The following is a 120655-nucleotide window of genomic DNA, read 5'->3' as shown; positions in this document are numbered from 1 at the left end:
ATGTATGTGTAAATGTATTTTTGCCTTGGTGTCACCCCCCTTAATAGTGTCACCCGGTGAGGTCCGCACCACCCGCCCCGCCCTCGCTACGCATCTGATCTTGAAATACCTTAAACCCCTGAGACAGACTCACTAAACCCCTGGGGTTCGATCGAATCCAGGTTAAGAACCACTGATCTAGGGTAATCTACAGGAATGATAAGTATAATATAATTACATATAACATGCGGGCATGTGGCTTTAGTGTTTGTTGCATTCGGACAAACGTGTGGCTCCTTACACAAACAAGCTCAGGTCCGGCTCATTAGACACGAACAAGCTCAGGTCCGGCTCATTAGACACGAACAAGCTCAGGTCCGGCCCTTTAGACACGAACAAGCTCAGGTCCGGCCCTTTAGACACAAACAAGCTCAGGTCCGGCTCCTTACACGAACAAGCTCAGGTCCGGCTCATTAGACACGAACAAGCTCAGGTCCGGCTCATTAGACACGAACAAGCTCAGGTCCGGCTCATTAGACACGAACAAGCTCAGGTCCGGCTCATTAGACACGAACAAGCTCAGGTCCGGCACATTAGACACGAACAAGCTCAGGTCCGGCTCCTTACACGAACAAGCACAGGTCCGGCTCATTACACAAACAAGCTCAGGTCCGGCTCATTAGACACGAACAAGCTCAGGTCCGGCCCTTTAGACACAAACAAGCTCAGGTCCGGCTCCTTACACGAACAAGCTCAGGTCCGGCTCATTAGACACAAACAAGCTCAGGTCCGGCTCATTAGACACAAACAAGCTCAGGTCCGGCTCATTAGACACGAACAAGCTCAGGTCCGGCTCCTTACGCGAACAAGCTCAGGTCCGGCTCATTAGACACGAACAAGCTCAGGTCCGGCCCTTTAGACACGAACAAGCTCAGCTCCGGCCCTTTAGACACAAACAAGCTCAGGACCGGCTCATTAGACACGAACAAGCTCAGGTCCGGCTCCTTACACGAACAAGCTCAGGTCCGGCTCATTAGACACGAACAAGCTCAGGTCCGGCCCTTTAGACACGAACAAGCTCAGGTCCGGCCCTTTAGACACAAACAAGCTCAGGTCCGGCTCCTTACACGAACAAGCTCAGGTCCGGCTCATTAGACACAAACAAGCTCAGGTCCGGCTCATTAGACACAAACAAGCTCAGGTCCGGCTCATTAGACACGAACAAGCTCAGGTCCGGCTCATTAGACACGAACAAGCTCAGGTCCGGCTCCTTACACAAACAAGCTCAGGTCCGGCTCATTAGACACAAACAAGCTCAGGTCCGGCTCATTAGACACGAACAAGCTCAGGTCCGGCTCATTAGACACGAACAAGCTCAGGTCCGGCTCCTTACACAAACAAGCTCAGGTCCGGCTCATTAGACACAAACAAGCTCAGGTCCGGCTCATTAGACACGAACAAGCTCAGGTCCGGCTCATTAGACACGAACAAGCTCAGGTCCGGCTCCTTACACGAACAAGCTCAGGTCGGGCTCATTAGACACGAACAAGCTCAGGTCCGGCTCCTTACACGAACAAGCTCAGGTCCGGCTCATTAGACACAAACAAGCTCAGGTCCGGCTCATTAGACACAAACAAGCTCAGGTCCGGCTCATTAGACACGAACAAGCTCAGGTCCGGCTCATTAGACACAAACAAGCTCAGGTCCGGCTCATTAGACACAAACAAGCTCAGGTCCGGCTCATTAGACACGAACAAGCTCAGGTCCGGCTCCTTACACGAACAAGCTCAGGTCCGGCTCATTAGACACGAACAAGCTCAGGTCCGGCCCTTTAGACACAAACAAGCTCAGGTCCGGCTCCTTACACGAACAAGCTCAGGTCCGGCTCATTAGACACAAACAAGCTCAGGTCCGGCTCATTAGACACAAACAAGCTCAGGTCCGGCTCATTAGACACGAACAAGCTCAGGTCCGGCTCCTTACACGAACAAGCTCAGGTCCGGCTCCTTACACGAACAAGCTCAGGTCCGGCTCATTAGACACAAACAAGCTCAGGTCCGGCTCCTTACACAAACAAGCTCAGGTCCGGCTCATTAGACACAAACAAGCTCAGGTCCGGCTCATTAGACACGAACAAGCTCAGGTCCGGCTCATTAGACACGAACAAGCTCAGGTCCGGCTCCTTACACGAACAAGCTCAGGTCCGGCTCATTAGACACGAACAAGCTCAGGTCCGGCTCCTTACACGAACAAGCTCAGGTCCGGCTCATTAGACACAAACAAGCTCAGGTCCGGCTCCTTACACAAACAAGCTCAGGTCCGGCCCTTTAGACACGAACAAGCTCAGGTCCGGATCATTAGACACGAACAAGCTCAGGTCCGGCTCATTAGACACGAACAAGCTCATTTATTTAAATTTTATAATGAAGTTTTATTTTTTTAAAGTGTCGGATCTGCTTGAACTCTAGAAAAAAAGGTCCAGTTCTCTAGCTCAACAAGCGCTAATCTAAACAATGCTGTTGTCCATAAGTAATGTCATTTGCTTAAGTGTGAAAGTTTTAACATGTGTGATACTCAGCTTTGTTGGTTGGGGTGGGGGTTGGGTATTAAGTGTGACGAAGATTATATTGACTATAACTTAAAAACAAATATAATATAATATGTAGATTCAGGCGAATCAGTTAAAACAGTTTTATACTTATTTCGTTCATCGAAGATTTATTAATGATTTTTAAAGGCCCATAACTCATAATATACAAGTCCGTAAAAATGCGCTTTTTGTGCCCCTAAAGTAGACTTTAGTAGAGATGTGTACGATGACCCAGTAGCTACTACCCTATAGTCAGAGGCGTATCTAGGTTTTCGTTGTAGGGGGAGCGAAAAGAGCAAAAAAAGGCGCCAAATTTTTAACACGTTCTCTATAAGTGTAGTTTATATATATATATATATATATATATATATATATATATATATATAATTACTAGCTGTATGTCATTACTTCGCTATGATGTAAAATAAAGTGAAAGTAGCACTCTGAAGAAATAAGAAAAAACACACAATGTAGGCCGACAAAACAAAAATTGTATCAATCTAAACAAAAAAACAACCAAAATATACACACACTACAACCAAAGACAATGAACGTAACACAATCTGTTTTGTAATTCTTGTAAAAAAACTTTTCTTACATTATAATTCCTGGGAAATTATTTAAGACAAGTGAAACAGGGGAGATAATCACTCTCTTAATATAAATATGTAGGGTAAAGGAGGGCGTTGGAGCCACACTTTTTAGCACCTGTACATTTTTAAAGATTTCTACTAATCTAAGAATTTTTTAGTATTTAAAATATGGCAAAATTATTCTAACATATCTTACACAATATAAAAATAATAACAAAGTCTATTAAATATACTTTAAATGGGTTTAATTGAACATTTATTGTCATACCCCAAAATCAGCATTTGGGGTATAAGGAGAGGGGCAATGGGGCAATAAGTATTTTCTCCTAGTTTAGACTAACTCCGCAATAAAAATAATTAATTTCTATCCCAAATTAGTTAATGCTGTGTACACACACTTTAACTGATACTAGCTATTACTAGGCCCCAATGGGCCCAGTCTACAATTGATACAATTGCAGGTGTACATAGGGCCTAAAGTCTAGTAGTTTACAGTAGGCACATTAGTATGCCTAGTAGCTAGTATACTAGTGTGTAGCTGTCCAGAGTTAACATTCTTGTATGTAAAAAGGGGTGGTACTAACTAATCTGCCTTAATGCTTTCCCCTGATAAGCCATGTGTGCTATACATTACATAACATGACATGGGGGTGAAAAATGTTGAGGGGAGAGCAGTGGTACTGGTTTCCCCTTTGTTCTCCTTGCTGGACCATAAATTAATTAAAGGGCCATAAATTACATAAGGAGATGCTATCTCTGGTTGGCTGAGATCTAAGAACTAAGTCCATGCCTCATCTGCCCGAGGGTTCGAACTCGAGATTTTTTCGGTTTAGCAACCATTCGACCACGCCGACCCCACACGTCTGTAAATTTGTATTGCTGTAAATACGGTTAATCGGGTGGTAGAGCGAACTAATGCTAACCCGAAAAGTCTCGAGTTCAAAACACGGGGTTGAGTTTGACGTCGCTGTGCCCATCCGACTACCACGGGTAGCTGACTGACGTTAGGGAAAGTGTGAGGGTACGAGTGAATGGTTAGAAGTTCTTCTTGTCAAACCAGTTGTGAGGGGGATATAAACGTCAACCACCCCAGATGTGTGAGTGGGGGGGTGATGAAGATAGTACCAGCCTGGTTATAGTTTGGAATTAACACACCCAAGTCCGATCCAAAAGATAAATGTCCTTTATTAAACAATCAAATTAATTCCCTACCTTACTAGCCTATTCTATACTCTCTCTACTACTGTCTGCCGATTCCTAGATCTACCTATCTGACCGTTTCTACCTCACGATCTACCTCTAATTCTCTACCTAACTCTGACCGCTCTCTTGGCTAATTATCAACTGTTGCCTAGCCCTACACATCCAGAGTTTCTTCCAGGCATCTCTTCAGGGGGGCTAAGCCCCCCCCCCCCCCCGAACGGAATGAAATTTATATAATTTATATAGAAAATATATACTTTTAACAGTGTCCGCCCCCCCCCCCCCGAAGAAAGTTTACCGCCCCCCCCCCCCTCGAAAATTTCAAGTCCCCCCCCCCCCCCCCCCAGGAGAAAAAAGTCTGGAAGAAACACTGTACACATCTCGACCGTCTCTGACCGATTCCTAACACCTTCTGCCGGCCTAACTTGCCGACCCCCGCTGCCGTGGTCAGCTGCCCGTCCCACGTGACCGGTCAGCGCCTTTACTTTTATTGGTCTCTCTCCAACTATCTATAGCCTGTTTCTGCTATCTACCTGACTTCTCCGACGCAATCTTACGTCATCACAGAAAGTATAGGCTGCTGGGCATAGTGGCGACCACGCCATTTCTTCATATGCTAAGGAACATGTAAACTCTTCTTCATCTGCCCTGTTGATCGTTATAGGTGATGACTTTAATTCAATTTTTGAAATTACTCACCTCGACAATATCAATGATACAAAAAAATTGAAAACAAAAAGTTTTATAAGATTAATATAACGATAACTGATGGTTTAACATCTTTTAGAGAAAGTGTTATAATTTATAAACATTAAACTAGACTTAGATTCAAATAAATAGTTGTGTTGATAGTGGTTGCTTTTGATTTTAAAAAAAGGTATGTTGATGATGGGATGCCTTTGATTGAATAAAAAGTTATGTTGGTAGTAGTTGCTTTTGATGAAATAAAACTTTATGTTGATAGTGGGTGCCTTTGATTAAATAAAAAGTTATGTTGAAAGTGGATGCCTTTGATTAAATAAAAAGTTATGTTGAAAGTGGGCGCCTTTGATTAAATAAAAGGCAAACATTTTCTTCAGTTCATCTCAAGTTTATTTAGATTTTTCTAACCGGAAAATTTCCCTTGGAACAAAATTTGTCCGGACTGTTTATCCCTGAGGAAATACAGAAACGGGTGGTCTGCTATAAAGTCAACATTTGTAAGCACATCTGAATCATCGTACGTGTTAACAACAGTAGCTGCAGCCGCAGTTGTTCCGATCTCTGTGACGTCAATTTTGGCTTTGTGAATCACTTGACTGATGTAAATGTTACCTGTGTCGGGAAATTATTTCAAGAGTGAAAGATTTATATATATATATATATATATATATATATATATATATATATATATATATATATATATATATATATATATATATATATATATATATATACATATACATATATATATATATATATAAATATATATATATATATATATATATATATATATATATATATATATATATATATATATATATGAATCTCTAAAAGATTCTCTGTCTCAGTATGTATGTAAAATGTATGTGGAATTCACTATGCAACTTATCCTTTTAATTGACGTTTATAAGGAAAGAACAAAATCAAATTCTAATTTTGTTTTGAAAAAGCAAACAAATTACTTCCCTTTGTTTTGTACTAATTACTTCACAGAAGCCGTTGTTCTTAAATGTTCTCTATTTTTACTTTCTAGTATACAGAGTATAGAGGAAGAATTGTAATCGTGCACAAAAATCAGATGAAATTTTGAGTTTTCACCGGTTTACACCTCAGTACTTCATCGAGTACGGAGTATAGGGGACTTATTTTAATCGGGCAAAAATTAGAAATCCTGATATAACAAAATGTAGACGTTTTATGCGTATTCGAGTCGGAAAAACTGGGTTTTGCAATTTTGTTCGTGTGTGTATGTGTGTCTGTAAATACGATAACTTGAGTACCGTTACAGTTAGGTAGATGAAATTTCATATATAAGTGTTATATCAAATTTGTAATTCTGTATCAACTTTTCAGCGATTTCCGATAAACGGAAGTTGGACTTATTTTACTTTTAGTTTAACAAAAAGCTTATAACTTGAGTACTATTTCAGATAGATCAACGAAATTTGACATATAAGTTAAAAATCTAATTTTCCGTTTTCTGTCAAATTTTGACCGGAAGTATTAATTTACTCTACACACACAGACATGCGGACAAGATTGCAAAATTATGTTTCTCCGAATCAGGGAGGTGTAAAACGTTGAGATCTGTTAAAATCTAGCTTTTTTTTTTGCCCAATTACAATACTTTCTCTATACTTCGTATACGAAAAAGTAAAAATGGATGAAAAATCATGTCTATATCCCGAGTTGCCATCCCCCGTAGTGTTATATAAGAATATTCGAGAAAGTTTGGGGGAGATCACTCCCGGTTTATTAAGTTTATGTTTGCTTTATTGTTTGCGTTTATGTTTCCTTTTGTGTTTGCGTTTGTGTTGTCGAACACTTGTTTTAATTGGTTTGGTTTCTTTTTATGTTTCAGTTAGTAGCATTAAATAGATGGATGTAAATTACATTTTATTTTTCAAAATTAAAACTATTAGTACCTTTTTATGTTGCATTTGGTAACTTTGTATTAAAAGTACATTTTTTTTTCAAAATTAAAACTATTTATATCCTTTTATTTTGCATTTGGTAACATTAAATAGATGGATGTAAATTACATTTTTTTTTCAAAATTAAAACTATTAATACTTTTTTATGTTGCGATTGATAACATTAAATAGACGGATGTATTCATGTAATTTACATTTTTTTTTTAAAAATTAAAACTATTATTACCTTATGAGCCTGCAACTTGTTTTATACCCAAGTGTAAAATTGTATCAATCAAATGCAAAAACGTCAATTTGAAAATAAAAGCTATCTGAAACACAGTTCCTTGCCTAAGTCTAAAGTTGTTATAGAAATTAGTTACCTGAAGAGGTGATGCCAGTAAAGTCAGCTCCAGGACCAAACGCCTCGACCATCCCCAGATCTATTAGAGGTTGTTTCAAGTCAAGCGTCGTCTCCGTCTGAAACTTTGGAATCCTGACCGAGACTGAGTTGGTTCGGAGGTTTTTGAACAGCTCCTCCATGTGTTGTGGATTTGAAAGCCATGTTTCTTTAAAGAAAATCATTAAAAAGTATTTTAATATTAATTTTTGTTGTGTTGTGTTGTGTGTTGTGGTGTGTGGTGTGGTGTGTTGTGTTGTGTGATGTTGTGTTAACATACCAAGATTTGCGAGACCGTCTATTTTCTTTGGCAGGGCGATGTAGAAAGCAAACCTTCCCCCTTTAAAGGGCAGCTCTGCCACATCAACTTGATTTGGTTTATCCTTCTTGTGTTTTATGTTCCTGTCTACTTGCATCATATTAATCTTAAACGGCAATAAAAGACAAAAGTCTAATATGAAGACATTGCATTGTTTTACTTATCGTATACGGAGTAGAGAAGAAGTATTGTAATCGTCAGAAAAAAACTAGAAATCCAGATTTCTTAAATCGAGCATTTATATACTTTAGCAAACTTAGAATACATCTTGCAATCTGTGTGTGTGCTTTAGTTTTCTGCAATGAATAGTAATTAATAATAATTGTATTATGATGTGTATGTTTTATTGATTATTCAAGTGTCTTTCAAGTGGCGTGTGTCAACATTAAACATGATTTTTTTACAACACTTTTCAATGATGTTACCTGCGTTTCTTCCTTGCCATGTCTAAAGAACGTTTTTTTGCTCGCTGGTTCGAATTTCGTCTCCCATGTCCCGTTGAAGAAAATTGTGTTGACTAAGGCCATAGCCGTGTCCTCAGTGATAAACCCTAGAACATTGTAAACACAGTTATATCAGTACCTACTGACTAATAGCACTGTTTGCTATGAAAACTTGTTGGTATGTAAACTATTTGGACCTAAAGAAGCAAATCAGGTTTAATGTAGTTCTTCTTCTTCGTTCTCAATTTAATGTACACTGGATTTCCTTTAACACGATTTAAAAATTGCGTGTTAACATGGTATACGCTATAAGAACCATTGATTTTGTTCATTGTCTGCTTTTTAAGGACTTGTTTTTATATTCCATCCAAGAAAAAATCAACGATGCAGCAGTTGTTTGAATTTGGAGTTTTCTGTCCTAAATAGATTGCTGTCTCTAGGTATCGAGACTCATCTGCCACGGGGTTCGAGCTTTGAACATATCGGTTCAACAACTATGGGCCTTACCGGCTCGACCACGCCGATCCACATTTAGTTAGGTATATTGCTATAAGTTTTCCTAAATTTTCTAAAATAAAGTCATTCAAGTTTAACCTCTAAACAGTCTTACACTTTATAACGAAAGTTTTGTGTATACAGTTTTCTTAGTTTCAGTTTTAAAAACATTATATCTACACGCAACAGTTTATTTATTTGTAGAGAATACAGACATTTTACAACAACCTTCTGGCAAAACTTTTTCAATAACATTTTTTGTGGCTCCAGCAATGTAGTCGTTGATTGCCTTCTCTGGCCCTTCAGGGGCGGAAAAGTCAATGTTCTCCACTAGGGCACTAAATTTGGTCTCAACATCTTTAGTGAATCCAGGTTTTATTTTTATTCTTGGATTGACAAAAATGGCGTTTGCTGTGCTAATGACGACTTCTCGGATTGAAGTAATCTGTAACAGAAAAAAATACGATTCACTCTAATTTAGCCTAGCATGACAGTAGCATAATGGTTAACGATGTATTTATTTAGATGGATATGAACATTTTTACAATTTGCTTTTGTATTTTGTTTAGTTGATTCTTTTATTTTAAAAACATAACCTCAGGAAACCAAAGAATATTTTTTAATTAAGAAAATCTTTACAGTTTTTAAAACTTCTATACGAAAATCAGCAACTTTAATATTTTATTTTACCTAATATGGTAATTATTAAGATGTCTTTTTAATTAAACTGCAGCTAAATTAAATCAAACCTCGTGGATGAAATTTTTGTACTCTGTAGAAACCTGAGAAGCAGACTCGACCCCTAGCGTGTTCAACATTTCTTTCGCAGTTTTCCCTTTTGCGCCAAGCGAAGTCATAGTTAGAATTGAGTGGATGCTATAAATATTAATATGATTAAAACAAGCAACAACTGTCAGTGTTGAATAGGTCAGAAATTGTATATAAAATGGATGCCCCTATTATGTGTCTTCGATTGAAATATGTGATATGAGTCTGCACTTCACTGTTGGTACAGGACGAGCCGAAATACGCAATGGCTGACACAGTTAACCATATTTTCGTTGGATATATATATATATATATATATATATATATATATATATATGGCAGTATGTCTCTGTGTTTGTGTGCATGTTTGCCGGTTTGGCGTTTATGCCTTATTGTACTATTCCGATCGCAATGGAACTGGAATGTTGATAAGTATACTTCACACATGGTTTGTGTCATAAATCGTTCTAAATGTTTGAGGTTCGGGCGAGGATGTTTGAGGTTCGGGCGAGGATGTTTGACGCCCTTAAATGCCCAGCGGCTGTCTTGGCACATGGGGTCCAGTATAAGTATGACCTACTTAGGTCTTGTATTTTTTAGTTTGACTTTTATTACTCAACCATCAGTGACCTGTGGTGCAATCGCCGGTATTTTTCCATAGTTTCAAGAAAGACTTTTCCATCACGAGAGGTGGTGCAATACTTTTATAATTTCGATTGGTTGATTCGGACATCGAAGATGTCCCAACCAATATTCTCATGTTTTGAAGGTGACCTCCCATGTTGCCTCAGGTGTCAAATAGTCTGCGCACACGTTTCTGCAGGCAGCCGACCGCAGCAGTCCATAGTAGCAGTCAGACCAGACATCTTTGAGAGAGAAAGCCTTGAGTGTGGCCATTTTGTAGTATATAGTTTTTAAGCAGCTTGTTCCCTTATTACTTGTGGTTTTAAGTAATATTTTGTGCTTTAAGTAGTGTCGTATAAGCTGTGGTGATTTTCCTGAGTGCCATATCCTGTGATAGTGTAACATAGTGTTTTTTCTTCAACTTGTAAGTTGGGTTTTTGTTATTTTACTCATTCGTTTTATTCTGTATAAAGCTAGAGTCTTATCTTGAATTAGTACACATATTAAAGGTTATATATGGATTAAATGTGTTGTTGGTATCAGGAATTCCTCGAGTGTATCCTCTAGACGTTATGTACGAGTCCTCGTGAACTGTTGAGCCAGCTACCTTTTATAGGGCTTTAAGCCATCTGTGTATAACCATCTAAACGAACCCGGGTACGTTCGCCAGCTCTGTGGCTGATAGAGTGGTGTTTCGTAACATAAGGATCAGTAGTACTACTCGGATCAACCATCAAAACGCACTAAATGCGTCATGCGGCGTTCATTTGTCCCAGAACACAACATGCTCCAACATGTAATTTATAATGACTACATTCGCTTTAAAGAGCGTCCTACACTAGAAATACGGTGAACTACTGCAGTCGATCAGTAACTTGTTTACGCAATAGTTCAAGATTTTAAGAAACTTAAATGTGTACCTGTATGGAGAGAAGACAAAGTTGTCTTTGTCCAGCGCCACCTTCGGGTAGAGCCTTTGGGAGAATCCTGAAGTTGCAGCTGAGAGAGTTTGTTGCTGGTTCTGTTCTCCATGGACCAGCTGACCAGACACGGCCAGAATAGTTAATAGGAGTCGCAACATGTTTTTCTAGACACTGCGGAATGTATAGGGATAGATTATATATATATATATATATATATATATATATATATATATATATATATATATATATATATATATATATATGGTCGGTAAAACATAGTTGCTTGACTGAAAAGTCCAGAGTTTGAACCTCCGGTCAGATGAGGTTCGATAGCTGTTGACAGCTACCATCCTAGTAGAGATAACTCCTAGATCAGAGTGGAGCCCCCTTATGCTATAGAATTACCAACTCAGTTTACTTCTGACAGCTCCTGCTACAGGTGCGACAGGTAACGCCTCTGCCTTGGGTCTATCGGCAGGTTGAGAGAGGATGTCTGATACATGGGCAACACCAGGCTCAACATGCTGCTTAGACTTTGCTCCTTGATTTCCAAAGCGCGATTATCCAGGGGTCCTTTTTTTAGTTTCATACTTAGAAGAAAGTGCACGTATTAATAGCACAGCTGGACTTCTAACCGGTAAGTCTCGAGTTCGAATCCGGGTTCAAGTCAGTCGACAGTCCCTGAGTCCACCCAACTCTGATGGGTACCTAACTCAAGTTAGGGAAAGTAAAGGCTGCTGGGCATAGTGCTGACCACACTATCTCTTCATATGCCGTAACAAGTGAACTCTACTTCACTTGCCCTATAGACCGTCAGGTTTGAAAAGGGAACTTTACTTTTTTTTTAACAAACAGCACAAATGAATAGTATGTTTTAACTTAACACCAGCGAAACTTTTACCTAAATGTTATAAAAGAAATTCGAATAAATAACAAAAACTGAAGATTACAAGTTTACAAATGATCTTATTTGGGCTATGGGGAAAAAATTAAATTATGTTTATTTATAGAAAAAGTATAAATAAGATTAAATGCGCTTTGCGATTTTATTTTGAAATACATTTTAATTATGATTTCTAATTTTAATATCTTGATAGGCCGAAATATTATGATTAATTTGAATTTTCTTATTTTCACCATGAAAAAAGACACGGTTTTAACATTTTTTGTTTAAAATCAAAACTTTGTTCACGACTTACCTGTAGAATCTAGATCTAGATATGAACTGAGAAACTAGAAATCTAAAATGTCAGTTCTGTCCACGTATGATTGGTGTGAATCTAATTATAGAAACGTAAAGCTTTGTTTTCATCTGATCTCAAGTTAAGCTTATATTGATTGGAACAGGGGCGTAGCGAGGGGCGGGGGTGCGAACCGCACCGGGTGACACCATTTAAGGGTGACACCAATGCATAAAATAGCAAAATATATACAGAAAATGATAATTCCACTTAAATAAGTGGTTATTTAGAGTGTTAAATAGTCTTTTAAGCGCCAATTTGACAAATCTCTACAAGGGTGGAAGGGGGTGGGGGGTGACACCCTGACGTAAACGTAATGATAGAGAAAACATGTTACATATGTATAATAATCGACTATAGATAAAAATCGTTAGTTTTATATCTGAGCACAGTTTAAAGCAATCGCCTTGGGGGGGGGGGGGGGGAGGGGGGGAGTGGGGGAAAGTTACATTACTTCAAAGTTGCAAAATATGCCTGAGGTAAACGGTTTGGTTGAGTATCGTAATAACATATGTTAATCCACGGATGTGGGGGATGTAAAAAAAAAAATATGTGAATACATACACATACGTATATACATACTTATATAAATTCAAATTTGGCAGGAAATAAAACACGGGGGCCAGTACACATTGGCCGCAAACTTTTGCCGAACGACCCCCCTTGGTATTTTGTGAGGTCGTAGACCGACCCTGGAGGGTAAGAAAAAAACACATTATTCCCGTCGGATAAACCCATTAGGGTCGTTAGATTTGTCCAGATAACGTATTTTCTTATATAAACAATTGTTTGTGAAAAAGTAAATAGACTACGTAATTTAGTATGTGTACAGGGGAAAAAAACTTTTTTTAAGTAATAATTTTTAAATCATGTTTATAATATTTTAAAGAAAAAACAAAACATCACAAAGTATAGCATTCGATTAAATAAAAATTTTGTTATAAATTAAATTATGTAATGTATTGAAATTATACAAGTTAATTCCAAAAGTAAATTTAATATAATATTTGATGTATACTTTTAAGGATACAAGATACCCATGTTTTCGATAAAAAAATAATTTTGCTCCCCAAAATTTTTATTTCTTCATTCGGTACTAATACCTTTTGTCTATCTAACCCGAACATTTCGGACTTCTACGCCGTACGGTTAACCGTTTATTGCCATGTGAAACATGGTACCCCCCGGCAAGTCTTCACTCTACTACGTGGACAGCGGCTATCTTCGAGCGAGTATTACATCATTTATTGCCCGCGAGGCACCATAAACTTTACAGCAATCTAAGGGCCAAGCACTCGTGTACCCGCTGGTGTAGTGACTTTTTCTTTTGTTCTACAAATAAGTGGGATAAACGTTGTTTTCTACCAAGTAAAATTTGATGTCAAACTCCATATAAGGGCATGCGCGTAAAAATTATGAATGGGAAGAGATTCATTGATACGTTTGACCAATCATACAATAGTACAGTAAATCAAAATAATCTGCGATAGGTTGCAACTAACCACGTGTGCTAGGCAGCCATCTTGTTTCTACATAAACAAAACAATCGCCTGTCTTAGTTTGTTTACTTTATTTGCATATACTCTTTTATTTGTTGTTTTAAAGTTATAGAACAACATTAAGTTTAATAATTGAAACTTTGCCTAGAAATGTACTGTTGATTGTCACTGGAACACTATTAAACACTGTTTCGTACGCTTTATTATACTAAGCTGAAACAATGCGTCATGGACATGTCTATCAGTTTGAAGAATGTACTGTCCATCCCCTTTACCCCCTTCATTCCCTTCTCGCCATTCAACCAACGGCCGGTTTATAATCTTGTTACGGCATGCTGTGATAGGCTTGAACGCGTTCATCAGGCTTTACACCGGACTGTATACGACACATGTGTTAATGTGTATGCCCGCCCATCTCTCCTTACAGGGTTTGCTAGCATCGAATGTAAATACTAGATGGGATAGCTGATAAGCATTCACTTAGGCCCTGTACTTGACCCTATCTACACAGACGTATTATTCACGGTTGAATGAACATTGGTAATCTATGGCTCATCGGTTCTTCACGCACTATCCAGGGGTGGGGTGGGGTGAAGGGGCGTGTTTAACCTCAAGCGTTGTACCCAGCGTTGTGTAGTAGGCTATTATCATAAGGCAATAAACTTGTGTAAGCTACAATAGACATTCTATTGACGTGAGAAGACCGACTAACAAACAAAACTTAATCTGGTTTGATGATAGCTGTTCTGAGAATAACAATCGAATGATAGGATGTTTAAGACTTAACAGTCATTAAGTTATTACCTGTTGTATGCATATTTTCTGCTTACGCAGACAAATCTATCTTAAACTTACAACATGAATCAACGCGTATTTTATTAGCCAAATGGTTCTTCCACACATAACAAGAAGTCATTTTCTGTTTGCTATAAGAGGAAACGCACAGTGCCTTTTTCTGCCTTTCTTTTCACGTTTTCTCAACTTTGCATTTTTACTCAAAGTTCAACATTCAAATCGCTAAGGCTTTGGAACCCTTAGTGTAACAGCACTGAAACATTCCACATGCATTTAGCATTATACCATCTACAAAACTACGTTTGTACATTAAGTTTACTACAATACTTTAGAAAATATCAATACTTATGTGACACCACCCCCTAATTTCTGTACATAAATTTACGTAAAAATTTGTAATAAAAATTGAGTACAAACTATCGCAATGAACAAACGTAGAAATGTATAGTTTGGTTTCGTAAATCTAAATCTTTCATCCGCTTTTTAAAATCTCTTATGGGAACAAAGCCTTAGCGATTTGAAAAGGTGTTAGTTTTCACACCTTTTCGCGGTTCCCATGGCAACCAGTACTGCTATTGACGGCCATATATTATTTTTGTCTATAGCCTAACAACTACTAACATATGTACTTATTAAATACCCAGAAATGCGTTAAATTATAAAAAAAAATTCTATCCGTGGTGTCTACCCTTAAGGAAGCCTTTTCAGTTCTAATAACCTAGCGAGTAATAAGTTTGCGAATACTTCGCCAATGGCTGCCTGCATGACTGATGATTACTCAGACTGTTTAAGGCCCTATGCACCACACATAACAGACAATCACCAATTTATATATATATATATATATATATATATATATATATATATATATATATATATATATATATATATATATATATATATACATTTTACGGAGTTTGGGGGGGGGGGGGGGGGGTGACACCATTAAGTGCCGCACCGGGTGACATCCGACCTCGCTGCGCCACTAGATAGGAATATTGAAATTTTGCAAACTAATAATTTGTTTTCAACTAATCCTACTTTATTCCTCTTCTGATATAGATATTAAAATATTAACGACACACGATCTAATTAACAAGCAGCGGCGTTGTGGGCAGCATCAAGGGATATCCAATTTGTAAGGACTCACATGTGATGTACTTTAGATTGGTTAAAACTCTTTTCAAATCTAAATATAGATTAATAGAAAGAAGATAAAGAAAAATTGAAATGTGTCATAATACTCCCGAGCATTGGTTCAATAATTTTAATGTGAAATTAGAACTAAAAGACAACTGCCGAAAATATGTAGTTCATGGTTACATCATCTGTTAGTTCTGGTTTTTTTTAACAATATGTAAATGTTACTGTTTCACCGTCTCTGATATAATGACGAAATATAACAAGTAAAAATTTGGCTACACTACTGTATCGTCTGTACAGAGGCGTAGCGAGGGTGGCGGGGGGTGCGGACCGTACCGGGTGACACCATTTAGGGGGGTGACACCAAGGCAAAAAATAGCAAAATATATTGAGAAAAACTTGAGGGGCGGTGCAAATCGAAAGTTTGAAAGTTTGTCCCCGGGAAGGGTCGCTATGCCTCTGGGGGTGACACCATTAAGTGCCGCACCGGGTGACACCCGACCTCGCTACGCCACTGCGTCTGTATGGCCGAGCTACATCTTGGTAGAATGATCAATATAGAGCAGCGGTTCTTAAACTGTTTGGGTGTACCCAACCCCGCGAGGTTCATTTGCTCATTTACTGAACCCTTCTTAATAATTCTATCGTCCGCACTGACTCAATCTGATCGTGAATTAAAGAGTCCGGGGTGTGTTTTGACCTCAGCTGAACCCCTGAGACAGACTCACCGAACCCCTGGGGTTCCATCGAATCCAGGTTAAGAACCACTGATGTAGGGTAATCTACAGGAATGATGAGTACAATATAATTACATATAACATGCGGGCATGTAGCTTTAGGTTTTGTCGGGCAAGCTCAGTTAATTACATTGTATAATGAAGTTTTATTTTTAAAGGTGACGGATCTGCTTGAACGCTAGAAGAAATGGTCCAGTCCTCTAGCTCAACAAACGCTTAACCAAACACTGATGTTGTCCGTAAGTAAAGTTAAACGCCATTGTGTACAACGTGTGTGATACTCTTTGTTGGTTGTGTACGCGTGTTTTGTGAAGGTTGGGGTGAGAGGCGGGGGGGGGGGGGGGGGATTAAGTGTGACAGATTATATTGACTATAACTTAAAAAGAAACATAAGTATGTAGATTTTCGCTAGGCGAATCAGTCAAAACCCGTCCAAACTTATTTATGTCTTAGAAGGCAGAACAGTGATTTTGAAAGGCCCATAACTCACAATATACAAGTCCTTTAAAAATGTCTGTTTCGTGCCCCTAAACCAAGCTGAAGTAGACTTTAGTAGAGACGTGTACAATGAGCCAATGAGTAGCGGCTGCCATAAGTAGACAAAATTGTGTTCCCACCGCGGAGAGTTAAAAGTTAAATTGAGTGACGTACGGTGTAGGCTAGTCACTAGGCTAAAATTTTCTTTGAAAAAATAAAAAGTTTGAAATAATAATCTTATTCATTTCTAAAATACTATTAAAATATCTTCGTCAATAATAATGATACCTAAGTTCGAGAGACTTAATGTAAATGTAATATGATTTAACACAATAGTGATATACGTGTTAGTAAAAATATTGTTTCTAAAAATTGAAAGTTAACAAATTAGGCATACTCCTGCAACTTATTTTAACGAACGCATTGTAAGTTATTTTTATCAGTTCTTGAAGTACAATTCATACATCGTGAAATGCTAGGCTAAATATTTATTTGTTAACAAACTTATCCGAATTTATGCTGAACCTAAAAAAAATAACTGAGTCTTTTGGTTGAAATAGCGACCATCGTTACAATTAGATTTTTTAAAATATTTGATGACTTCGTTTCTCCCAAAATCGAACGCAACAGAGAAGACTAGTTGTAAAATTATAATTTAAAAAATAACGACCTCCCTAAAATAAATGGCCCAAATATTAGTCAAAATGACGCACTTAATGCAGTATTGAAATGTCATAATGACCTACTTGACCATTGATTGCGTCATTCAAATACCCCTAACCCGAGTGTGTCCTAAATCCAATCATTCCTGGCCGAGCTAAATTTTCTGAACTAATTGAAAAGCCTCATCAACCAGTGACCCAAGTTCGCTAATTACCCATCTCTCCCCACAGATTAGCATGAAGCTAATTAGTTTTTTTTCCAAATTTAGTAAAATAATTATAAAATTAAATTTTCTAATTTATTTGCTAAAACTTGCATTCCTATTTTAAGCTTGACATTAATCAGCTACAACCGTCAAAAGCCTAAACGGAGTCGGCTAAATATCTTAATGAAGGTTTTTATTTTTATTCTTAATTTTAATCATTTTAATGCAACCCAGGGCGGATGAACTAATTAAGGTCGAGTACCTAATAGGCAGGTTTATTTTCTCTACGTTTGCTTTTCATGTAGATCGATATCTTTATATGTAAAAATTTTATTTTAATTTTAAAATTTAAAACTAAAATAGTAATTAAAAAATTCGGGTATAAATGAAACTTGCCCCGTACCTGATAATATCCAGATCATTTTTCTTACCATAAGGTTTGGCGTGGTCGAGTCGGTAAAGTTCATAGACGACCCGACGATAAGTTTCGAGTTCGAACCCTCGGGCAGATGAGGCTCGTTAGCTGGGGACAGCCACTCTTCTAGGAGAGACAACACCAAAATTAAACAACTGCTCCCTTGTAGTTTGTTCTTGTTTGGACAAAGGCTATGGAAGCAAATCCAAAAAGAAAAGCAGGCTGAAATTGGAGTCAACGGCCTATATGGCGCATAACAAGTTGATACGTATATTTAATTGTTTTGGAGGGAATCCCAACACTAAATTTCAGAAAACAAAACCATTAGCAAAAATCGTGTTTATGACCAAGTGTGAGGGTGGGGATTTTTACGAGAGGCCGGACGAATGAGTGCAATAACACACAGTTCAAGTTCAACTATAATTGTTCTTTATTAAAATGATATATATGTTCAAGTTTCTACCTAACTGATCTACACTGTACTATTTACTTCTACTACTGACTGTTCACTATACTACTAACTCCCATGACCAATCCTAACACTAACTGTTCTCTACATTCTACAATCTCACACCTTCTACCTCGCTAGCTAATCATGAACTCCTAACTGTCTACATTCCTCGGCCGTCTCTGACCGCTACCTAATAACTCCTGGCCTATCGCTCTACTGACCCACGCCTCAGTGGTCAGCTGACCGTCCCACGTGACCGGTCAGTCTCTGAATTTTCATTGGTCTACCTCTGACTAACACGCTAAAGCCTATTTCTGCTATCTACCTGGCTTCGACGCAACATTGCGTCATCACATATCTCCCTCCCTTTCTGTAGCTGACAAATTATATTTTTCAGCGTCTGCTACTAATCTAATACATCAACAACTATCTACCTTACTACTGTATTCTATCCCTAACATCAATCATATCAATCAAATACAAAATGGGACAGCACAGTTTACAAAAACATAAAATCTTCTGTCTGTGTTCCTGAAAAAAAAATGTCATTGTTCTAGTTCTTGTGTAAGTATCCTGACGTCTGTGGTGTCTCTGCTTGCTAATGTATGTCTATGTTTCATGGTATGTGTGAATCCAATCATGTGTAACTCAGTTCTGGCTAGGTTGTCGTGTACTGGCCTTGAGCTAATCTTAGTAGAATGTGTAACTGGTTGAACGGGCTCTGAGAGCAGTGTAAGTGTATGTGTTATGTAATTGCTGGCGAGTTTTGATGTAAATTCCCGTGAGGCGGGTGTAGGCGTAACTTTCGTTGGTCAATGTGATGACGCAACAAACTCAACGCTGGTTGAGACGTCCACGTAGAGTGGTTATACGATGAACTGGAGCTGTCTGATGCGGTGGCGAACAATGACGTAACGTTCCGACGCTGGGAACTTGGACGATGGGTCTTCTACCCTTTGTATGTGCCGACGTAGGTGTACGTAGCTGGCGGTCTGTTATTCAACTCCAGTGCGGGGGGCGAAGCGGTGGCGATGCGTCCGCTGTCTTGACCAGGGCAATTCTCTGTTCAGCAGGGCTGTTCGCTGTCCAGGTAATTCAACGTAATCAGGGCTTCAGGTGGCGGCACTCTTTGAAGTGTCTGCTTCATCTCGTCTCATTCTGTGTAGCGCTGGTGGGTCTGAAATTGTATTACGAGACCATGAGCAATGGTTTTACGTGACTATCTTAGTGCCCGCGCAGACAAGTATTCAGACAGAGGTACCTTCCATTAAATAAAAACCTCAATCCCAAATTTATACGTGCTGAACACTTGTCTGGCGGCATAACAACATTGAGAAAATAACATTACAAATATAACATTACAAAAAATGACCAAATACAAAAAAATCAGTACACTCTAATCTAACAACAATCTGTAAAGCCTAATAAACTCAATAGACGTAAACACTACTAGAGCTTAGAAATAGCTTCACAAAAAGAATAGACATGTGAGTGTATATAATAATCGTGCCGTTTCAAATAACATTTGAACACGTAATCATATAGTGGAGCAGCTCTCACTATCTGACTTCTGACAAAAACTGGCTGGCTTGACTTAATGACTGACTTCACTTTTGACTTCAGTAACTTGACTTATTTCACTTTAACTGACTTCAGTAACTTCACTGACTTCAATTTACGACTTATTTCCCATTCACGATTAACTTTACTTCGACGATTTCAACTACTTCCATTTGCCGACTAACTTGACCTAGACGACAGATTTCACTGACTGACTCAAAAGACTTCACTGACTGACTTAAACTTCGACGACTTAAACGTCTTCACTTTGACTTCAAAGACTTTTCCTTGACTTCAACAACTTCAATATGACTTCAAAGACTTCAATATGACTTCAAAGATTCACTTTGACTTCACTATAACTTCGACGATTTCACTTCTTCACTATGACCTCAACGACTTTAATCTAACTTCAAATACTTTTCTTTGACTGCAACATGACTTCAACTACGTCACTATGACCTCAACTATGACTTCAACAACATTGACTGACTTGACTGACTTCGAATAACTTCTTTGACTTCACGCCAATTTCTCGGCGACTTAGATTCACACAACAAAAAACCTCGACTTGACTTCACTATTATGTTCATTATTCAAATCATTCGTGGGGGCGGTCCGGGTCAAATTCTATCCAGGCATTAATATACCACACTAGGACCGATAGGGCGGGGCTCGGTGTGGACAATTGTGTTGCGAACTTTCACATGGTCTATGATTACCATGCTTGTGTTTGTTTAGGTGTGTTGATGGGGTCATCTGGTTTAAGGCTGACCAGGAGTAACCGTACTGTTTGTCTGCTATCAAATTCCTTGTTACATATTCCTTTGATTCATTGTTTACTGATTTCTCTAATCTCAGCAATCTATTACTGACTGTTTCGTTCTGCAGCCCTAAGTTAAGAACATCTGCACCAATCTCGGTAGTCTTTCTAGAATGATCATCAATAACCTCGTTAACTTTTTCTATCAACTTGTCCGTTTTGAAATGCAATTCGTCTACTTTCGTGTCTACTTGTTCTTTGTCCCGAATACTGGGCTGCTTGTTTATTTGTTGCTTGTGGCTCATAAATTCTACATTAAATTGCTTCACTCCTGTAATGTTGCCTAATATCATATCGTATGGTCCGTTTTTGAAAACAACTGCTTCAACTGTTTTACACGCTGAGGGTGTGGCTATGGTGACTATAGCTGTTGGCCAATCATATGTGCTGCCTCTTGAACTGTGAACACGTTGTGTTCTGCCTGTGTATTGATGGTGTTGTACGAATGTGTTACGTACTGCCACTGTGGAGCATAGTGTATCCCTAATAGATGTGGCGTATCTGTTATTGACGTTTGATGTAAATATGTCTGTTCTTCTACTGGCTTCTGTAAACGATGACATGAATGCTATTCTATTAATCTGTCTATATTTTGGTCTGTTGCGTTGTGCATCTTGTTGGCGTCTATCATAATATCGTATTCTGCAATTTATTTGTTTGTGGCCTGTTCTATTACAATAGTAGCATCTGACACTGTAATTGTGTTTTTGTTGACTGTAGTTAATCTGAATGTTGTGATTTGCGCTATTATGTTTTTGGAGTGTATGTGGTGTTTCACTTTTTGAAGTAGGTATTTCGCTTGCTTCACTGAACGTGTCATCTGAATCTGAGTCGTAGGAATAGTAAAATGTTGTTTGGGCTATCTGGTTGTTATTATTAGTATCTAAACTTTGCACCGTTTCTTGTTTGGCTTGGCAAAGTTCTCTCAATTTTTCTCTTTCTTTACGAATTCTTTCTGTTTCTTCTTTAATTCCGGCAATATATGTTTCTGCTTCTCTTTGTTTCTCTGCTAACTCGGCATCTATCTTTGCATCATATTCTTCTTCAGTCAACAAGGAATCTGGATCTCCGGTTACCTTATAATCTACAATTCTATTGATCAAATCTTCCATAGCATCTGGATCATCTAGAGTTTTTGCGTCAAATTCTTTAACAGTTAATAACCAGTCTCGATTTTCTGTTGTCGTGTATTGTCCAAGCCTAATAATCAATTCATCCAGAATATCTGGATCCTCAATAGTTCTTGAATTGCTTTTCACTTTGACTGTATTCTGAACATTTATATCTAGTAACGAGTTATCAATTCTACCTGACTCTTCTAGGCCTGACTTAAGCTCAGTTTTAGTGCCCACTTCGTACAATGGAGGCATTTTTAAGGGTAGTGTGGTTGAAGAAATAGATAAGAAGGAGGCAGAAAAACCGCTGGCACCAAATATCCAGCACAAGTCTAAACCCAAACGTTTAAAAAATTTTTGGAAGGTACTTATCTTTTTGGACATGTTGACTGTTTCCTTGTGTTGTTAATCCAAACTCGCTCCGGTTGAAGAAACCCGCTGTTGTGTTGAGTTGAAGAAAGCTGTACACCAGATGTACTCCGTCATGAGTAGCTGATATACTTTCTTTCCTGTCCTCGACCCGCGCTCCACCAGTTGTGAGGGTGGGGGTTTTTAAGATGCGTAACGAATGAATCCAATAACACACAGTTCAAGTTCAACTATAATTGTTCTTTATTAAAATGATATATATGTTCAAGTTTCTACCTAACTGATCTACACTGTACTATTTACTTCTACTACTGACTGTTCACTATACTACTAACTCCCATGACCAATCCTAACACTAACTGTTCTCTACATTCTACAATCTCACACCTTCTACCTCGCTAGCTAATCATGAACTCCTAACTGTCTACATTCCTCGGCCGTCTCTGACCGCTACCTAATAACTCCTGGCCTATCGCTCTACTGACCCACGCCTCAGTGGTCAGCTGACCGTCCCACGTGACCGGTCAGTCTCTGAATTTTCATTGGTCTACCTCTGACTAACACGCTAAAGCCTATTTCTGCTATCTACCTGGCTTCGACGCAACATTGCGTCATCACACCAAGCCAGGCCAAGTTATCTTCTAAGTATCTTAACATTTTGGAGAACAAAAAAAAAACTATTGAAACCGTAGCACATTAATAATTTTAAAACTTTTTATAAATTTTATAAATAATGACGCATTATTAAATGCAAAGAAAAATACAATATTTTATATGGCGCTTATAAACATTTTTAAAGCACACCCCTCTTTTAAAACATCAAAACCAGGCTTGCATGAGTATTGTTTTGTCTTTTTATTACATTTTGATTAGGACAAATTTTTACTAGTTTTTGTAAATTTTGATGAATTTTTCAGTGTCACTAAGTTCACCGATGTAAATTTTGATGAAATTTTCTCTGTGACTAGTTTTACGGATGTAAATTTCGGTGCAAGCTAGCGACCAATGTGGTGTGAGGTTGTGACCTTTAGTGCACGCGCGAGATTTTTGTCGTGAGTACATGTTAAACTAACCGGAAGAGGTGGATATATCTCAAGCAGGTTTCTGCATGTTCGCATATGGTCAATGGTGCGTGGGTCATTTAAGGACTTCATTAAATGTGTGGATGAGTAGTGTGAGGGAGTGGGGGAGTAGTGTAGGGGTGGGGGAGTAGTGTGGTGGTGGGGGAATAGTGTGAGGGAGTAGTGGGGGTGCGTATTGTGTGGGGGGGGGGAGTAGTAAGGGAGTAGTGGGGATGAGTACTGTGGGGGTATGGGAGAGTAATGGGGGGAGTGGGGAATAGTGGGGGGTGGGGGAGTAGTGTGGAGATGGGAAAGTAGTGTTGGGGCGTGGAAGTAGTTTGGGGGTGGGGGAGTATAGTGGGGGTGGGGGAATAGTGTTATGGAGTAGTGTTAGGGAGTAGTTGGGATGAGTAGTGTCGGGGAGTGAGGGAGTGGGGGAGTAGGGGGGAGTAGTATGGGGGAGTGGGGATGAGTAGTGTGGGGGAGTGTGAGGAGTAGTATGTGTGAGTAGTGTGCGTGAGTGAAGTTGGTCAGTTAACGTGGGTGAGTACGAGATGTCTTTCACTCCGCGGTGAGTGCGAGATTCAGGGATTAAAGTTAATCTCTAGGTCAGCTCGAATGTCACGTACATGTCAGTCACCCACGATGACTTAAGTCAGGTACTTGTCAGTCACACACGATGACCTTAGGTTTAATAGATTGCATAAGCAGATTAAATAGGTCAGACAAGGACAGACGATAGTTTTTAAATGCTTGAGTGCAAACGAACCGGAAACAGATTTTTGACAAACTTTATCTGTGACTGTGAAATTAAGGCCAAGTCTGGAAGGATAAAAATTGTTTGGTTTTCAAATAGTTGATACCTGAGTACAGATATGGTCGATGTAACATTGTGTATAGTGGTGTTGCTGGTGTTGGTGGTGTCGGGCGTTGTTAGTGGTGGTGGTGGAGGTGGTGGTGGAGTTGTTGATGGTTGTGTCAAGTATCTAGTTGTGTTGTTGGAGTGATATGGTGTAGGTGTTGTTGTTGGTGGTGGTGGTTTCATTAGTTGCTGTTGGTGGAGTCAGGTTGTGTTGGTGTTGGTAAAGTGGTAGAGTCATTTGATGTTGTTGACGTCGGATGGTGTTGCGGAGTCAGATAGTTTCGGAAGAGTAAGATTTTGGCGTCAGGTAATGATAGCGGAGTCAGATTATAAAGGAGATAATGAGTCATGTAGCGGAGTCAGGTAATTTCACTGGCGTCAGATAGTGTTACTGGTGATAGATAATGTGTCCGTCTGACCGTAAGATAAATAGGGAAACAAATACAACATGGAGTCAGCGTCATAAGCGAGACGCCACTTCTGTGCTCGACGCTCCCACACTGGGCAGCCCATCTAATTTCGTCGTCAAGGATCCATCCTATAATTGATTGCTACTTAATTACTAATTAACTGATCTCCGGTAATGTCCGATCGATTAGGTACAAGTTTGAGATGTGACGTCACGCTATATACCCAGCGTTTTCACGGGCAGGCTGTTATGGTAGCACTGCTACATGTATGCTACATGTGTGCTACATGTGTGCTACGTGTGCTACCACGGTGTAGGTAGCACTGCTACATGTATGCTACATGTGTGCTACATGTGTGCTACATGTGCTACCGTTGTGTTGGCAGCATTGTTACATGCGAGTTGCTATTTTGTACGTAGCACTGTTACATGTTTGCTACAATTGTGTAGGTACTACTGTATGTATGCTATTATTTTGCAGGTAGCTTTACTACACATGAGTTGCTACTTTGTACGTAGCACTGTTACATATTTGCTACCATATTGATCGTGTAGCCAAGAAAATGTGCTCATGTGTAAAAAAAAAAACATGACGTGACGATGATTGTGTCGGTTTTAAACATAGACAGGAAAAGATCATCTTATCGCGTTATGCAGTGTACACCTTGTATCTGTGGTGTTCTCTATGTCTACCAGACTCACTGCATTCTCTGTGTATATTTCTTTTCGCATAAAGATTGAGTGTTGCAGATTTAAATGCTTAAGTTAACAAATTGTGTTTTTTAGAACGTGGTCTTGGTAGGAGGGAGGTGGGGGGGGGGGGGGGGGGGGGGTCTGAGCTTATATGGTGAGGGAAGTGTGGTGTATACATCGGTTTGATATTCGAGATGTCTTTCACAAATCACCACATAGATCACCACATAGATCACCACATAGATTAGCGCACTGGAGTTAATCTGGTCACCACACAGATCAGTCTATGGTAGGTAAGCTGGCGTACCCATACAATTGTCTACCGTAGATTTAATCTGATCATCTGCTCCGTACGTCTATAAATAGATTTCCGATACCGCAGTATCTGGTTACCGTAAAAAAAAATCAGATTGTTCAATGAAGCGGAACGGGTGTATTGTTGTGGTCCAGATCTCCGACCCCCGGGGCACACTGGCCCACATTGTTCACGTGGTGATTACAGATACGGCGTGCTAGACACGGGGACAGGCGGGGGTCCCAAACACGGGGACAGGCGGGGGTCCCAAACACGGGGACAGGCGGGGGTCCCAAACACGGGGACAGGCGGGGGTCCCAAACACGGGGACAGGCGGGGGTCCCAGACACGGGGACAGGCGGGGGTCCCAAACACGGGGTACTAGACACAGGGACAGGCGGGGGTCCCAAACACGGGGACAGGCGGGGGTCCCAAACACGGGGTGCTAGACACGGGGACAGGCGGGGGTCCCAAACACGGGGACAGGCGGGGGTCCCAAACACGGGGACAGGCGGGGGTCCCAAACACGGGGTGCTAGACACGGGGACAGGCGGGGGTCCCAAACACGGGGACAGGCGGGGGTCCCAAACACGGGGACAGGCGGGGGTCCCAAACACGGGGTGCTAGACACGGGAACAGGCGGGGGTCCCAAACACGGGGACAAGCGGGGCTCCCAAACACGGGGTGCTAGACACGGGGACAGGCGGGGGTCCCAAACACGGGGACAGGCGGGGGTCCCAAACACGGGGTGCTAGACACGGGGACAGGCGGGGGTCCCAAACACGGGGACAGGCGGGGGTCCTAGACACGGAAACAGGCGGGGGTCTCAGGCACGGGCTGCTAGACACGGGGACAGGCGGGGGTCCCAGGTACATGGTCCTAGACACATGGACAGGCGGGGCCCAGACCCCTCTTTACCCCGTGTTCTTTAATTACGGCGCTGATTGCCAATCAATAACCTTTGATTGTAGCGCCGTGCCGTTGTAGCCTTGTTGTTGTACTTGGTGGCACTACAGGCCACGCCAGGGAGATATGTCAATTGTTATCCTTCTTTTTTCGGATAGTAAAAACACTAATTGGATATTTTCAAAGCTGTGTCTATTTCCTTAATAAGCATAATATTATAACGTTGTCTTACTGATACTTTAAACAGAATGTTAATTTGGCTTCAATATCCAATCTAAATATCAATGTTATTTGGAGGTAAGTTGATTTTATTTATACACAACTTTATAGTTCACGCATTAGGTAATATTATTTAATACATTTTGACTACATTTTTACAACAGAGGAAACTAAAGTAACATTTACAGATACGACTGACATTCGACCAGGTGAAGTAGATTTTACCTGTTTATAAGGTCAGTTTTATACCCAGACACTGTTACACGCCAGGTACTCATTAGTGCTGGGTGAACTCAGGGAACCAAACTATAGACTATAGGCTAACAATGTGTGCACTCTACCAGCTGGACCTCACCATGCCGTTTAATTTTACAAGTAACATCATAATAAACACGACAATAGTTTACATGAACGTGAAAATTTACTTCAATGAAGTTACGAGATACATATAGACTTCGAATTAATCGGCAAGCAATAAAAAAAAACTAGTCATTATAATCGATTAAATATCTACGCATGATTCGCTCCAATCAATACCGAAACGATTGATTAAAGCATGAACGCTTGTACACTTGACAAGAGCCGATCAGTAATGTCTGATTTTTTTAATTGAGCTTCTACGACTTAATGGTGTTGTACATCGCTGGTTTGATAGACTGGTGTTCTAGGTGGTCTAGGGGTCCGTGCTATTGTAACGTCAACATAGCACGAACCACAAGCACACATTGTGTTGTGCTGATGACTCGTTGTGTTATCGGTCTTGTTGTGGTAGCGGTGGTGAGGTGAGTGAATTTATCTTACGAAAATTAATATGTTAATTTTCGTAATTAGAATTAAAATATTCTTTAAGTAAATAGGATATAAGTATGTTTATATAAAAGATATATAATCGTTTTCTTTGTATTTCAATGAGCGTCTTGGTTTAATGTTTGAATGCGATAGAACTTAATACAAAATGTTTGATTTATTTAAATTCGCATTCAGAATAGACAGGATTATGTCAGATGTTTACGAGTAAAACACACGGAACAGATTATAGACATTGCGTTGATCGTTACAGGATTATGTCAAGTTATTACAAGTAAAACACGCAGAACAAAATATAGATATTTAAGTTGAGAATTTTAGTTGGTTGTTAATCAAGAGATAACTTGATGATTGCATTAGACGTTTTTTTTACTCTAATCGTTTCAAGTAACCTTAATGCTAATTAAAATAGTGGAACTTTAAATTTTCCCGGGGTTGGGGAAATTAGTAAAAATATATATTTTTTATTTAAATTATTTTTTTTGGGGGGGGGGGGGGGGGTAGGCGTGTTTCTGGTAGGGGTAAATACAGTCCTCCCCCCCCCCCCAAGAGATGCATTAAAGAAACTATGAGCAGTTCTAAAATTCTAGCTAGTTTGGTGTCGCCCCCCCCCCCCTTCAATCTTGGACTGTGTCATTGTGTGCTTACAAAATTGTATAGCTTTAAAGGGATCTTGAATTAACTTGATAGTTTCTCACATACGTTGCCAATTTTTTATTTTGGTGTCACCCCCCCCCCCATACAATCTATGACGGTGTTATTGTGTGCTTACAAAGTTGGATTGCTTTAAGGGGATCTTGAATTAACTTGATAGAGTTTCTCACATACGTTGCCAATTTTTTTATTTTGGTGTCATCTCCTCCCACCCCCCACCCCCCGACTCCTGGGTGTGTCCACACCATCGACTTGTTACACCACTGCCACACCATCTGTTGCCTCTGTTGAGTACAGTATTGCTTCTATGTTAATAAATATTAAACTGCCACACTGGACGAACCTCTCAACCCCTCCACCCCCCCCCCCCCCACCCACACACACCCCATCCCATTATTCAGAGCTATGGTGAATACCTCCCCTTCAGTGATCCTACAATAAACAGGACATCGAAAAACACTCGGCAATCAGACGGCTCTCATCCATAAACACGGCTGATAAATAATTTAAAGTGGTTCTCTCTCAACAATGTCGCTGGGATTCTCAGTGGAACTGTTGGCGAGATTAGCGTCGCATCGCCTAATCCAATAACTTGGTCTAATCCAGTTGTGTACATGACTGGGTCTAATCCAGATGTGTACATGACTGGGTCTAATCCAGTTGTGTACATGACTGGGTCTAATCCAGTTGTGTACATGACTTGGTCTAATCCAGTTGTGTACATGACTTGATCTAATCCAGTTATGTACATGACTCGGTCTAATCTAGTTGTGTACATGACTCGGTCTAATCTAGTTGTGTACATGACTCGGTCTAATCCACTTGTGTACATGAATCGGTCTAATCCAGTTGTGTACATGACTTGATCTAATCCAGTTGTGTACATGACTCGGTCTAATCCAGTTGTGTACATGACTGGGTCTAATCCAGGTGTGTACATGACTGGGGCTAATCCAGATGTGTACATGACTGGGGCTAATCCAGTTGTGTATATGACTGGGGCTAATCCAGTTGTGTACAAGACTGGGTCTAATCTAGTTGTGTACATGACTTGATCTAATCCAGTTGTGTACATGACTCGGTCTAATCTAGTTGTGTACATGACTCGGTCTAATCTAGTTGTGTACATGACTCGGTCTAATCCACTTGTGTACATGAATCGGTCTAATCCAGTTGTGTACATGACTTGATCTAATCCAGTTGTGTACATGACTCGGTCTAATCCAGTTGTGTACATGACTGGGTCTAATCCAGGTGTGTACATGACTGGGGCTAATCCAGATGTGTACATGACTGGGGCTAATCCAGTTGTGTATATGACTGGGGCTAATCCAGTTGTGTACAAGACTGGGTCTAATCTAGTTGTGTACATGACTGGGTCTAATCAAGTTGTGTACATGACTGTGTCTAATCCAGTTGTGTACATGACTGGGTCTAATCCAGTTGTGTACATGACTGGGTCTAATCCAGTTGTGTACATGACTGGGTCTAATCCAGTTGTGTACATGACTTTGTCTAATCTATTTGTGTACATGACTGAGTCTAATCCAATTGTGTACATGACTGTGTCTAATCCAGTTGTGTTTGCATGAAGACCATAAAGCGGAAAAAAGTAAGAGCATGGAGAAGAGACAGAGGCGGGTCTTTACAAACTGAAACCTTGAAAATGTGGAGTTCCATCACAGACTGTAATATTATTAAATTAGTATACTCTACTTCTAGAGTTACATGTATATATATATATATATATATATATATATATATATATATATATATATATATATATATATATATATATATATATATATATGCGTGTGTGTTGTGTGTATGTGAGTGTGTGTGTGTGTGTTTCTGGCAATGTATAAGACATTCTATAGAACACCTTAGCAATCTATACGATCCTTGAAATGTCTACATTATCCTATATTTTTCCTAGGGATGACATAAAATGACTTGTCATTATAGAGTGGCAAGAACTGCTCAGGTTAAGTGTGAAATGCGCATTATGGAAAAGTATTACTCTATCCCTAACTCTAACCCTAATTCTACACTCTTCTCTATGCCTATTAGTGATTTAGGTCTTCTATAGAATGACGAGAAAATGTTTGTAATTGGAAGTATTTCGTACTCTGGTGACCCTTTTCGGCAATGTATACATTGCCTAGGTATTCTATAGAATGCCGATTTTTATATATTGCCGGTGACGTATAAACTTTTAACAATTTTAGTTATTTTATAAGTTTAGGCACATTGCAATTTTGAAAAAAAGTTAGAGCTGTTTAACGTTGAATATTAATTTGTTTTTTGTTTTTTTTTAAGAAAATTATTTTTTAAAAAAATCCTTAACCCAGTGGAGGCAACTTATAACTATTATTAAAAAACAGATACCAATAGATAAAATCAACCACAATAAAAAAATGTAAAAATAAAAATAGTAATAATTAATACATCGGTATTATAATTTAATTTGATTATTTTTTATTCAGTAGTTTTTAGAATTAAATTTTATAATTTGAGTATAGTTTAAATCTAAAACCGGTAGCTTTATCAAATACCTAATTTTAATAAATTGTGAAGGTACTTCATTTAGATTTAATTAATGTAACTGACTGATGTAAAAACAGTTGATTAAAAATCTAGTGAAATCTACCCCTTCCTCTCTCCCCCTCTATCCACTTTACCCCCAGACATGATAACCCCACAATCCCTTAAACCAGGGGTCGGCAACCTGCGGCTCGCGAGCCGCAAGCGGCTCTTTTGGTGTCCAGTTGCGGCTCTTCAGCTCCATGCACAAATATTAATAATTATTTTATTTTCAAAACTCATAAAAATATTAGTCTGCAACATTCGGTAATAAACGATATAACATAAGATATAAACAATAAACATTTACTATTATATTCGAATATTTAGTTACTCCCTATCTCAATGTACTTCCTATTACATTGGTCATTCCGAATTTAAACATTCAACTTCATAGTGAATATCACAAAGAAACTAAACCAGCTAAGTGTAAAACTGAAAGGAAAATCCAGCCTATAAATTGCTTGAAGAAGTGGTTTGTTTCGAAAATACTTCTTTGTTGAATACATGGTGAGCGGTAAATTACTTAATTACGAAAAAATCTGTAAAAATATCGTTATAAAACCAATGCTACTACTCAATCACTTCTGCATTAGTATAAACAAAATGACGTATGTTTTCACTGAGAGATTTGAGCTATTCAAAACAAATGCAAGTACTCTGACGTTCATAGTAGATCCTTTCAACACAAATCAACACAAATCCAAATGAGATTATTTCATATAATCAAAGCCATTTATTCTAAATTATATATATATATATATAGTATGATATATGTTTAGGATTATATATATAGTATGATATATGTTTAGGATTATATATATATATATATATATATATATATATATATATATATATATATATATATATATATATATATATATATATATAAAATCCTAAACAAATATACTATTGACATAAAAATGTTAGTGGCTCTTTAAAAACCGGGTGATGTTGTAAATTGTAACTTTTGGCTCTTTCGGCTCAAAAGGTTGCCGACCCCTGCCTTAAACTGTTCCAACGACCCCACCACCCACCGCAACATCAATATCCTGAACTTATTTAAAGTTCTAAATCTTGTCTCTTTCCCCTTATCTTTCACACTGCAACCTTTTGAAAACTCAATGCGACCACTACAACACCCTTTCAACTAGTCAACTTAAGTTGTTTCCCTACATAGAAAATGCTTCACTGTCCCATTGACCCTCTGAAAAATTTCCTTTCCTCTCCCCACCCAGACTTCTGACACTTTCATTTGACCTTCACCCCTTTTACTGTCATCCTTTGCAATTTTTTTTATAATCAAATACATGACATGTAAATATTCATTATGTACATTTGCAAAACCTTTCGTTTTCATTTGGTGTTCAAAATTATGTTAAAAAATTTGATGTTGATGTACTTGTTTTAATTGCAAATAAAAGTATTTAAAAAAAAAAAAAAAAAAAAAAAAAAAAAATTAAATTAAAAATCTAGTGACAATTTAAGCGCAATTTCCTTATTTTTGTACCCTATTAATTTATTTATAATTTATATGAGAGTGATAGGGAGTTTCAACTACAAGGTTTTGTTTCGCTAGGCCTAATCATTTTTTCACATTTTTTAAAAACATTAGTTATATGACTAAAAACCATTGCGCGCCTACTGAACGTGATGGCGCAGCCATTGAACGTGATGGCGCAGCTATTGAACGTGATGACGCGTGTGGTGTGGTTGGATAAACATGCCTACTAATTCGGTCCAAATTGCTATATACTACTGTAGTGTATTATGTATAATGTAACTTTAAAAAATTGTTTGTGACCGAACGAAAGAATATTTTTGAAAACTTTCTTCTGCAATATTGTTCTAAATTATTGCAGGAATCGATTGGTAAATGTTTCAAGTCGCTACGTGGTCTGGTTGCCGAGATATAGCCAAAAACTGCATTTTTTCGAGGTTTTTTGGCTTTTCCGTGAAATCCAGGAAGGAATTCCGGAATTTTTTTGGCCCACTATCATCCTCGTAAATTTGCTTTTGGAACTAGTCCTCGATATTGCTTCGTTGAGGAGGAGATACGACTTAAAGCTGCGAACACACATCCATTCATACATCCAGAAATGACGAGTTAATAAACGCAATTCTCCAGAATGGAAATTGCGCTAAAAATTGTTTTATTATCCCTCACCTTATCAATTGTATGTAAATTTTGTTGCTGTAAATCCTTGATTGTTTCTACAGGCTAATGCAGGGGTTGGCAACGTGCGGCTCTTTTGATGTCGAGATGTGGCTCTTCAGCTCCATACACAAATATTAATAATTGTTTTATTTTATTTTCAAAACTCATAAAAATATTGTTCTGCAACATTCGGTAATGAACGATAAAATAAAAAACATAAACAATAAGCAATCGCTATTCTATTAGAATATTTAGTTACACCATATTTCAATGTACTTCCTATTAACTTGTCTATCCCAAATTGCAACATTCAACTTCATGGTGGAGATTACAAAGAAAATAACGAGCTAAATGTAAAACTGCAAGGAAAGGAAAACCCAGCCTATACCTTGCTTGAAGAAGAGGATTGTTTCGAAAAAAAAATTACTTCATTTTGTTGAAGACCCGGAGAGCGGTAAATTACTTTATTTCGAAAAATTTGAAAAAAATATCACGATAAACCAAAGCTACTATTAACATGAATCACTTCAGCATTGCTATAAACAAAATGAAGGATGAGTTCACTGAGAGATTTGAGCAATTCAAAAGAAATGCAAACACTCTGACGTTCATAGCCATAGTACATTCTCTCAACACAAAAACAAATGAGATTAACTTTGAGCTATTTGGAATTGATGCTGGTTCGCTTGAAATTAAACTGCTAGATTTGAAAACCAAACATTTGTGGAGCGGTAAGTTCACAAATCTCAAGAGCAAGTTAGATGATTTGGAGGTCCAGTAAAACATGCACGTTTCACTGTACAACTGGACATTTCAACAAAAAGTTGAGGCCATACTATGTGACGCATGGAATAGTCTTGCAGGATGCTATAGTAAGGTGAAGAATTTGGCATTTGGAGTGCTGACGATCTTCGGTTCAACATATTCATGCGAGCAAGCGTTTTCTTGCATGAATTTATATAATACAAAGTATATAAGCCATCTAACAAATAAAAATCTAGAGGCATTTTTGAAACTGAAAACAAGTTATTAGCCAGATTTAAACAAACTTTCAAAAGGCATGCAAGGCGAAACTGTTGTAGATATTTTTCAATAATTAGAGTCATATAGGGGCCTACTTCGATTACTGATTTTATTATTCAAGCAGAGCTAGACGAAACACTTTAATACTTCTTTTCTGCGGAACATGTGTGCATGTATTTGAATAAATATTATTTCAAATTTAAAGATATATATATATATATATATATATATATATATATATATATATATATATATATATATATATATATAATCCTAATCAAATATCGTAGAATTGAAAGAAAAATGTTAGTGGCTCTTTAAAAACTGGGATATTTGGTAAATTGTAACTTTTGGCTGTTCCTTCCCAAAAGGTCGCCGACCCCTGGGCTAATGCATACACACATATATTTATTGTATTTTTTAAAATTGTAAATAAAAGTTTTTTTTTAAATTAGAAAAACAAACAAATGTTTTAATACAAACCTGTTGGGGGAGTGCTGTTTGAAGTGAATAATGTTTGATTGGATGTGTCTCATTGTACTCTACATAGCATTCAGGCTGATTATAATATTCTTTTCTTAAATCCCAACTTTATTTCAGTCCATCCTACCCCCTAAACCCACCCAACAAAAAAAATACTCATAATTTTTTTTCTTCACATTGCATTTTCGGGTTTATAAATAAAATTGTAATTAGAAGTTTTTGTATTATGTATACGCAAACAACCTTAAATGAATAAAAGTACATATCAGAAAGAAATATTACTATTGTAAATATGTATCAGTCCTCACAAGCCGATGAAAACTGTATTGCAGTTTTCATCATCGACTTATGTCTTATGAGAACTGATAAATATTTACAATAGCACAACCTAACTAATAAATAATTTGAAATCTTTTGTTTTTTCAGTTGACCCCGTCCAGTTGACAAGAAAGTGAAGTTGAGAATGTTCAAGTTTCAATGTTTCAAAATGTGTAGTTTTAAATATATAAATTTTCCGCCATCTTGAAAAAAAAACCGGAAAATTTAAATTGTTGATTGTGATAAATTAAAGCCTCCGACATTTTTTTCAAATACAAATATACAAACATACAAACAACTGTCCAAAATGGCACAAGCTCAGGATTTGAGAAAATCTGGCACAGTGTCGGTTCCAGAGGCATGGGACGATGAGGTGGACACGTCCACCACACGGAACATCGACATGAAGCAACACCTGAGCGTCAAACACGCCCTCCCCAAGACCAGACTGACCAACACCATCTTGTACGAGAACTCCAGCCACGACAGGCACCTGGCTTTACAGGTAAGTAACACCTGGACGTGACGGTAAATCAGACCTGGACATGACAGTAAGTCACACCTGGTCGGCACCTGGACATGACAGTAAGTCACACCTGGTCGGCACCTGGACATGACAGTAAGTCACACCTGGTCGTCACCTGGACATGACAGTAAGTCACACCTGGACATGACAGTAAGTCACACCTGGTCAGCACCTGGACATGACAGTAAGTCACACCTGGTCAGCACCTGGACATGACAGTGTCACACCTGGTCGGCATCTGGACCTGACAGTAAGTCACACCTGGTCGCCACCTGGACATGACAGTGTCACACCTGGTCGCCACCTGAACATGACAGTAAGTCGCACCTAGTCAGCACCTTGACATGACAGTGTCACACCTGGTCGCCACCTGGACATGACAGTACGTCACACCTAGTCACACCTAGACGTGACAGTAAATCACATAGCTTATCCTGACTCATACACCAAACAATTGTTTTAATGTTTTAACCACCTCCCCCCCCCCCCCACCTCCCCCCCCCCCCCCCCAGCTGGCGTCCATTGAGCGGCGCAAGGAAAGGACCATGTTCTCCCTGGACATGAGCCGGCGGACGTTCGTCAAGGAGCAGGAGAAAAAACGCCGGCAGTGGATGCGTGAGGACGAGATGAGGCTGTCCGGCCTGAACCTGCCGGTCCTGCCGCCGGCCGTCGTCGAGAGATGTCCCAGTGTCCAGATTTTGTGTCACTGCCGGTTTAACAATGTTAGTTTTGTGATTTTTCTTTGTTATCTCCCTTGGTCTCACATATTCACTCCCCTTGTACGATGAATTTATTTTTTTTTACTTTAAATCTTGTTTTAGATCTGGTATAATTAATCTTAATTATTTATCTAAATATATTATCCCTAGATTTAACATCATGGTTGAGTGTTAGAGCATACGCCTGCTGACCCGAAAGTCTATAGTTTTGTTTCCAAATAAAGTGTACCGAAAGAAAATTAAAGTTGGTCATCCTATAATATAAGTCATCTGCCTGAACTTTCGAAAGCGGGACTTTCGGGTTAGCAAGGTGCCAACTACCTAGGTCAGAGGCGTAGCGAGGGAGGGGGGGGGGCACATGTCCCCGGGCGCCGACCTTAGGGGCGCCAAAATAGGTTAGAAAAACGAATTGAAAGTTTGAGGGGGGGGGGGTGCAAATCGAAAGTTTGAGGGGGGTGCACATCGAAAGTTTGAGGGGGGTGGGGTGCAAATCGAAAGTTTGTCTCCGGGAAGGGTCGCTACGCCTCTGACCTAGGTCATATCTGAGAAGTACATATACCCACCCACACACTCCCCCCACCCACACGAGGATGTTCCGCTACAGATAAAAAGCCCTGTCCCAATAACGTAGCCCTAATATGAGCAAGTGTTTTCATTTTTCCCCCAGGCCAAGTCCGGCAACAGCCCACGAAGGCAACCCATTCTCCCGATGCTGAAGATCAGAAAAGAGCGGACCGATATCGTCCTACACCGGAACAAGACGTTCATCACGCACCTGCCGACCTTCGTGACCGTGGACCGCCAGATCGAGGCTGTGTTTGACCTGTATCGAGGCAAGACCTACCTGGACCGGGACTTCCCCAGCCATGACGTCAGGTTTAGACGTCTGCTAGAGGGGCAGGAGAAGCGGAAACAGCAGAAAGAAAATTTGTGGCGCAGTTTGTTGTGATGTTCTGTGGAGTGGCGCGTCTTGATTTATATAAAAAACAACTGGTACAAAAAAAGTTTGTCCAAAGACCAACAAAATATAGTGTGAATAAATGTACAAATTGTAAAGTACATTTCAAAATAAATTGTTTTTCTTCGTCTCAAAATGTTTTACTTTAAATTTTGTAAACTTCCATACATAGATCTCAGATTTCTGTGCTATTGTTTATATCTGAGAGGTTGTCCACGTATTGTATAGCAAGAAGGTCCTAGGTTGGTTGTTTATAATTGTTATATGCTGTGGTTGTAGGCTATAGATCATTGTTGTGTAACACAGCCTTTGCTTTTCACTTTCCTGTTTTGTTCAAACATTAAACATAACTTTAAACCTGCTTAAAAAAACAGACATCTCATTCATGAACATAAGAAGAAATAAAAACACAACAAAGATAGTTCGGAATGTATTTGTCTCCTTACATTGATCAATACAGTTACAAGCTCGCCAGAACAATCTTTGAAATTCTTGCAACACTTTTAAAAAGTAAATATAAGCTGATGCTACATGACTGAATCTATATTACATGAAGCTTTTCATTACGATATAGGACTAGAAAATAACAAGTAGAAAATGAACCTTCAACAGATGAAAAATATTTCAGACCAGACTAGAAACAATCAACAAGATTGACTGGATTATAAGGAAAAATAAAAATCTCATGGGATTCTTGAAGGCAATAAAACAACATCTGAACAAGCAGATAAACAAAATGTACATCCTTACCAGCATTTATACATGCACTGGAAGATCATTATATTCCAACAAATGCAATACAAGTTTTAAAATACATTCTATATCTAATAATATGATAGTTTTTTTAGAAAATCATATTAATAGTTGATCTCTCTAAAAAATATAAGATTTTTCTAAAGGCAATAAAAGAATAATTTTTTAAAAAAGTATAAATAACTTTTCATTGAGTAGTTTCCCCTTAACTTCAATCCAAGTCTCTCAACAAGTTTAGGATGAGAAAATATTAAACAAATTTCAAATGCCTTTAAAAAAGATGCAAATAGATTTTACACTGATTTTTTACTAAGAAAAACCCCATTTTAAATTTGATTTTGCCAAAAATCTGTTTGAAAAATAATTCTTCAATAATAATAATTCACAACAAAAATAAATTATAATTATATAAAAATATTTTGACTAAAATACACTGCTGAATGTATAGCAGAGGTTATCTTACATGTCAGTTGTTCAAAGGTACAAGTTCAGCAATGTCAGGCTGTTGTACAAACAAGTTCAGCAATGTCAGGCTGTTGTACAAACAAGTTCAGCAATGTCAGGCTGTTGTACAAACAAGTTCAGCAATGTCAGGCTGTTGTACAAACAAGTTCAACAATGTCAGGCTGTTGTACAAACAAGTTCAGCAATGTCAGGCTGTTGTACAAACAAGTTCAGCAATGTCAGGCTGTTGTACAAGTTCAGCAATGTCAGGCTGTTGTGCAAACAAGTTCAGCAATGTCAGGCTGTTGTACAAGTTCAGCAATGTCAGGCTGTTGTACAAACAAGTTCAGCAATGTCAGGCTGTTGTACAAACAAGTTCAGCAATGTCAGGTTGTTGTACAAACAAGTTCAACAATGTCAGGCTGTTGTACAAACAAGTTCAGCAATGTCAGGCTGTTGTACAAGTTCAGCAATGTCAGGCTGTTGTACAAACAAGTTCAGCAATGTCAGGCTGTTGTACAAGTTCAGCAATGTCAGGCTGTTGTACAAACAAGTTCAGCAATGTCAGGCTGTTGTACTAGTTCAACAATGTCAGGCTGTTGTACAAGTTCAGCAATGTCAGGTTGTTGTACAAACAAGTTCAGCAATGTCAGGCTGTTGTACAAACAAGTTCAGCAATGTCAGGCTGTTGTACAAACAAGTTCAACAATGTCAGGCTGTTGTACAAACAAGTTCAGCAATGTCAGGCTGTTGTACAAACAAGTTCAACAATGTTAGGCTGTTGTACAAACAAGTTCAGCAATGTCAGGCTGTTGTACAAACAAGTTCAGCAATGTCAGGCTGTTGTACAAACAAGTTCAACAATGTCAGGCTGTTGTACAAACAAGTTCAGCAATGTCAGGCTGTTGTACAAACAAGTTCAACAATGTTAGGCTGTTGTACAAACAAGTTCAGCAATGTCAGGCTGTTGTACAAACAAGTTCAACAATGTTAGGCTGTTGTACAAACAAGTTCAGCAATGTCAGGCTGTTGTACAAACAAGTTCAGCAATGTCAGGCTGTTGTACAAACAAGTTCAGCAATGTCAGGCTGTTGTACAAACAAGTTCAACAATGTCAGGCTGTTGTACAAACAAGTTCAGCAATGTCAGGCTGTTGTACAAACAAGTTCAGCAATGTCAGGCTGTTGTACAAACAAGTTCAGCAATGTCAGGCTGTTGTACAAACAAGTTCAGCAATGTCAGGCTGTTGTACAAACAAGTTCAGCAATGTCAGGCTGTTGTACAAACAAGTTCAGCAATGTCAGGTTGTTGTACAAACAAGTATGTCAGGATAGTATGTAAACAAACATGTGATAACTTAAACAAAATCAACAGTTACATCACGGATTTTTAAAATATTTTCTCAAAACATTTTTGACAAGAAAAACCAGTGATAATTTGGAAGACAACATTTTCAACATTTGAAAACACAAAATAAATATTTTAAATTCAATAATAATTTTCTAATCCATATTTATAATTAAATAGTATCTAAAAATAGTAGTAATATATATCAGAGAAAGGAATGCACACAACTTAGCTAAACAAAAAACCTCATGCTAATAATAAAAACGCACTCTAACACAAAAGTTAAAATCTTTGTATTAAAATAAAAGCTTCCATTGTACAATCTTACTAGCACTGATTTCATTAAGTCAAAATTGGGAAATTAACAAAGTAAGCAAGGGACACAGACTAGGAAGAATAAAGGGATATAATCACCGCAATGTAATATATGTCAAAAATCATTAAAATCAAGGGATATAATAAGTAGAATCAAGGGATATAATTAGTCATATCAGGATATATAATCATTAATATCAAGCCATATAATCTGTAGGATAAAAAAATATAATCTGTACAATCAGGGTAAATAATCAGAAGAATTAAGGACAATAACTATTCAGTACAATCAAAGGATACAGTGGATACAACAACACATATCAAAGGATATAGTGGATACAACACATATCAAAGGATACAGTGGATACAACAACACATATCAAAGGATACAGTGGATACAACAACACATATCAAACGATACAGTGGATACAACAACACATATCAAACGATACAGTGGATACAACATCACATATCAAAGGATACAGTGGATACAACAACACATATCAAACGATACAGTGGATACAACATCACATATCAAAGGATACAGTGGATACAACAACACATATCAAACGATACAGTGGATACAACAACACATATCAAAGGATACAGTGGATACAACAACACATATCAAAGGATACAGTGGATACAACAACACATATCAAAGGATACAGTGGATACAACAACACATATCAAAGGATACAGTGGATACAACAACACATATCAAACGATACAGTGGATACAACAACACATATCAAAGGATACAGTGGATACAACAACAAATATCAAAGGATACAGTGGATACAACAACACATACCAAACAAGCACTACAAAATCTTTCTTATGTACCAGTTATTTAAGTCTATGTGTGCCACAGGGGTAGAGGACCATAACACTATAAAATGTATAGATATATGTATGATACATCACAGGGTTCATAACAGAGCTGAACAGAAACTTTGTAAATGCAGAACAAATGAAACAATAGTCAACAACAACAACATGTTTCCAAGGCAACAGTGTGGCTGGTACCATGTTAACCAAATAGTGGACCAGCCTTATATAAAGTGCTGGATGTTAAGAGTCATTAGAAATCCACTTTGTTTTTAAAATCCTCATGTTCATCAGAAGTCTTGTGGTATGTTTAAATCTGAAAAGTTAATTTATCGTTTACCATTCCCTGTAACTCTTCTTGGCTTGTTCTGTTTTTTTTATATTTCCTTGGTTATTCCCCTTAGAATTCCACACCGCATGCCTTCTACAAGTCTGTGGACTCAGTGTCAGACTTGAAGGAAGGGTTATCAGAAACAAAGAAATTCTTGTGCCACCTAGTGGCCAGTCGGAGAGGGATGCGGGGAGACTCGTTTCTTTGAGGGACGTGGGCGGTTTCATTTCTAGGGTGGATGTGGGGTGACTCCGTTCTAATCACATCAGTCCTGGCAGGGTAGGAGTCATAGGCCTGGTTAGTGAAGGCTGCCAGTTCAGTCTCCTCTCTGTAGATTCTTATCCGTTTTCTGATTTTTAATTGTTTTGTTTTCCTGCAAACAATGCAAGATTCTATGACTTTTTCTTTATTACTGGTGTCGTTAAAATTGTATATTACTAATAAATGTACTAAAAATTGTTTTAAATTATTACAATAACATGGTTATTCCAAAGACAATGATAATAATGCTTTGAACTTTTTATAAAACCTTTGATAACTAAAATTTTTCAATACGAATGTGTCTGAATTTCAGCTATAACATAGTAAACAATATGGATTTGAAAATATTAAAGGTTAAAGGGAATTAACTCTGATCCAAAAAGATTTTGTCAAAAAACAAATAGTTACCTGAGAATGTAAACAGCAACAATAACAAATAGCAACACAGTAGCAACCCCAGCCAAGGTCATGCTGCCTATGACAATGGATTCAGTCTTAATTCCACTTTGTGCTGCATAGGCATAAAGATATTCCAAAAGTTATTAATTATTTTACTTCTAAATAATCATTTAGTTAATGATTATACAGTAGTTTGGTTCTGTTTTACATTTTTTTTTAAAAACAAACGTCACTACTACTAGTAGTACTATGAAATAGAATTTTTAAAAACAATGTCAAAACCATCAACTAGAATTAAAAAAAACAAATGTCAAGAACATCAAATAGAATTTAAAAAACCTAGCACCTTTTAAGCAGACCTCAACACCACAGTTACAGTTGATGCCCTGACTGACACCACTGCAGTCCTTGGTTGAGTTACAGAAGTACTCACACACATCTGGGGTAACAAGAGAAAATCTTTAGTTACAAGATGATGGTCAATATATAAAGTACCTGTTTATGTGATTATGTTATGTGAGGATGTTATGTGGTAAATGTAAAGCCCAGCAACCTGTTAGTTATGTCAGGTACCCTGTAGAGCTGGGTGAACTCAAGGATAACTACATGCTCTAGCAAAAGACCTAACTTGAGTCTTTTTGTGCTGGCAGTCATGCCATACATTTAGTGAACATAAGTGTGTACCACATGTTGACAACAACTATTTTTAACCATTATTTTTTAACTATTTTTAATCTTTGTCTAATATACAAGTCTACTTAATCTTCTAAAGTCCAAAACATCATAAACCTGGATTAGTTGTTTACTTTTCTCAAAAATAGTATTTTTTTAAAAATGTTTTTTGAATGTAAGCTAATTATTTCCCACATATTTAGAATGAATCCAAATCTTAGCAAAATGTTACAATGACTCACCAATACATTGACCGCTGTCTGTTTTCTAAAATCTTATCAAACTGTTACAATGACTCACCAATACATTGACCGCTGTCTGTTTTCTAAAATCTTATCAAAATGTTACAATAACTCACCAATACATTGACCGCTGTCTGTTTTCTAAAATCTTATCAAACTGTTACAATGACTCACCAATACATTGACCGCTGTCTGTTTTCTAAAATCTTATCAAAATGTTACAATGACTCACCAATACATTGACCGCTGTCTGTTTTCTAAAATCTTAGCAAAATGTTACAATGACTCACCAATACATTGACCACTGTCTGTTTTCTAAAATCTAAGCAAAATGTTACAATGACTCACCAATACATTGACCGCTGTCTGTTTTCTAAAATCTAAGCAAAATGTTACAATGACTCACCAATACATTGACCACTGTCTGTTTTCCCCAGCTTGCACTCACACAAGTAGCCATTGTCCAGATCTTGACACACCTTGTTCTGATCACACGTGTCAATTTTCAGCTCGCACTCGTTAACCTTGCCTTGGACACACTGGGTCTTGCTGTCTGCTCCCTCCTGCTCTGTTGTTAGGTTGATACCGCAGGGCTCACAGGAAGATGCGCCCGCTTGTGTTTGGTATGTGCCCAGTGGGCATGGGTGGCAGGTCACATCGTTCAAGCTTTTGTAGTGGCCTTTCAGACATTTCACTAAAAAAAACATGAATGTATTTAATTTAATGGAAAAATTTTAAATACATTTGATTTTAGATATCAGGGTCCTCATTGATAAGACAAAGCACACAGATACGGCATTACAATCACTGCAAGAGCAATTCTCATTTACTTGCCCTCTCCCTCAAAATTATGCCAGGTACTCATTACGGCTGAGCTGATTTACAGATCCCTCAAGCACATATTGAGCTAATGAAATATATGATCTGACAATATACAACTAGCCCTTAGTGACAAGTTATACAATAAATAGTTTCTTAGCCAAAACCTTACCAAGACAGACACCTCTATCAACCCTAACTTTATCAACAGTCACCAAGATAGACAACTCTCACTAAGACAAACAACTTTGTCAACACTCACCAAGACAGAACTTTGTCAACACTTACCAAGACAGAGAACTTTGTCAAGACTCACCAAGACAGAGAACTTTGTCAAGACTCACCAACACAGAACTTTGTCAAGACTCACCAAGACAGAGAACTTTGTCAAGACTCACCAAGACAGAGAACTTTGTCAAGACTCACCAAGACAGAGAACTTTGTCAAGACTCACCAAGACAGAGAACTTTGTCAAGACTCACCAAGACAGAGAACTTTGTCAAGACTCACCAAGACAGAGCTTTGTCAAGACTCACCAAGACAGAGAACTTTGTCAAGACTCACCAACACAGAGAACTTTGTCAAGACTCACCAAGACAGACAACTCTGTCAACACTCACCTATATTACACTGGCTCTCACTGACTGCCCCCTCAAGTTCTGTAGTAAAGCCAGGTTTACAAGGTGTGCAGTAGCTACCAGCAGTAAGCTTGGCGTTGTATGTGCCAGCAGTGCAGGAGGTGCATGTTCCATCTGTACCTAGCTGTTGCCCTGCTCCACAAATATCTGGCAACAGAACAACTAGTTTAAGAGGCTACACATTCCATGTCTCACAGTTCAGACAACAATGTCTATAACTTAATTTTTATAATAAACTTACTTTGTAAAAAAAAAGTACTAGAACTGTAGCTTAATTTTATATTAACTAAACTAAACCAAAAATTTCTTCAATGACTATTAATAATATATTTTTTTAAAACGTTTTATAATTGAGACTGGCTGTCATGACAATTAACTTAAATTATAACTTCTTTATAAATAATAAATAAAATAATAAATAATAATAAATAATAGTAATAATAATAAAAAATGATATTTTTTTAAAATTCTAATCTTTCTAAAATAGCAAACAGCATCATAGCCTCTTTGAATGATACACTTGTTTAAATAGAAACTTTAATGATGTAAGGTTGAATTTATATTTTTTTTAAATGTGCACTGACCTTGACATTCAGCCTCAGACTTGGCGCCTGGGACTTTGGTGGTGAATCCTGATGGACACAGTTTACATGACCACTGTCCTGCCACATCTTGATACTGACCCACAGGGCAGGAGTCACACTGAGATTTACCTGTGTTGAAGCTACCTGCCATACAAATACCTGAGGATTGAAGGGAAAGGACATTTTTGTGTGCTAAAGGTACAAATTGTTTTAAGATTTCAAATGTATCCATTACTGATACAACTGTCAATAATCAAAGGATCCTGGGGAATGTTTCAGAACATGTTTCTATCAACTCTTCTATAAACTATCAGCTTTTAAAAATTTCTGTGACAAAATTTTATTCAGTTAATCTGTTTCTATCAACAAACTTATATCAAGTATTCAAAAGTTCTCTGACAAAAACATGTATTGTAGTTAGTACTTACTCTCACACTGGGATATACTAGTGGCGCCCTCTACTCTGGTTATCTGACCATCTGGACATGGTGTGCAGGCTGTCTGAAGGGGCTTGTCATTGTACTGTCCTTTAGGACAACGGCTGCAGGTCACTGGGTCCTGAACATAGTAGCCAGCAGGACAATCAACTGTAAGGACAAAGTTTGACCATAGTGTGTTAGACAGTCATGGTGCTTGAGCATACTGTATAACCCGAACAGGGTAGTAAAGTACCCTTTCGAACCTGATGGTCCATGGAGCTAATAAAGTAGAGTTCACCTAATTCTGTGACATCAGCATATGAAGGAATAGTGTGAGAACAGAGTAGTGGTGGTTTATTCTTTCTTTATATTGTGTTAAACTGTGTAGTGGCTGGTGTAGAGCAATGTTGTACAACAAAGACTTGTATTTTCATTATTTGGATCTTCAATTTATATTATTTGAAACGGTTGGATGAAGAAGTCAAAAAAATCTAATGCATGGATTATTTAATTAATATAAGTGTTTATAATTCCTTCAAATGGAGATGTAAGAAGTGATTTTCTCTACAATGATGTAATTTCCATAATATACTTTTTAAATCCCAATATTGTTGTGTCAAACTTTAGGGAAGGGCGGGGGGAATGGTAAGTGGAACAATTATATAATATGCATGGTGGTGGTCTGTGCAAATTTTATATAAGGTGATCTGTGATGAGGTGTTAAAATGTATCTATTCTTTAATTATTTAGTTTATCAACATAAGTTTAACAAACTGAAAGTACATTTTTCTAACAGGGTCTAAGTTAAAAGAAAATCTTACCACAAACTGGCGTGTCAGTGTTCAATAAAACCTGGCCACTATTACAGTCAGGTGATAAGACAAGACTATCTGAAGTCATTGTAAAATTGTTCATTGGGTAACTCTTGATATTTTGGATTATCTCTCCTGGCATACTGTTTAGGTTAGTCAAATTTCCTTCACTGTTTCAAATTAAAAACAAACATGAAATTAATAATAATATTTTTTGTACTATTTAAATTACAATATAATGATTGTATGCATGAATGTTTGAATGGGAATCATATAGTCCACAAAATGAAGCAATTTTTTATTTGATCCTCAAGAAAACAGATTTTTTTATTTTTTTTATTTCTATGTTTTTGTCTACTCACAATGTCACTATTCAATTTTGTACTGTAAATTTTTGGGTTTGGAGCCATTAAAAAATGTAAGTAAAACATTTAGCCATTACTGCACACTTACATCAAACTGACTGCAATGGAGACATTATGTTGACTTACATTAAACTGACAGCAATAGTGACATTATACACAGCACCGAGACCCTGAGCCTCCCTTCTGATCCTGTTCTCACTGACGCAGCTGATATTGAGGGTCTTGACACTGCTGCAGGACTGGCCACACTGATACATTTTTTGGTCCATGCTGGCCAAAATATTTTCCAGAGAGGTTTTTAGTTTGGCTTTCTGTTCCTCTGAACAATCTGGCCCCTCAAATTTAACAGAGCCTTTGATCACCAGAGCAGGTGGATGTGCACCTAGGTAATACACACACAAAATTAGGTAAAACTTTACTAGAACTTAAACAATAATCATTAATAAAATAGGTGTTGACATTGCTGATTCAACATTTACTAACTGTTAAAAGGCTGATAGGACAGCACATTAGTTTTTCAATGTGTTTTTAATCTGCCAATATTACTATTATGGTTTCAGATGGGGTCATGGTTAGGATAAAACAAATAATAATAACCTAGCTTTCAGTCGACCTGCTAACCTTTTCCTATGTAAGTGATATTCTCATATTTTAGTAAAGTAGTAAAGTTCCCTTTTCAAACCTGACGGTCTATAGGGCAAGTGAAGTAGAGTTCACTTGTTTCTGTGACCTCAGCATATGAAGGGATAGTGTAGTCTACTGGCTTGATCTTGGATTTGAACTCAAGACCTACGGGTTAGCAGTCCAGCTCTCTACTGCTAGACCACTCCATCCCCATTCTCATAGTTTATTGCTACAAAATTAAGTGATTAAAAAATGTCCACAGCAAAATATACCTGGTTTAAAAATATCCTAAAGTAAAACTTACTAGCACAAGCTGGGAAAGAAAATGGCTCCCCACTAGATGGATCCCAAAGGCCCTCTTGTCCACAGCGATAGAAGGCTGGTATAGGAGCAACAAAGTGATACTTGGGCAGGCATGACGGGACACAGTACCTGCCGTGTTTCCAGGTGTAACATGCCCTAATGCCACTGAGGGGAGGGGGAGGATCTATACACTCTTGCTCTAAAACAACATGATCAGGTTTTTGTTAAATAAAGAGAATAAAAGGGAGAAACGTAAAGTGAAATAATTGAGTGAAGGTGTTTAAAGGCTCTATAGTTATAGCATGTTAAACCTTTATGACCCATACTGTGCACAGCATGTGACTATCAAAGAAGACATTGACCCAAGACTTGTCAAAAAAACTCAAATAAACTACAAGAATCTATACTTTTACTTTTAAAGGTTATAAAATATTTCTTAGTTTTTGCAACTTTTAATTTTTTTTAAAATAAAGAATAATAAACATCTGATGTTGAACTAAGAGTAAATAAAAGTTGAAATAATTCAATTATAAAAACACTGTAAATAAATGTTTTAAATGTTTAACTCACTTCTAACAAATATTTCAAAGCTGCATTCTGCTGAGTTGTTGTTACCATCAAAGGCAATGTAAGTAACCAAGTTATGTCCATATGCAAGGCATTGGCCTAAATAAAGATAATTACCACAATTTAATTAACAACTGTCAACTGTAAATGATGGGTATAAGGGAAAAATTTGTAAACAATATACACAATACTACCAAGCTTGTTTCCTAACTTGCTGCAAACATAGATGCTAGAAATTATCTAAAGCCTGCGTCCCTCTGTTTTATTTTTTTTAAATACTTTTTTTTGTCATCTGACATAAATTTTAATAATTTCCTTGCTGTAGGCTATAGGTCTATACCTATTTAAGTATTCTCCATATCACATAATCTAAAAAAATTTTTTAAGATAAATTATTGACTGTAAACTAAAATAATTTCATGTAGTTTTTAAAAATACTTAGCTGATAATGAGGATTTAAATATAAAATAAAAATAAATTAATCAACAACTATTAATAATTTGTTCCTATAAATATTAAACAGCCTAATGTTACCAACCTGATCGCAAGTTTTGAAGAACTGAGACAACACCCACATTGTCAGAAAATGTTGGTTCCTCCCATGTAACTGACACTGGACTTTTTGTGTTGGTAGCTACAATTGTACCTGGACACCATGTGACCTGAGGGGGCGTTTTGTCTGCTTCTGAAATAGTCACAGGTCTAACTACAATCATAGTGCTGATATTTAAATAAAACAAAAATTAAACTTAGGGGGCGTTTTGTCTGCTTCTGAAATAGTCACAGGTCTAACTACAATCATAGTGCTGATATTTAAATAAAAGAAAAACCCATTAAACATTAAGTGTGGGATGTGGATGTCAAAATAACAACCTTTTACCTAGATCTAACATTGTTTACAAAAAAATGGGTGAGGGAGTGGAATGTAGTGGAGGAAATCCTATAACCCAAAACAACCTTTTACCTAGATTCAACAAAGTTTACAGAAAAATGGGTGAGGGAGTGGGAATTTAGTGGAGGAATTCCTATAAACCAAAACATTTTACTTTGATTCAACAATAATTACAAAAAAAAAAGAAAATTCTGGCATTCATTGTAAAAAAATTTAATTTTTAAACAATTACTAAATAGTTTGTTTGTAATGAATGTATAAATTTTATTAGCACGTAATATTGATACATCTTACTCAGGAGCTAACTGGTTTTATTTCTATATAACACAGACACCACTTACTGTGAAACTAACCGGTTTTATTTTTATATAACAAAGGCACCACTTACTGTGAAACTAACCGGTTTTATTTTTATATAACAAAGACACCACTTACTGTGAAACTAACTGGTTTTATTTTTATATAACACAGACCACTTACGGTGGCTGGTGATAAGACAGTCCTCTGTATCACATATATTTCTGTTACACACTGAAGGCATCACAACATCAATAGCACCAGATAAATAAGAGTCTGCTGTCACCCAGTTGAAAAGGTCACTGTTTATCTGATCATGTGATATGTAAAATAAAATATTTAATTTTTTTTTTTTTACATTATATACAAATAATTATATTAACAATAATTAATTACTAAAGTGTTCAATAAAATGTAGTTTAATATTTTTAAATATCAAAGTAAATAAAATATTTGAAGTTCGTAATTTAGCAGTTTCCAAACATTTTTCATTATTGCCCTTTGCTTTTTTTTAAAGCTAACCATGGCTTTTGGTAATAAAAAACCCCAACTAATAGACAATTTAGGGCAAAATAATTTCAGTAAAACTTCCTGCTTCTCCCAGTTTGGAAAGTCTTGCCCCACACCATTAAAAACAACTGAATCAATCATATGATTTTAAGTTTTGTGAAAGGAACGCCTACATAATCCACAGTGCAGTCCTTAGCCATGTGTAGAATGGTATCAGGATTTAACACAGTGCTGTATATGTTGACACCATGGAGATGACCTTTGAACCACTCCTCATCACTTCCTGCCTCTTGCTGACCCAGTGTCAGATTTAGCCTGTTGGGAAGAACAATGGCATCATCAGGATCTTCATTATCAGCTCTTACATTTTTCATTTAATTTTCTTTTTAAAAAACGACTAAAAAGTAATTAAAGACAAACAGAGAAACAAGTTATTTTGTTTACCTGTTGTAGGTCCCCCATCTCTTGACCTCTCCCACTAAAAATATTTTCCCATCACTGAAGAGTGTCCAGATGGATGAGTTGAATGTCCAGCACATATGGTGCCACAGCCTATCATTGCTGACTGTTTTGGTCCAGCCACTCACAAAGAGAGAAGACAGAGCTTCAGAGCTTCTCAGTGTTAGGATTGAGCTGAAAGGTTTAGGAGAAGTCAACTAATGTCTTGATGATGTTCATAAGTTTGTAGTTGCAGACAGAAAGTTTAATGAGTGCAGCCTCTTGCCACAGGATCATACAAACAAAACAGACAAAGCCATACAGACACACCAAAACAGAGACTAAACAGAGACACCATAATGGATGCAACAGACAAACCAATAGAGATACTAAAACAACAGACCAAAGCAGACACACCCATAGAAAAACTACAAAATACAAAAACACCAATATAGACACAAATAAAGTCAGACACCCCAATATGTAGACACACCATTATAGACACTTATACACACACAAACATGAATACAAACACACAGTACACAATACAGCTACACCAACTGCTGACATTAATATTGACACACCCTAAAACACTAACTACAGACACAAATACAGACATGACTATAGACACAAATACAGACATGACTACAGAAACAAATACAGACATGACTACAGACACAAGTACAGACATGACAACAGAAACAAATACAGACACGACTACAGACACAAATACAGACATGACTACAGACACAAATACAGACATTGCTACATACATGCATGACTACAGACACAAAAACAGATATGACACAAATACAGACATGACTATAAACACAAATACAGACAGACATGACTACAGACAGACCCAAACTTACATATTGCCAGAAACAAGCTGTAAGAAGGTTCCAGAAGACAAGACTTTACTCCACAGACAGACTGTAAACTCTGTAAGATTTTCTGCAATGATTGTTGGTGCTAAAACTGCAGACATTTTTTCTCCTTTAAAGTGTAGATCAAAGGCTGAAGACTTTTCTGGAAAGAAAAAAAAGTCAAAAAATATTTTATTACATTATGTAAAAATAAATCAACAGGTGTGTTGCAGGCTAAAGTTGAAGGTCAGTATAATTTATAAATAACATGAGGCTCCCTCCTCCGCTCAGCACACACATTTGTTCTGACATAGACCCCCTCACTCCTAAAAAAAAAATCTACTTTTAGTTTTGTTACAACTTATACCATCTATAAAAATCATACATTCAATTAAAAAAAAAATTTAAACAATGCAAATGTGTGCCATCAGTTTTTAAGTCCTATATGAACACTGATCCACCCACCTTTCCCGCAGGAGTCTGTGTTTTAAAAACATCCTTACTGATTAAATTATAAATCTAACCTTTCCCACAATCTGGCCCTGTAAAGTAGGGTGTGCAGCTGCATACATCCCTGAAAGATACTCTCCGACACGTCCCTCCATTCAGGCAGAAGGATCTATTGGAGCAGGTGTAATAGTTCTCACAGAGATCTCCAAAGAATCCCTCAGCACACTCGCAGTGGAAGGTGTTGTCACCAGCTATACACTTGCCCTTGTTCAAGCATGGACTACTTAGGCAATCAAATGTCTGCTTTTCACAACTTTTACCTGTATACCCTGAGTAAGCAAAAACAATTATTTTTAAAAAGTGGTTACTTAAAACAAAGTTTAAATTATTAGTCATAAGGGGGTTATAAGATTTGTTCTTTTTTACAAAGATCTAATAAATTATTTCAAACATCATAATAGCCATTCATTTTCATTACATTGATAATTGGGTTACTTATAATAATGTACTTATAATAATAAGTATATTGGATAATAAAATTAAAACTGAAAAGCTTATAACAAAAAAAAAAAGATTACAATTATTAATCATCATCATAGGGAGCTCATATCTTTTTTAACAAGGATCTAATAAATTAATTCAAATAACTTTTAAGGCCAGGCATCTTTATTACATTTATAATTGGGTGCTTATTAGCTTACTAATGTGTAAATAAAATACTTAAAACAAAACTTTTTAAAAAACCACGTTTTTCTTGTGGACTAAAAAGTAGAAAATAAATTTTCATACATTTGATGACAAAATCGTGGGTACGTTCACCATCAAATTTCCCGACCCATCTGCCCGACCCACGTTTTTTGTCATTAAATGTATGAAAATTTATTTTCTACTTTTTAGTCCACAAGAAAAACGTGGTTTTTTAAAAAGTTTTGTTTTAAGTATTTTATTTTCTCCTTTTTAGTCCGTTGCTACACATGAAAAACGTGGTTTTTAAAAAAGTTTTTTATATAGCTTATTTGCTACTATATCTAATGACTTGATTAAGTATGACTTGGCTAAGTGTTTATAAATACACGGACTAAAAATCTTGAGCGACCAGGATTCGAACCTGGGTTGTCGCGGCCACAACGCGAAGTACTAACCACTATACGATCACGGCCAGCGCGCTCACATCGATTGGGGCCGAAGTAACTGTGCCAATAGGCCTCCAGTCTTGTCGGTATCTTTAGAAATCATGTCCTAAATTTTATGGTCCTTGGGGCGTAATTAAATTAAGCTAATTACGGTCTCTAATTGCTAGTTTTTATGATTGCATCTGAAATTGTTAGGCGAAAGTAGCCTACATGCCAAATTTCAGATCTATTGAGCAATCAGAAGTGGGCTAATTTTCGATGTCAATTTTAACAACAAACAAACAAATCCACAAACGCGAAGCTGAGTTAAGAAAAACGTGTTAATAAAATAGGGATTTATTTTAAACGAATTAATAACATGTTTCCACTCTTTCATTTTAGTTACCAGGGGATAGCGCGAACGCAGTCCCCTCTACGAAAAAATTACGCACCCGAGTCACCCACATTTAGGGTGATCGCAGGGGTCAACCCACACGAAGTGCAATGTGCAGGCCTCGCCCTGGGAGGACCTCCTTGCTGATCAAGGTGCCTCCTGTGCCAGGTAAGTATGATTAGTCTCAGGCCTGATTCAGGCCTTTTAATCAAGCTAGTATGAAATCTAAAGTGTGTCGCATTTTGCATATTATATAAATAAAAAGCATATTAAGGATACTACACAAAATATTTATAGTTGTTTTATCCTATATAATTGCATATCTATTGATATTACAACAATAATAAAGGGTTAGCTGAAATAATTAAATTTTGCTTTATTATTCTGTGCATTTTATTTTTCAAATCTTTGACTGGAGTAGTTTCCCTTTATACAAACATCGATAACAAGATTACTTCCCTTTCAATTCGAAACCTATTTAATTGTGCAGCATTTCAATTTCATTGCAATATTCTATAAAAATTAAGTTTTGTAGTTTAAAGAGATTAGATAAATGTAAATTTAATTTTTAATTAATATAACAAAAACGCATTAGAATTTTTTTTTCTTTAGGTTCATTAATTAAATGAATTTTTATTTTTTAGCCCTCAAGTATTTTCATTCATCTGCAAAAGGTTTTTTTACAAACTTACACTTAAATTATCAAGCTTGATTTGAAATGCCCTGAAAATGTGTCACAACAAAATGCAAATTTACCTGGTGGACAATGACAATAAAATTGAGAAATTCCCTGTGCACAGATACCGTTGTTTAAGCAAGGAAAACTGAGACACTCATCAATGTCTACCTGACAGCTTTTGCCAGCAAATCCCAAGGGACAACTGAAAAGTAAATAGATGTCAAAGAAATTTAACATAATTATCTGTTTTGATGATAATCATATACCAACTGCTAGTCAATAACTGTTGCTCTGATTAAAATCATAACCTTAAACTGCCCAGCATTTCAGTTTTTTTTTCAATAAAATTATTTTTTATATAACATGTTTTAAATTTAAATGAGGTTGGGGGGAGGAGAAATGTGAGTAGCTTATACTTTGTAATTTTTATACTGAGTTATTATGAAATATATTTTAATTCATGCAAGAATTATAAACATATGAATAACAGGTAATAACATTATAATTGACAAGCTTGAATTTGAGACAATAATTAACTAATTAATAATGCCAATGATTAAATAAAGAAATAGTATAAAGTAGCCTTAGGTAAATATCTATTGCTTAATTAGAAAAACTAACCGACAATAAAAGTCATCAACCATATCTACACATCTCCCATTGTTCTGGCAAGGCTGACTCAAGCAGTTGTCAGTGTTGTTTTCACAGTACAACCCACTGTACCCTGGCTGACATGTACAGTTGAAGCCACTCTCTGATTGCCTGCAGATCCCATCATTCCTACAGGGATTTACGCTGCACCAGTCGTAGATTTGCTGAAAATAATGGAACACTAATAATTAAGTGACAAAAATAAAAGTGTAACTGTTATAAAGTCAGAGAGTTCTAATGTGCAACTACAATCTCATTTGAATTTCTACTAGATTACCCTATTTTCTTTTACGAATTTGTGTTTAAAGGAAACTACTCCAAAAAACGCAACAAAAAATTAATAATCAAATCTGAGTAAGTTTTAGTAGTAGATAGTCCATAATTTTTTAAAAACAAAATCTTAATTTTCTCAAAATAGTATAACACATAATGACAATCTCATACAAGAAAATGGAATATTTAAAGTATTGAGCCTTAGACAAAATATAAATAATCAAATCTGAGTAAGTTTTAATAATAAACAGATGGTCAATACTTTAAAAAAATTTTTTTAATTTTCTCAAAATAGTATAACACATAATGACAATCTCATACAAGAAAATGGAATATTTAAAGTATTGAGCCTTGGTCAAAAGATGTAGCCTATGCAGTGTTACTTACATTCAATGAATGATCATTTAGTTGACAAGAGTCTGTGAGAGTCTCACATTTAGGACCTGTAGATAATTAAAGTTTTATAATATTGTAATAAAACACATCCACATTCCTAGAAGCTGTCACTAGTAGCCTGGACAAGAAAAATTTGATGATCAATTGAAATCTGGATATTTTGCTTGTTTAGATGAATGTAAAATTAAGTTTCTCTTAAAATTTAAAGTTTAACCAATTTTGCAAATCTTTATTATAAAGTTTCACTAGTACAAAAATTATTATTTTATAATTTTTTTATTTTTGTTATTACATGAAATATACTTAACATAATCAGAACCATCTGTCATTATTTTAAAAAACCAAAAAAAAAACCCAAAGAAAAAGCCCAACTAACCTATCCAGCCTGGCAAACAATTGCACTTGAAGGAATCTGTGTAGCTGAGGCAACTTTCTGTTCCATTTACACTGCAGGGCATGGGGTTACATTTGTCTATGTTCTGTTCACATCTCTCTCCAGTGTAGCCTGTTTGATAGGTTTTTCATTCAAAGTTCACATTTTTTGTTAGAAAATATAATTCATGTCAACTTAAATTTTATCCAATAAATTGTAATTTAGCATAGTAATGCATTGCATATATAATAAAAATATAATAAAAATTAATAAACCTTGTAGAAAGAAACTAAATAATTGTAGTTATTTTTATGTATCAAAATTTTATTTTTATTACTACTTGACATCAAAAACATATTTTATAACCTAGATTTAACAAGTTAAGAATACATGAGATACAAAAAAAAAATTAAAAAAAAAAATTTTCTAAATATTTTCAAACTATGACAATGAGCATGACACGGGAAAATGTGGCTATGACTACCTGGCTTGCATTGACAAATAAACGCGCTCTGACCACCAGTTCTACATGACCCTTGATTCTGACACGGACTTGATTGACATGGGTCAAGATGCTGGTCACAGGTATAACCGGTGTAGCCAGTCTGTAACCATAGACAACAAACCATTCGCAAATGACTAATGAGTGTAACATTAACAGTGTATTTTATTCAGAGATTATTAAATAATTCATTGTTTTAAAATACAGTATTTAATGGAATTTTCATTTATATATAATGGAATTTAAATTTTAAAACCCATTACAAAATTACACAAACTGCACTGCACTTTAAGTCCCTTGTTAATCGAAGAATATCAGCTCAACTTTCAGGAACAATTATTTAATATTAGGACGAATTATTTCATTTAAGGAGCAATTATTTAATATAAAGGGAATTATTTAACATAAGAAGAAATATTTAATACAAGTGTGGAATTATTTAATATTATAGAAATCATTTAATATTATAGGAATTATTTAATACAATGAGCAATTATTTAATATATAGACCCCTATACCAGCAGTAAAAAAAACAACTAGATGTTTTAATTCTCAAAGAACTTACTGCACACAAGCAGCTGAAGGTCCCTACGACATCTAAACAAGTTCCTCCATTGTGACAAGATGAGTTTGTGCACTCATCTATGTTTATGTGGCAAAGTTTACCAGTAAAGCCTGAATGTTGAGAGCCAGAAACAAATACAGAAAACATGAGCATGACATATGGTATAAAGCTACATAGCATGAACTTTTTTTTTTCAACAGGGGCAACAAAACTTAAAGTAAAAAAAGAAATGACCATTACTTTTAACTACTAAGTATCAGTTCTCTAGAATGAATATTTGACTTAATAAATCACAGATTATTTCATGGAATATTTTTTAAACTCAAAGACAGGAGAAGTAAACAAGAAAGATTATAGTTTATTAAAACTGTAACAATATTTAGTGATCCCACCTGGCAAACATGAGCAACTGAAGTCGCCAGGACCATCTACACAAGTGCCACCATTCAGGCATTGATTAACTCCACAAAAAGATAATTCGTCCTCACAATAAGGGCCAGTGAAATAAGCATTCTAAAACATTATAAGTGACATACAGAGATACATACAATAACTATAGCTTTTAAAAGCAAATCATTTATAAAATCCTGAACATTTTAGAAGTATTAATAGTAGGCTTACTATTTATTGTTTATAGCAAGAGACCAGATAAATAACTAAGATTTTGGCCTTTGAGTCTTCTAATGGAGCAAGTTTTGTTTAACTTGGCTTAACCAAATGTAAACTGTAAACTAATGTGTTGAGAAAATTTTTACATGTAAATGGTAAACTAAAGTATTCAGAAAATTTCTACATTAAATGTTAACTAAAGTATTCTGAAAATGACTACATTAAATGGTAAACTAAAGTGTTCTGAAAATGACTAGATTAAACTGTAAACTAAAGTGTTCTGAAAATGACTAGATTAAACTGTAAACTAAAGTGTTCTGAAAATTTCTACATGTAAACGGTAAAGTGTTCAGAAAAATATCTACATGTAAATGGTAAACTTAAGTGTTCTGAAAATCACTACATGTAAACTGTAAACTAAAGTGTTCAGATAATGTCTACATTAAATGGTAAACTAAAGTGTTCAGAAAATTTCTACATTTAAATGGTAAACTAAAGTGTTCAGAAAATTTCTACATTAAATGGTAAACTAAAGTATTCTGAAAATGACTACATTAAATGGTAAACTAAAGTGTTCAGAAAATTTCTACATGTAAATGGTAAACTAAAGTGTTCAGAAAATTTCTACATGTAAATGGTAAACTAAATTATTCTGAAAATGTCTACATTAAACTGTAAACTAAATTGTTCAGAAAATTTCTACATGTAAATGGTAAACTAAATTATTCTGAAAATGTCTACATGTAAATGGTAAACTAAATTATTCTGAAAATGTCTACATTAAACTGTAAACTAAATTGTCCGGAAAATTCTACATGTAAATGGTAAACTAAATTATTCTGAAAATGTCTACATTAAACTGTAAACTAAATTGTTCAGAAAATTTGTACATGTAAATGGTAAACTAAAGTGTTCAGAAGATGTCTACATGTAAACTAAAGTGTTCAGAAACCCAAACTCACACATTGACATGTAACATCGTCCCCAGACCTGACACAAGTTCCACCATTATGGCATGTCAGTGATGTGCTGGAACATGCATCCACACGTTGTTCACATCTAACAGAATACACCAATGTTTTTTTTCATTACATATTAAAAGTATAAACAGTCAGCAAAAACAATATTTATACCACACTGCACATCACATCACTATCTTAAGTACACCATAAGTAAAGCAGAATATAAATCCCATGTACAATAGAGTATCCAATGTAAAACACATATGCTATCCCATGTAAAGTGTCAAACATCCTTCAATGGTTAGAGAAACTGACCTCTCAGGAGCATATCCAGCAGAACATATACATTTAAAACTGTTATTCACATTTAAACACACACCGTGGATGCAGGGATTACTTTGACAGTGGTCCACCACAAATGAACAGGTTGGTCCCGTATAACCTGGGAATAAAATAAATTTATACAGATATACATAAGATAGCAAACTTTAAGTTAAATAAATTTATACAGATATACGTAAGATAGAAAACTTTAAGTTACAAGGCACACATAACATTTTTAAGCTTTTAAAGTGATAAATTGTTATAGAATCTAAAACTTTGTACTCATAAACCATGGTACAAAATTAAAACTGTGTACACATAAAGAAGGATATAAAAGGGAGAATTAATGAACAAGAGTACAAATTCCTTTGGAGGTCAATAAACCACTTTACAGACACGTTTTAAAGAATGAATGAGCATAATATGTACTATCTCTTCTCAAATATTATTTGCACAGCTACAGGTAAAAGACTGACCAGCTAAAGTCTCACCTTCTGCACAGCTACAGGTAAATGATTGACCAGCTAAAGTCTCACCTGACAACTACAGGTAAAAGACTGACCAGCTAAAGTCTCACCTGACAGCTACAGGTAAAAGACTGACCAGCTAAAGTCTCACCTGACAGCTACAGGTAAAAGATGGACCAGCTAAAGTCTCACTTTGTGCACAGCTACAGGTAAAAGATGGACCAGCTAAAGTCTCACCTTGTTACCAGCTACAGGTAAAAGATTGACCAACCAAAGTCTCACCTTCTTTACAGATACAGGTAAAAGACTGACCAGCTTAAGTCTCACCTTGCGACCAGCTACAGGTAAAAGACCGACCAACTAAAGTCTCACCTTCTGCACAGCTACAGGTAAAAGATGGACCAGCTAAAGTCTCACCTGACAGCTACAGGTAAAAGATGGACCAGCTAAAGTCTCACCTTGCGACCAGCTACAGGTAAAAGACCGACCAACTAAAGTCTCACCTTCTGCACAGCTACAGGTAAAAGATGGACCAGCTAAAGTCTCACCTGACAGCTACAGGTAAAAGACCGACCAGCTAAAGTCTCACCTTGTGCACAGCTACAGGTAAATGATGGACCAGTTAAAGTCTCACCTGACAGCTACAGGTAAAAGATGGACCAGCTAAAGTCTCACCTGACAGCTACAGGTAAAAGATGGACCAGCTTAAGTCTCACCTGACAGCTACAGGTAAAAGATGGACCAGCTAAAGTCTCACCTGACAGCTACAGGTAAAAGATTGACCAGCTAAAGTCTCACCTTGTTACCAGCTACAGGTAAAAGATTGACCAACCAAAGTCTCACCTTCTTTACAGATACAGGTAAAAGACTGACCAGCTCAAGTCTCACCTTGCGACCAGCTACAGGTAAAAGACCGACCAACTAAAGTCTCACCTTCTGCACAGCTACAGGTAAAAGATAGACCAGCTAAAGTCTCACCTTCTGCACAGCTACAGGTAAAAGATGGACCAGCTAAAGTCTCACCTGACAGATGCAGGTAAAAGATGGACCAGCTAAAGTCTCACCTGACAGCTACAGGTAAGAGATTGACCAACTAAAGTCTCACCTGACAGCTACAGGTAAAAGATTGACCAGCTAATGTCTCACCTGACAGCTACAGGTAAAAGACTGACCAGCTAAAGTCTCACCTTGCGACCAGCTACAGGTAAAAGATTGACCAGCTAATGTCTCACCTGACAGCTACAGGTAAAAGACCGACCAGCTAAAGTCTCACCTTACAGCTACAGGTAAAAGACGGACCAGCTAAAGTCTCACCTTCTGCACAGCTACAGGTAGAAGATGGACCAGCTAAAGTCTCACCTGACAGCTACAGGTAAAAGATGGACCAGCTAAAGTCTCACCTGACAGCTACAGGTAAAAGATGGACCAGCTAAAGTCTCACCTGACAGATACAGGTAAAAAATGGACCAGCTAAAGTCTCACCTTCTGCACAGCTACAGGTAGAAGATGGACCAGCTAAAGTCTCACCTGACAGCTACAGGTAAAAGATGGACCAGCTAAAGTCTCACCTGACAGCTACAGGTAAAAGATGGACCAGCTAAAGTCTCACCTGACAGATACAGGTAAAAAATGGACCAGCTAAAGTCTCACCTGACAGGTACAGGTAAATGATGGACCAGTTAAAGTCTCACCTGACAGCTACAGGTAAAAGATGGACCAGCTAAAGTCTCACCTGACAGCTACAGGTAAAAGATGGACCAGCTTAAGTCTCACCTGACAGCTACAGGTAAAAGATGGACCAGCTAAAGTCTCACCTGACAGCTACAGGTAAAAGATTGACCAGCTAAAGTCTCACCTTGTTACCAGCTACAGGTAAAAGATTGACCAACCAAAGTCTCACCTTCTTTACAGATACAGGTAAAAGACTGACCAGCTCAAGTCTCACCTTGCGACCAGCTACAGGTAAAAGACCAACCAGCTAAAGTCTCACCTTCTGCACAGCTACAGGTAAAAGATGGACCAGCTAAAGTCTCACCTGACAGCTACAGGTAAAAGACTGACCAGCTAAAGTCTCACCTTCTGCACAGCTACAGGTAAAAGATTGACCAGCTAATGTCTCACCTGACAGCTACAGGTAAAAGACTGACCAGCTAAAGTCTCACCTTCTGCACAGCTACAGGTAAAAGACTGACCAGCTTAAGTCTCACCTTGCGACCAGCTACAGGTAAAAGACCAACCAGCTAAAGTCTCACCTTCTGCACAGCTACAGGTAAAAGATGGACCAGCTTAAGTCTCACCTGACAGCTACAGGTAAAAGATTGACCAGCTAAAGTCTCACCTTGTTACCAGCTACAGGTAAAAGATTGACCAACCAAAGTCTCACCTTCTTTACAGATACAGGTAAAAGACTGACCAGCTCAAGTCTCACCTTGCGACCAGCTACAGGTAAAAGATCGACCAGCTAAAGTCTCACCTGACAGCTACAGGTAAAAGACCGACCAGCTAAAGTCTCACCTTCTGCACAGCTACAGGTAAAAGATGGACCAGCTAAAGTCTCACCTGACAGCTACAGGTAAAAGATTGACCAGCTAAAGTCTCACCTTGCGACCAGCTACAGGTAAAAGACCGACCAGCTAAAGTCTCACCTTCTGCACAGCTACAGGTAAAAGATTGACCAGCTAATGTCTCACCTGACAGCTACAGGTAAAAGACTGACCAGCTAATGTCTCACCTGACAGCTACAGGTAAAAGATTGACCATTTAAAGTCTTACCTTCTGCACAGCTACAGGTAAAAGATTGACCAGCTAAAGTCTCACCTGACAGCTACAGGTAAAAGATTGACCAGCTAAAGTCTCACCTTGTTACCAGCTACAGGTAAAGATGGACCAGCTAAAGTCTCACCTGACAGCTACAGGTAAAAGATTGACCAGCTAAAGTCTCACCTGACAGCTACAGGTAAATGATTGACCAGCTAAAGTCTCACCTTCTTTACAGATACAGGTAAATGATTGACCAACTACAATACAGGTCCCAGAATTTTGACAAGGCAGGCTAGAACAGGCATCCTGAGGTGCTTCACAATTTGTGCCTGAAATTTTTATGTAAGGTTTATCTCGCATTGTGTTGTTTATAGTTTAACTAATTATCACAAATAATTAACATGATGCTTTTTAATTATTAGATTCGTTATGAAACTGACCACTGTATCCTTCTAAACAATTGCATGTGTAGCTTTTTCCTCTTGTTTGACAGGTGCCAGCTTTGCAAGGACTTTGATCACACGGTTTTTTTACTGTGCATAGAAGACATAGAAAGTTGTCTCATTAATAAAATCGAGGACTACATTATGTTAATTATTTTGCATTGGGGTTGCTTTGTTTTAATGTTGTGTTAAGGCCTTCTACTTTGTTGTATCTTCATTTTAAACCCAGCCATTTTATTGGATTGATCAGGAAATAGCACAAATCCCCCCCCCCCCCCCAAAAAATAATTAACATAATGTGTCAAACCGTCAAAATTATACACCTCGCCGGTAAGAGCCAGCTAATGATCACTGCTTAAATTTATTATAATTTATATATATAATTCTCTTCTGGGAGACGCTAGAAAACAAGCTGTAAACGCGCTCCCTACCATCCCAACCCCTACATGGTCTTAGTGAGCTGTGGTTCACGCTATGTTTACCTTCGTGGAGTCGGGTTTAGTGACGGCTATTAGGGGCAGATAATTTAGTTTGAAACGATTTTAAACGTTTGGGGGGGGGGGGGGGGGGGGGGTTAAGGTCCTTAACGAGCTACTTATAGTGTTTTAAAGAAATATTTTCAGTGTCAGCGTTGGTACTGTCGAATTCACAAATTATGAATTACTGAAAAATAGAAAAAACAACAACTAAATAGCAGCGTATGTTATGCCGCGGGCCGGCTCGTAATTTATATTCTCTTAATAAATTATGAGTAACGAATTTAAGGAAACAAAAGTAAGGAAAAAAAATGTATTATACAATCAATAGGATCAACTCTGTTATGCTGAAAAGATACATATATTGTTTTGTCATCTAATAACAGAATTTCTCCCTATTTTAGTAACTTATCATTTTTTTTTTTAAATAATTTTATCAAACATACACAAAAATATATAAATTTCTTACTTTTACTAGTCTTTAATTAAGTGACATTTCTAACCATTACAAACATTGAAACAAAACTAAAATACTTACCTTTACATTCACTCTCTTTACTAGCACCTTTATCTGCTGTCACTTTATCTTCAGGGCACTCAGTGCAGGTTCTGCTGCCATAAGTACTTGTGTAGTAGTTTACTGGGCAGAATGTGCAAGGTTTTCTGCCACTCAGGCTGTAAGTTCCAGGGACACACAACTCTTCTTTAAAGAAACAAAACATAGAAAAAATTCATAAAAAACGTTTTAATAACAAGCTTTTATGTAATGATGCACTAAAAAGTAGAAAATAAATTATAGACTACTATTTAAATAACTATAAAGAAAAGCGTGGGTCACTTTAGTATCTATTGGATACCTTTACTAATGTTAAGGAAGACACCCACGCTTTTCTTTATAGTTATTTAAATAGTAGTCTATAATTTATTTTCTACTTTTTAGTGCATCATTACATAAAAGCTTGTTATTAAAACGTTTTTTATGAATTTTTTTTTCAGTACTTTACATGTTTTATTTACAATAGAGTTACATGACTAAAAACCATTGCGCGCCTACTGAACATCACGTTCAGTAGGCGCGCAATGGTTTTTGAACGCAGCCATTACGAGATGGCGCAGCTATTGAAGGTGATGACGCGTGTGGTGTGGTTGGCTAGACATGCCTACTAATTCTGTCCAAATTTTTATTAATTAATAAAAAATTAATTAGGCATCCAATTAAGTCAAATTTAGTTTCAGATTGCATTGTCTTCATGTCTTGACCCACGTGCCAACTGTGAATCGTATCGGTCAAGTAGAACTGTCCGAATTTTCACTCCTGCGTTTCCGTCTAGACAGACAGACAGAGGAAGTGAGTTAAATAAAAGCTTGTAAAAAAAATTCATAAAAAACGTTTTAATAACAAGCTTTTTATGTAATGATGCACTAAAAAGTAGAAAATAAATTATAGACTGCTATTTAAATAACTATAAAGAAAAGCGTGGGTCACTTTAGTACTTTAGTACCTTTTGGATACCTTTACTAATATTTGAGAAGAGACCCACGCTTTTCTTTATAGTTATTTAAATAGCAGTCTATAATTTATTTTCTACTTTTTAGTGCATCATTACATAAAAAGCTTGTTATTAAAACGTTTTTTATGAATTTTTTTTCAGTACTTTACATGTTTTATTTAGTTACATGACTAAAAACCATTGCGCGCCTAATGAACATCACGTTCAGTAGGCGCGCAATGGTTTTTGAACGCAGCCATTACGTGATGGCGCAGCTAGTGAAGGTGATGACACGTGTGGTGTGGTTGGCTAGACATGCCTACTAATTCGGTCCAAATTTTTATTAATACATAAAAAATTAATTAGGCATCCAATTAAGTCAAATTTAGTTTCAGATTGCATTGTCTTCATGTCTTGACCCACGTGCCAACTGTGAATCGTATCGGTCAAGTAGAACTGTCCGAATTTTTACTCCTGCGTTTCCGTCTAGACAGACAGAGGAAGTGAGTTAAATAAAAGCTTGTAAAAATTGTGAACCTTGTAAAAGAAAGGAAATGTTTCAGCAATATAGGCAACTTATTCACAAGAAAAATCATTTCAATGAACTGCCAGTATAATATTCTCATGTTTCTGTGGCTTCAATGTTCAATGTGATTGTGTAATCAAAATATTGAATAGATTCAATGGATGGCATTCAAAGGAATAGTCTGACAAGATTGGGCACAAGCAGTGTCAAAGGGATTGTGCTGCCTATGTACCAGGGGATTTTGTAACCAGCACAATGACAGGATTGGGCATGGAAAAAATGACAAGGACATTGTGGTGCCTATGTACCAGGGCATTCTGTGGCCAGTACAAGGTCAGGATTGGGCATAGGCAGTGTCAAGGACATTGTGGTGCCTAGCTACCAGGGGATTTTGTGGCCAGTACAATGACAGGATTGGGTAAGGAAAAATGACAAGAACATTGTGGTGCCCATGTACCAGGGGATTTTGTGGCCAGTACAAGGTCAGATTTGGCATAAAGGGAGACTACCATAGTAGAATGTATTCATAACTAATCCATTTAAAAAATTCTGCTAATATTAGTAATCTTGATCTCCTAGTTATCAATAACACATTGATAAAATTATATGATTCTCCGCACCTAAATAAATAAAGATTTTAAAAAAGATAAAATACTAACCAGCACATTTATCAGATTGTTTACATTCCTCACATGAATTGGAGTGATTGTTTGGCTGATAAAAATTGACAGGACAAGGTAAACATGGCTTCAAACCAGTTGGTGAGTATTCATTTGGACCACAGGGTTCTGTAACAGGAAGTTTAAGTTATTTCAATTAAATATTTTATGAGAATTTCAATGCTGTCATATAATACAGTGGAGAAATATAACTGTAGCAGTTTTTTGTCAGTGTCAGCTTTCTGTCAGTCAGGTAGTCATGTCAGTCTTTTCTTTATGTTGACATTTTCTTCTTGTCACTTTCTTTATACGTATTGGGCTTTTATTTGTGTTGGCCATCTGTCCATTTAAGTCATTTATCTATTTTAGTTATTAGTTTGAGTTGGCCATAATAGTCATTTATCTATTTTAGTTATTAGTTTGAGTTGGACATAATAGTCATTTATCTATATTGGCCATAAGTTTGGGTTGGCCATCTGTCGAAGTCTATGTTGGCCAATCGTCCCTAATGACCTCATCCATGTAAAATGCCCACTAAATAATCACCTCTAAGCTATGAGGGAAAAAATAAGCTGGCAAGCCCTTGGTACATCTCAATCATAGATCTAAAACTTTCGACATTTTAAAAACTAACAGCAAAAAAATGTATTCTTTGAACTATACTCAATCATAGCTCTAAAAGTTTCAACATTTTAAAAACTAACGCCAAAAAATACATTCTTTGAACTATACTCAGTCATGGTAATGGGATGGCATGGCCTAAGTGGTAGAGCACTGGGCTACTAACCCGAATGTCTCAAGTTCAAATCCAGGTCCAAGTCTTTAGACTGTCTTGAGCCTAACCAGCTCTGATGGGTGTCTAACTAATGTTAGGGAAAGTAAAGACGGCTGGGCAAAGTGCTGACCAATCATATGCCAAGGTCAAGAAACATGAACTCTACTTCATTTGCCCAATGGATCGCTAGGTCTAAAGCGGAATCTTTACTTTACTACCAATCATAGCTCTAAAGCTTACACCATTTTAAAAACAAACATTGTAAAACATGTATTATTTGAAATCTACTAGACATACCAAAGCAGTCATATATATAGATAGTCCCTTGAATTGCTGTGGTAAGGCCTTTACCACAAGCTGAGCATTGTGTAGCATATGGCTGGCTCTGGTAGGAGCCAATGGGACACTCATTGCATCTATCCTGAGAATTATATGTTCCTGGAGGGCATTCATCTGACATAAACAAAAAAAATAATTAAATAACATAGTCGGTAACTAAATCTAAATCTAAATTGGGGAACATTAAGCAATATTATCAACCAAAAAATTATCAACCAGAGAATACCTGAAAACAATTTTCAAGAGAGCAATTTATTTGAATACTTTTTCTTTAAACAAATTCTGAATGTAAAGTTTTGTCAAATTTAAATGAAAACAAAAGCTGTTTAATACATTACCACTGGCAGCACACTTAAGGGAACTGTAGTTCCATTGGCCATGGCTGACACAAACAAATTCTGATTTTGGCTTTCCGATATTCAGTAAATTTTTGCCAGGCGGACACTGCGCGTGACATACACATTGCTTTGTGGGAGGAAACATGAACGTTACATTTAATTAAACAAAACAGAAATTTCTTAACACTTCAATCTTGCTATAGTTTAACTACCTAGATATAGTTGTATTGTTTAAATAAATCAGTGGGATACAGTTTAATGTGTTTATCCCTCTCCATACCCTATCTATATGGAATAGCGTTGTTGAAAGGCAATTGACTACTAACTTGAAAGTCTCGACTTTGGATCTGATGGGTACCTGACTCAATTAGGCAAAGTAAAGGTGACTGGGCATAAAGCTGACCACACGATCCCTTTATAAACTGAGGTCACTGAAACAGTGAACTCTACTTCACCTGCCCCCGTTTACTATAAAAGGGTACTTTGTACCCTGTAAATGTCCTGTGTTCAACCCAGGGTAGTTTAAGGGCTAAATTGTTTTTATCAGCTCATATGACAAACCTTATTTTTATTTTTCTATACCTTGGATCAAACCTTTTGTTTGTCACATTCACACAATTCTTAGCTTAGTTTTTGTTTACTTTCTCCTTCTGTTCCCTTCAATGAATTTTGTAATGCTAACATGCTAGATATGTACCAGCACATTCACAACAGGTGATTGACAATAACAGTACAATGATAAACAAGATTTACATTGTTTTTCTTTTCACAGACTTTTTGTACATCAGATGAGCTGGGCAAACTCCATTCTGGGCAGTCTTTAGCTGCAAGACAAAATGTTGGGATAAAATAGTTTAATGGACATCTCGCTGCTGGGCAACATGTCATATTATAAAATAGGATCCAGTGGCGGAACTAGAAAAAAAGGGCCACCCCTCAAAAAAAAATTCTTAGGCCCCCCCTATATATATATATATATATATATATATATATATATATATATATATATATATATATATATTCAAACAGAAAATACGAACATAGGATACTCATTGCAGGCCTGTTCGGTTTTAATAAAAAAAAGTTTTTTTTAATTAAAACAAATTACAACAACAGGTCATGTATGTAAGTGCATTAGTGTGATCTGTGAAAATCGGTTTTATTTTATCTCTGCTATATAACCTTTTACCCTCTAGTCGGTCAAAAGAATATAAACCATGAAAGCTTTGTATAAGTTATGGTGTCTCATGTTATGTTTATTTTTATAGTTTTTTTGTATTTATATTAGGCCCTATTAATTTTAAATACATTTTCTTTTTATACAGTGCCATTCGTTAAGTACTTTATAAAAAAATAATAATTCAAAGAAATAATTGCTTTTTAATTTGTTTAGTACAAATCTATTACAAGGAGCTTTGACTATTTAAAAAAGGGAAATAAGTCATGGAAGTGGCTTGCTTATCTTTGATTAGTTTCATTGTAGGAGAAAGAGGATGTCTTTCAGAGTGGTTTAATAAAAAAGGGAAAGAGAATATACAAGAGCATGGGGTGGTGTCTATAGAATAAAGATAATCCAACCGTAGCTACGGTAATCTTTTTTACAAAACATCCATCAAGTCGAAAATGCACAAAAATATTTTTTTTAACAATAAAAAATTGACTATGGTCGGCTGTGGGCCCCTAAATGGCGTGGGCCCCCCCGCATTGCGGGGTCTGGCGGCACTGTAGTTCCGCCCCTGATAGGATCCTTTCAATCTCAATTTTTGTCAGTATTCAGGGTATGGGACTTGTCCAACAGTAGAGCACTTGGCTGCTATCCCAAGGTTCCCAGCCTTGAGTCAGTTGTCCCAGAGTCTACCCAGCTCTAATGGGTATCTGACTCATGCTGGAGAAAGTAAAGGCAGTTGGGATAGTGCTCACTACACTATCGCTTCATATGCCGAGGTCACAGCAACTCCACTTCATCTGCCCTATGAACCACCAGGTTCAAAGGGGTAACTTTATTCAACACACGATATTTTTAAAACTTTATTATCTTAATCAAATAATTTTAACCTCCTTTTAAGTTAATTTCTAAGAATTTTGATCTAATAGATAATTATAGTTTACCTAATGATTTGGTGAATATATTCAACTTCACCCCCTCCATCCCCTAACTAAAGCAAGGTAACTTGAAAAAGCTAGTGCTCCTAAAAGGTAGCATTATATAAAAATTGACACCAATTTATGAAATGAAACAAAAGAAAATACTTTAAATCCATGTAGCTAGATTTTTAAAAATGCAGTGTTTTAACAAGTAGACTTGTTGATAAAGCTATCAGAAACTTACGCCGAATGTGCAGGAAAAATTTACAGCTGGCCACATTTCCACTTGGATCCACAGCTTTCATGAGCACTTGAATGTTTCTCATAGATTGTTGCATGGTACCCTCTGGTGGATCATAGGAGACCTGGTACTCCCCACTGTTATCTGTTACAGAGATGCCTAGATTCTTGTAGGAGAGAGGAAGTTCTTCCATCGACTCTTCATCTATGATCTCTAGAGGTTTAGCAGGACAATCTATTATGGGAGGCACCAAATCTGGAAACAAAATGTTCAAAGTTGATTAGCATTCTATGTTAGGAGGCGCCAAATCTGGGGACAAAATGTTTAGAAATCAATGATGGGAGGTAACAAATCTAGGAACAAAAACATAAATTTAGCTACCCAGTATTATAAAAAAATTTAAAAGCCTATTGTTTAAATAACAAAATTAAGTTAAAGAAAAACTAGCAAATACATTTTGCAGCTCATGTGACACCTTTTTTATTTACAATATTCCTGAAGTGGAGAGTTGGAGTTGCTACAAGAAGTATTTTAAATTTTACATTTAAAATTTTAATAAAGAAATAGTTCACTTCATCTGCTAGCCATGAAATGGAAATTACATGGTGAGCAAAGCTCACCTGATTTCACAACATTACAGATTCATATTTCATATCTAAGATTTAACTAACATTACAGATTCATATTTCATATCTAAGATTTAACTAACATTACAGATTCATATTTCATATCTAATATTTAACTAACATTACAGATTCATATTTCATATCTAAGATTTAACTTTCATTACAGATTCATATTTCATATCTATGATTTAACTAATATTCCAGATTCATATTTCATATCTATGATTTAACTAATATTCCAGATTCATATTTCATATCTATGACTTAACTAACATTACAGTCTACACAATATGTCTGAATATTATTCCAAATAAAACTATATATCAAACAAGTAGATATGCCCAAATATAAATGCAACATATACATGTAGCATTTTTAATTTTCCCAGATTTTTAAAATGTATTCACAAAGCCAAATAATTTTTTTTTCTTACCTTCAATGATGAATTTTATTTTACATGTGGCTTTGTTTCCTACTTCATCAATTGCCTCAATGATCAGCGTTGTATTCTACAAGCGTAAGAAAATTATAATGCATTTTATTCTAGTTAGATATCACACAGTGAAAATGGAAATAACTGTTTTCTACAAAGAGAACACCTCAATTTTTTTTTAAAAGTTAAAATTAAATACAAATGATAGAATAAAGAGCTTAACAATGTATGCTTAACAAGTGCAACAATTTTTTTAAAATAAGTAGAATGTATTTTTAAAAGTTGGTAAAAACTTAAATGTTTTCATACAAATTTTATATAATTTTAACATCTATTGTGACATAACATTTGCATGATAATTTTACCTGCCATAAACTACACATTAGCATTGTAAACAAAAACAGGGAGTTTACCTTAGTAAATAGGTAAGGCAGCTTGAAGTCTGAGGGCGTGTACACTATAGTTGGCTGGACACCTGAGTTATCCGAGGCTGTTGGCAGTTGCACAAACCGGGGCACCTGGGTGAAATTATTTAGTGGCACCACAACAGGCTTGTCCGGGCAGTTGTTGAAGACAGGAGGGGCTACATCTAAAATATTAGAAAAACATTTTTCAGTTATTAATGGCGTGATTAATGGCTAACAATCTAAAAGGCTGTAGTCCTTTGGTTAGATTTCTAAAATTATCTACTAAACTATGGAGTTATGCCCCTTTGCTCTGAAAACTACACCACTGGGGAGTTTTTGCCTTTTGATTTTATTACCAACAGAAAATCTTAGTAGATGTTGCTCTTTGGTTTCATTACTAATAGAAAATATTAGGAAATATAGCCTGTTAGTCTGATTATTATCCAGCAATCTTTGTAATTATTGCTCCATGGCCAATTAATGACAGGTAACTGGTGGCTAGTTTACAGTTTATATTTAAACAGTTGAATAATTCTACCGCAGCAATGCTTTAAGATTTCAGACTTCAGTCAAACAGATAATGAGGTGAATGACAGCAGGACATTACCCTACCCCCACCCACTCTCTGTAATTGACAGGGATAATGTTCTAGGTCTCAGTTGAAAGTAAGGGGTCTGCATGGTAGCTAAACCAAAAAGTCACGAGTTTAGAAACCTCCAAAATAACAACTACTGCCCTGCGGTTTGTTCTTAAAAGCTGGTGTTAAGAATTCTGTAAGCCAATTAGTAAACGGAATACACCACTCACCAATGCAAGCTGGTATGCTCTTGTTCCACCTTGCCCATTTTGTCTCGAGAACTGATGCGTCTCGTTTATACCTGCCAAATTTGTTTCCACCTGAAGGGAAAATTAAGGCATTTGTTAGCAGTACATCCACTGTAGGCAGTTATATAATAGTAGTGGGGAGAGGACTGAATGTTCCAGTGAAATGGCAGGGAGATTACTGTAAGAAGATGGAGTGAATTCCATTGTTAATCTGAAGGTACCTAACTCTATTCAGGGAGAGTAAATGTGGCTGGGCATAATGATGACGACACAATAATTTGATTTGCCTGACTCTAAGAAACGGTTCCATGACAAATGATCTCAGGACAAATGATCTCAGACAAAATTTTTACTTTTGAATCAAATGCTACGACAAAGTTTAATAAATCTTTTGATGGTTTGCTAGGTTTAACAAATTCATTTTATTCTCAATTATTATGCGTAAACGAGTAAACAAACCGATATTAACAGTCAATAAAAAATAAGTTCAAATCAACTAAAATCATCGTACACACTATTAAAATTTCCCTGTGAGATATTTTGTCTGAGATATTTTGTCTGAGATCATTTGTCCTGAGATCATTTGTCCTGTCACCCTAAGAAACATATAAACTCTACCTCATTTGTCCTATAGATCATAAGGTCTAAAAGAGTATTTTACCTAACTCTTAACATTGATACTACAAAGCAAGTAAATTTGTGAATATTACAGTACCATTTCCTGATCCATTTGGCTGTTGAGAATTCTGTGAGCTGGAAGGAATGCATTTGTTTGTCTGCCTGTCAAACGAGTACTGGGACAAGCACAGCCACTGATGGTTGGTGACAGCAAACTTGGCCGGCGCTGTCAACCTGGTGCCGCAGTCTTCCAGCACGCTGTCCACCATGTGGCTGGTGGCATCAGATAAAGCTGTGCCCAGGTGGAGAAACAGCTCCTGCATGCACTGCCTGCTGTCGTTATTGCTGTCTCTCAGGCTGATCAACACCAGAGGGAGGTTCAGTGTTACCTGTGGAGATAAAATGATATAATCATACAGATAACATAATCTTATCTCTCATACAAATAGGATGTTCAGAGTTTCATGTGGAGTTAAAAGGATATAATCATACAGATAACATAATTTATCTCTCACACAATGTTCAGAGTTTCCTGTGGAGATAAAAGGATATAATCATACAGATAACATAGTCTGATCTCTCACACAAATAGGATGTTCAGTGTTATCTGTGGAGATAAGGGATATAATAATACAGATAACATAATTTATCTCTCTCACAATGTTCAGTGTTTCCTGTGGAATAAAAGGATATAATAATACAGATAACATAATTTATCTCTCACACAAATAAGATGTTCAGAGTTTCCTGTGGAGATAAAGGGATATAATTACACATTATATAATGATGTTACTGTTATATATCTCATCGAGAGCAGATGAGGCTAGATAGCTGGGGACAGAAAAACTCCAAAATAAAAAAATCTGCTGCTTTGTAGTTTGTTCTTGGATTGACAAAGCAAATCCAAAAAAAAAAAATTGAAATCAGAGTTGAAACTTAACTGTATTGGAGGAACACCCGCCCAACATTACAATTTTAAATCGAAGAAGAAGAAATATATCTCATGTGAGGTTTTATAGTTTATAAAATATGTGATATCATATATCTCACACCATTGCATATAAATTATGTGAAGGCACATATCTGCAAAGCATTGTTGGATGGTTCACAGTATGACTGGTAACCTGAGAGTCTCGAGATCATCTTCATCTGACCAATGGACCACCAGGTTTATAAAGGTAACTTTTTTTTGTCATAAATACCTCACAAATTATATACAAATAATGTGAGGTCACGTACAACATTTTCATAATACTGATTTTTATTTAAATCTCTTTTTGAAAATGGTGGGTATTCTGCATATTTACACTAAGCTCTATAATGATACAGATTATTTTTTTTTACCACAGTGATTAAATCAACATAATGACTGCCTTCATTTAAAATATATTGCTAACAACCTCAATAGTCAGCCTTTACACACTAAAACTTCACCACTTTTTAATAAAAGTACCCCATGCTGTTCACACATAATGATAACCTTAGCCTAAACACATGTGAATCTCACCATTTGGCTTGCGAATTCCACAGTTTCCTTTTTGTGTAAAATTAAAACACCATCCGTTGTGTTACAGAGCTCCTTTCTCATCATGCCATCTTTTATTCCTAAAATAATTTCATTATTCAAGTGTCGGGCTGAGTTGAAGATCACATTTTCACAAGGCTTGTCTTCAATTTGTCCAGAGAAATTTAAAGCAATATTTGTTGCATAGATTACTAAGCTTTCTGAAGAAGAAAATATTTAGAAGAGAAATTTGAGATTGATAAAATGATTAACTTTAAGAAAATTAAAAATAAAAAGTGTTTTATGTACTGCTAAAGTTTTTTTTTATAATGTGTTAAAGATATTAAGGGGGGACCCTTAGTCGACTTTCTTAAAAAATTTCAATTTTTCCTCTAAAATTAGTTTATCTTACTTTTTTGTGATTTTGATATCTAGTGAAGATTAGCATTGATTTTTTTTTTGTAAATTGAGTACATTGCTGTTTTCCCCAACAATGTTATCGGAAAAGTAATTATTTGTCAAGGTTATTCATTATTTAGCTAAGACAAGATATTCTGTGTACTAAACATTTTAAAGATGGGGGGAGTGGGGAAAATGTGTAATATTTCAATGTTGGTGGAGGATGGGATCATGAAAGAAAGATTGTATCACAGAATAGTGCTAGGAGATGTTTCAAGGATAAGTTTAATCTATGTAAAGAAAACTGGGCAATTAACAGACAACAGCTGAGAATATGAGTAGCAGACAAAATTATATATTACAGAATTAGATGGTTTGAAAAATAAAACTGCTGGGTATTTTTTCAATATATGTGATCTTGCTTAAACCCTTTTAAACAGACTTTAAAAATTATATTCCAACTTACTTTGTATACATCTGAAATTGAATTCATCATAGTAATAGTCCTCAGTGCAGTAAAACTTGGTATAGTTGATGTCAGATCTGAGCTCGTTGTGTTTGAGGTTGACAGGGGTACAGATGGGTATCAGCTCTCTGGTCAGGTTTAATGACGGCAGGCGTTGTGACACATCACGCATTTCTATAGACAAGAACTTGGTGCAGTTGATGAACGTCTGTTTGCTGATGTCCTCCTTCAAGGCGTACAGATGTGCTATGATCTGTATGATCACCTGATGGGTAATAATAGAAATAGTGGGTAAAAAACAGGTCTAAAATCAAAGTTAATTCTATTTTCTATAATACAACATGTGTTTACATGATTAAAAATGGTGATGCAATGAAAATTTCTATGAAATATAGATTTTAAATTCATACACAGTTGAGAAAAAAAATTTTAAATCCTTTTTTTCCTACAAATTTTTTTTTTATAAATTACTAAATTTTATTAGATTAAAATTTTATAAAATAATTAAAACATTTGAAACAATTAGAAGCAGGAAAAAAATTAGTTTTCTAAAAAAATAGAAGTTAAGATTAAGATCTGCATTGGATAAATAAACAAAAATATGACATAATCTCCCTTTTTTGACTGACCATTTGGACCTTGACTGTAACTTTGACACCATTAGCTAGCACAATGTAGATCCCATCACACTGGATGTAGCGTCGTTGTATGTAAGCCTCCACTTGGGTGAGTGCTCGGACCAGGCCTTCCTTGTACTCACTGGCACACAGCTGGTCCAGTTTGTCATGCAGAAACAGGGGGCTGAAGTTACCTACAAAGGTCAGGTTAGCCCTAGGGATACTTGCTACAGGTGTGCTGGATACCTGAGGCAAAACCTCTTGCAGGCACCTACAATACATTTAAATTATAACTAAAATTACTGGCATTGTGAGTTGAACACATGGTTAAATATAACAAGAAAAAACATTTACAGTATAATACTATGAAAACTATAGATAGGATGGTGGTTGTCCGAAGTACAGTCCCTTGAGCTAGAAGACTCGGCCCAGTTGGGTACCTGGTCTATGTTGGGCTGAGCATAATACTAGTTGTACACAAAATCATTTGTATAGATCTACATGTACACTCTGCTTCATCTCCCTTAATAATTTTCAGGTTACAAATCTACTTCAAAATAGGTAATCAATAGAACAGCTTTACTTCACCTGCCCTATCACCCATTTGTCACTCAGCTACTACAAACAACACAATATTTAAAACAATTAAAGAAATCATCCACTGAGTAAAAGGGAAGACACTACAATGTACAAACAACAAAATATTGTAGACTCACATAAAAGCTTGTCAAGTGTGTAACAGATAAACTCTACTCCACATACCCTATTACCAATCAGGTCCCAAAGCTACAACACAAACAACAGACTCACATAAAGAGGAGGTCGTCTAGTGTGTAACAAGTAAACTCTACTCCACCTACTCTATTACCCACCAGGTACAAAAGCTAAAATAAAAACAATGCAACAGACTCACATAAAGAGGAGGTCGTCTAGTGTGTAACAAGTAAACTCTACTCCACCTACTCTATTACCCACCAGGTACAAAAGCTAAAATAAAAACAATGCAACAGACTCACATAAAGAGGAGGTCGTCTAGTGTGTAACAAGTAAACTCTACTCCACCTACTCTATTACCCACCAGGTACAAAAGCTAAAATAAAAACAATGCAACAGACTCACATAAAGAGGAGATCATCCAGTGTGTAACCACTATGGCAGCTCCAGCCCTTATAGGGAAACTTGAACTCCGCACCTGTGTAGCTCAGAGACTCGCAAAACGAGGGCAGCACCTTGCTCTCAACACTCAAGAACTTTTTCTGCAGCTCGGAGTAGGTGAATCGTACAAACTCTTCCGCGCACCGTTCCACCTGCTGTCTGCTGGAGTTTTGGTAGACGATGTGAAACTTCAGGTAAATTTTTGCCTGGTGAGGGAATTCAAAGGTTTTTATCAAGGTGTTATCTAATAATGGCAATCTAAAACATTTTAAAAAGTATCTAAAAGAAACTATCAAAAACAAAACAAATAATAAAAAATAAAAATACTAATGTTTAGACCAATTTATTTATCAATAACTAAAATATTTTATTTTATAATTGCAACAGTTCTATAATGTCTTCTGTTATTTTTTTCAATAACGAATGAAAATAACATGCAGAAAATAAATGAAATCATTTCTTAAAAATAAATCATTCTATCAGAATTTTTAAAACATTTTTAACCTTCAAACCCAACAATATAAGGTTTTCAAATTAAAAAGAAACATTAACACTTAATACATAAATAACCAACATTTGAGTTGTGTAATTACAAGAAATTTTAACTGGCATAAAAAAACGTACAGTGCTTCCTTTAAACTTGATGTTGCCAGAGACCAACTCCAGGGAGGCGTCAGGGGCGGCCCCACACACCATATTCCCCATCTCATTCCCAAACTCCCTCAACAGCTCGTTGACTTTAATGTTGACATTGACGTGAACAGCGTTCAGACAGGTGTTGTTTGAAAAACTGCCAGTCATCCCATCAGAAACTTCCACTAAGTAGAATGGTATGGTCACTGGGGATTACAATCATATCGTATGGTCATTGGGGATTACAATCACATGGTATGGTCACTGGGTATACAATCACATGGTATTGTCACTGGGGATTACAATCACATGGTATGGTCACTGGGGAATACAATCATATCGTATGGTCATTGGGGATTACAATCACATGGTATTGTTACTAGGGAATACAATCACATGATATGGTCATTGGGGATTACAATCACATGGTATTGTCACTGGGGATTACAATCACATGGTATTGTCACTGGGGATTACAATCACATATGGTCACTGGGGATTACAATCACATGGTATGGTCACTGGGGATTACAATCACATGGTATGGTCACTGGGGATTACAATCACATGGTATTGTCACATGGGATTACAATCACATGGTATGGTCACTGGGGATTACAATCACATGGTATTGTCACATGGGATTACAATCATTGCTATTTCTAAAATAAAATGTAATTTAACCAACTTTAAAAATTTCAAAGAATGATAATCAATTTTTAAAATGATTTATCCACAAACTGCTCAATTAAACAAGTGAATGCTTTGGAATAATGAGAATATCAGACAAAAACTTTGTCCTTTAAATTAACTAACTATTCATTAAAAATATAGTTTAATTATTTTTTTAAAAGAAAGAATTCTATAAGAAAGTATCATGCAAACTTAACAGTGCTGCATGAATATTTATTTTCAGTATTTTCTGGTTGAACTATTTTTATAGTCTTAGATCTAAAGTGCAATTTATTTTCATTAAAGTAAAGGTCAAGATATTTAATTTTAAATTTAAATGTGCATCAATTCTAGTTCCTAAGTATCTAAAAAATCAAAGAATTCAACAAATTGAATTATGAACATGCAAGAGTCTAATACTTACAGTTAACAGCTATTGATGTAGGCTCCTGCGCTTGAGTTTGTTTCTCTTTGGTGTGATTTATGAAGCACTCTGTCCTGTTGGCATTTTTACCTCTGTTGGCTGAAGATTTGTTGCCATGGTGTTCTGAGCTTGAGTTCAACTCAGTGCAGTCCGAGCTGGTGTTGAAAGATTTTATGTTGTCTGTTATGTTCCCTGTCCACTGGTCATCTGTGGCACTGATGGGTTCACTGTCCTGTCCTTTGGATGTTGATGTACTTGGGAATGTGGAGCTGAAGTTGGTGCTCACAGACAGTGGGGTTTCTGACATTAGATGTCTGGTTGGGTTGGGACTGGGGGTGATTGTGGAGGGTGTGGTTGCTTCAGTAACAGGTGTGGGTGTGGTTGGTTCAGTTATTGTTTGCCTGGGTGTCATAGGTTTAAACGTGGGTGGTTCAGGTTTCGCTGTGGGTATTTCAGGTTTGGGTGTGGGTGTCTCTGGTTTTGGTGTGGGTGGATCAGGTTTTAGTGTGGGCGTTTCTGGTTTGACTGAGGGTGTCGCTGGTTTTGGTGTGGGTGTTACGGATTTCAGGGTAGGAGTCTCAGGTTTTTCTGTAGGTGTTGCAGTTTTCAGCGTGGATGTAGCAGGTGTTGGTGAGGATGTTGAGGGTTTTGGTGAGGATGTTGAGGGTTTTGGTGAAGATGTTGCAGCTTTCGGTGTGGATGTCACAGGATTTGGTGTTGATGTTGTTGTTTTTGTGTTGCCAGTGGTTGTGGGTAAATAGTCTGTATTATATGAGCCGAATTCTGTGGATGTTTGGGATTCAGTTGTAGCTGTTGTATGTATTGTTGTTATATAGTAATGTTCTGTTGTTGTATGGTACTGATCTGTTATTACGCTGGTATGGTAGTTCACTGTTGGTGGTACGTCATCTTTAACAGTTGTAGAATCTGTTACTTCAAAGAAGCTTGAAAAAGTAGAAGCTGTTGTCGAATAAAATCCACTTTCTTCAGTAGTGGATGACAGAGGTGAGGTTGGAGGGACTGTTGTGGTGATTAGCGGTGTCTCCTGGTAAGTGGAGTCACCTGTTCCAGCAGGCATAATACAATCTGAAAAATGTAACAGAAAAACATTTAAAGTTTATTAGGCAAAATGTTTCAACCTTTAAGTCAACCATTTTTTAAAAAATCAACTGCAAAATTTAGTGCCATTGATATTGATTTTATAAAAGCTTTATAGATGTGTCTTTTAATTATTGGGGCCAAGGATCTTAATTTAATATTTGGTGGCAGTGCTATAAGAATCATCTATGACATGAGACACTGTGTGCTACAGAAATTTTTTAAATTTTGTTTATATTTTAGGTGAATTAATTTCAAAATCTAGGGAACTAAGAATTAACTATAACAACTAATTAGTTAAGCCCAGGTAAAGAAAACAAACCCCACCTTCCATACAGACAGGCCTTGAACTGTCATCACAGGACTTCCCGTTCAAACTGAGTCCTAGAGGACAATCAAATGAGCTGGTCACCGTCAGGGAGGACTGAGGTTTAAAGCTGACCTCCGGGCAGCTGACTGGAGTAAAAGCCAGCTCCCCCTGGAACTTTCCCAGAGACACATCCTGGATAAACCTGACAAATCTCTGGACATGCTCACACAGGTCTAGTGGTTCTGTGGTTGTAGTGGTGAGGGACAGAGACACAGTGATGTTCATTGTAGGCTGTAGAGGTAAGTACACAGAATAGTTAGTGTTTCATTTAGATCACTCAATGGTTATTTATTTGATGAAATATAAGTTAAAAGAACAGTCTGTAAGTTTCTTCTTCTTCTTCTGCATTCTTAATTTAGTTAATGGTGGAGGATTTAAAGAACAAGTCCAACTTCGTGTATGAAATGGACTGTGGTCTCCAGATCCGCTGTGCCCCGTATAGTTTTTCCTTGAATGAGGTGTATAGGGGCCAGTGTTTGGATCGCGCCTGGCTATATAAGGAACAGTCCTGAAGGACGTGCTTTGTATTCTCCGGGGCCATGCCACATGGACAATTTTCGCCAGACCCAACTTATATTTTTTGTGCATGTGCTGTTTTAGTCTGTTGTGGCCTGTTCTGAGTCTGAAGATTATGTGTTGTTTGCATGTCTGTAAGTTTCTAAAACTATGGTAGTTGTGGTTACAATTTATGTTCAGTTTTCACACTACCCTCTTTCCCCCCCCCCCCTAATCAGGGTATAAATAACAACTGGGTGAACTCTGGAAGGGTCCATACACTCGAAGAATTGATTTATTTAAGAACATTTTTAATAAGCAATTGTATAGCTCAAATACTGAGTGAACTAAAGGATGATCTACAAACTCAAAGAACAGTTTATTAATGTCATATGAGCAATTGCTTGATCGGATGCTGAGTTAACTAAGGGATGGACTACAAGATGAAAGAATGGTTTATAACTTTAACTTAAGCAATTTTATACTTCAGATATTCAATCAAATCATTCTCTGGTATAACCGATAACTAACTCACAGTAATTAACACCATGAAACTGATTTCAAAGGAAATTCTAAAATTGTTTTTAATGACATTCTAAGCACAGGTCAAAATATAACTTTAAAGGGAGAATTAGCTCAAAGCCAATAAAGTACTGTCCTTCTATGAAAATAGATAGAAATGAAATATAAGCTTTGTAACTTCACAGTATTATAAATGAAATAAAAATTGTATCCAAATTATTGAGTAATAAAGTTAAGCAATTTTGTTATGATGCTTCAGTATTTTTCACTTTTTCATTTTTAAGCGAAAAATTTAAAACAAATAATCCTACTGTAATATTTTTAAAATGAATGAAAATAAAATCTTACATTAAATCTGTCAAAACTGTAGATGGCGCTCCCCGCTTTAGAAATTTCTAAGCTGTGCGTTACATTCAGTTTCAACCCCTCTTCCCTGACTCTGTTGATAATCTCAATCATCTTTTCGCCATAGGAAGACCTACATGCATTCACTAAAATAAATTGGTCTCTGAAGATTACTAGCTCTACTTGCACTGCCAAATACACCACAGGCTGCAAGATGGACTGTTTTGTTTCAAACTTAGGGACACACGTAAGCTGGCTTTCGTCTGAAATAGGAAATAAAGATAATAAATATTTAACTGTTAGAAAAAATTTCTAATAGAAAGAAAATAATATTAATATAAATTATTAATTTTTTTTCATTGTACAAGTATATTAATATAATTATGATTTTAAAAAGGGATAATGTGGTCCACTGGTAGAGCACTATATTTTCAACCTAAATTTTTGAGTTCAAATCACAGGCTCCAGTCAATTTGACTTTCCTAACCCCCTGACTCTCATAAAGTAAAGGCAACTAGGTGAATTGTTATCACTTCATCTACCAAGGTGTGAGAAACTGATTAACTCTACTTCATCTGCACTCAGTGGCATTGCTAGGGCGAGTGTCACCCGGTGCTGCACCTAATGTGAAGGTTGGTGTCATCTCCCACACCGCTTGATAGGTCTAAAATTTGCACGATAATAGTAATGATGTTAATCTATAGTTGGTTATTAATACAGCTTGATGTAACATTGTTTTCTCTATAGCAAGTTTACAGCATGGTGTCACTCCCCACTTGTCTGGATTCATCAATTTTGATTTTAAAAGACAATTTAACTCTAATTAATCATTAAAATGGAATGATCATTTATCTATATATATTTTGCTATTTTTGCCTTGGAGTCAACCCCCCCCCCCCCTTGCTACACCCCTGTCTGCACTATGGACCTTATTTTATTGATGTTAAGTTGTATAACCTGAAAGTGCATAGCCATCTTTACAAATAAAGCTGACTTGTGTTCCAACAGCAAATCCAGGTGAGTACTCGGACAAATTAACATATTGGGAAACTCCAGGATGTGGACACGACTGGACTGAAGAAAAAACCAAATCATGTGGGTTAACTTTTTATGAAACAAATTATACTTCAACATTACAAGGTAGGCCTATAACCATGAAAGAGGCTTAAATTAAGAGAAAAAAATGTTTAACTAAATTATTTATTAGTCTAATAACATCCAGAGATGGATTGAGGTGTTTAGACAGAATCCCAGGCATCTGATTCAGAGATCATATAACATATGAAGAAGTCTATGAACGAATCACCACTGTGACTGGTCCCGTTGAGAACCTATTAAGTATTGTTAAAGCAAAGACACTAAGATGATTTGGACAAGTGACATGACCCAACAGCCTAACGTAAACAGTCATGCAGAGCATGGTGCCAGAGTATGACGGAGGCAAAGACAACATTGGATGGAGGAGGCAAAGACAACATTGGTTGGAGGAGGCAAAGACAACATTGGATGGAGGAGGCAAAGACAACATTGGTTGGAGGAGGCAAAGACAACATTGGTTGGAGGAGGCAAAGACAACATTGGATGGAGGAGGCAAAGACAACATTGGATGGAGGAGGCAAAGACAACATTGGATGGAGGAGGCAAAGACAACATTGGTTGGAGGAGGAAAAGACAACATTGGATGGAGGAGGCAAAGACAACATTGGATGGAGGAGGCAAAGACAACATTGGATGGAGGAGGCAAAGACAACATTGGTTGGAGGAGGCAAAGACAACATTGGATTGAGGACATCAAGGAACTGACTGGATTACCTGTTGCAGAATTACTTAAAATGAAAAGGATAGCAAAAGATTATGAAAAAACTGAGGCACCCAGCGACCCCTTCCCCTCCCTAGTTATGGGTTAAATGAATGACTAAATAATAAAATAGCATTAGAATGTACATAAAGTGAAACCGTTAATGATTTACACAATAGTTTATAAAAAGTAATGTTTCAATATGTAGGCCAAGAAAAAATAAATTTATCTACACACTTTGACAGGTAGGTGGAGGTGAGTCCCACCGGCCGTTTTGAAGACATCTTAAAACAGAACTTCCATAGAGCCTGTGGCCACACTGGCACCTGAACACTGCCACTGAGTTGTATACAGAGCTTGTATAATTGACCACTCCATTTTCTGGTGACTTCAATGCCGGACATTTCACAACTGAAATACCAACAACGCACATTCAATATTATCAGTGAAAATAAAATGTTTATATGAAAATCTGTTCATAGGTATTTTACACAATTTTTTACAGATTTTGATAGGGACACAGACTTACTTTGACAAACAGATTTTGATAGGGACACAGACTTACTTTGACAAACAGATTTTGATAGGGACACAGACTTACTTTGACAAACAGATTTTGATAGGGACACAGACTTACTTTGACAAACAGATTTTGATAGGGACAGACTTACTTTGACAAACAGATTTTGATAGGGACAGACTTACTTTGACAAACAGATTTTGATAGGGACACAGACTTACTTTGACAAACAGGTTCTGATCCACTCCAAATGAAGGTTAATTTTTCAGGATTTGTGTTTTTATCTTCTACACAGTAGCGAGTCTTTGGGCCTACAAGTTTATACCCCTGGTCACACATGTAGTCTACTTCACTTCCCACTTTAAGCATAGAGAAAACTGTCTGACCGTTGCTTATATTGCGGGGAGGTTCACATGCAGACTCTGAAAAAAGATTTTTGAAACTAACTATCTAATGTAGGCCTACAACTTAGATAAAAATTGTGAAGCTTTTATAACAAATTTCCTAACATTAAACATAGATAAAAATTACATTTACATTTAAAATGTCAATATGCAGTTAACACAAAATGGTTCCCTTACCTAGGCTACAGGAGTTAGGTGTTAACCTTACCTATGCTACATGAGACGGGTGTAAACCTTACCTAAGCTACAAGAGACAGGTGTTAACCTTACATAGGCTACATGAGACAGGTGTAAACCTTACCTGAACAAAGAGGGGCAGGTGGTACCTTACCTAGGCTACATGAGACAGGTGTTAACCTAAGCAAAGAGGAGCAGGTGGTACCCTTACCTTACATAGGCTACATGAGACAGGTGTAAACCTTACCAAGGCTAAATCAGACAGGTGGTAACCTTACCTTACCTAGGCTACATGAGACAGGTGTAAACCTTACATAGGCTACATGAGACAGGTGTAGACCTTACCTAGGCTACATGAGACAGGTGTTAACTTTACCTAGCTACATGAGACAGGTGTTAACCTTACATAGGCTACAAGAGACAGGTGTAAACCTTACCTAAACAAAGAGGGGCAGGTGGTACCCTTACCTAGACAGGTGTTAACCTTACCTGGGCTACATGAGACAGGTGTAAACCTTACCTAGGCTACATGAGACAGGTGTAAACCTAACCTAGGCTACATGAGACAGGTGTAAACCTTACCTAGGCTACATGAGACAGGTGTAAACCTAACCTAGGCTACATGAGACAGGTGTAAACCTTACCTAGGCTACATGAGACAGGTGTAAACCTTACCTGGGCTACATGAGACAGGTGTAAACCTTACCTAGGCTACATGAGACAGGTGTAAACCTTACCTGGGCTACATGAGACAGGTGTAAACCTTACCTAGGCTACATGAGACAGGTGTAAACCTTACCTGGGCTACATGAGACAGGTGTAAACCTTACCTAGGCTACATGAGACAGGTGTAAACCTTACCTGGGCTACATGAGACAGGTGTAAACCTTACCTAGGCTACATGAGACAGGTGTAAACCTTACCTAGGCAAAGAGGGGCAGGTGGTGACCAGCTTTGGTCTGATGTACAACTCAGCTTAGTAGAGAGGCTGGGGAAGTGGCCTTGTGGGCAGATGATGCTGGCCTGAGTCCCCTGGAGTAACTGACCATTGAACAGCTTCTGCTGGCTGTACAGGACACTGATACCACTCTCTAGGGCCACAGCTTTACAGGTAACTAATTAAATAGAAATTACATTCTTTGTGTTAGTAGCATGAACATAACTTTTACAGCTTTACAGGTAACTAATTAAATAGAAATTACATTCTATGTGTTAGTAGCATCAACATAACTTTTATATTTAAGTACATGAAAATAAAATTTGACAACTCATAAATTCTGATTTAGTTAGAATATGCAAAAAATTTAGTTTTTTTTAAATTTTATTGCAAAGTTAGTAAAAAAAATGTTTAGTACTTTTTAGTACTGTTGGCTAAGCCAAACCATATAGACATATAAACAACATCAGTCTAGTACCTGGCCTTTGAAAAGGTACAGCTAAACCTGAGGTAAAAAAATTTAAGTTGGAAAAGAAATAAAAACCTGCGCAGGTCTTGTTGGGACGAAGCGTCATGTTGCCAATATGGTCCCAGGGGCCATCATACAGAAGGTAGCCAGAAGGACATTTACAGTGGTAGCTGCCAGGGGAGTTAACGCATGTGTGGCTACATCCACCATTATCAATGCTACATTCATCTATATCTGAAATTAAGGTGACAGTGGTTGTGGCTATAAACATAACTAAAATAAATGAAAAATCAAGGTGAAGGTCTTATTATAACAAAAAAAAAATATTGATCAGATATTGGTCAGATTGGTGTTGAAGATAGTCATACTGATCTTAATTCGAAATTAAAGTCTCTGAGATTTGTTTTATAGATAGATGTACTGATCTTAAATACATCAATCAGAATTGAATTACAGATACCATTCAGACTGGCATTTTAAGTTATCAGCCAAGTTTGCCTAAATACAGTCACCAGCTTCATTAAACGAAGTGTCAACAAAATAATTACATTAATTATTGTCCTAAAATGTTTCTAGACCAAAACAATCCTTTCAGGAAAAAAACATACATTAAACCACCTGAAGCAGCTGGAATGTTAATGTTTAGCTTTGGCTGTGTGCCTAAATGAATAGTTGACATGGATTTTGCGGAAAATCTTTTGATTTGGAACACATATATGTAAGATAGTGTAGATTGACAATAGACCAGCCTATGAAGATAACTCATTCTTTTTCTCAAAAGTTGATTTATGTTTAGAAAACACTCCTCGAAAAAAAAACACTGTATTAAACAAGAGCAGTGGTGTCTACAACAGAGAGAATTAAAATAGAGAACAAAATAACCTACCAATGCAGTTACGCGTGGAGTCCAGGGGATGCTGGTAGCCTTGATCACACCTGCAGCTGAACCCACCTGGGTAGTTCTGGCACAGGTGACCCCCACAGGCATCTGGATTCTTGCACTCATCAATATCTGAGTAAAAAATGTCTTAATGGTAAAGCATGCTTAAGATGATTTTAATAAGACATTCCTTTTAGTTAACAGTGACTTAGATTAGTGTTTAACGTACAGTTAAAATGTTCATTTAATGTCTTTACAAATATAACAACCAGGAATGCTATAAATTATAATATGTATGCAGATTTGTTATTAAATTTTAACTCATAAACCCTCATAAACTTTAAGTATTATAAAGATATCCAACAGGATTTTTAAAAATGAATTACCATACAAAGCACATGAATTTATTTATTAACTATTTTTTATTAATTTATTTGAATATGTTCCTAAAAAAATATTAGGTAAAATTTTAACTTGTTAGTTGGATTTGGTCTCACCTATGCATGATGGGAATGGGTTGTCATATTGGAGAGTTGGTAAACAGGTGAGTAGATCAGAGCCATTGGGCTGATGACCTTCATCACAGAAAATCTGAAGGGAGTGACCCACCGCAACTGCTGATGTTGAGTTCACATGACCATTACAGATTTTCTCCAGCTTGGCACACTGTGAAACTAGGTAAGCAACAAATTCAAAAATAAGAATTATAACCAATTAGGCCTAATATCTAAACATGGCAATAATGCATAAATAAGAATTATAACCAATTAATATCTAAACATGGCAATAATGCATAACCAGCTGTATAATCTTGTGAAATAAAAACAATAAAACACCGCTAATTTTGTTTATATCTTCTTAAAGCTAGCATTATTTTTCTGAAAAGTAAATATTTCAATCTTTACCATTACAAATGGGTCTTGCATGGCTCCACTGTCCAGAAAGATTACAGTGAGAGAACTCCCTGCCTATCATATGAAATCCCTCATTACAAGTGTAGTTTCGCATGTACCCATACTTTATATCTTCAGCTAGTGCTCTAGAATTGTTTGGTGGTCTTTCTTTTGGACAAAGGATAGCTGTGGAAAAAATATATCAGTTTTAAGCACTCAATAATTTGATTCAAGAACAAGAAAATGTTTTAAACTAGATTTTGGATGAATATAAACTAGATTTAGGGTAAATAATCCAATGACTTTACAAGAGGAATAAATATAAACTTTGTTTTAGAGAACAAAATAGGGTATTAACAGATATTTAAAATAAAAATGTTTTTCTTGTTACAGTCCACTTAAGTGTATCATTATTGTGGCCTTTAATTTAATTAAAACAGCTTCTGGAAACACACATCAAAAGCAGTATCAACAACACTGTAACTCCTATATGGAATACCACAGCCCTGTCCCTTCAAAGCAAGATAAGAAATTTCAACACAAATGTCAAGGCAGTACTGCTTTATCACTCAGACACCAAACCAGGTTACACAATCAAACAGTTAAAGGCTACAAATAAATGCCTATAGATGCCTATAATGAATCCTAGAGGTAAGATGGCTAGGAATATTGTCCACAAGCACCCATGGTAAATCAGGAGACAACAGTGCATAGACAGGGACATGAAAGTCCACAAATGGGGATAGTTAGGACACCCCTTGAAAAGAGAACACAAAAACATCACAAAGCAGGAGTTGGACTACAGAGAGCCTAAACAATCCAGGAGAATGACTGTGGAAAGGGTAGCGAGGGCTGTGAGGGTTACATGGTCTCAAATAAAGAGAGCTGCCCAAAACAGTCTGCTGGAGAGGTGTAGCTGTAGCCCTTTATTGCTCAGGGGCTTCAAAGGAATCAAGAACACTACATTATTCAAGACTCCACAACTTTTATAATATTTGAAGCAATTCTTGGGTTTTTTAAATCTAATTTATAAAGTTTCAAGAGACCTTCACACTTAGGCACATTTTCCCAGCCATTTTGTCCACATTCAGCTATTTCTCTGCCCACTAATCTGTAGCCAAACAGGCAACTGTAGTTAGCTCTGCTGCCAAATGTGATTCCATCTACATGAACCAAATAAGCTTTCTCTGGAATAGGTGGTGATCCACAGATGATTTCTAGTTAATAAACAAAAGCAACTGTTATTTAGAGAAGGAAATTTCTAATTTCTAAGTCCAGTTTTATTACTTTTATACTGATATTTAAAATTATACCTCTTCTGCTTTGACTACTCAAGAAAATTAAAAACAAATCAAATTATGATATTTTTATGAAAAAATATGAATAATAATTTTTTACAAGGAATAGAAACTTGCGATTCGCTTCATAATAGCTATTTCTGCGAATTTATTACCCTATTGTTATTTTATAGAAAAATTAAAAATTCTGATCAAATAGGCGTAATAAAAATAGAATCACTTTTTAAAATTAAGTCCAACCAAACATTATATCAATAAATTGTGTTTTATAGTAAATAAACAATATTTTTTAGAAACTGAAAGTTTAAACTACAGCTTTGTCATTTAATTAGAGTGTAAAACTTACTTTCGCATGATGGCAGCTGAGCAGGAAACCATTTACCCAGCATGCCGCAGGTCCTTTGATTCGAGCCAGTAAGAGTAAATCCTGGTACACATGAATACTTCACAATAACCCCGAAATAGGTCTCAGTTGAGTTGATCACAAGAGGGTCATTAACTGAAGCTTCCTCACAATCTAGTTAAGTTTTTTTTAAATTATTTTTTAAAATAGCTGCTTACTAAATAAATAAGATGTTGGTTTATATACAGAGGTGGACTGACTATGTCCAAGAGGCCCAGGAAATTTTAAAAGGGCCCCCAAACCCAGATTGAAATTTTTAGTGTGTGTTTTCTTCTCCATCAAAACCTGAATTTTATTCCTTGATATGAAGAATTAGTAATGGTCAAATGGTACCACTAATAGGACTATTACAGTACCATTTCTAGTGTCCCAACAACAGTATTTTCCTGGGGACCCACCAGGAATTTTCCAGCGGGCCAGTCCAACCCTGTTTATATATTAATATAATAACTAGTAATTCTTTTATGAACCAATGTTCTCAGTATTTAGGTAAAAGAGCGTTTTACTGATTCTTAAGACTTATACTTAACAGGCAATTTATTGCAATAAACATCAAAAAATATGTTCACAGTTTATCCCAGTTGTACTCACCAAATGAAAAGGCAGCAGCCCATCTGCCAGTGTTTACAGTGGAGTCAGTGATAAACTTGACAGAAAAGTTACTGTGTGATGAAATGAGTGACGACTGATCAGACAAAGATCCTGACATATTCAGAAGAATGGAGGTGCTGTTCTGTAGCTACAATATTCAATCAAAATGAAAATCATTTGTTAGGAATATATATTTTGAAACATATCAGCTAGTGAAAATATGTAAAGAATATAAGTATTGAAATTACATAGAACTTTAGTAGTTAAATGCAATTAATATTTACAATTTTCATTTGTTGGAGGATATTATACTGGAAAGTTAATAAACGTTAAAGAAAAAGCAATAAATAATAATGTAGTTTTTAAAAAGTACCACCATGTAATGTGTAATTAAGACTGTCTTAAAAAAGGTAAATTTTAAAATCTTTTATATCAATATTTTCTATGCCAAAAATAGCAAACCTGAATAACTGGGTAATAAAAACAAATCACTGTTACATTTTTTTGTAATTATTAAATTTTTTTGTGTAATTTTTAAAAAAAAGTTTTAGACAAAATACCACTATATTTGCTAGAAAAATAAACAAGGAAAAGCATATACTCACAGTGACTACATCTTTCCCCTCCTCTGTGAAGAAAGGTGGAAGAATAATAAACCTGAGTTCAGTGTGAGACAAGTCTTTTAAAACCTTCCACTCACACCTGAGATTGTTGGGGTACTGGGAGCTGGTGTAGCCAGGTGACAAGATCAGACTTGAATTATACGGAAAGACGATACCACAACCTGCAGTGTATAGAAATATGTTTTTTATTGCATATCTGATTAGACTCCAGAAAGTGTTAAAGAACTTAAGGACAACATCAAAATGACAATTCTTAAAAGGTAAAGAAATGGCTATTGTAAATAGGTAAATGGTAAATGTAATTGCTTTAAGGGTTAAGAATATATTGGTATATGTTCAATTCTAGTTCCTGTTAATAAAACATAGGTTAGCGTTAGATTTTAGAATAACTATAAATAAACTATAAATATGTGGGAAAGTGTGGTCAAATGGTAAAGCATAGAGTTCGGATTTTGGTTTGGATTTGGAACTGTAAGTTGTCCTGGAGTCCACCCAGCTCTGATGGATACCTGGTTTACGCTGGGGAAACTTGACGTGCCTGGGCATGGTGGTGACCACACCATCCCTTCTTAGGCAGAGGTCAAGAAATATATAAACGTCATTTTCCCAATGGATCACTAGGTTTAAAGAGGAATATTTAGTTAATTTCATAAATATATTATAAAATATTAGCTACAGATGAAACCAATATTTGTATACATTTTTTGACAAATATTTAAAAAGAAACTAATAAAAATTATATTTCAATTTAGCTTTTAATAAACATATAGAAATTACCTTTAACATATGAAACATTGAATTGCCCATTAGTGTATTTATCTTTAAAAAAATGAATAAGTACAAGTTGCCCTGAAGAAACAATAACAGGTGGAATGTTGATTGATGGAAATGCTGGAGAGCTGCTGAGGGAATGAGATTCACTGGGAACAATAGCACCATGACTGGAGTTGATGTGGGTGATGATGGGAGAGTTCATGTCAATCCCATCATAAACTGTGATGGTATCATTGGCTTCAAGAATCACAAGGTTAAACTACAGCAGAAGAAAAAAAAAGACAAATTTTAGCAATGTAAATATTTCAAAATTTAGTCTTTTGATAATTTTACGATGATTTAAAAATGTTCCAAGAACTAATTAATCATAGTTAACCATAATTAACCATAGGCGTACCCTCAATGATACAACTTCTGAATTAGGTGCTGAGATCAACCAATCACAAAATTGGCCTCTAGCTAAGTTTGATTTGGAAGCATTGAACTTTTCTTGCTTTTCTATATCTTCAGCCAGCAGTTTGTGGTAGCAGGACACAGATTCTAGGGTGACTGTAAAAATAAAAAATTTTAAACCAGTAAAGCAGTTTGTGGTAGCAGTACACAGACTCTAGGGTTACTGTAAAAATAAAAAATTTTAAACCAGTAAAGCAGTTTGTGGTAGCAGTACACAGACTCTAGGGTGGCTGTAAAAATAAAAAAATTTAAACCAGTAAAGTAGTTTGTGGTAGCAGTACACAGACTCTAGGGATACTGTAAAAATAAAAAAATTTAAACCAGTAAAGCAGTTTGTGGTAGCAGTACACAGACTCTAGGGTGGCTGTAAAAATAAAAAATTTTAAACCAGTAAAGCAGTTTGTGGTAGCAGGACACAGACTCTAGGGATACTGTAAAAATAAAAATTTTTAAACCAGTAAAGCAGTTTGTGGTAGCAGTACACAGACTATAGAGTGACTGTAAAGATAAAAAATTTTAAACCAGTAAAGCAGTTTGTGGTAGTAGGACACAGACTATAGAGTGACTGTAAAGATAAAAAATTTTAAACCAGTAAAGCAGTTTGTGGTAGTAGGACACAGACTATAGAGTGACTGTAAAAATAAAAAATTTTAAACCAGTAAAGCAGTTTGTGGTAGTAGGACACAGACTATAGAGTGACTGTAAAAATAAAAAATTTTAAACCAGTAAAGCAGTTTGTTGTAGCAAGACACAGACTCTTGGGTGACTGTAAAAATAAAAAATTTAAAAACAGAAACTGCAATTTCAAAATTTTGTGCCAATGCGGGTTGGTGAGGCACCATGATTATATGTCTGTAAATATATACACATACACATATAAATATTTATATGTATATCTACAAAATTTATTTATTGTAGGATTTTAAAAAATACTAATATAAGATATACATTCTCTCCTGATGAAACACTTCATTCTGCAGTTGATAAAGATGTAAGGCTACCAAAGGTGTAATTGTTCTGCTTGATGTCCATACTCAAACACTGAGGGACAAGGAACTGAAGGAGCTGACCAAGCCAGCAAGAGAAAGGAGGATAAAGAAGAGGATCATTGGACTAAGGAAAAGGTTGAAGTTGACTTAACGTTTGAACTTCTTGCACTTAGGTCACAAAGGCTCAAGAACTAGGGCACTTTGCTGACAATTGAGATTGAAGTATAGTTTGTTTTTTTGCAGTTCAGAAATTCAATTGAAAGTTCCATGTCAGCATACAAAACAAGGATCACCCAGACAAAGTAACAACACCATTAGCACCTTGCAACTATACTTATAACTCACATGAAGAGATCTCTTATGCCCATGCCAGTATTGGAAGGTGGAAGTTCCATCTGAAAATACTGAACTACCTGGTGTGGTTCCTCCAGACGAGCATTAATTAGCTCATAGTATATATCTACTAAGATATGTTTAGCGCTCATACTTAGCTGAAATTCTTGCTTATTTCTCTTTTGTTATCTTTTCTGATCCAGCTGGGATATGCTGAATGGATGTGACTTTGTGTTAAATTATTAATCACCAGTTGCCTTTTGCTGGTCTTTTGTGCACACATTTAAATGTATGTTTTTGTTTTGACCAGTCAAAGAAACTGGACCATATCGTTTAACTAATAATGGTTAAAAAAAAAAAAAGTTTCATTTCTACAAATTAAGAACACTGATACCTGATTGTTTTCTTTTTAAACTAGAATCAAATTATAATTTTATACTTTGAGAAATTTAAAGCTTTGACAAACAGTCACACAAAATGTTTATTTAAAAGTTTAGTGATATGAAAGGCAATCGTTACTTCATTTTTCTCGCATTTTTGTGTATTTTTGAAGACTTTACAGAACAAAGCCAAAAGTTGTCTCCCTTTAATACAATGAATAAATGGGAAGCAAATAAATAACCTAATATTCAATTTTAAACAATTTTTAACTATTAATATTGCATTGGGTTTAAACATGTCAAATAATAATGTAATATTGATTATTAAAAAAAATTAAATGTATACCTATGCATACATAAAAAATTGTCCAAATATATAAAACTTTCACTGAGTAGTCTTCTAAGAATTGGAGTTGGCTTACTAAAATATTTTCAAACATATCTATTGTTCGGTTTAACATAACAAGCAGAAAATTATCCTTAGCTACGTGAACTGCACTTTCTATTGTGTAGTAATTAAGTATGAAGTAGAGCAATAAAATTTTCACAAGAATTTCAGGGTGCGATCAGAAAGTGGTTTTACTATGTATATTGCTAGAAACATTATATAATGATAAGCTTCAAATCAAACTTTAAGCACAAAACTCAACAACTCAACATTTCTACCCAAAAACTTTTAGGGAGCTGACATCCTAAACCAACTATGGATAGAAATTTTCAGGGGTCGAACCTTTTAAATTGGCAAATAGATGAAAATATTTGACAATGGAATGGTTGATATATAGCAAATATTTTAATTAAGTATCTGGTGACAGCAGTTATGATATGAAAAAAAATGTTTTATTTGTATAAATTTTTTTGAAAGTTACTGTCAAACTTTTTCCCCTTCTCTAGTATGGTGGGAGCCGCACTGCCTGGTTTGAAAACCACTGCTCTAGAATCACTTTAAAAAATAAAGTGTGTAAATAAGTAAAGCAGTTTATGGTAACAAGGAAGGACGGTTGACTAAAAATAACACTATTCAAACAATGAAACAGCTATAAACAAAGGATATACATTGATTACAAAATAATTGACTAAAAATAACACTATTCAAACAATGAAACAGCTATAAACAAAATTGATTACAAAATAATTGACTAAAAATAACACTAATCAAACAATAAAACAAAGATGTAACAAAGGATATTTATTGATTACAAACTAACAAGCTAGAAATTTAAAAGCAATAAGGAAAAGCTTTTTTCTATGTTTGAACACAACATTTAATTCCAAAATTAGTAACAATGAATTACATTTTGATACAATCAGCTAATTATTTTCATGTTTTTAAGATAAAATTACTGTGGAAGGTTAAGAAACTACTAGCATTCAAGTTCTTTAGTAATGTCCAGATTTTGGCAGAAAGAATAGACCGAGGAAAAGTTTTAAGATAACAAGCCAAAACAAATATTAATTACCAGTTGTCCATGTTATGTTGAATCCAGTGGCCTGCACTGATTGATCTGACAGGAAATTGATTGTCACCACGCTGCCTGAAGACATCACATTTTCATGTGATGAACTTTTGTCAAAAAAAGCCAACTGCGATCTTTCACTGATTCCAGAGCCATCATAAATATGTATGGTATCATATTTGTCTTCAATGTGAAGATTCCATACCTGGATTTACAACAAATTTACATAATAGATTCTAATAAAATATTTAATTAAAATTTTACCTAAGATAAAAAAAAGTAGACTGTAGTTATTATTTTAATAAAATGTCACTATTGTAAAATTTTAAGTTTAGAATTATAATTTTTTTTAGAGAAAACTTAGGTAGTCTTACATGAATCTGTATAGCTAACATGGGATCTGTTTTCACAGTCCATGTACAGTTAGAGTAGGACGGATATGGGTTGGGATAGTTTGGTGACTGTAAGCTTCCTGCGAGTCCCCAAAGTGTACCGCCACAAGACTGAGATGAGACCAAGTTTCCTGCAAAGGTGTATTTAGAAAATATTTTGAGCATTCAACTTAAGTAGTCAATACCACTGCTCAGTCTCTGCTGCATGTCAATTTAAATGAATACAATAAATGCTCTTATTAATAGTTTAAGGATTTGTTGATATTGAAGCCTACTAAAAATGTTGTGGTAAAAATGAACTTCTTACAATTGTTTTCAAGTAGTTTTTACAATTTAAAATTTCTTTAATCAAATAAAATTTTTAGTTTGGCTTTCTAAAGCTTTTAGCAGAAATAAATTATAAAATGACTTTTCATTTTTTGAAAAATCATAGATCAGTGGTTTAGAAAATACTGTTGAACAAATTAAAGAGCTTTAATAACATGAAATAAAAATTGTATTTATAAAAACTCACCATTACTGCAGCTCAGTTCATCTGAACCGTCACTACAGTCCTGAACACCATCGCATATCCAGTTTTTGCTAATACACTGGTTGCTGTTATTACACCTGAGCGCACTATTTTCACATGGTTTGATCACACATAATGAAGACAATTTCTTCTCACAATCATTCAACTCCCACCGTAAATCATTACTTTCAAAAGATTCTTTTTTTATATCACAGCAAAGCTTTGATGAAGTTTCAACTGAAAATTATATTGAATAAATCAATTAAAATGAGTTTTATGTAAACTAAACCTTGGACTTAATTTTTTTAACACTTTCTTTCACGGAAAACAAAATAGCTGTTCAATTAATCGATAAAATATTCATAATAACTAAAATATAACATTTACATTAAAATAAATTTCTCGCAAATAACAATGTTTACAAAAATAGGTTAAAATTCCTATCAAATTTAAAAAAGAAAAAAGATTTATTGATATATAGCTAAGTACATAAGCCAAAATGTGTGTTATATCTCTATCAACATAATGTGACAAACCAAGTGAATTATGTAGTCCATCCAGTGTCCAGAAACCATCTTGTTTAACAGCCACCTCTCCATCAGACCACTGGAGAGACTGATTAGAAAAATGAACAAGCCCTGGAAAAAATAAAATTGTTATAATAGCTTTCCTTGTCTAGAACTGAAATCTATTAAACTTAATATTTGAAATGGAAGTGTAGAAAAGCTATATTGGCAACGATTGTACAAAATTACAGAGCAAAATTTTGCATAATGTAAGAAACCAGGTTAAACATTTTAAAATTATTACCAGGCCTATATAAACATTAATTAATTAATTATATCTAGTTATGATGTAACTGAATAATTCAGTAAAAGTGTGTGGTCTATTATTACAGCCCACCTATCCATATTCCATTATATGTGCTTATGTCATCTACTGGGGATGATTCTTCATGTTGAGAAACAAAATAATTGATCCATTGTTGTTCTGTGTAGCTGTTAATTTTCACCAGAACCCCACCGAAGCTGTTTTTTAAATAATATTCACAAGTAAAATGTCAATCTAATAAACACATAGTATTAAAATACTAATTAGAGCAGAAAGTATTTTGATTTAGCCAAGCATTTAAATTTAGTTTATTGGGCTGCTTATCGTGGATTAATCACTTTGACTCTGTGGGATTATAAAAATGCAAGACATCTTTACTAGATCTAGATTAGAATCTATTTATTTATAATTTTATATATATATATATATATATATATATATATATATATATATATATATACATATATATATATATATATATATATATATATATATATATATATATATATATATATATATATATATATATATATATATATATATATATATATATATATATATATATATATATATATATATATAACGAGCCGACCCGCTGCGTATCATACGCCGCTATTTAGTTGTTTTTTTTTCTACTTTTCAGTAATTTATAATTTGTGAATTCGATAGTACCAATGCTGCCACTGAAAATATTTGCTTAAAAACACTAAACCCCCCTCCTCCCCCCCACGTGAAAGCAGCCTCATCTTAGTTACCTCCTCTAAGTTTAAAATCGTTTCAAACTAAATTATCTGCCCCTAATAGCCGTCACCAAACCCGTCTCTAAGATTGTAAAATGTAAACAGCGTGACCACAGCTCACCAGACGGGGTGGGGTGGGGGTGGTAGTGATAGTGATAGAGAGAAAGAGAGGGGACTGCAAGGAGGCGCTTGCAGCTTGTTTTCTAACGGCTCCCAGAAGAGAATTATATATATAGATATTGTTTTAATGCTGTATATCAGAAAGTGTAAAGTACTGAAAAGAGTAAACTCACTGTAATTTGTGAAGTCACATACTAGTCTAAAGTCTAAGTCTAGAATCTAGATCTAGAATCTAGAAATCTAGATCTAATTTTGAAATTTAGTTTTCAAAACTGAATTGAATTCTGAGAGTTTATTTCAATTTTTTAAAGACTTTCGAAGGTTGACAACATTTTTGGGGTATGATGCTTTTGTGATGGTGTGTGAAGATGAGGGGGGGGGGCATAGATTGTCCCAAAAAGCAGACTAGGAAATAAAAATTAGGTAATCTATCGTTTTGGGTACGTAAAATCGCCCGCGGCTATTAATGTACGAAAACGTTACCTCATTGTCAAGGCTTTAATAGGAGTATATTGTCATATGTTTGTGTCAAATATTATAGATAAATGAATAATAAACCTAAATCAATGGCTAAATATATCGATATAGGCCAGAAATTAACTTTAAACAGCAGTGTCTGAGAGCAAGATTTGCTATATAAACAGCAGCCATTTGTAAAATAGAGTGGCTTCCCCCTGATCTCGCGCTAAAAGCTTATAAAAATAAAACTTAAACAAGATGGCTGCTATAGTAAATGAGCATGGTTGCATCTGTTGGAAACATCGCTAGTCTTCATTTATTACTGAAAAGTTTTAATTCAATTCTTTAAAAACAGGTACATAAATGAAACAACGAAACATTTTTGTATTTTAAAAAATATAAATCCTCCTCAAAATGTGAAATAATTATTAAAATTTAAGGAGTCACCTGGTTTTCACATTACAAGTCGCGGGCGATTTTACGTACCCAAAACGATAGATTACCAAAAATTAAATTTATAAATAGACCTATCCGGCCCTATCCCTATCCCTAGGATCTGAATTTAGAATCTAGAATCTAGATCCCTAGACGTATTTCACCTGTCACACACAGCTTGTGACTGGCTCCACGTTAGCGCTGGCACAATGAGTTTATAACAATTGTTGTTGTACAATTCCCAGCCTGTAAAACAATAAAATAATTAGATCTAGAATCTAGTATAAACATTTCCAATTCATATTCGAGGCGGGCTAAAAAAGTAACTTTTACAAATCATTTCGCTACTCCTAGTTTTTAACTAACCTAATTTTAGATATCAAATATAGGCCAATTTTAGATATCAAAATATAGGCCTATATTATATAATATTATTTTTTATTTGGTTATAGAATCTAGATCTAGATCTAGATTGTAGATCTAGTAATCTTATAAAAGCAAATATATTTTTAAGTAAATTATGTTAATTAAAATCTAGATCTAGAAATATAGATCTAGATTTCTACCTGATGGACAGGTGTACCAGCTTGAAAAATTTACTTTGGCGTACGGTTCAAGTATGCTTCTTTTATTCTGAAATAAAGATTTGAGTACATCTAGACATCTATTATAAACATGACTCAGACGCAACTAAGGATTAAGAATGATCAAGATTCACATCTATAAGAATTTAGAGTTTAGGGGGGATTATAGATCTAGTGGTGGGCTGGCCAGATGGTCTACCTGGAAAAGTCCCGGTGGGCCCCCAGGAAAAAATCTTGGTGGACTTTATATAAGTCATTATTCGTGCTTTGATATTTTTTAATAGCTTGTTGGTATATCTACATTTTATCATTTCTATTTCTTTATACCAAGCCTACAATTCAGAGTTTGATGATGAAAAAATACACAATGGAAATTTTAATCTGGGGTTGGAGACCCCTTGTGAAATTCCCCGGGCCTTCTGGACACAGCCAGATCACTTCTGATGGATTACAAGATTTTTTTTTTTTATCAGGGCTGGCCTATATCAGAGGCGTAGCTACCCTTCCTGGCGCTCGGGGACAAACTTTCAATTTGGCGCCCCCCCCCCCCCCACCCTCGGGAACAACCTTTCAATTTTCAATTTGCACCCTTCCTCAAAATTTCAATTTCTTTTTCCAACCCATTTTGTCGCCCCCTAAGTTCGGCGCCCGGGGACATATGTACCCCCTGCCCCCCCCCCCTCGCTACGCCTCTGGCATATATGTGGCCTCAATCTTTTTTAAACGGTTTTTTACCTCCAAACTACTTCGTCACAAAACGTCACCATCCTTCAAAAGAAGTCGCATCTCAGCATACCACCCCCTATAACTTCCAATTATCGTTTTTTAGAACAGCGAAGTCTATTAAAAATAATAACTGAGATCGGCCAACGTCGAGTCGCCTATTATTTACACACACAAAAAGTCTTTTTTAAATGCGAATAGCGGCTAATAAGTCTAATGGTAATATTCAGTTTGAAACATTCCATTTTTAAAATGCAAAAGTGCTTCGTTACACTTTCTGAACCTGAACACTCTCTCTTCCTTTCCCCTCATCGCACATCGCTACAAAGTCCAACACTCAATGAATAGGAGTGTGACATTGTTAATGGACGAGCCTTTTGTATAAAATGCCAACTGTTTTCCAGTTGCAAGATATACAAATCGAGATATACATTTATAGCCAACTCATGCAAGCAAGCTTCAAGAGAGACATTTACCCTTTATGACATTGTTGTCTTGTCCCCATCAACCACTCCCTTCCATCTGTGTCATGTCATGGAAGATTTTGATTTATAAATAGTAGGCCTACCATTTCAATAGCTTTGTTTGAAAATTACTAGTCGATATAGATCTAGGTTGGACTGACTTAAGGTGTGTGTACTGTCTAGCAGTGGCGTTGCGAGGTAGGGTGTCACCCGGTGCGGCACTTAATGGTGTCACCCCCCTCAAAATTTCGATTTGCACCCCCCCCCCCCTCAAGTTTTCGATTTGCACACCCCCCCCCCCTTCAAAATTTCGATTTGCACCCCCCCCCCCTCAAGTTTTTCTCTATATATTTTGCTATTTTTCGCCTCGGTGTCACCCCCCTAAATGGTGTCACCCGGTGCGGTCCGCACCTCCCGCCCCCCCCCCCCCTCGCTACGCCTCTGCTGTCTAGTTTGTTTTCAAAAAGCCGCGCCCCTCTTACCACCTAAATGGAGCTTAAATAAATGTTCTTTTTATTTATTTATTTTTTGTTACAGCAGTTTTACTCATCTGATAAGTGAAACGTCTAGTTGCTAATTTACTTATTATAAACTAGTTAAAATAAATATAAAAAGCTTATATTCTTTTTCTATTCTTAGCTAATTTATGCGTTACACATCAAGGACTTCCAGTGGCCCGTAAATTCACGTCCAATAATCCCTCACAACAATTGACGTTTGTAAACTCATTCATTAAATGGGCGTGGTGGAGTTCCGTGACACGTAAGGTTACGGCTACACATGACTAGGTCATAAAACAAAGAGAGAGGGGAAAAATCATGGGGGAAAGTGAACCCAAGACACCGTAACAATACAACGTCGCCCTCAGTGGCTTCGGGCTGTCAACGCCGTGTACTGTATTGTTGACGTCAGTTTACATAAATTAGAAGGCTCTTCCGCGTTGTTTGTGTACATCTTGTGAGATGTTGGGTGTTAAAGGCTTTATAAAGAGTGGTATATTTTTAACATGTTAATTAATAGTTTATCAATAGATTTTTTTTAAATATAAAAGGGGTCATATTTATCATGTTTAAAAAAAAGATACTTGACGCAAATGTGCAAACGTTACGATTGTTTGTATGCTGAACTTTTATTTTTCCCTCCCAACGCAATTTTCTCTTTCAAACTATATTAAGAATAAACTCATACCTAGCCAAAGTATGGTTTCATAATTAATTTAAAAATTTAAGAATAAATTATTAAACAACCCTCATATCATCTTAAACTCAAAAATAAATAGTGGTATTTTGTGTCCTTGTCTCATACCACAAAAAATGCGTCGTTGCTTTTAAATATATTTAAATATAACATGAAAAATTCTATAGCATTGATTTTTGTAATGTAAATGTTTGTTACTCTATAATTATCACTAACTTAATATATTAGGCCTTGCTTTCTTAAGCGAGATAGTCACTTAAAATACGTACCTTTACGTTCGCACAATAGGCAAGTTGAATATAAAATATATCAAACACTAGAACAGTTGTTGCCAGGAAAGCTATTGAGCTCAAACCAAATCTGTGGATTTCTGAAATAAGCCATTTTGGCCTACGGGCCATAACCTTTCTACTGCTAAAACAGTAGGAGACAGGATGTTTTTCACGTGTTATAAACGTTTCACATTCTTTCATTCAAAGAAAGTTGCCAAATAATAAATAATAAAACCGAACTCCAGAGTTACACAGCATATATAATCCAACACACTTTAACGTTAAAATGTCCTCTCTGCAACAAGATAATTCAGTGCGAAGTTTTAATTTTAATCCGAGAAAATTTAATTTGTACACAAGTTAAGAAAGTCTGTATTTCACATCCTGCAGTTATCTCAGTGTAGCACATTACTGTATTGTTTGCTCACTTCGATGTAGCATATCACTGTATAGCTAGAACCCCTCAATATAGCACATCACAATTTTTTCAGCACAACTCGGTGAAGCACATCACTGTGCTGATAGCACGTCTCAGCACATCACAATATTGAAATCACTTCCCAAATGTAGCACACTATTGTTAACACACTTCCTGTGTTGTTAACAAGTCGCTGTTTTATTAACACCAGCCGCTAAAGGTGATCAGCACAGCAAGGCTAACACACACCATAGTACTATCATCGCCACAACACTACCAGCACGCTTGAAACTTGCAGTAACCTGAGGGAGGACAATCATTCAATAAATCAATATATAGTTCACACACTTTTGTTGCGTGCTCTTGCACACACACGTATATATATATATATATATATATATATATATATATATATATATATATATATATATATATATATATATATATATATATATATATGTTATTTTATTTGTAATGTTTTTTTCTACCATCTTAATTCGATGACAAGAGTTTGTGTAAGTGAAGAAGAATGTGGTGTTCTTATCAATAGCATCATAAACATTAAAACCTAGGGTCTTTACAGCTGCTAAGACGAACCAAACACAATACATGACAGAAGCTACTTTAAACTTTCACTGTGTCTTACGTATGAAGTCTGTTGACTCAAATGCACAATATTGTTATCATTACTGTAATTTTATAACCTAACTTTAATCCAACTACACCAGGAGAACGATTAATAAGTTTGGGAATTCCCTATCTGTATTTCGTATTTTAAGCCGTGTGTTCTTGGTTATTGCAGGCATGATATACATAAACCAGCGAGGTTCGAACACTTAACAACTGTGTGCAGTGTCAATAGGATTCAAATTGAACGTGTATACAACTGAGGAATAATTTACTCTGAGAATCGCGAAGAGTCGAATAAAGGAGCTAATCCTTAACGTAAATTCTTGTTGGATTCAAATCGAACGTGTATATAACTGAGGAATAATTGACTCATGTGTGAGAATCGTTAAAGGTCTAATATTTATAAAGGAGCTAATCCTTAACGTAAATTCTTATTGTTACTCAGTAACACTCACTGTTGATATAAAAGTGGTGTGGGGAGTTGTGGTAGGTAGAGGGTACTGTTATGATGAGTTTAAGAGATCGTAATAGGAGCGTCTTGAACAGATGTTTCAGGTGTTTAATTTGTATCCATGTATTCAATGTACATCACCACACGCAGCAATCACAGTTTATGCTTGATTTCATTGCCGGTATTTATTTTCAATTGGGGGGGGGGGTGGGGGGGGCCTTAAATATCTATAATTTTTGTTGACTGTGCAGTGCAGGTGTTTTTGGTGTACTTTGTTTATTTGAATGGCTTTACTTTTAGGGCGAGGGTAGCTTTATGTGTTGTAATGCGTTGTGATGTCTGTGCAATGTTCCCTCTAAGCTGCGCGGTTACGCGGCCGCGCAGTAGTTGCGAACCTGCCGCGCAGTTATTTTGTAAAATACATTAACTATAACTTTGAGAATATCGCGCACACAATACACGATGATGCACTTAAGCAGTGTGTTGAAAAAGATGAAAAGGAGTATTTGTTGGGTGAAGTAACCGATGATGTTATAATGTTAGTAAGGGCACTGATGCCTCGTAATGGACATGGGATGGAAGGCACATTTGGTGCCCTACAATTAATGAGCAAACCTCTCCCCTTGGTCACATTTATTACTCACCATGTTTTATTTTTTTAGTAAACCTCAGAGGCTTTCTTACATAAAACATAACAGTTTCCCTTCACAAGTGCTGGTCTGTTTCTGGATAGGCTACCATAAACAAACGTCACGTGATCCGCCCACCTCCACTTGATACCCCCCCCCCCCCCCATTGTTCTCCATATCGCTGACCCAAAGATCGACTTGAACATAGCAGTAGGAAAGTGAAACTGTTGACCTAGTAATAACACCAGTACCGCGCTCTGCTCCCTCCGGGGTAATTGTTGTTTATATACAACCGAGACAGAAATAACACTCCGTGTGACGTAGTACACAATGTTTATATGACATACGGATAGTGTTTACACCGCGACTGTTCCGTGAACTAAGGTACTTCAAAATTTAGCAAGTCGGTAAAGAACAGTAGGGTTAGGAATACTGCACATATTACATAACACAAAGTGGGATTTTCATTAGCAATTCGGTCGAGAATTATAGACTTAGGAATACTGCACATATTAATTACATAACACAACATGGTATTTTCATTAGTAAGTCGGTCGAGAACAGTAGGCGTAGGGAACAGTAGGCGTAACAATATTGCACATAGTACATAACACAAAATGGAATTTTTATTACCATCTACTACACCATATAACAAAATATGGCATGTTTTATGGTCCCCATGACATTATTTTCGACTACCAACACTGTGCTTTTGAGTTAAATTATGGGCATCATATCATCTTATGGGCAAATCCTGCTTTATAATAATTTAAAACAAATACTAAGCTTGTGACTGTTTTCTAAGAAGGAATATGTAAGGCATGTGTCAACTTACCCAACCATTCTAATCAAAAGAAATTTTGCTTACATAATAATATAGAAAATCAAAGGCAGTGTTATATAAATAACATAATTCTATACCACCCCACCCCATACAAAAGCAATTAAACACCATTACCCCCCTCCGAGTTGTAAGGAAAAAATGTACGTCGAATTTTTCTCAGTTCATACTTTTATTTTCTTATTCGTGTGTGCTATCAAAAAATCCTAAGTCAAGTCTCCCATCACTAATCGATACCTTTGAAGAGATTGAAAATTGATTCCCTGACCTGGACATGTCTGAGGCCACCGACGATCGAACCCCAGCTGTGCCCTCTCCCCAGCCGTTAGACGCTGGCATACTTGAGCGGGGCGTGGTCCCGTTTGTTACTGCGGTAATCAGGGCTATCAATAGGTATTGGTTGATGTGGCGATTAGCTGGGTTCACGGAGATTCATATCTATGGTACACGAGAGGGTTAGTGGCGATATTAGCACACACAAACATTCGTTTGATTTTTACTTTCTCGTATATACGTAGTATAGAGAAAGTATTGTAATCGTGCAAAAAAAAAAAATCGAGATTTTTACAAATCTCGACGTTTTACACCTCACTGATACGGAAAAACATAATTTTGCAATCTTGTCCGTATGTCTGTGTGTGTGTGTGTCTGTCTGTCTGTCTGTCCGTGTGTAAACACGATAACTTGAGTACCGTTACAGCTAGGTTGATGAAATTTCATATATAAGTATTTTATCAAAATCGTAGATCCGTATCAACTTTTGAGCGATTTCCGACAACCGGAAGTGGTACTTTTTCTACTTTGAATTTTTCAAAAGCCTATAACTTGAGTACTATTTCAGATAGATAAATGAAATTTCACATGTAAGTAAAAGATCTAATTCTCTACCTTCTGTTAAATTTTGAGTAATTTCCGTTGACAGGAAGTAGTAATTTACGCTACTTCCTATTTCTCAAAAAACTAATGTAAATTTTAAAAGTACTAATAATATTGCGCACTATTATGCGCTTTTTTATTTCGCGTTCACTTGGTGTGCAATTAATTTGTCTACGAGATTTTATTCTATTTTTAAAACTTTAAGTATTTAAAAAGGATTAAAAATCATGTCTATAGCCCGAGTTCCCATCCCCTGTAATTTTATATAAAAATATTCGAGAAAGTTTAGGGGAGATCACTCCCGGTTTATTTTAAATGGGAAACTGAGACGGTAATATTAACAAACAAAACAACATTCGTTTGATTTTGGATACACTAGGCCTTTATACAAATAGGTACCAAAAATGTATGGAATGTTGCAATGATATTGTCGGTCTCGCTAATCAGGTATCAGTTTTGTTGAGATTGTAGTTATGTTAAACTACAGAATTAGGTTTATTCGTTTGTATGACCCAAAGCGGAGAAGGACATGGTTTCTTTCAGATATTTTTATCCAAGGAGGGGGCGCTAGAAACTTCTGAGAGGGTTGGGCATGGACACTGGTTAATGAATATACTTTCTATGTAAACTATATATTTGTTTTATTTCATGAGGTTAGCTGTAATCGGGGGAGAGGGGGCGACCCGAAGAACACGTCAATAATTTTTTATTTTATTTTTTGGTGAGTGGTCGGGTTCCAATCAGAGTTTCTTCCAGACATCACTTCGGGGTCGCTTAGCGATGGGGGGGGGGGACATATGTCCCCGGGCGCCGACCTTAGAGGGCGCCAAAATGGGTTGGAAAAAGTAATCGAAAGTTTGATGAGGGGGGGGGGGGGGTGCAAATCGAAAGTTTGAAGGGGGTGCAAATCAAAAGTTTGAGGGGGGATGTTAGAGGGGGGTGCAAGTTTTTCACCGGGCGCCAGGAAGGGTCGCTACGCCTCTGCCGCCCCCCCCCCCCCCCCAAAAAAAAAAAAAGAATTTCAAGTGCCTCCCCGGAGAAAAAAAGTCTAGAAGAAACACTGGTTCCATTTGACGTCCTCTGATCAATTTAAACATCAAAATACTTGTGTTTTACGACAAATAAGTTTTCACCGTGAAAAACTGTTTCTCTCTGGGGTGTGACAACACTGCTGGGTACTGAATCGGCCTAAATCTTAGCCTCCACTGACTTAAAATCAAAATCGAAAAAACAAATGCGAGATGACCTTCCAGCAATGTCACTGATTACGTCACTATCGAATAAAAAAGCATAAACGAAGCATTTGCTCTTCTGTGCGTTGCTACTTATAAGTCTAAAGGCGCACAATCAAAGGTCAAAACGTACGTTGATATACAGTTTGTCTTTCAAAGGGACTGAACTGAGAAAGATGTAAAACGACCGGAAGTATTTCTTAGGTCAAAGCTCACATACAAATAACTAGGCCTAATTCTTTGTCACAGGAGGTAAATCTAATCCAATGCTAATTTGCACCCAAAATTCTGTCGATTTTTTTCTTTAGTTCTCGCCTGCCATCGTTTAAGACCATTGTCGCATTAGTTTGTCAAACGTTTATGACTCTTTATTATTTTTTTAAATAAAACGAATTAGGCCCTATACAGTATTTCTATTTTTAGCATGACAATACTGGATGCGCAGGAAAAGAGACAACGATCACAGCCCGTGGGAACACCAGGCCTAACTAACGTTGCTTATAATATACGGAGGACAATGGGCGGTTATACAGACATCAACAAAAACACGGAAGTTGACATTGCTTTAAAAAATGGAGTGCGGTTTACACGCGGTTTACACGTTGGATGGGGGGGGGGGGGGGGGGGCGGGGCGGTCGTATGGATACACAGGTTTTATTTACTGTCTTAATGGCTGGGGTGGGGGGTAGGAAGGTGGTCTTATGGATGCACAGCTCCTATTTACTGTTGTAAAAAGTGGGTCGATGAGGAGATGCAGAGTTTACGCAACGTATCCAGTGGCGTAGGTAAGGGGGTGGGGGGGGGGGGTTGTAACTCTTCCATGGACCCATCTATAAACTTTTTGTGTTGCTTTCTTACCCCTTTGCTCGGCAACATATTAGGTATCTATCTACGGCAATCGTTTGGATTACAAAAAAAAAAAAAAATTTCTTCTGATTCCCAGTAGCTTGGTGTATTACACATTTAGTCTAATAGAAAATTGTTTCCTATTTAATTGTAAGGTGGGTAACACACCGTGGCAGTTTAAGGAGAGCTTTATCACCATACTACACGTAACAGTAAACCCTAAGGAGGACACATGCAACGATTTGTACTTTTTTCAGGAGTTTTGACATTCAGTTAAAGTGCTGTAGTTAAGAATTACAACAGGTTAATGTAATACAGGAGTAAGGTTGCTCGAGGGAGGACTAAGGAATTTAGTTCAATATGTGTTTCAGCTACAAAATAGTATGCATCTGCAGAACATTGTCAAGTAAATCACCAAGAACGGCGTTGAAATCTTTTTTTTATGTGTGAGGTGCCGTTAAATTTCGTTTCGTAATGTGGTTTGTTCACTCAAAGTGGTTTGGTTTAAAGATGAAGATTATGTGTAGTTGTGGTGGATTATTTGTATGATGGTTCAGTGGCGTAGCGAGGTCGGGTGTCACCCGGTGCGGCACTTAATGGTGTCACCCCCCCCCCCCCCCCCAGAGGCATAGAGACCCTTCCCAGCGACAAACTTTCAAATTTTCGATTGGCACCCCCCTCAAACTTTCGATTTGCACCCCCCCCCTCAAGTTTTCGATTTGCACCCCCCTCAAACTTTCGATTTGCACCCCCCCCCCCTCAAGTTTTCGATTTGCACCCCCCCCCCCTCAAACTTTCGATTTGCACCCCCCCCCCCTCGAGTTTTTCTGTATATATTTTGCTATTTTTTGCCTTGGTGTTACCCCCCTAAATGGTGTCACCCGGTGCGGTCCGCACCCCTCGCCCCCCCCCCCACCCCCTCGCTACGCCCCTGTGAGGGTTTATGATGCAGGAAGTTGTATGAGAGCTTTTAATGAGATATGTGGTAGCCCGTCTATAAATGAAGGAATAAATGGTAGCTCGTCTATAAATGATATAATAGATGATAGTCTTGCTATAAATTAATAGGAGAGATGGTAGCCTATCTATAAATGATAGGATAGATTGTAGCCTAGCTATTAATTCGGCGATAGATAGATGGTAGCCTAACTATAAATGAACAGCATCTAATAGTGTGTTGACACCTCTCAGTCATATATTCCCCTCGCTTCTCCTTCGTGTGATTCAGACCTACACGAGTAACATACTTTTCTTGACATGTGCTTTGTTGATGTCCTATCCAGGCACTTGTGTTAAGTGGACCAATAAGCTTACATCATCCACCACGCCTCTGTTCATTTGGAAGCCTGAACCGTTAGGCTTTCACTAATTACCTTCAATGATGAGTTTCTCTACACATTAAAATTGCGTTATAAATAGAGGATGATTTTATGAGGGTTAAAATTACTTTAGCAATACAAGTATCTATTTTTGCACCAGGGACATTTTCGACATAGAAATAATGGTACAGTTCTGCTAGCGTATTGTCTAAGTTAACTGGATTATGGTATGGGGTGCCCGCAGATCTGGAGACCACAGTCCAGTTTCTCCACGAAGTTGGACTTTTTAAGAATCATCCTCGAAGAAGACAAGTTGTTGTTTTTGTTTTTTTGGTAATCGCGAAACACGTCAATTTACAGCATTATGTTTTTAACATTGTGGTATTTTGAAATAAATTTATATTTCCTTGAAATTTGAATAGGTCTACATTGGTAGGGGGTGGGAATGTTAGGAAAATATATCTAGAATTTAATGCGCTGGGTTGAAAAATATATTCGAGTGACGTTCTGTGTTGTGTAAAAAATATTATGCTTTCTTGCTACGATGGTAATAGTATATGCACACTATGTCAAGTGTTACATGTCACTAGTTTTAAGTTTACGTAAAACACCGCACTAAAATAGGATAAACTATCAATCATTGATATACACTTTCCTATACAAAATAAAACGAATGTTGTTTTGTATGCTAATATTACCGTCTCAGTTTCCATTCTAAATCAAGTGAAAGTTTTTTGTATACTAATATTACCCTCTCAGTTTACAATTTAAAAAATCAAACGAATGTTTGTGTGTGCTAATATCGCTACCACACCTCTCATGTACCATAGATATAAATCTCCGTGAACCCAGCTAATCGCCACATCAACCAATACCTATTGATAGCCCTGATTACCGCAGTAACAAACGGGACCACGCCCCGCTCAAGTATGCCAGCGTCTAACGGCTGGGGAGAGAGCACAGCTGGGGTTCGATCGTCGGTGGCCTCAGACATGTCCAGGTCAGGGAATCAATTTTCAATCTCTTCAAAGGTATCGATTAGTGATGGGAGACTTGGTTATTTGATAGTAAGAAATAAAAGTATTTTGTATAACGTTGTTGGTACAAATACGCAAATCGAAGAACTGAGAGCAGTGTGATCCAGGACACTTTTTCTCTACACATGAACACATGCGTGCGTCAAGCGATTGGAAAACTTTTTATTGATGTATTGATCTGTAACAACAGTTTAATTAGTAATTTGTTCATATTATTAGCTAAACGAATCGTGCAGATAACAGATTCGTTCTGGTTTCTCTTCGGAGGGGGGAAGGGATTGCACCAAAGCACGTCTTCCACAACCTACCCTCCCTTCTCCCCCCCCCCCCCCTCCCCCGAAAGTTTCAAGAACCTTCCGGAAAAAATGATTGAACGAAACTATCAGATGATTAATTCACACAGAGGCGTAGCGAGGGGGGGGGGGGCGGTGCGGACCGCACCGGGTGACACCATCTAGGGGGGTGACACCAAGGCAAAAAATAGCAAAATATATAGAGAAAAACTTGAGGGGGGTGCAAATCGAAAGTTTGGGGGGGGGGTGCAAATCGAAAACTTGAGGGGGTGCAAATCGAAAATTTGTCCCCGGGAAGGGTCGCTATGCCTCTGGGGGCTCGACACCATTAAGTGCCGCACCGGGTGACACCCGACCTCGCTACGCCACTGAATTCACACAGTGATATTTCAGAAAGTAAAGACAGACATTCATCAGACTGTTGTAACAAAAAACCTAACACTAAATAGTGATAAAAGAATTAAAAAGTTTGACCGATAAAATGAGTTTCTAAAAGTTACCAAAGATTGAAAATTTCTTGTCAGCCTTACACAAACAAGATATTTTAAACAAAACGATTAACTTGATACTAGTTTTATCAATGAAGTTTCGCGCTATAAACTAACAAAATATCGTGCGATAGAAGTTCTGTCATGACATTTCAAGACTCGGTAATAACTGTTATCAGTTCAATGGATTTATCGTCATGTTATAATCCGCATATTTGTTTATACTTTAGGACTTATCCGGGGCTAAACAAACACGAGTGTTAATCAATGTTTGTTTCAACATATTATAAATTTGGTGTCACCACGAGCGTTATGCCCAAATTTAGGTGTTATGAATTTGATGCTACCCATGTATATGATAGTGTGTTATATTATATATTAATAAAATAGTTTATCTTTTAGGTGTTATAAATGAGATGTTGTCTAACTATTTTAGACTATGAGTGTCGTAAATCTGAAATCATCCGATTACTTTACCTACGGAGTTTATCTCTTGAATTGTTATCTAATTATGTTATCTTTTGGGCGGGGACTAATGATGCCGAATACACGAGTGATAATTATTTGATCAATGTAAACTGAGTGATAATTACTTGACTAATTGGGGAACTGATTGATAATTAGTTAAATTCTAAGAACCGAGTGATGATTATTTGACCACTGTTTACTGGTGGGACGGTGTAGTCGGTCTGCCAACCCGAAAGTCTCGGGTTTGAATCCCAAGTTGTATAACGTTCCGTATGACGTCCCTAAAAATCACCCAGTTCCAAAGTAGACCTGTAGTATTTGCTGACCACACTATCCCTTCAAAATGCCGGGGTCAATAAACAGATTAACTTTACTCCATCTACCCTATTTACTATCAGATCCCAAACGGTAACTTTACTGGGGAATGAGATATAATTATTTGACCTATATGAACTGTAGTAGTCACTTGACGGGTAGGTAGTGATCAATGATTACTTGACCCCCTGAGAATTTACTTAACTAATACTTCATTAGGGGGGAATCTGACCAATCACTGACATATAGGTTGGTGATGTGAGTTCCATTGTACTCTTAAGTGCCCCAATAGCGAGTCTACCCTGATTGGTCGTCTGACACGTGAGCCCAAAGGTATGTTAATTGGCCTGTCACCTAAGGTATGTATGTGGGTTTGTATGTGTGTGTGAGAGAGAGAGAGTGAGAGAGAGCGAGAGAGAGAGAGAGAGAAAGAGAGAGATGAGGGAGAATAAAGACCTATGCCTATAGAGTAGAGAGTGAATCGAGCGGAAAGGTAGTTAAGAGAAAGCCTTGTAGGTACAGCTTTCGTTTATGACTTTCATTTATATCTTTGTGAATTTTATTCAATATAACTTTCGCATAACTTTCTGATAACAAATGACAAAAACTTTCTTCCTGAAATTCATGTTGTCATTCGGATGTGTGTTGTCAGTATGTGTTGTTTGCACTGAACAACATAGCATGTGCAACGCTCTTTGAACAGGTGAATCATTAAAGAAACTATTAACCTCTCTGATCAATTACCCTCCCCCCTCCCTGACTATTCGACCCCGAGATTTCCCATCCCCCTCCAGAGTTATTACCCCTTGTCAATTACCCCCCTCCCCCATCCTGAAGAACCTTAACCCCAAATCTATAGCTAATCCTAACCCCTACATCAAACCTAACCTCAACTCAAAACCTAGATATCTACATCTAACCCTGACCCTAACACTAGTCCTAACCTAACCCTAACTTATCCCTAACTGTGCGAGGGTGAGGGGGGAGGGGGTAATTGACAGGGGTTAATGTCGAAGGGGATGTCCTGGGGGATGGGGGTGAGGGGGGTGATTGACTGGGGTTAATGTCGAAGGGGATGTCGTGGGGGTGGGGGGTGATTGACTGGGGTTAATGTCGAAAGGGGAGGTCCTGGGGGATGGGGGTGAGGGGGGGGGGGGTGATTGACTGTGGTTAATGTCCTGCACCCGAACCTCTCCACACCCTCTATTCACAGTGTGTGGGGAGGGAAGGGGGTATGTGAGGAAGAGTTGCCAAACATGTATGTAAAAATAGCCTACAAGAAAACCCGCCACAGACCCGTGTGTATCTCCGCCCCTGGGCTGGGTGTGAACAGGTGATGAGATGTTATCCTGTTATCGTTCTACCCCGCTTTGTTATCGGCTGCGTGTTATTCTTGTGTTATCTGGGTGCCGACGATTGAATGCTGGATCACCCTATCACCAGTTACCAGGGGTATTACGTCACTTATCAACTGCGGATAATCCCCCCCCCCCCCCCCGCCTCACCCCTCCACACACACATCTTTCCTATTTCTGTGGTTTTAAGCCATGTTTCACCGAAGCCAAAATATATCTTTATTTGTATTTGAATGTTATTCTGTAATGATTGTACTGTAAATATCTACTAATTAAGAGTTGTATAAAAAGAGAAGAAGCTCTTCACGTCAACCGTAGTTAACTACACCAGGGGTCTCCAAACTACGGCCCGCGGGCCGGATGCGGCCCGCGATGTCCTCTCATCCGGCCCGCGGAGCCCTTTTTGTCCACGGAAAAAAACGTGTGTTGTTGATGGTTGAGGAAATTTGCCCAGAAAAATCAAAGATATGCCTGGAAGGAACCTGGCCCCCGAACGGAAATTTGATAGTTAATGCGGCCCTCGGACTGAAAAGTTTGGAGACCCCTGAACTACACGAATAACTCGGTTAGTAATCTTTAATTTAAGTCAGCTACCCCCCCCCCCCTACACACACACACACACACACACATCCAGCGACACACATGCATACACATAACACCTCAAACACATACCTGCACGTTCGACTTCCCTGTTACCTTCAAAAGATTGTAGATCTATACGCAGACAAAGTTTAAAACTATTTGCTACTGTTCTTTGAAATATACGGAAGTAATTCACAAGAATAGTCTAGAAGTATTTACCCTTTCTTATTTTTTTTTATTTATTTTAAGACATGTATTTCTAACGTGGGTGAAAATATATCGATCTATTTATCAATGATTTGAGGAGTAAAATGCAGAATCAACTTCCATAATTCATTGGGGTAATTTAAAAGAAACAAGTTCTGATTTTATCTGAACCCCCCCCCCCTATGGTATCTGCTAGTTTGATTGCCAACACTACCTTACCGCTGTACCACTGTCATATGTGTCAGGAAAAGGGTATCCGTCACAACCTTGCAACTAATGGCACAGGATCACGTGACAATTAGTTTTAAATCTCGGCATCAGGGCTTTTCAGCAGATACGTATAAATAGGTATATTTAATGTATATGGCTACTTAATGTATAGGTATACTTAAGTATAGGTCAACAGTCTACCTAATGTAGCCTAGCTACAGAACATTATCCCCCCGCCCCCGGTAATTACTCGGGGGGGGGGAATGTCGGGGGGGGGGGGAATGTCCGGGGAGGGGGGTTATTGACGGGGGGTAGCCATATAGCCTATAGGTGTACTTGAATAGGTCTACTTATAGTGCCGGCGCCAGGTTATATAGCGCCCTAGGCAAAACTTATTAAACGCGCCCTTTCACAAAAAATTACTAAAACATATTACTAAAAAAATTGCTACAACATATGTATAAAAAACATTTAATTAAAAGCGACATATTAATTTATTATCAATTGCATACACGTTATACGTTTAATTTACAACTAAGACTGAATGTCTACCAGAGGCGTAGCGACCCTTTCCGGCGACCGGGGACAAACTTTTCGATTTGCACCCCCCCCCCCTCGAGATTTCGATTTGCACCCCCCCCCCCCTCAAACTTTCGATTTGCACCCCCTCAACCTTTCAATTTATTTTTCCAACCCATTTTGGCGCCCCCTAAGGTCGGCGCCCGGGGACATATGTCCCCCCTCGCTACGCTACTGATGTCTACCAACATTAAGTATTGCAATCTGCAATGGCTACTGATGTATTTGTAAAAAAAAACCTACCAAACTATTTTGTTTAGAACTTAAGCTCTATATAATTTTTACAGTAGCAAATAATGACTTAAATTTGTATTTATATATAAGCGGTCAACCTAAGGTGCACAGTGTTTCTTCCAGACTTTTTTCTCCGGGGGTGCACTTGAAATTTTCGGGGGGGGGGGGGGGGCGGACACTGTCAAAAGTATATATTTTCTATGTAAATTCCATTACGTTCGGGTAGACTTTCTTCAGGAAGAAACTCTGAAGGTGCAGGAATTTGAAATGTAAAGTTAAGCAACGAATTATCTCCAATTTGAAAATCCAAATAAGTTTTATTCAAGGGAAATAACTTCACAAGAATTGTTAAATTAAACAAGTGTAACTAAGACATGTTTGAAAAACAAAATAAAACGCTCTAAATTTTATTACGTAATATTTATAACAAACCATTTATGTTAGCTATATAACCTTGTAAAAACAATATATTTTACCTATTGAGTACTTAACTGTAGGTTTTATTTAAAAGTCTAAAAAGGGTAGCTTTATTATAACATACTTCTATTCCATTTTGATGATATATACGTATACTTTTGGTTGCTAAATTACTTCAGATAAAATTTTGGATCCCCTAAATTAAGGGATGTCTTTTCAAAATATCAAACACTGGTAGATCTAACTGTTTTAGACTTTGCTAAAATTATTGATTAAATATGTTTAAGTTAATAGTTTGTTATAAATTCCGTCCTATTTAATAAATAATAACAGTGGTAATATAGATTCCTAAAAAACTAAAGATTTTCCAACTAAAGAACGCCACCTTTCTTTGTAGTGTGTTCCGTACTGAGTTGAAATCATTTATCTTACGATAAACTCGACTACTCGATATACTCTACTACATTCACAACACATATCAAACTTCGATATCTAAGCATAACTAGACTCGATGCTCCAGAACTACGACACCAACTCGTTTAACTTCACCAAGCTCTAATAACGATACTCCCAATCAACAACGATTTCACTGGACCTACTACTACACTTTAACAGTCAATATAATTCGACACCTTAATACCACAAGAATCAATACTCCCGAACTCCAGAACTACGATACTTCATCACCTGCATTCTCATTTCTCTACTACCAATCAGATTCCACTAGACCTTCAACTACACAACAGCCAAATAAAAATTATGACACTTTAACACTTCGATACTTTATACTTTATACCTACGAAACGATATCATCAACAGCCTTCCGTCGTTACTCCCAAATCTAAACGAGTCATCAAAACTTACCAAACAAGTGACAATACTATCTAATTCAAATTCCGAGAAAACGAGACTTACGAGCCCTATTAAAATGTTCGAAATGTAAATTACGAACTTATTTAATCGTTTTTTACATCAGTTATGTGACACCACATTAAAAAGGCAAAGTGACTGGTAAAAAGCGCCCCGACCTTTCCAAATTAGGGAGGTGGGGCTGCATTTTCATCATCGCGAATAAATATAGGCCTATATAGACCTAATTTTGGGGTGGGGGCGCAAAATTGATAGTTCGTCCTGGGTGCCGAAATAGATCGCTACTCCTTTATAAAAGTTATTCGTTATTAGGTACTTTTTAATAATAGCGATTAAACCTTTTGCGCCCCCTATGGATGGCGCCCTAGGCGACCGCCTAGTTCGCCGGCCCTGTCTACTTAACGTATAGAGTCCTTTCATATGACGTCACGTCCGTTCGTGATACCTACGCCCGCCGCCACAGTGGTGTACACAAGACGTAAACACAATCAGCTGTTCGCCAGCGCTGGACGTGTTCACCAGCGCTGGACGTGTTCACTGTATGTAAAGAATCGCGCCCGCGGAAAAGGAAAAATACGTTAAAAAACTTGAACTCTTAGGAATTGAAGATCCTTATACTGTTATTGACAGTTTCGTATAAATAAATATGTGGACAAAATTTCTAAATAAAAATACTGTTAGTAATACTGTTTGCGTTTAGAGTTAAAGTAGCCGAATCTGATCAAATGCAGTTCTCGATACTTTGTTTCATGTAAGGACAGTAAAATAATAAACTTCATTTTAATTATAAAAGATAACTATTAATAAAACAAATATGCTCGACCTTCACAAATACTAATAGTAAAAGACAAAGTCAAAAGTAGTAGGCTAATAAGAATAATAAGATCTAATACCTGGCTCCGCTGGGTAGACATAGAATCTAGAATCTACTTCTTTACTTAAATTTAATTACTTTAGATCTACATTCGATTCAAAATACACCCATAATAAATCTAAAGTAGTCATAATAGGCCTAATAAAGCATTTAATTGTCTCTAAGATCTAAAATCTCGCTCTATTATCTAATCATTTTTTTAGCAAACGAAATTTTCTGAAATTGAAATAGATTATATGACTAGACTTAGATCTAGAATCTGCTACTTAAATTAAATTGTAAAAACTTTATACAAGCATGTAGTTGATATTATTGTAGTAGAAGGCTTTAATACATTACTAAGGCCTACCTACTTTGTTGTCTTTTTACAGCAATATGTATCTGATACTGGACTGAGTTTAATTAAATTCAAATTCATATCTAGTAATTGGTCTACTACGTTTTTGTAGCCTAGTAGTACAATCTAGATCATACCAGCCAACAACAAATAACCACATTATTATTATTTGGTTAATGATTAGGCTAAATTTTTTTTTTTAAATCCACTGTTTATAAAAGAAACAAATCAAGAAACATTATAAGTGAGATGGTTTAGAATAATAACAATGGACCCAGTCTACAATTGATACAATTGCAGGTCTACATAGGGCCTACAGTCTAGTAGTTTACAGTAGGCACCTAGTGTGTAGCTAGTATACTAGTGTGTAGCTGTCCAGAGTTAAGATTCTTAATGCCTTAATGCTTTCCCCTGATAAGCCGTGTGTGCTATAAATGACATAACATGACACCGAGGTGAGAAGTGTTGAGGGGAGAGCAGTGGGACTTTCCCCTTTGTTCTCCCTGCTGGGCCCTGAGGGTCAAAATTATATAAGAGATATACTATTTCTGTGGGGCTGGGTATCACGGAAATGAGACATTTTCAGGGGAGGGCAGGGCAGACTCCTCTTTGGTTTTATTGTGGGCTAGTAGATACAGGTGGGGGCAGCCATCATCAGGGTTGAACATCAGTATTAATGTGTCTGATCACTTCCCTGCTGGATTATAAGGTCTTAAATTGTATAACATGCTACCCAGATTGGTTATTACCCATGGATTATATTAGCCGTTGTAGTGTGGGTTTTGTAGGAGTTAAGTGGTCTCACGTTTGCTACAGTAGATAACCTCTAATATATTACTGCATTTGATCAGCTTCGTCTACTTAAACTCTAAACGCAAACGGTATTACTAACAGTATTTTTATTTAGAAATTTCGGCCACATATTTATATTATCCGCGAAACTGTCAATAACTGTATAAGGATCTTCAATTCCTAAGAGTTCAAGTTTTTAAACATATTTTTCCTTTTCCGCGGGCGCGATTCTTTACATACGGTGAACACGTCCAGCGTTGGTGAACACGTCCAGCGCTGGCGAACAGCTGATTGTGTTTACGTCTGATGTACACCACTGTGGCGGCGGGCGTAGGTATCACGTGATTTAGGTCACGTGTTTGCAAGGACTCTATAGGTATTCTTATTGTATAAGTATAGGCTACTTAATCTATAAGCGTGAGTTATAGATTTTAAACTGTCCTTATCCCTTTTAAAAGTTCTGTCTCAGCATGCGCCATATTATCACTCAAACACACCCTTAACTAAAATGTTGCAAAGCCATAACAATCATGTACAAAATGTGTAATGATATTGCTGTTTAGTAAAAAGATATAAGCTCGAAAAACAGTTGCTTTTTTATTAGATACAGCTCCTACATCATATTTGGAGAGTACTTTCGTTTAGCCTACCCCATTTTTGCTTAGATAGATCTACTTCTATTTTAGTTAAATGATGGGGTATATGTTTTTTTTTTGTTTTTTTTTTTAAAAACACGGGACGGAGTAGTCTAGCGGTAGAGAGCTGGACTGCTAACCCGTAAGTCTCGAGTTCGAATCCGGGTTCAAGTCAGTAGACCTGAGTCTACCCAACTCTGATGGGTACCTAACTCACGTTAGGGAAAGAAAGGGCGGCTGGGCATAGTGCTGACCACACTATCTCTTCATATACCGAGGTCACAGAAATAGGTGAAATCTACTTCATTTTCCCCATAGACCGTCAGGTTTAAAAGGGAAACTTTACTTTTACTTACTTATATTTTTTTTTACAGTAATGAATAACTAAATATATGATATGTAATTTTATTGTTTATCAGATACCCAATATTTCGTTACCCGCCTCCCTATGAGGATTTAATATATTTTTTTTATGCCAGTGTCATCCGGTGGGTGTTGTCGGCCCTAACCACCCCCTAATCACGCCACTAGCTACCACTGTGCTTTTTTGTTCAATCAGATATTTATAACTTAATCAGAAAACGTATTAGTTGCTAATTAAGAAGACATACCTGGTTATTTTAGCTAATCTCAATGTAATTATTAATCCAGAACAAGAGGAAATTATTTTTTTAAACATCATTAATTCAGATTCCAGTGGCAAACGCAGGGAGCTAACGCTGCCAATACTCTGAGTAACTGGTGCTTCCAACTGCAGCGGGCTTGCAGTGAACGATAGGCAGTCTCTTTTTTTTTTATTGTCTGGTTGGCGTGAACTTTTACATCACATGCGGTAAAATGGCGAATCCGGTGAGGGGGGGGGGAGAAATGTAATTGTGCAGTACTCGCTTACCTCCCTTGGTCGAATGTCAAACAGCCTTGTGTTAGCTCCCCTAGCCCCTGACTGTAATAGCGCCTTCTCTTCTTTCTCTCCCCCCCCCCTCCCCCCCCCCCCCTCTGACCGAATGTAAACACAATAGACCCCGGACGTGAAGAGAGCCGGGCTGGGCGTGGCCGTGATATCATGAGCCCTTAAACAAAAGGTACGTTTTCTATCCCCGCTAGATCTACCTGTCTCTCCCAACAGAGTCAAGCACCTTTTGTCGTCTGCACAAACCCCCTCCCCTCCCCCCGTTCTACCCAAAAAATGGATAATCGATTCTAATCAATCAGTGAATCTATTGTATTGGTCTAATCGAAAATAAACAGGCTGTTTAGTGTCAGATATATTTAATGGTAACAAACAACACGGGTTGTTTATAAGAGGGCCAACTACCGGGTGTACTATTAGTTTCTTTAGGGAGCCAGTCAGTATTTACGTTCTAATATTTACGTGTATATGGTATAGGGCATATATATACATATATATATATATATATATATATATATATATATATATATATATATATATATATATATATATATATATATATATATATATATATATATATATATATATATATATATATATATATATATATATATTTATATATATTTATATATATATATATATGGGCCTAAATATATATCTTTATATATATGTGTGTATGTATATGTGTGTGCGTGTGTGGGGTATATATATATATATATATATATATATATATATATATATATATATATATATATATATATATATATATATATATATATATATATTACATAGTTAAACTTTAAGACTTAGGGTTAAGCTGGCTCAAGTAACAATTATCAGATATGATCACTTGGACACGTATAATTCGGTACAGTATGTGAAGTTTCCCCTAATGTAATGATGGTGTACTACGCAATCATTGATCCTCATGCTTAACTCGTCATAAAAACAACCTAAACTACGCGTACCGACAGAACTAAACACTAATGTATAAGAGTTACTTAAAGTTGTGATAGTTTTATAGTCAGAGTATTGAATGAAGTATGGAAAGTTGTAAACAAGCCAGATGGGTTTTTTTAACCAGAGACCATACAACGGAAATACTTTAAAATACTAAACCACTCCCTTCAATGTGACACAGGATGTTTGAACGTCGTTACTCGTGACGTAACTGTACGTGGCACTAAAGGAATTGAGTAAATTTACATACCCAGTTGCGAGAAAATATTCCCCCAGTGTGTACATAATCCAGAATATTTTACCAGTCTAAATCCGTGCTGTAGCGAGAGGGTTTCGCCAGCATAAAAACACGAACGCTATCTTTCTAATGTGTCGGCTAACTACATATTAACCCTTCCGCGTGGTGTAGTTTCTCTCAACTGCCTTCACATCCTTGTATAGCTTAAAATTGCAATAAAACGTAAGGGAATTAAGCCGGGTATTAAAAACGAGAATTATCCCGCCTTGAATGCATAATAATACAGGATTTTTTTTCTAATATTAAAACACGACTCGACAGCTTTTTAAAAAAAGGGGAATAACTCTTTGGGTTTGCAGTCAGAAATAGCAATGGTTAACTATTTATAAACCCATTCAGGGACACAAAGGGACGCTACTACTAACTGCTACAGTAAACGACTTACCCTAAAGGGCGTGTTGTTAAAATTCCACGTTGGTCGGGTAAAGATAACATTATCAGCGTGTGATAACTTCACCATTTAACAACCACTGCTTATGCTTTCTACTTTAAAGTAGCCAAGTACTAAAACAGCAGGATGGGTGTTTTGATGGTGAATTAAACGAACGTGAATTTGTGCTGGGGCGGTTGACTCTTTGAGATAGGGGACTGACGAGAGAGGGGTTGTTGAAGTTGATAAAATTTCACTGCAAGTGGTTTATTGACAGGCAACGACATCTAAAAGTACCGTGTGTATCTGTGTAATCTTAGTAGTGACGCAATTTTTTAACGGTTGGGGGGGGGGGAGGAAATAGCCAAATAATAGCCAAATCAGAACAGTATGTTTAACATTATGCTTATTGTATAAACGTATGAATTTAACAAAATATTGTAATTAATAGACCGACGTATAACCATAGATTTGGAGTTGGTAGTGAGGTGGTTAGATCTAGGTAAAAGCGCATAAAATAAGCAGTCTTAAATTACATTATTCTTCTTCTTCCATGTAAAGCCTTTCAAACATGACATGACAGCCTCTATAAGCAACCAAATGTGTCCAAATACGCCCAGCTTTTTAAAAATGTATGGTGTGTATAATTTGAGTGAAAACTTGTTTAGCAGTCAGGCAGTGAATATAAAAACTATCCAGGCCTCCAGCCCGCAGGGGCGAACTACAGTC

General features: G+C 36.7%; 3 protein-coding genes and 1 non-coding gene across 5 annotated transcripts; 1 reads left to right on the top strand and 3 right to left on the bottom strand.

The window, feature by feature from the left end:
- Positions 1-5447: 5447 nt before the first annotated feature.
- LOC131947983 (serpin B3) lies at positions 5448-12226 on the bottom strand. The gene is made up of 8 exons (XM_059309421.1): positions 12152-12226; positions 10950-11123; positions 9387-9513; positions 8866-9082; positions 8125-8249; positions 7661-7805; positions 7364-7549; positions 5448-5679 (listed from the first exon to the last, which is right to left on the bottom strand). The coding sequence occupies exons 2-8, from the start codon at positions 11108-11110 to the stop codon at positions 5471-5473; spliced, it is 1170 nt and encodes a 389-aa protein (XP_059165404.1). The 5' UTR covers positions 11111-11123; positions 12152-12226; the 3' UTR covers positions 5448-5470.
- Positions 12227-26777: 14551 nt separating this feature from the next.
- Positions 26778-37232, top strand: LOC131947982 (uncharacterized). Of its 2 annotated transcripts, none has more exons than XM_059309420.1 (4): positions 26778-26968; positions 35025-35421; positions 35955-36164; positions 36829-37232. In XM_059309420.1, exons 2-4 carry the CDS (start codon positions 35224-35226, stop codon positions 37108-37110), a joined length of 690 nt encoding a protein of 229 aa, XP_059165403.1. In that variant the 5' UTR covers positions 26778-26968; positions 35025-35223; the 3' UTR covers positions 37111-37232. The 2 variants fall into 2 exon arrangements, with proteins under 2 accessions (XP_059165403.1, XP_059165402.1); XM_059309419.1 differs by lacking the exon at positions 26778-26968 and adding an exon at positions 27553-27672.
- A 2210-nt stretch (positions 37233-39442) lies between these two features.
- LOC131947978 (uncharacterized) lies at positions 39443-119679 on the bottom strand. Its single transcript, XM_059309413.1, has 70 exons — positions 119509-119679; positions 100451-101173; positions 97780-97846; positions 97378-97459; positions 95532-95656; positions 95165-95266; positions 94632-94865; positions 94100-94248; positions 93729-93930; positions 90511-90662; positions 90117-90372; positions 89322-89500; positions 88717-88864; positions 88069-88239; positions 87471-87641; positions 86437-86610; positions 86029-86205; positions 85538-85663; positions 84727-84885; positions 84169-84360; positions 82886-83086; positions 82382-82555; positions 81304-81420; positions 80350-80609; positions 78942-79215; positions 77517-78602; positions 76412-76626; positions 75752-75993; positions 74645-74903; positions 74016-74280; positions 73154-73371; positions 72231-72320; positions 71744-72035; positions 71011-71100; positions 70210-70385; positions 69797-69872; positions 68741-68992; positions 67165-67235; positions 66412-66538; positions 66032-66187; positions 64960-65088; positions 62823-62987; positions 61806-61898; positions 61590-61694; positions 58130-58256; positions 57815-57911; positions 56636-56756; positions 56244-56353; positions 55661-55781; positions 55180-55308; positions 54795-54850; positions 54105-54298; positions 53561-53685; positions 51373-51627; positions 50855-51011; positions 49989-50177; positions 49718-49859; positions 49218-49344; positions 48384-48530; positions 47849-47944; positions 47280-47477; positions 46478-46733; positions 45996-46156; positions 45184-45342; positions 44756-44914; positions 44154-44318; positions 43121-43408; positions 42147-42239; positions 41810-41912; positions 39443-41513 (listed from the first exon to the last, which is right to left on the bottom strand). Exons 2-70 carry the CDS (start codon positions 100652-100654, stop codon positions 41234-41236), a joined length of 12258 nt encoding a protein of 4085 aa, XP_059165396.1. The 5' UTR covers positions 100655-101173; positions 119509-119679; the 3' UTR covers positions 39443-41233.
- Positions 52817-52980, bottom strand: LOC131947987 (U1 spliceosomal RNA). The gene has a single exon (XR_009387947.1). It is a non-coding gene; the product is annotated as a U1 spliceosomal RNA (small nuclear RNA).
- Positions 119680-120655: the final 976 nt, after the last annotated feature.

The sequence above is a fragment of the Physella acuta genome, unplaced genomic scaffold (assembly GCF_028476545.2).
Source record: "Physella acuta isolate Inbredline_101_S28 unplaced genomic scaffold, ASM2847654v3 ptg000619l, whole genome shotgun sequence".
NCBI classification, from domain to species: Eukaryota; Metazoa; Mollusca; class Gastropoda; family Physidae; genus Physella; species Physella acuta.
Note: the sequence above shows the minus strand (reverse complement) of the source record. Positions and strands in the feature narration are given on the sequence as shown.

Coding starts and splice junctions, on each gene's coding strand:
- LOC131947983 (XM_059309421.1), bottom strand. CDS start 11,110: ATGTTGCGACTCCTATTAACTATTCTGGCCGTGTCTGGTCAGCTGGTC. Junction 9,514..10,949: donor TTTGTCTTCTCTCCATACAG/GTACACATTTAA, acceptor TAATATTTATAG/CATCCACTCAATTCTAACTA. Junction 9,083..9,386: donor ACAAAAATTTCATCCACGAG/GTTTGATTTAAT, acceptor TTTCTGTTACAG/ATTACTTCAATCCGAGAAGT.
- LOC131947978 (XM_059309413.1), bottom strand. CDS start 100,654: ATGAAAGAATGTGAAACGTTTATAACACGTGAAAAACATCCTGTCTCC. Junction 90,373..90,510: donor CAGAAGTTGTATCATTGAGG/GTACGCCTATGG, acceptor CTTCTGCTGTAG/TTTAACCTTGTGATTCTTGA. Junction 86,611..87,470: donor AAATGTGCCTAAGTGTGAAG/GTCTCTTGAAAC, acceptor TTTTTTCCACAG/CTATCCTTTGTCCAAAAGAA.
- LOC131947982 (XM_059309420.1), top strand. CDS start 35,224: ATGGCACAAGCTCAGGATTTGAGAAAATCTGGCACAGTGTCGGTTCCA. Junction 35,422..35,954: donor ACAGGCACCTGGCTTTACAG/GTAAGTAACACC, acceptor CCCCCCCCCCAG/CTGGCGTCCATTGAGCGGCG. Junction 36,165..36,828: donor GTCACTGCCGGTTTAACAAT/GTTAGTTTTGTG, acceptor TTTTTCCCCCAG/GCCAAGTCCGGCAACAGCCC.